At 40.6% G+C, this 144,179-nt stretch overlaps 3 protein-coding genes across 6 annotated transcripts; 2 read left to right on the top strand and 1 right to left on the bottom strand.

Moving 5' to 3' along the window:
* Positions 1–3,027: 3,027 nt before the first annotated feature.
* HOPX (HOP homeobox) lies at positions 3,028–33,570 on the top strand. Of its 4 annotated transcripts, none has more exons than XM_081304537.1 (3): positions 3,028–3,172; positions 25,486–25,642; positions 32,806–33,570. In XM_081304537.1, exons 2-3 carry the CDS (start codon positions 25,499–25,501, stop codon positions 32,881–32,883), a joined length of 222 nt encoding a protein of 73 aa, XP_081160663.1. In that variant the 5' UTR covers positions 3,028–3,172; positions 25,486–25,498; the 3' UTR covers positions 32,884–33,570. The 4 variants fall into 4 exon arrangements, with proteins under 4 accessions (XP_081160663.1, XP_081160662.1, XP_081160661.1 ...); XM_081304536.1 differs by lacking the exon at positions 3,028–3,172 and adding an exon at positions 25,055–25,269; XM_081304535.1 differs by lacking the exon at positions 3,028–3,172 and adding an exon at positions 25,055–25,296.
* A 43,886-nt stretch (positions 33,571–77,456) lies between these two features.
* Positions 77,457–140,440, bottom strand: SPMAP2L (sperm microtubule associated protein 2 like; the record flags this gene model as incomplete). Its single annotated transcript, XM_081304343.1, has 8 exons — positions 77,457–78,361; positions 79,456–79,631; positions 81,926–82,057; positions 92,305–92,419; positions 97,402–97,539; positions 108,308–108,436; positions 111,506–111,559; positions 139,806–140,440. 8 exons carry the CDS (start codon positions 140,438–140,440, stop codon positions 78,247–78,249), a joined length of 1,494 nt encoding a protein of 497 aa, XP_081160469.1. The 3' UTR covers positions 77,457–78,246.
* LOC308654568 (ETS translocation variant 1-like) lies at positions 102,899–104,800 on the top strand. The gene is given in 2 exon segments (XM_081304171.1): positions 102,899–103,982; positions 103,986–104,800. Coding segments are annotated over 2 exon segments (1,431 nt in total). The 5' UTR covers positions 102,899–103,109; the 3' UTR covers positions 104,544–104,800.
* Positions 140,441–144,179: the final 3,739 nt, after the last annotated feature.

Genomic DNA, 144,179 nt, shown 5'->3' with positions numbered 1-144,179 from the left:
GGCTGAGAGAAGTTGCCCTGGATCACATAGGTGGTGAACACAAGTGGGGTGGGGGGCTTGAAAAGCACATCTGCATGATTCAAAAGCCTTCACTCTTTCCTGTCCACCAGTCTCCCACTCACTCACCAGACATATGTTGAGCATCTGCCATTTCCCAGACAGGCTCCTCCCCTGTGCAGCTGAACAACTTGCTTATCTTTTCTCCCATTTCTTTTGATCTTTGACCATGTAGAAAAGACTGCCCAAAGTCTGTTCTAGAATTCCCAAGAAAAAGTCTAGAACAGCAAATAGAAGGGTAAGAACGAACTATTTGCCAGTGTTCATTTGAAGTTTGTTGACTGCAGAGAGAGGAACTGTGAGAAAGGTGTTTCTAAATGGCATATTCCAGGCAGTGGCTGAGATAGATGCAAACGTGGATTAGGAAATTCCACTGAAGTATAATAGGCAAGAGGGGGAGTAGGGCAAATGAGTGTTAAAGCATGAAAGACTGTGTTGCTACCTTTTTATAAGTATTTTCAGTATTGGAACCAACGTTTCTAAGAAAGCAACATCATCACCAATCCCTTGTGGTACCAAAGCAAAAGCCTGACGGACTGCGTGCTGGTCTCTGGAAATCAGTAGTGACAAAGTTCCAAACCTATAAGGAAAACCCAAAGCAACAACAAAAATATCACTGAAGCCAGTTACTTCCCTTGTTTGTGAGTCATTGAAATACTTTTAATTTTTCTGAAAGGCAAGGCAAGTTTTCCTTGTAAAAAACAAACAAAAATCAAACTGATATAGTGAAACCAAATTACCATGCTCTGAACTAAACTAAAGCAGTTTTTGTTATCATTTAAATGACTTCTTGGATTGGCAGAACTGTCCGTAGCACTTTTCCACATCTCCCCTATTAACTGCATCCTGAGCTATTTGTCTGAGGAAGGTAAATCCTTCCCTTGTGCCCAGTGAAGAAACTATCACCAGCCTGATTCCTTTCCTTTTTGCAAATGATGGACTTAGTCAATGTGGTGGCCATTTGACCCTGTTCTCAGCAAGCACATGTAAGTGGAAGTCTGCACATGGCTTCTGAAAAGATTTTCTACTCTAACAAGCAAAAAATGATACTTGTCTTTGGATGTTTTTGCTTAAGGATGTGATGCATGTATCTATTGCATCCACCTTGTCACCATGAGGGGAGATAATGCTGCTGCATTGAGGTCCACAATATAAAAGAGAACAATCTTGGTGATGTACAAACTACTTCTTGGTTTCATCTCAGTGATATGCTGGAAAAGGAAAATAGCTTGAAGCCAACACATCATGTAGGAGCAAAAGAAATGTATCTGACTGAACGAAGATGAGACTCTATTGTTGTCAAATTCCCTATTGGTTTCCACAGCCTCCAAAGGAATTTAGAAGCTGAGCAAATAGAACATATTTATTGAGCATCTTCTATATGCCAAGCACTGTGCTGGATGCTGGGTTACAAGAGTGGACAGAGCAGACAGAGTCATTGTGACCCTGGAAATCATGTTCTGGAAGACGGGTGATAAACAAGCAGAAAAATAAGGATAAGAGGAAACATTCTTAGTCAACTTTCTAAATATTGGCTTAAAACAGTCCTCAGTATAAACCCAGACTCTGAAATCAGAGAGATCTGCATTCAAATTTCACCTCCACCATTTACTCTGACCTTGGGAAAGTTCTTTAATCTTTCTGGGTATCAGTTTCTTATGGGCAAGATGTTGATCACCAAGACACTAATTCACAGACTTGTGAGAAATCAGCGAGCAAAGACTCTCTGTGAAGTGCTCCACAAAGAACCTGTCACAATTGTCGTTCTAGATTCTAGAGTGTCATTATCATCGTCATAATTACTAATGCAAGGCATTGTGGGTGTCAAGAGATGAACAAGACATAGACCCTGCTCTCAAGAAATCTGGGGGCAAGAATCCAGATCTGTCCATAGAACGGTTGGCAGTTACACAACCGAAGAATCTCCTGGTGACTATGTAGGGTGCTCTTCTCCATACACATATTATAACCATAACCTACCCTCTTTTGTAAGAGGGAAAGAAATATTCTGAATGGTTGCCACTCTTCTTTCATAATACGGCTACTTTCCCAAGAGAATCAAGTGGGGGATGCATGTTGGGGTTGCCATTTAAGGGTTTGTGCTTCATATCGGCACATACACACAGATATCCCCACAAATGATCTCACCAAAGCCTGCCCCTTTCCCTCCTCTTCTCCATATCATGCCTACTTCATGTGTTCAGTGTGCTGCAATTGACTGTTAACTGCTGTATCTAGCTAATAAAAAAGATAAACATTGACCAGCTGGGTCCTCACACCCCCACACACCCTCATTTTTAGAAACAGTTCCAGGGATAGTCACAGGAGACCCTGAGCTCATTCCTTCACCTTTGGTGTGCTTCTTCCCACAGCCTTGCTCACACACTGCCTTTTGATTGGCAATCCTGTGGAGAATCTTTCAACTCTTAGATAGGAATTTCATTAGCAAAGGAAGGGCAGGGGAAAGGAGGAGGACAGCACAGATGCGGACCGAGAGTGGGTGAAAACAGGGTTTGAAGGGGACCTAAAGTTATTTCATACTGGCTGCCCTCTCCTTTAATTGTTCCTTTATTTGTACATGCGGTGTCCAGAGGGAAAACCGCTTTTCATTAATTGGGCAATTGTCCAGGCACCGAGCTGGGCATCCCGCCTGCAGAGCTGTGAAGTCAGCCACATCAGTCCTAAGCTTTGAAATGAAGTGACATCTAACAGGAAGCACATTCCAAATAGGGAAGTTAAGGGAAAGGGTCCAGGGTCCTATTTCTCTTCCCCTTCTTCCTGCAGCCGCGTCTTCCATCCAATCTTGAAGAGTCTTATTTGGCTAAGTAAGAGGACAGGGATGAGGAGGATGGGAGGAGGGGAGAGTTCCATGGGACTCTCAGAAGTCACCGCCTGGGTATCAAACCTGAATAACCAGGAGGGACGTACCCTCCCCAGGCAGACTGTTTCCCTCCTGCCCACGCTGCAGGTTTTTCAGGTCCTTGCTTGAGCGTGCATTCACGGGGCGTAAACAAAAGTGCTATCAGCAGCCTGCGTCAGCCAGCCAAGCTATTTAAGCAGGCAGGCATCAGCAAACGCAGCTTCCAAACCCAGGGCTCCCCTTGGCCACTTGCACGTAAGTAACTTTCATTCTCTGCCTTTAATGCAGAGAATGAACTTGCATAGAAACTAGACCAAAATTCTATCGTTACCATGATGATAGCTTTTCTGTTGGAAAAGGGAGAATAAAAATGTAATGCTTACCCCCAGCAGGGAGCCAGACTCCCTGCCAACAAACATGCCTGGGGTTGAGCTGACTTTGGATGAAGCAAGGGGGGAGTCCTGTTGGTCTTTTGGCCAGCAGGTGAGGTGTTTTCTTTTTGCTCTCTCCCTATTAAGACACTTTGAAACCAGCATTTGTGTAACTGCCAGATGCGTAGTTTTGTTATTTAGAAACTGATAATTGCTACTGTATATTTCAGCCTTTTTTAAGATCAGTTTAATTTTTTTTTTTTTTTTTTTTTTTGCGTGTGGGATGTACAAGAGGGGCCATCTCTGGATTGAGTAGAGATGGCTTAATGATGAATTTGCAGTGTTACTTAGTATATTTCTTGTTCTCATTATACTTATAAATAACAATGAAAGTATTGATCTTGTTTAAGATTAATAGAAATCCTAAACTCTGGAATTTTCAGGAAATGGAGGTTTGTGATAAAAAAAAAATCACTCTGGTATTAAGCTGGAAGGAAAGCCCTTGAATAAAAGGACTCAACATGCCACACAGCTTAGATGAGAAGATGTGGAAGAGAAGAATGCCAAACGTTCCCAGGCAGTAGACAGCGCCTGGAGTGTTTATCACACCCTGAGGTTAACCCTGTGTAGGCATAACCAGGGCCGGGCAGAGAACAAAATACCAGGGAGGCGGGGAGGGAGAGAAGGAGGGAGTAGATTGCAGAGGATTTATAACTAGACATCATATTTATAAAATGCATGTGGGATATTAAAGGAAGACAGTGTGGCCTTCATTCCATAGCTCAGTCATTTGGGTCTAGGATCTAGGGATTAAGAGACTGGCAGAAGCCAAGGATCTTTCCCAGGTATTCAGCCCCCAGCCGCTTCCCCTGTCCTCAACACACATCTAGAAGCTCACTGTCTAGACCCCTGGAAGTTCACAGACCCTAAATTAAGATACCTTGGTTTAAAATCATGCTTTATTTTTTAACTAGGAAGAAGTAGAAAGTTAAAACACTTAACTCGATGGGCACTTCTTGATCACCAAACTAAAGCTATTATAATTTTACAAAGCCCTTTTTTTTTCAATCCAACAAATAATGATTAAGCGGTTTCTCTGAGCAAAGATCAACTGGGGGCTGGGAGGAGGAAAAAAGAAATAAAAGGACCCTGGTCTTGAAATGTAAAGTCCAAGGATGTAATAATAAGAAGCAACAGTATTTACTTAAGATTCAATTTGTAGAAGACACAAACTCATCTGTAGTAGAGGAAGACAGATCAGGGATTGCCAAAGGCATAGGAAATTTGGAGGGCTGCTGGATATGTTCACCATTGTGACTACGGTGACCATTTCTTATTGTGAAAACTTATCACTTTGTATACTATGAACACTAACATTATTAGATGTCAATTACAGCTCAACAATACTATGGCACTACTGTACAATATCGTTCTTTTTTACAATTAAATCAACCAATGTAACATGAAAATAAACTATGAGTAATTTTGGAGAAAACTAAAGACACAAAGTGGAGGAATGAGAGAGTCAGGATATAGACCTTTTAGGACTAGAAAGGTCTGTAGAGATCATCTAACTCAAAGGTTATTGGACCTGGAGAACCTTTTTAAAAACATCAAGACTCAGCCCCACCCCAGTGCAATTAAATCAGCAGCTCTTTGGTCGGCAACTCTGACCTTGGTTATTTTCTTGGTTTTTATTTACAGTACATGGGTCGGAAACCAGGGCGTCACACATGCTAGGCAAGCCCTTTACCACTCAGCCATGTCACCAGCTCTTTTATTGTATTTTGAGAGGATAGTAAGGCCCAGACAAGGGGTGGGGATGGTCCCCCAGCCCCATGACCACTGTGTCCCAGGGTAAGAGAGGCTGGGAAGCCTGGGGAGCACAGTAATGGGAGCTTACAGGATGAGGAAGAGGCTGCTCTGGGTCCTCAAAGTCACACTTCCAGCTCCGGCTAGGGTATCCAACACCTGCCAAGAGAATTCTTGGAACCCAGAAGTGCTCCAGGCAGCAAGCGGCAGGAATTACTCTGAGCCTCAGAGGTGCATCATTTAAGGATTGTGCTATGAGTCAAAAAGGAGGGTGAGAAGGGATATTTCAAAACTATAGCCTCCTTTTGTTCCCTACATAATATCTGGTCTAAGCAAGAGGATAATACTTATTGAAAGATATCTCTGCGGAAGCACAGGGTGCTCTGCTTTGGTGCCCAGCCACGTTCCATTGCCGGTTCAGGAAATGGCACGAGTTCTCAGCATTGGGGTGAGTCTGTCTAGCCCAGGGTCTTTTCATTAGGATGTCCAGAGCAGCCCTGGGCAAAAGCCTGAGTGGGTGACATCTGTCTTTATGACTTGTACCCTTCCTGTCTGTCCCTCACCACCTGTGTGGGTACTGGGGCTTGGGACCACAGTACCTCACTGCACTGCCCTGGCCAGCTGCCATGTTCTAGTGGGTTCCCATCTCCCCTTTCACCCCAGTGTGCCATTTCTGGGGTCTCATTCTCCCAGGGCTTTGCCTACCCATCGTTGGGAAACTAATTAAAGTCATAATGTTAATGGACAATAATTGCTTAATGAGTGATGTCTGTCCCTGGGATATTAAGTAAGTTCCACCCAAATAACATATCTGGGAGTTCTTTGGACTGTTATGTAAACATAATTGCCATCTGAATTCTAAAATGGGGCAATGGGAGAATCGGTTTTAGGTAAAATATATAACCCTACTGGTCAGAATTTTCAAACAACATGCTGGTAGACAATATACCTAGATTGTGGGTTTTCAGTAGAATTCTTCAAATTATATCCTGTATGCAACCATCTCCAGACCATGGACTTGGTTGGATAGATTTCTTTTTCTGAATTATACCACTCTTTGTTAAATGGGTTTATACTCATTAGAGGAAGCTACATTTCACTTGTGTTTCTGAAAAAATGAAGAGCCCTCCTAAGATCTCTAGAGACAAAATGTCAAGAAATTCTGCTCTCTCTCTTTTTTTATATACTGGGAATTAAACCCAGGGGTGCTTAATCACTGAGCCACATCCCCAGCCCTTTTTATCTTTTTTTATTTTGAGACAGGGTCTTGCTAAGTTGCTTAGGGCCTCGATAAGTTGCTGAGGCTGGCTTTGAACTTGCAATTCTCCCATTTCTGCCTCCCAAGCCACTGGGATTACAGGCGGGCGACCGGGCCCAGCACGCTCATAGGGTTTTAAAAACATGAGCTGTTCCCTCTCTGGAGCAGAAGGCAGGCACCAGCAGAGGAACTTGCCCAACTTTAGTGACCAGGAGCCTTCTTCCTTGAGGACCCATTCTTCCATTCTTATTGGCCAGTCAACCTGTGCATCCTACCCACCCCAGTCCCTGTGGCTCTCCGCCCACGACAGCCCTTTTGTCCCATTGTAAAACAGATTACTTCAGCTTGGGACAGCAAGTGGCAGCTGCCTTTGACGTGCTCTGCCCTGGAAAAGAGGAGTGTGGTGGAACCAGAGGATCAGCAGTGAGAGCTGTCCTGGGGAGGAGAGGGCGGAGGTGAGCTCCATCCCCAGCCCTGGGGACTGGACACTGTGCTCTGGTGAAAGGACTGGTTTCCATTGGCTTTGGGGTGATAACCAACTCTGGTTTAATGCTACTGTTGTTAAGTCAAATGCTACTTCCTGTCGTTCAGAGTTTCACCAAAAATAAAAATAATAATAATTTTTAAACAAGTGATAGGTTTATACTGCTGAAAAAATAGGTTTTGTATCCAAGGAGAATGTCCTCCTTGGATAACTTTTCTTTGAACATTTCCCCTTCTCTTTTATTTTTAGATTCTTTCAGTGTGGAATGGCTTAGTTCAAAGGGTCACTTGGACTTTTTTTTTTTAACAGGCTGTGCTATGATCTAACCTGAATTAAGTGTTGAATGTCGCTGATGGTTTCCTCAGGCATCTAAACTATCAAGTAAATGGGGGTGGTGGACAGCAGAAAGGTGACCTGTGGCCTGGAGGGATGGATAAAGCACCAACCTGCCAGGTTAAAAACTGACCCCTGAGGGCCCCAAGGCAATGCCTGTCCTCCTGGGTTCCATTCATCCCTCCTGATTACCTGAAGCATGCTGCTGGGGATGCGGGTGAGTCCCACACTGCAAGTGGCAGGAGGTTGTGTCCTACGGAAGGGGGTGCATCTGCTGCCCACCGGCCCTGCTCACTAGGCTGCCCTGGCTTTCAGTGGCCCTGGTGTGGATTTGGCATTCCAGTGGTGTGGATGCTGAACACATGTGGGATTTGAGGTGTGTGAGTGTGCAACCAAGCAGGTGCGGGATAGGCTGTGCCTTTCAGTTGCTGGGAAATGCCTATATCAGTCTTTCAGTCCCAATCCTCCACATAACTGGCGGAAGATGGTCCAGCTCAGGGAGCAAAGCACTGGCCTGGTGCTCAGGAGCAGCCTGAACCCTATTTTCTCATCTGTAATAGAATTTTAAAACAGGAAGAAGCCCAAAAGATTAATCACCCAAGTGGGATTATTAATAGTACCCCCTGTCACTCTCAAAACACCTGGCCTGACCCATAATCTATCTGATCACCCACGAGTACAGTCCATGAAGGTATGAGAGAGCACGCTTGCTTGCATGGAATCGTAGGATTTAGTTGGCCTCGCTCTGGGACCCAGGCCGCCCCACACCTCAATCTGGCTTCTATGACAAGTCATTGACTCCCGCTATGCTCAGGTCCCCTGTGGGAAGCCTTGTACCCATACTGCCCAGACTGAGAACTGGTTATTTATGTTGGCTCATCATCAGGAAGTTCAGAGTATATATGGGGGCTCAAGGAATTATTCATCTGGGGCTGGGGATGTGGCTCAAGTGGTAGCGCGCTCGCCTGGCATGCGTGTGGCCGGGGTTTGATCCTCAGCACCACATATAAACAAAGATGTTGTGTCCTCCAATAACTAAAAAAATAAATAAATAAATATTTTTTTTTTTTTAAAAAGGAATTATTCATCACATGGTCAAGTTACTCTGTTTGCTTTAGGCTCTTATGAGCTCATCGACATGTTTGGGTAGCAATAGAAGCTCTATTAAAAATAGGGAAGACAGTTTTTATCTATGCCACCATAATTTGTTATAATATGCTTTTGGTGGTGATGATAAAATGTGATCCAACATGAAAACCATGCCAGGTCATTTTCAAATAACTGTTCTGCCCTTGTATATTAAAAGGAAAGAAAGAAAAAAACCTGAGACAGATGGTGTTCCATTCTGATCTTAGTATATACTGAGCAGGAAGCTAATGACAGTCATTCTAGCCATTGGATCTAGAGGGATCAAGATGGAAATTTCCTGGAATTCTTCAGTCCTGACAGATCTGCTTACATAGTGAGTCTCTGCTGATGTTTTTCCCTTTCCTTCCTGTGTGGCATCTCCCTAAGGAAGTTTACATAAACAATCTTCCTTAGTACTTGTATCCCCCCAGCCCTTTCTAAATTTCTAGTCTACTAGTGCCTAGGAGAAATTGGTTTTATAAAAACCTTCCATAATGAACCCTGGAAGTAACTTTATCAAGTCTTCTCACTCTTCACCCTTTGGAGCTGGCTACAACTGGGATTTATAAAGAAGCAGGGAAAACAGTAGGAGGTCACTCCCCCTTGGATTAGGTCATCCACCTAGTTCTGGGCTCCACAATTGAAAAGGGAGGAGAGTCCTTGGAACTAGTTCAAAAGAGCTCCTCCATGACTAAACGCAATAAAAGCACATCTAGAAAGAGCAGCGAGAGGCCCTGGTGTGATTCAGCTTGGACAAGAGAAAGCTAAAGGGCCTTTTAATGGTGATGTTGAAAAGCATGGAGGTCAATGGCCAGCTCTTCATCTTGTCCTTTGAGGGTAAAAACCAAGCCCAGGGATGGGTATGTGCTGCAGCATGAGGAACATTGAGCAAGCCACAAAGTAGCCCCTCGTTGTGAAAAAAATATTTTGGGAAAAATTACACAGGTCTCTCTGGAAGATGGGGCAATCCATTCACCTTTTAATTATTAAGTGTTTTTTGTTTGTTTACTCTTTGCTTTGGCCTCTAGGCTTACATTAACACATTTCTTAATTCAGATTATATCTAAGGTTTTGTACCTCATTCTTGTTTCCTCCTCCCTTGCTCTCTCCTTCATCTCTCTGTTGAGCTTCATGCTGTTTTTTTTTTTTTTTTGAGAGAGAGAGCCATGTATGTCACTGATAATTCTAATATATTGTTTTACACTACTTATTATTAGTCTGTCATTTATGGAATAGGTAAGTAAATAGAACTTGTCTTCTGGTGTTGGCCATCTCTCCTGCCCCTGACTCCCACAAATGATGCTGTGATGCATATCCTCAAACATATGCTCCCTGCCCTTTAGATCTGGCTGTTGGGAGGGAAAGGTGCAGGATAAGTGGCCTGTGTGTCCTTTAGCAATGAAGGAGAGATATGACATCACAAGTCCTTTTTTAAACATTTAGGAACTGCTCTGGATTCCTTAACATTTTAATAAGAGACAGAGTGGCAAAAGTAATTTTATGGAACTTAGAGATATTTAGTTGTCCCCCTCCTCCATTTTATTTGTTTGTTGGTTGGTCCTAGGGATTGAACCCAGGGCCTTGCACATAGTAGGCCAGTGCTCTGCCACTAAGCTGTACCCCAGCCCCATTTTCCTTTTTTGATCTCATTTTATTAAACTTGGATTCATCTATCCTAGAAGCATTTCATTTTTCCCACATAGGTCATAGATGATCTTGAGCAAAGCAAATGAAATGTTCTAAGAAATCATATGGCTTCTTCTGAGATTAGGCAAAGTTTCTAAAATGTTTTGCCATTTTAACAATCGCAAATTTGATGTCATTCAGGTTGCCCAATATTACATCCTGCCCATTATTATATCCCAGGTCAGTGGGAAAGCTGGAGTAGTACATTGTATTTATATAGTTTTATAATTGATACTTCCATTCATAAACTTAATCCATCTCAATGAATCCTATGCTGTGTGAGACAGGTGGGGTAGGATGATAACAATGGGAGATGGAGAAATGAAGTTCCAAAGCAATTGTGAGCTGTCCAAAGTCACTTGGAAAAGAAAGCAAAAAAGCTGGAAGGCAGTTTCGGGTTTCCTGAAGCTCCATCTAGTCTCTTTCTGAAACATGTCTAATGCTTAGAAGGGTGATCTATTATAAATTCAGAGTTATGCCCTAAGCAGGTCTTCTAGTGTATCTGTTCCTTTCAATCATTTTGTGATGTTAACGAGTAAATTAAAGCTATGCACCTCTGTTTGTTCACCCATATAACTATGTATTGCAGCAAAAATTAGTATGGGTGTTTGGACTTTGGCACAATTTGGAATTCTATCAGGTACCGCTGTGTGTCACTTTATCCGTTACTTAATTGTAGTCAATAAAATAAGAATGGTCGTTGGATCATAAAAAATCATTGATTAAAGAATTTTTATACAAATTTACCAGTCCAGTCTTTCAAAGAATCTCTTCTGGACTTCTCAAAATTCACAAAGCATCCAAGGAAGCTATGCCTGCTTGCTTTAGGCAGAGTACAAAGCCTAAGAAAGGGCACACCCTGGCAGTATAAGACCCTATTGTTCACGATATCACACAGGTCCCTAAATTTCTTACCATGGAATTTGGGCTAGGGCAAAAATACTGTAGAACCCAGCATAGATTCTCAAACAAATAAATTATGTTTTCACATTCCCAGAATTACAAATGAATATCCCTTTACAAAGCCAGGCAGTGGGAATGAGAATATTTTGGGAAAGAAGCTCTAAGTTTTTAACATTCTAAGGTGACTGGATGGTGACAGGACAATCAGACAAGTTTATCTACTTGATTCTCAATTATCTGTGAGTGACTTATCTTTATTAGATGTTTTTGGAACACCAGACTGATTTCTAACATCGGCATTTATGTTTCTCAGTATGCAACAAATACGTCTCCCTACCTTGCAGTCTGTTGGTCTAATTAAGCTAACACTCTTCTGAACAAAACATGACAAGGAAGTCAAAGGGTAACCAAAAGTTAATAATATCCTCCAAAACAATAAAAGTATATTTATTAGCTACCATTTTTAATTATTTGGGCCATTTTTCCTCTCCCCAAACTATTTAAAAAGTTGATCTTTTGGTTATTTGCTTCCACACTTAGTCATGCAAGTTTCTCTTTGGCTTTAATGGTTCTCTTTAGTAAATATTGAGAATTTTACCCCAGGGCAGAAATCTATTTGTCTGATTTCTTGGTGCATTGGGTCATCAGACATTTTCAGAAAGGCTATTTGATCATTCAGTTTGCTTCCCAAACCTCATCCCTTCTGTATGATCTGGTTTGAAAAGCCCTGTGCACGTGGCAGGGCCCCATAGAAATCTCCAGGACACACCGTTTTTGTTCCTGTTTATATTTGATCATAGGACTGAACTCTGTTTGAGGTGTAATGGATATCCATGCCTATTAAGCATCAGCAGGACACACCAACAATCCCACAGCAGGCAGAGGCCCAAGCATTATTCATCCTGCCAGGCAATTTCTACCTCAAATTGCAAAAAAAAATGAAAGGTCAGGAAATTTGAAGCTATCGTCTATCCTCTTACCTTTAACAACAGAGCTGCAGTGTCGTCTTTCCTTAAGACTAAAAAAACAGCCTCTTCTTCATCTATGTTATTCTGTTCTCTAAGGGCCTCACAGGTCTAAATTTTGCTGATCCATAACAGCAGCAAAAATGTCCAAGTTCAACAGGAATCTTTACCATCTCAAACTGAAGTGAGGAATTTAGAATCTTATATATAATAAGGGGACTCAATGTCCAGGCTGGCCCCGAATGCTCCTGGTGTCTGCCTGTTATAGTGGTGTATGTATTCAGAACATTCCATTTATTCTTAAATGTTCTGGGTTAGATGACAAATTATACTGCCACCTTAATTTAACAGGCTGAATATTAAAAAGCACAGGGGTTCCAAATATTTCAGTCTTCTCAGTTGTCCTTTGAAGAAGGAACTGGGCACAAAGTGTTCAGCATACAAGGACAGAGCTCAGAATAGGCCTGTCTACTCCCTTTCTCAGGTCAATGACATCGGTAAACTGTTGATGAGGAAGAACATGATAATTTAGAACCCAGGCCACACCAATCCTCAGAATTTGTAGGAGAGGAATGATATCACTGTCACATTGCCCAACACTATTGCTTCTCTGTATTAAGTAAATTGCCGGACACTGTTGCACACATTTGTGCTACCAGAAATGTGGGAGGCTGAGGCAGGAGGATCACAGGTTCAAAGCCATCCTCAGCAACTTAGCAAGGCCCTAAGCAACTTAGTGAGATCCTGTCTCTAAATAAAGAATAAAAAGAACTCAAACCCTAATACAAAGAAAAAAGTGATTATAACACTTGTAGAAATGTGTACATCATTTTACACTTTTCTGATTTGTGTTTCATGAGCATCCACCACTGGATCACTACTGGAGTAAACAGGCAAGAAAGGAAATTCCTAGCCACATTTTACAGACAGGAGAACTAAGTTTAAATAAGCCAAATGACCCAGCCAAGGTCATGTGATGACTAAGTAGAGGAGTTAAAATTGAAACTCAGCTGAGTCCTCACCCAGTGCCCCCATTCCTCCCACAGTTTAACGGTCTCAGTCATTAGTGAGAATTTAAAATGTATCCCCTGCTATTCCTGTGAAACTATCCATTGCAGACACACAAACATCCCCTCTGTGACTAGTGCCACATACCCAAAAGCCCCTAGATGCCAGCTGCCCTGAGTTCTGGTCAGCAACTAAACTGTCCTCGTGTGACAGTGCTCCTTGGTGTCTGGCTCAGGGAACGTGACCCACAAAATCTTTTCTATTCTCTTCCTTGAGGCACTTTGAATGGAAGAATGAGCAGCAGGGCAAAATGCAAAGTAACTGGTGTTTTCTTTATTGCTCACAGTGAGCATCATTAATCAGATCTTAGACAATGGAAGTCTACATCAACACTCCACAGTCCCCATCACTGTCCTGTCTCCCTCTCATCCTTCACTCTCTGACACAAGCACAGCTCTAATTATTATGCTTTTATATTATCAAGATAAAGAAAAACATGCTTCTTGAAGTGAAAATAAGCTCTAATCAGCATGAATTCAGTAAGTACTTAGTAATCTATGTTTGATGGGCTCTTGTGGAAACTTGACACACAACAGAATTGTGCTGCAAGAGTCTAGTATCTTCAAAAATCCCCTGAAAGTCCTGTCCATACCTGCATCCAAACCTCCTTTCCCTAAGTCAGGTTTCAACTAAAACAGCTTTTTCATAAGCATCTTCCAAATAAATAACTTCTTATTCAATGTCACGAGGATATTTTAACAGGATTATTTTCTTTTATAGTTACAAATATGTAGTAACCCCCATCCCCAGCTCTGTGTGTTAGCCTGGAATTCTATCTACATTTTATAATGTTCTTTACAAAGAAAACTTTTTTCTGAATTTATGGACTTCAAGAAAAGCAGCCAGTTTTCAAAATGAAGATCCTCCTCCAAAGAAATTATGGAAACAGCATTGCCCTCCTTCATGGGCCCATTTATTTCTAAAAAGGTAGGCTAGAGTATCCACTTATTTCACAACATGCTCAAGGAAGAATCTAAAACTTTGTTACTCTCTATCACCATTTTCCCATCTTGTCACATACAAGATTAAAACAGGAGTTGGGTTCTCAATGAGAAGAACTCAGTGTGTAAGCAAGGAATTCACAGTTCATCAATGATTCATGGTTGGAAGTCATTCACAGATGCCCTCCCCTCCAATAACTTCTTCTTTTTTTTTAATAGTATCTTCTTATTTTATGAAGGGATCTAGAAAGTCTATATCACTGGGGATTTTGTTTTGGGAGGATCCTTAATTCAATAAAATTCTTCTCATCTAAGTATTAAGTGGTAGCAATGGTCACTAAGCTCCTACTGGTGCCGTGGAAATTATTAACCTCTCTATTCCATTCCAGTGGCTGCTGTAACTTTTTCTCATTTATACATTATTTACTAATGTCCTCTTTCAACTCTGTCTATACCAATGAAAGAAGAGTGTGAGGGGAAGGAAAGCCAGGCAAGCGGGTAGTGCTGGTGATATTAATGGAAATTACTGGCTAAGCCATTGAGCTGGGTCACCAAAATAGAGAAATATGCCACAGAAAGGAAGTGTGGCTCCCATGAGAGCCAGGGCACTGCCCTGCCTCTGACCCTGGTGGCACCACCCAGCTCTGCTGTCCCTCTAACCACAAGCACCCAACAAGGATCTTTATCTACATAGCTGCTCGGTACAAAGAGGGAATGCAGTGTAGTGTTTAAGAAAGTAGATGCAGAAGTCAGACTATCTGAGTTTGAATCTCCATTTTTTCACTTATGAGATTTGTGATTTGGGGGAAGTTGTATCCATCTCCTTGGGTAAGGTGTATTAATTTCCATCTGTGCCAGTTTGAGATGCAGAGGGGCATGCCTGTCACAGAGAGTCGCCGTTCCTCTGATGATTAAATGAATTAGTTCAGCGAAGGCACTTGGGACAGTGCCTAGCACGTGGCAATGAATTACTTTTGCTATTAAATAATACCATTGCTATTAAAACAGGGGTGGTATTTCTGTATGTAATCAAACAACAGGAATCGACTCTATGTTGTTGGGGTTACTGAGGATGGAAAGATAGCAAAAGCTATAGAGTTCTTTCTATGTTTATCCTTTGGCTAGTCTTGGTTGTTAAAAACACAGAGCAGTCTTTTCATAAGTTATATACCATCCAAGTCACATCAGATGCCATTGTTTAAGCTCTGTTCAGCAGATACCAAAAGACCACCTATTAAATGCCAAATACTCTTTTTTTTTTTTTTTGTACCAGAGATTGAACCCAGGGGCACTTAACCACTGAGTCATATCACCAGCCCTTTTTTGTATTTTACTTAGAGATAGGGTCTAAGTTACTAAGGGGCCTCCCTAAATTGCTGAGGCTGATTTTGAACTCACAATCCTTCTGTTTCAGCCTCCTGAATGGCTGGAATTACAGGTACATACCACCATGCCCAGCCAGATACTCTTATGAATGTTGAGGAGACACAAATGTATAAAAGTGAACACAGCCTCCACAGAAGAGTATAAAATTTGGTGAATAAGTTATTTCTAAACAATTTCAGTGTGGTCATTATTCTCAAAGGCCAAGAGAACTTCAAAAAACTTCTCAACTCACTAATTCATAGAATATTTGTTCCTGCTTATTATTATTATCTTTTTTACTACTCCTGTCTTATTAATACGTCCTTGTTCATAGATTAAAGAAATGGAGAAATTATGAAGTGGTGGTGAAGAATAGGCAAAGAAATCGCTATTTCAGTGAAAATGCCAACAATAATGAAATATAACCAGTGCACCACGCAGAGAAGAGATGCTGAGTCCCCCACACCCACCTGTCAGTCTGGAGATCTTCCTCCAGGCATGCATTTTATAAGGAAGCAACATATGCAGCATTTGGTTTTTTAAAAAACAGGTTCTAATTTCAATCAATGTACTTTACCATTCTGGAAAGATAAAAAAAAATATTATAAGTGAAATTTAGAAACAGTTCTTACCAGTTTCCCAACCTGGAGATTCGTCACTTACAGTAGCTCACAGCCATTTAAAGAATAGTAATCTGGGGTTGGGGATTTAGCTCAGCGGCAGAGCACTTGCTTAGCACATGCAAGGCCCTGAGTTCTGTCCTTGGTCCTGAGGGGTGCGGGGGACAATAATCTATTCCATAAGCAAGCGCTTTACACTTTAGAGAAATGCCCCTGTAATACTATGTGAACTCTACAACAAAGTTGTAAGCTGGGCAAAGGTGTGTGTTATTATAGCCCTTCTTTACTTGAGAGAAATAGGAGCTTGCAAATGATATTTCAAGTGATTAGTACTTGGTGCTTCTAAGTATTCAACCAAAAGGTCAGTATGGTAAAAATACTATATTAACTCATATTTCATTTTGCTCTTAATTCTACTGTTTCTTACAGCCAGGGGGTCTCCAAGGCAAGAGGAAAGCTAACTTAAAGAGGAGGAGGACAGGAAAATAGCAAGGTGAATAATTAGCAACTCTGCAGGGCACATACTAAAAAAGCATCAGAGGGCTGGGGTTGTGGCTCAGGGGTAGAGCACCTGCCTAGCATGTGCAAGGCCCTGGGTTCAATCCTCAGCACCACATAAAAATAAATAAATAAAATAGAGGTATTGTATCCAACTACAACTAAAAAATATTTATTTAAAAAAGCATTATAAATGCAGAAGTGAAAAATTTTTAAAAGGCAGTACTTCATATTTTTAAGATATGAATTAACAACTAAAATATACAATCCACAGCAGGGCTAAAACTACCCTTGCCTGACAAACCTTGCAGGAATAAGGTACTTGGGAGGGTCTGGTCACTGGTGACCCATTGGAGTGGTTTGAATTTTAGTAAGTATTTCAGTCTTCCTGCCTCACAGTCAAGCCCAGAATATCCCAGGAGGACAGATGCTCCACTTGGGAATTCCCATGGTTCTGCCTGTGCCTGTACCCGTTTCACAGGCTTAAAGTTAAGAATACGGACACTCCAGGACAAACTTGAACAATCTCCCCAAGTTATCTGTACCTCCATTTCCTCATCCATAAAATGAAGTAAGAACAAACCTTGAAACAAACCTCAGTTGTCTGATGTCAAGAGATGCATGGAAGTTGGCAAGACTGCTTGCTGAGAAGCTGAGAGAGAGAGACTGGAGAGGCCACAGCCAGCCAGCAACTGCCCAGCCCACACTGGCACCACCTGCATCCAATTCTTTACTAAAATGACAGAGGAAGCCGGATGAAGTGGTGGTCACATGTAATCCCAGCAACTCCGGAGGTTAAGGCAGGAGGATGGCAAGTTCAAGACCAGCCTTAGCAATTTAGTGAGACCCTCCCTCAAAATAAAAAATAAAAAGAATTGGGGATGTAGCTCAGTGGTTAAATGTCCCTGAGTTTAACCCCCAGTACTACTACTACTACTAATAATAATAATAAAATGATAGAGGATGGCCATGTTAAAGCTCAAAGATCCAAATTCAGCGATAGCTTAGGATTTCTGACATCAGTAGAGCATATGGAGAATGTCTGTGGGGGCGTAAATCAATTTTGATGATAACAAAGCCTTGATTTACCATTATTGCCATAGCCAGAAAAAAAGGTAGAATCCTTAGTCTCCCCCTGACATGTAGAAAGTTAGTTAACCTCTCTTGACTGCAAAACAGGACTAATTTCATTTTCATTTCTAAGAGAAGAATGTGAGAGAAACTGAAATGACTAATATCAACCTGCTGGTGGCCTGGAGCTCCATGCACTGCATACAAACCTTTGAGCATGCTGAGTGCACATGGACATGCTTTTTTAAACTCATAGCCTAATAGTGTTTCTTTTTTGCACTGTCCATCTTGCATCATTTCTTCTTTACTCAGTCATTTTAAACCTATCTCTGTGATTTTCACTTGAAGACTTTGATATTTACTTTGGGGGGAACTAATAGGTTAACACATTTTTAAATTACATAATCAAGTCCTGACTCCCTGAGCTCTATGGAAGCAAAACCAGTAACATTTTTGGTACCAGGGATTGAACCCAGAGGCACTTAACCACTGAACCACATCCCCAGCGCTTTTTTTTCCCCCTTAATTTTGACACAGGGTCTCTCTAGGTAGCCTAGAGCCTCATTAAATTGCTGAGGCTGGCCTTGAACTTGTGATCCTCCTGCCTCAACCTCTGAGGTTGCTGGAATTTACAGGCATGGACTACCATGCCCAGCAAAATGAGTAACACTTCCATCCTGATCCAGATGAAAAGTCTTAGTAATTAGTTTTCCATAATTTTTTTTTTTGGTATTGTTCATGGTCACCAATGGAAATAACTGAGCTAGCCTGGAGACCAAGTCCTGACTCTCAAAAAAACAAAAAAACAAACCTCAAATCCCCTTCTGGCCTGGAACAGGAAATACTTTTGCAGAGTAAATAGTAAACATATGGAACCTTTTAACCCCAAGCGGTCATGCAAGCTTCTGAAAACATAAATAGCTTCAACAAGGTTTAGATAGTGTTCGTGTATAAAAAGAATACACATCAACTTTGGCAAAAACTAAGATTGACAATACAATTATTGATGAGGATATGGAGAAAAGGAAATGCTATATACTGCAGGTAAAAGGGTAGCTTTGTTCAACAACTTTGGAAAATAAGTTTATAATATGTTGTAAAGTTAAATAGTCACACCCCACTTAATGTAAGCCTGCAGTTCCAGACCTGGCAAGATTCCAGAGAACTCCTAATGGTGGGGAAAAGAGAAGAATGTTCAAGGAGTCAGGACAGAGGCACATACCTGTAATTCCAGAAGACTCTGGAGACTGAGGCAGGAGTTTTGTAAGTTGCCTGGGCAACTTACACTCTGCCTCAAAATAAAATTTAAAAGGACTGGAGATATAGCTCCATGGTAGAGTGCTTGATTAGCATGTGGGAGGCTCTGGGTTTAAGCTCCAACACTTCAAAAAAAATTATTCAGGGACACAGTGTTGATAACAGCAAAACAAGAAACAACCTAAGTATGAGGAGATGTCAATCAGTCAAAATGTATTTATAAAATGGAATCAACAGTGAACATGAATGAACTTCTCTACATGCAGAAATATGGATGGATCTTGAAAAAAATGCTGGGTGAAAGAAGTAATTTCCCAAAGAATTATATATATTATGATACTATTTTAATTATAATTCTAAATGCATATTAATTATACAAATTAATCCTCAACAAAATACTTGCAAATCAAATTCAATAGCACATTAAAAATATCACATACCATGATCAAGTTAGTTTCAATCAAGGATGCAAGGATGGTTTAATATACACAAATTAATAAACAGAATATATCACATAAATAAAATCAAGTATAAAATCACACGATCATCTCAATAGATGAAAAGAAAAAGTTTGATAAAATTAAACACCCTTCATGATAAAAGCTCTGAAAAAATAAGATATGGAAGGATCATACCTCAATATCATAAAGGCTATATATGACAAACCTATAGCCAACATCATATTAGATGAGGAAAAACTAAAAAAGGGTTTCTTCTAAGCAAAGGCACAAGACAAGTGTGTCCATTCTCACCACTCTTTTTTCTTTTTCTCACCACTCTTATTTAATATAATTCTAGAAATTTTAGAGCAATTGGGCAAGAGAAATAAATAAAAGGTATAATGCGATTTTTATACAATTTAATAACATATAAAACTTAAAAAAAAATTTAGAGATCCATACACATGTGCTAGAACTAATCTTAAAAACAAAACAATAAGTAACACAAAATTAAGAATCATGGTTTCCCTCTGGGGACAGGCCAACCAAAAGGGAGTTGAGGGAGAAATACAGGTAGCTTCCAGAAGTTCAGTGATGCTTTAATTCTTAAACCATGTCGGGTTCATAAAACTAGTGTTTTCTTAATTTATGTTTCATAATTTTTATGTGCATAATATATATATATACTATCTTTTTTTCTTTTGTGATACAGGGGATTGAACCTAGGGGTGCTCTACCACCAAAAAACACCCCCAAACCTATTTTATTTTTTGAGATATATTTTAAGTTGCTTAGGTTGGCCTCAAACTTGTATCCTCCTGCTTCAGCCTCCTGAGAAGCTAGGATTAGAGGTGTATACCACTGTGCCCAGCAACATATGCCCTTTTGAATACTAATAATGTTTGAGTGGAAAATGAAAATATCTATATCTCTAACTAGATTTGAGAAACAATTCCCATATTCTTTCTGGAAATGTTACTATGTACCAATAATAAAACTCAGCGCAAGGTAGGTCTCTGGTCTAATCAAGAATGTTTTGTTTTGTTTTGTTTCATTTTGTTTTTTAAAGAAAAAAACCCATTTTTTAAATTTTAAAGTGATGAGAGCTTATTGTACAAAGTTTGGAAAAGCAGAAAAGCATAAAGAAGAAAACTCTTTGGGCCATTCATAGTTGTACAATATAACCATTGTTAACATTTGTTGTATTTTCCTCTTTTTTTCATATGTAAAAAGATGGAATCAATATAGCATTTTTTAAAAAAATTTTTTAGTACTAGGGATTGAGCTCAGGTCCTCACACGTGTTAGCGAACACTCTCCCACTAAGATACATCCCTATTATTATTATTATTATTATTATTATTATTATTATTTTGAGACAGGGTCCCACTAAGTTACCCAGGCTGGCCTCAAACTTGCTATTCTCCTGCCTCAGCCTCACAAGTTGCTGTAATTACAGGCAAACGTCACTACTCCTGTCTTCAATAGAACATTTCAAAATATATTTTCCTGCTTAGATTTGGAATCTTGCTTCCCTGAAGGCAGCAATGATGCTTATGTGTACATAAAGCATCTTGAGTCGAATGTTCAGTTTTAAGTTATATTAACTATATTATCTACATAAAGTATAACTTAAATTTTAGCATTTCCTCACTGGAAATTTTAAGGAATTAAAAGAGGACAATCAAACCAAAGGTTGCCAAATATTTTCTATGTAATATTTAGCTTCTAAGTCAATTAGAATAAATAAATGTGATGGGATAGGGTTTTTCTTTTGATGATATGCTTTTAAAACCTCTGATCTCAATATAATATTTTTAAAGACTTGTTTTATTTTTGAAATTGTTTTCTTTTTTTAATTTTTTTTTCTACATTTTTATTGGTACATTACAGCTGTACCTAATGATGGGATTTGTTGTTACATATTATTTCTGAATTTTTGAAAGCTCAGCATCTCTCTGGCTAACATAAGTTTAAAGGCCTTTTCCCATTTCTTACCATATATACAAAAGATTAAATTGTTCATTCTTATATGTACTTTAAAAATTTATTCCTGGACTGGGGATGTGGCTCAAGTGGTAGCACGCTCGCCTGGTATGCATGGGGTGCTGGGTTCGATCCTCAGCACCACATAAAAATAAAATAATGATGTTGTGTCCACCAAAAACTAAAAAAATAAATATTAAAAAAGTTCTCTCTCAAAAAAAATTATTCCTTTTAAAATACCTCAACTTACCATCTACTCAAATATTAATGATATATGCAATATCAGAGCAGGTATCAGGCATAAGAATTTCTAACCATTCATAGTTGACTTTAATGATTAAATTGCAAAATCTTGTAAGAACTGGAATACTTTTCATCTCTCCCATGCTGGGTTCCTAAAGTGTGATTCTGATTCAGAAGGTCTTTGGTGGGCTTGGACATTTCTGCAGGTGATTCTGAAGCCTGACCAGGCTGGACATCTCCTGCTCTTAGTACCTTAAGGACACTAACCACCAGTTTTATATTCAAAACAACAAAACTCTGTCCCAACCCTTTGCATTGGCCTGGAGAGGCAGATCAATATTCCACCCCTTTTTGTCAAATTTTTTTGGCAGGGCAGTGGGGATGGAACACAAGGTGTAGCATGCTGGGCAAGGTTCTATCACTGAGCTGCAGCCCCAGTCCTTCTTTTTATCAATTTCTGAGAGACACCGACAGCCTGGGTGAGCCCCCTCCTAGTTGCTCCAGATCAGCTCAATCAGTGATGAGTGGGAAGTGCTTTTCCCACCAGTTTGACTAGGGAAGTGGCCACACATCAATTTTCTCACTTAGGAAAATAAGTTTCAAGAGCCCATTGTTCACAGGCAGTTCACAGAGAACATAAAAGAAACATAGGTGAAAGGAAAGAAAAAATTCTTTACAAAAAGGGGTGGAATATTGATCTGCCTCTCCAGGCCAGTGCAAAGGCTGGGCCAGAGTTTTGTTGTTTTGAATATAAAGAAGGTCCCAAAGAAACATCCACCTGCTTGTTTCCCTTTTGGCCAGTTTGGGAGAGGACCTGCTGTTGATAATCTTTGTTTCTTGGTTTCATATTGGTGGCATTACAAAGAGGTCAGATTAGCTGGGAGAGAAAGGAAAAGATGCCAAAAAAAACGGTAACTAAAGATTACCAGTTGGTAGCACTTTCCGTGAGCTAGTTTATAAAGGTAGAAGTAAAGTTGTCAGATTGACACAACTGTCTACTCTGTCATTAGAATTAATTTAGGGAAAAACAGCAATTTTCACTTAACCTTTTTTTTTTTTTGGTACTAGGGATTCAACCCAGAGGTGCTTTACCACTGAGCCTCATCCCTAGCCCCGCCCTTTTTTTGTTTAATTTAGAGACAGGGTCTTGCTGAGTTTCTTAGGGGCTTGATAAATTGCTAAGGCTGGCTTTGAACTCATGATCCTCCTGCCTCAGTGCTCCCAAGTCATTGAGATTACAGGCATACACTACTTTGCCCAGAGTTCACTTAACCTCTTGAAAATATTTATGCAATGACTTGACCAAACCATGAAAGAAAAATACAATCACAGGACACATTACTCTTTGATTGTTTCATAAGATGTGAATAACCACAAAAACAAAACCTGTGCTAAGATTAAAGTTTAAGTAGCTTTAAAGTATTTTTAGTTCTTTTTATCTGAAATTGTTTAGACTACCTTCAGAGAAACTTCTCAATCATTTCCTTATTAGAAACTGTTGAGATGCTTTCTAAGGCCAAGGTTAACAAGGCAGGTTGATTTATACAGTAAGAGGGAAAGAGAGAAGAAACGAATCAACAGCAAACATTTGTCAACCACCAAGGGCTGAAATAACAGAGATTGAGCTTTGTAGAGAACTAACAAATATATCTGACGGCAGAGATCTTTTGCCTATGTTTCTAGAAACCAAGCAAGTTTATTTGGGTGTACCTTGGAGAAGTAGGTGCTGTCAAATGGCCCTCCCACAGATCTTCTTAACCGCCAACCAAAACCAATGGCCTTCTGCCAACTAATCCAAGGAGTACTTTAAAGTCAACCAGGACCTCCCCATGAAACCTCAAACAAAGTCCTCTAACAGTAAGCCACAGAAATCTAATAAAATAGAACGCACCTGACCCACGTAAGAACATAAGCAGCCCTTGAGTTATATAACAGTGGTAACAAAAAGAAAGGAAGAAATATATACAGAACAGCCTTTCAATCTTGAATCCAGTTTAGAAATCTAACATTTCTGAAGGACTGAGGATTCTACAAAGCTTCAGCAGAGATTCTCAAGGCATAGCCAGCACGACAGTATCAAGTGGAATTAGACAGAAACTTTCTAGAGCAAGAAATAAAATTAGAAGCAATAGTCTCCCTGTCCTGGTCTCTTCTAGGCAGCTATGGCCTGGAGTGGTGTCACCACTAGGATAGTTCGTGCCCATTCAAAACGACAAGCCCCCACCTGCATTTAGACTGATGGTCTCTTGATTTTTCCTCCCTACTGAACTGAAGACAGACTGGCCTACTGAGAAGGGGTGAGCCAAACATGGGCTGAATCCAAAGCTAAGGCTTTCCATTCTAGGATGCTGGTCACTAACTGGGCAGCATTGGGAAAGTTAGCCATTTCCCTGGACTGTGACAGAAGAGACTGCAGGAGGTAATTTGGAAGGCTCTTTCCAACTCTGGAGTTGTGTGTCAAAGACAGCTGAGACATGGGTGCAAACAGGGGAGGAGCTGTTTCAGAGGTGGCTTGACCCCCTCCTGCCTCAGTGTTGAGACAGGAATTGTTGCTACTGATTTTTAGGTGATGGTGGTGGGGAAGCACAGTTCCCTCAAAACACATGATTTCACAGTAAGCTGGTAAGGGATTTGAACATGACTGGCTCACAGTATTGCAGCTTCTTGTCTTGCCTGAAGTTCCTTAAGGTGACCTAGTAGAGAGGCAAAGACATTTATTTAGGGAGAAGAAGATTCAGGTCACAGAGGAAAAGGTTGTAACCGAATTGGGTACATGATACAGGCAGATTAGTGGAGTGTGGCTCATCCCCAGGCACAAACCACATCAAAACCTACTCAGGATTGTGCTGGATGATTTTGCAATTGTTTGTTAAAACAACAAACCAATGTGATTTCATAATTCCTACACTTGTTTTTCTTTTACTGTCAGTAACAGTCAAGTCCTGACAGGTCTGTACCAAATCCACAGTCAAGAATATCTTGTAGGCTCACTTTCTACACCTGGATACAACTTAAACTGGGAGAGGGGGCATATCTGCCAATTTTCTTTGCCCCAATTCCAAGGCTGCCTAGGTATGGAAAGACGGAGTACCAGGCAGTCATGTTGTCCCAAATCTGGGCAATGTTTGGCTCTAAAAGAAAGGCCTAATGTCGTTTATGATGGACGTGACTTTATAGGAAGTCTATACTACCATCACAAGGGAAGTCTAAGGTTTTAAATGACAGTTGAATTTGATCCTCCTGAGTGTGGGCTTCATCTTGGAAGTGATCACGGTGGTGGGGAGGCACTTAATGAGGTGGACTCTTTACCATTTACTGTGAAATACTGGCCCCGCAGCTGCAATCTTGGGGACTCACGGATTGCATTACAGTAGGCAGGATAGTTGGAGGAGGTTACAGGGTGCAGAATGGCCCACGCAAGCCCTGCAGGTGACTCAGTCTCCCATCCTAAATCCCCTATGCGCTGTAAACCTGTCTTCAACTCTGTAAAACGGAAAGATCTTAAAAGCGCATCACCACTTCTCCAACTTTCAGAGGTAGCCTGCCCTGTGGGAAGTTTTTCCAGAGGAAGTGTGGGTGCTCGGCCCTCCCTGGCGCAGGCTGCCAAGAGCGCGCTGGGGAGGCGTGGCCGTAGCGGACTCGATTTAACCCACCCTCCTCACCCTGGGAGCTCCCCCTCGGGAGATAGCTTTTTTTTTTTTTTTTTTTTTGTGTGTGGTGCTGGGGATTGAACCCAGGGCCTGGTGCATGCGAGGCAAGCACTTTACCAACTGAGCTATAGCTTTTAAGTCGAGTTTTCAAAAGCACCTCTCGGAGAGGGCGGGAGGCGGGGGCGCGGTATCATCTTCCTCTGCACCAGCCTAGACCAGGTCGGAGAAGTCGCGGGGACCAGTCCTGCGAGGCAGGAGGACGCGCCGCTCCGCTGTGCGACCCCTTGTGCAACCCGGGAAGGTCGGCCCCGGGGAGGGCGCTCGCGAGCTCCCGCCGCTGCCTGCGGCCACCGGAGACTCACGCAGCTGGGCAGCGGGAGGAGGGGACAGCCGAGCACAGTGGTCCAGCCGCGTCCCGAAGAAGTTGGGTCCCTCCGGTGCTCCCTGCCCGCGGCCTCGCTCACGGCAGCCGCTTCTCGCTTCCCTGCAGCCGCGCCAGGACCATGTCAGCGGAGACGGCGAGCGGCCCCACGGAGGACCAGGTGGAGATCCTGGAGTACAACTTCAACAAGGTCAACAAGCACCCGGACCCCACCACGCTGTGCCTCATCGCGGCCGAGGCCGGCCTTTCGGAGGAGGAGACCCAGGTGAGTGCCGCACGTGCCCGCGCGCCGGACCCGCTAGGGCGGAGGAGTCCCGGTCGCCCCCCGCCTTGCGCCCTCGCCTGATCGCGGGCGGTTTAGAGCCCGGACCCTGCATCGCTGCCACCCCCGCAAGCCCAGCTCCCTGGTTCCCAAGGGCGCCCCGTCTGCCCTCTACCCTCAGCCTGCGGTGGTTGCCCCAGGATGTGCGAAGGCACCATGGTCACCTTTATGTCCCCTTACTCTTCCACTCTCTCTCTCTCACAGCCCGGGATAAATTCTGTCCTCCCTCTGGGCTGGGAGCCGCGTCGGTCGCCTGCTCTTGTTTCGATTTCCCTGGCAGCTTGGTATCCCCTCCGGGCTGTGGCGGGAGACCTTCTGGAGCATCTATTCTCAAAGGGGATGTCACAGTTGGAAGGGACCTTAGAATTTAACTACAAATTCAGTCCTCAGATTTGGCAAATGAGGAAACTAAGGCCCAGAGGAAGGGAGTTGTTAGAATGGCAAGGGTCCTTAAGCGTGTTTTCTTCACCACAGCATGCCCCTCTTAGCTGCAAAACTGAAATTGTACCTAGCCAGGCCAATTTGGCTCAGATTTTTTTTTTTTTTAATTCCCTGGTTCTAAGGTTTAGAGTCTTTTTCTGGAGTTTTTCAACAATGAAGACATTTGACATCACAGCTGGAGGGGAATTGGCAGCACATACCCCTTAAGTGCTCTGATTTTTAATTTTTTTTAAGAACTCTCTTATTAATCCACCACATTGCTTAGAGAATGCAGCACTTGCCTATGTGCAATGTTGGAGTCTTTAGCTGACTTTTTTTTTTTTTTTTTTTTTTATAAACCCTGACCAAACTCTGGCTTCTCTTTTTCCTTCCATCATGAAAAGACAATTTGTTACCAGTGATAAACTACTTGGAACTGAGCTAGCATTTCTTGTGGGAACCCAAAGCACTTCACACCTCTAATCTCAAAGCTAAAGCAAAGACATTGTTACTATTCCCATTTTCTAGAGCACCAGGGACTCTGTCCTCTCCTCATCATGCTCATTTGAAGCTTAAAGCCTTGTAATCCATACTCCCTAGGATCCTAGAACCAAGACCCTGGACCCAAACCCAAAATAATTTCTGCTAATTAAGCCAGAGGCATTTTGGAAAACCTGCCCATGGATAATCTTCTCCTTCACAGATCAAGTAGAAAGGCAAACATATCTGTTTCTAGGAAATGGAACAGCTGTCTGATTAACCAGAACCAGAACTAAACAGGAGGTGATTTATTGTAACCCAAGTCTAACAGCTCATGTTTCTTGGAACCCCCTGAGGAGGCAGCCTGCTGAAGTTTGAGCATTTTAAACCCCATGCTATATTTAGGAAAGAGGAATGATTATAGAGACAGCTCATCATTTTAAGGCTGTAGGATACTGTAGGGACAGTACCAACAAGGGATGGTAACCCCTTCTCAGTGTCTGATTGTCCCATGGCAAGTTAGCATTAATCCCTTTACTTGTAAAGCAGAGTAATTATGTTAATATTTGTTGTTCACTATTTTGTGTCTGTGTATATTGTGTGTGTATGAGAGAGAGAAAAAGAGAAAGTTAGATGGATGCTAGGCATCAAACCCAAGCCCTCAAGCATGTTAAACTTACACTCTATTCTACCACTGAACTACACCCCCAGCCCTGTGTGGATCTTTGGAATGGATAATACTTGCCATGTGTTGTTCAAGGAATCCTCTAAGTATTGTTATTTATTTGCCAACATAGCATGAGGGTAGGTACTGTTAGCCCAATTGTCTAGATAAGAGACTGAGGCTTAGAAAAGTTAAGTAACTTGCCCAAGATCAGGCAGCCAAGCTAGGACTTGAACCTGGGAAGTTTGGTTTCACAATCAGGACGGAAACAACGGGGTGGGTAGGAGGGAGGGACTGAAAACTCATATTTCGTTCAGAAAAAAAAAATCCATGCATTAAACAATGATCACTCCAGGCCATAGTCAACCGTTCCTCAAGAGCCACCTGATATTAGAGAATTAAAACTAAATCGGGGTAGGCACAGAAAGAAAGGCACCTGCTTCTTTCTGTGGTTGAGGTCTGCAGCACAGACACCTACACATCAGATCCACCTGCCCCTCTCAGGCAGACCTCCCTCCATTCCCTCTCTTCTGCCATCCTCAAAAAAACAAATGGTAGACCAGCCCTGACAGCAGTGGGTGTGGGTGAGTCAGCCTCATAGCAGGGGCCCCTTGGCTTCCTCTTCCTGCCATGGGGCCAACACCTTCTTCCTCCCTGCGGCTACCACAGCTCAGCCTGCCTCTGTCTTCCTGCCTAGACCTGCAGGGAGGCATCTGGAACACAGAGCTCAGAGAGAGACAGCTTAGCAAGTTTCAGGAAAGAAGACCCCTAGGTTCCTCGGACAGCCTGTCCTTGGTCACTTCTTACTAGACTGGGTCTCATCTTCCCAATCTTTCTGCCCCCTACTCCTGCCATCTTCATGTGTACTGGGAGATGGGAATGGTTCTCTAATCTCCTCAAACAACTTATACATTTTTTAAAAAGTGTCTTCTACAAAAAAGAAAAGCATCTTTTGGAGATATAGTGTCCAATGATGAACTTTCAGGCATTCATGAAATTATTTTTATTTGTAGCAGTTCTTTTGGGGACCTTGGAATAGTTCCATGGAGGCCAAGGCCCGCTGGGCCCACATATAAGCAGGATCTGTATCAACACATCCCTGTCTCTGTTCTTCACCAGTGTGGCTCTTTACACGCAGCAAGGTCCAAAGCCAAAATAATATTCATCACATAGACCCGAATCTTCACCCTACCCTAACACCAGCCACCTCCAGATAGAATCACACTTAATTTTCCTACAACAAATAATACTTTAAAATAAGCATGAGATACTCTTGTGAGGCAGTTCCTGCAACGACTCACTATTGATGATTTGACAGGAGCAAGAGGAGCCAAAAGGTGGACACATTCTCTGACTAGGGGGGGTTTGTGAACCTCTTTTTTTCCCCTCCAACCTTCCTTACATCAGTTGAGTAATGTACTGACATCCTAACAAGTTTGAGGAAGGCACATCTTTCATGATGACATGAAAACCTAGTCATTGCACTTATGAACCAACCACAAAAGAATCTGCAGCTCTCTTTATAGCTGTCCCACTGTAGGACAAAACTCTCTGCTATGGGGGGTGGGCAGGCAGATATTCAGAGTGTCATGAAGGATGCTCTAATTTTTTTAAGTTGTATTGACTAGGATCCTAGAATGATTTTTCCCTCTCTAAACAGTAACCTAAACATCACCTACATTTAAGTTAGTTGAACCCGTTTAGAATGCCTCTTTTTATCATTTTGAAGTCAGTGTTAGAAGGGGCTGGGAAAGCTCTTTCATCAGCCCTCTGGGAGCCTAGGATGATCTAGTGTTCTCTATTTTACACACACACACACACACACACACACACACACACACACACACAATTCAAGTGCAGTGTAGTTGGCATTGGTTCTTGGAGAAGTTTCCAGTATTTTTTTTTTTTATCTCCTCTTGATGTTTTGGGCTTGTTCCCAGAACCCAGTAGTTTTTAGTTGTTGGATGTTTTATCTGTGGAATAAAGACCTCTAAAGGTCTCCCCGTGAAAAGAATGAAATGTTAGTTGCTAGAGAAAAGGATACGAACAATGTTATTTTGCACTAACCCCTCCCATTCCAGTGTCTCATTATCATCTGTTCAATCAGAGTAAATAAATCTCCATCAGTGGGTGAGGGTAATGAGGGCACGCATTTATAAGCAAGCTAGGGATGAATATCTTTCCCAGGGGATGACGGAAACAAAGGGAGGGAAGGACAAAGCCAGGTGGAAAATCAGCATAGATGTAACTGAGACATATGATTCCACTGTGTTGGGGGGGTGGCGCAAGTGAGGGATTTAATGGTTTTTGTTGGATAGCAACTTGTTTGTTAAATCATTATGTATGTATTTGATTTTAATATATATATATATATATATATATATAATATATATATATATATATATATATATATGTATATGGAAAACAATTGAGCTTTTCTGGCACCTACTCCCATCCCCCAGTGCTAGAACTCAATTGGTTAAGCATTTGGATGCCAACTTGCAAATTTGCAAACGTGATCCAGGCTGAAGCAATTTTCGGTTATGCCATCAATATTCTACCTCACTCCATAGTGTAAAGATGTGGGTGGTTCTTTTGAATGGGGCCAGCTCAACCATTTGGTCTTAAATGAGTTCTGATAGAAAGTGAGATTTTCCTCCTCTAGGTTTTAATTAGTCAGTCTTTAAAATGCTGTCATTTATTCGGCTCTGGTCACTGGAAATCCTATTTAATCAGCACTTGAGGCCTCAAAACCCCCACAGGGCTACCTCATTAAGGAAGCTGGTGTCATGCTGTGCTCAGGCCAGAACCCAGAGTTAGCTGAACACACATATGGATTCTAGAAGAAAATGTGCCCAACTTTCACAGAACTTGGGTTGAAGCCACCAAAGTTATATGAGCTTTCTCTTCTCAAAGATTAGTGATCCCTAGGAGCAAAATATGGCATCCAGGGAGCAATCCCCAAAGAAAGGGCTTCCCTTCCCATCTTGCTGGCCTCTGCTCTGGCTTTAGATTCCTTTTCTCGGCTGCCACCCCCCAGTATAAAAGGAGGATAGACAACTGACCTTGACAGCTGTGTGTGGCCGTGAGGTACACCTCTGCTGTACCAATCGGGGCGTTGTGGTGTGGCCCTGTGATGTTCATCCAGCCTAGCACTGACATGGAGCCCCAAGCCGTCCTCTAGCCTCACACCCTTTCGAGTGCCACAGCCTGTTCTCCAGCACTTGTCCTTACAGGCACTTGTGCTCCTGTGCTTTTTCCCATTTTTTTCTGATCTTGAGCTGACACTAAAAGTCCCTTTCAGATCTCTAGATCTCTGCAGGGATGAGATCTTCCTCAGTATGGCCCTAGAGCCTGGCCCACTGTTCTGAGGTTGAAACTGCATCTGAGCAGCCATCAGGTCATGCTAAGCATGGAGCCACTCTAGATGCTTCCCTCTGCACCGCCTCCATCAGCACATCCCAGGTCTGGTGTCTCAGAGCTGGGATGTCTCTGATGTTTCCTTTCTGACCCCTCATTCCCTTGCCCCTAGAAGGAGTGAGTTTCAGAAAGCTCAGAAGGGACAGTAGAGACATCCCCCACCACCAAGCTTACTTCATTTATAGAAGAGCTGAGTGATGCTCTATTTTTAGGGACTTTTTTTCAAGTTTTCATAACTAAATAGTTACAATATAGCTTCCCGGTGGAAGGGCCCAGTGCTGCAGAGCCCTGGCCACCTTCCCAAGCAGCTTGCCTGTTTACACTGAGTGACAGGCACTACCATCATTCTCAATATGTACCATGACATGTGAACCCCTGGGAAGCACAGAGGCAGACAGAGCTTGGGGATCCCGACTTCCTTGTCAAGCTAACCTGTTCTCTCTGGTGGGGATCAAGCTTGCTGCTCTGTTTCCTCACTACTCCCTCTTCAAAGTTTTGTTTTGTTTGGGGGGGTTCCTTGGCAGTATTAAGGATGGAACCCAGGGATTCATGCATGCTAGGCAAGGGCTCCACCACTGAGCTATACTCCCAACCCTTTTTACTTTTTGTTTGAGATAGGATCTCACTAAGTTACCCAGGCTGGCCTCAAACTTGCAATCCTCCTACCTCAGCCCTCTGAGTAGCTGGGATTACAGACACGAACCACCACACCCTGCCAAATTTGTTTTCTTAAATCCCAACTTCTTAAATCCTGATCAACCTGGTCCAGACCCCAGCCCTAATCCCAGCATGCTTCTCCTGAACTCTCACCCACTCCATAGCATAACAAAGACAGCCAGAGACTAAGAGAGTAACATACTGCATTATCACAACACATCAAAATGTTTTAGTCTTCCTATGGTACCAGGTCTAGAAGCATGCCATCAGGGGGCTTCCCCAAATTATGGCCACTTCTTTTTTGGGGGCAGTACTGGGGTTGAACTCAGGGGCACTCAACCACTGAGCCACATCCCCAGCCCTATTTTGTATTTTCTTTAGAGACACTGAGTTGCTTAGTGCCTCACTTTTGCTGAGGCTGGCTTTAAACTCACGATCCTCCTGCCTTGGCCTCCTGAGCCACTGGGTTACAGGCTTGTGCCACCTCACCCGGCACATGATCACTTCTAAGAGCTGTTACTATGTGAGTCATACAGAACTGGAAGATTCTAATAAACTGTAGGTCTCTCCATCTTCTCTCACTGCTCAGTGGCCCTGGAGCAGGAGAGAGGGGGCTGGCTCATTCCACAGATCCCTGAGTGCTCCCAGGTTGTCTAGTGCTCAGTTACCATTCATTGTATTCATCAAATTTTTACTAATTAGCTGTCAATGAGCAAAGCCCACAGTAGATCAGCCATAGAGATCTATCTGAGCATCAAGCAATGTCTTTAATTCCTTTTATTCATTCAACAAACATTGATTAATCTCTAACTCTTGATGCAATGGTGATGATATGAAAACAGTTTGTTTCTAGAAGGATGTATAGATTTTTAAAAAAGTGAATAGTCCAGGCACTGTGGCATACATTCATAATCCCAGTGACTCAAGAGGCCAAGGCAGGAGGATGGCAAGTTCAAGGTCAGCCTCAGCAACTTGTGAGAACCCTGTCTCAAAATAAAAATAAAAAGGGCTGGGGATGTAATTCAGTGGTAGAATACTCCACTGGTTCACTCCCAAATACTAAAAACAAAACAAAAAGAAAAGTGAATACATAAGCAAATATTTTTTTTAAAAAATACATTAAAAGTTCTATGAAGGCAACAAAGTACTAAAATATATAAGGAGAACCTACTTTTGATAAGAGTGGTCAGGAAGACTTCATCAAGAAGGTTCTATTCAAGCTGAAAACGGTAGATCACAGAAAGACCATCAGATAAAGAATATAGCCCATTCTAAGCATAGGAAATGACTGTGCAAATGTCCTGAGACAGAAAAGTTGGGTGAAATGTGAGAAACGTTTCACCATGCACCCATCCCTTGCTTCCCTCCTTCCCAACTGGGCCACAGAGGCTATGTTTTAGAAAGTAAATAGGCATTTCAGTTTCTCGGTATGTGACAGATAATTTTGCCCACTTCTCTCTTCCAGAAATGGTTTAAACAGCGCCTGGCCCAGTGGCGGCAGTCGGAAGGCCTGCCCTCAGAGTGCAGATCTGTCACAGACTAAGGAGACCCCGTACCAGCAGCTCCCCTCCGTGAGGTCCGTCTGCTGATTCTCCTCAACTTCACCACGCCGTTTCAACTTTTCAGTGTAATGATGTATGTTCCATTGTTAGCTGTCCTGGATTTAACACAGTGTTGTGGTTTTTTAGCTGTACATAACTAGAAAATAACAACCGGAAGCTAACCTCAATTTCCGTATAAAGCAGTGGCTTGGCTGGGAAACTCGGTGTGGCTTGCGTGTCCCTCTGGGTTGGAATGACAGATGGTGTGAAAGCCATCTAAGTTTGCTTTGGACCCTCACCTCCCAATGACAATTTGCTTTTACCATCCATTTCAAAACAAGCAAGGCCTCTGTTGAAAAGATAACATGATGGAGCAGGGAAGGCATTTCCTTCTGAATCTCCTTACCTAAGTTTTTCTCCTTAAGTTTCATTTGACACATTGATGGTTGGGTGAGAATACAGAGGTGTATCTGAGTCGTTCAAATTTTATAAAACAGTTCCTTGGCGTATAGCTGCATTAATTGGGAAAGAACCCCGATGGATTAGAAGAAACGTCAACCAAAATGCAACTCCAGAGATTCAAAAAGTCTTGAATTTATACCTTATTTAATGCATTTGTTAAATTTATTTTGCTAAATAAAATGAACTGCTTTTTGTCTCCGAAATGGTATTCTAAATAAAACCTTAACTTTTTGTTGAAAATGCACTGAGTCCTTTACAGATTTTTTTAACCTAATAAGAAACATATCAAAGAGAAAAACAGAATAGTTCTTCCTAGGAGTTGAGAGTTGTCATTTTCCAAATCCTTGCTTTTCCAAGTGTGGTCTAAGACCAGTCATTAGCATTAGCGGTGAGCCTGTGAGACTCCCAGAATCTCAGACCCCAATCCAGACCTGTGGAATCAGATTCTACATTCCTACTGAGGTCCCCAAATGGTTTTAATGCATAGGAAACTTTGAGCAGCACTGTTTCAAAGGACACCACTGGTCAATTTACGTCAATTTACATCCATTTGCTAAGGTAGCTCATAAATGTCTTAATGGTCTCTCAGTCAAGATGGTGTCAGATTGCATGGAATAGTAACTTGGTAACAGATGAACCAAATAGACAAAGGTGGGTAATCCTGGGCTGTTCAAGTAGTTCCCTAATGCTGTCAAGGATTTAGGGTCCCTCTGTATTCTCAACTTTGCTATCTTTAGCACTTGGCTCTGGAGACAGGAGAGGAATGCTGGGACTGAATCTGCATTTCAATGGTAGTGGGGGAAAGGAGGTGGAGGGAGGCAGCTAGAGCAAGTGCTCAAGCCAAAGGCAAATGCCAGCTCAGTCTTTCCTTTTAAAAAGGTTTACACATGGGGCTGAGGTTGTGGCTCAGTGGTAGAGCTCTTGTCTAGCACATGTGAGGCGCTGGGTTCAATCCTAAACACAGCATAAAAATAAATAAATACAATAAAGGTATTGTGTCCAACTACAACTAAAAAAATATTTTTTAAAAAATATTTTAAATAAAGGTATTGTATCCATCTACAACTTGAAAAAAATATTTTAAAAAAAGGTTTACGCGCAATGCCAGGCAAGGTGGCGTAGGCCTATAATCCCAGCAGCTCAGGAGGTGAGGCAGGAGGATCACGAGTTCAAAGCCAGCCTCAGCAAAAGCGAGGCACTAAGCAATTCAGAATCTGTCTCTAAATAAAATACAAAAAAAAAGGGGGGGTTTTACACACACACACACACACACACACACACACACACACACATACACACACTGCCTGGAAGTCCCCACTAGCAGCTTTCATCTACATCTCACTGGCCAGAATGGGTCACAAGGCCAGCACTAAGGGAATCTGGGAATCTGGGAAGGTGCCCATTTGTGATTGGGCATGGGGTACAGTTGCTCAGAAGGAAAGCCTGGAGGGTGTAGCTGGGTGATAGGGTGCTTGCCTACTGGGTTTAACCCCAGCACTGCAAAAACCAACCAACCAAAAAAAAAAAAAAAAAAAAAAAGGCAAGAAGGAAAGAGCCAGGCATGTTGGAACACATTTGTAATCCCAGCAATTTGGGAGGCTGAAGCAGGAGGATCGCAAACTTGAGGCAAGGCTGGGCAACTTAACAACACTCTGTCTCAAAATTAAAAAATTAAAAAGGCTGGGATGTGCTCAGTGATTCAAGTGCACCAGCAACTAGCATTCGATCCCTAGTAGACACACACACACACACACACACACACACACACACACACACAAAGGATGGATATTGGAAAAGCTACTAATAATGTCTATCAATGCAGCCAGGAATGATGCTGGTGAACACTTCTGAACTCTTACCTACAATTCTGGCTCAGTTTTCGAGTTCTTTAAAATAAAGAGCTCAAGAGTAAAAACACTAACAATTGTTCTGAATACAACTGTTTACAAGATCCTATTAAACATCCTTGGTGAGTTTCCTCTCCCCCTACCTTAAAACATTTCTTCTGTAAACAAATAGTGAGCCAGGGCCTGAACAGAATAGCCTCATCTTGGCATCCTCCCCTCAACCTAATTAGTGATGGTCTAAGCATCTGCCAGCCACAGGGTTGTATGCTGACTTTTTTTCTGGGGGAAAAAAAAAAGGGGTGAAGGCAGGGTTTGTAATATACAGCCTTTATTGTGTTGAGGCATATTCCTTGTAGGGATGAGGCAGAAGTATGTCTTTATATTAACACTTGATCATAGAGAGCATTTTTAAACTTTTCTAAGCATTCTCACAGATACTGGATTACACATTGAGAGGAACGTGGGCCAGTGACACAGAGCACAGATCTGCTCATAAAGTAATGAGAAAGAGAAGCTGAACCAGGTCTAAGAACTAGGTGGGAAGTCTTTCCAGCCCATCTGAGCCATAATTCAAGAACAATCCAGGACAAGAAGAGTTAACCTGTGGGCAGAAGTCTCACTTCCCTTGAGGGAGTCTAGAGTCCTTGAGTGCCCTAGTTGGGAAGGAAGGATGTGAATTTAAGATGTGAATTTGTTCCCGAGACTAATCTTCTTGAGTTTGCTTTTTTACACCATAAAACAAAGATTGTAACACTTTACTAAAAAAGGAGCCTCTTGTAAATAAGTAATAATTACCATTGCTACAAAGTACTAAAGTACATAGGGCGGGCTTATTTTGATCCATAAGCCTTTATGAGAAAACAGAGCTCCAAGTGTTATCCTAGAGTCTCTGCTGGACACCCAGGGTCAGGCCCCTAAGTGATAATATCCACCCTAGACTGAAAGAAATCGCACAAGCTCTCTCTTCTCACCTTGTGTCCTAGCTTCACTACTGCAGATACGGCACAGATCATCCTCAAAGTCCCTCACTATGGCCATTCAGGCTATAGAAGCTGGAAAAATGAAATACTCCCCTTTGTACTCACACTTGAAGTGGTTGTGGTGATGTGACACTGCCTACCCAGTGAGACTTAAATTGAAGACTGGGGGGTGGGGCTTGAAAGGAGCATTTTTGCATTTCTTATTTTAGTTTTTGCAGTGCTGGGAATTGAACCCAGGGGTCAGGGCATGCTTGGCTGCATTTTTGCATTTCTTTCTTTTTTCTTTTTTTCTTTTTGGCTCTTTTTAGATTTACATGACAATAGAGTGTATTTTGACATATCACACATACATAGAGCATAACTTTCCATTCTTGTGGTTGTACATGATGTGGAGTTACACTGGTGGTGTATTCATATATGAGCGTAGGAAAGTAGTATCTGATTCGTTCTACTGTCTTTCCCATTCCCCATCCCCCTTCCTTCTCTTCATTCCCCTTTGCCTAATCTAATGAACTTCTATGCTTCCTCCCCCTCCCTTATTGTGTGTTAGTATCCATATATTAGAAAGAACTTTTGGATTGGCTTATTTCACTTAGCATGATAGTCTCCAGTTCGCATTTTTGTATTTTTTTGAGATTTTTAATTAAATTTATTTTCTCTGATACATAAAAACTTACATATAGTACATATTAAGAGGGGTACCATGGGATGGTTTGATACATACAGACATTGTATAATTTTTAACTCATGGTAAAGGTATCTGTATTCTCATTTATCATTTCTTCATAGTAAAACTTTCAAAATAATTTATTTTTGAAGTGAAGAGTACATTTTTGTTCTCTATAGAGTCATACTACTGTTCAATAACACAACAGAACGTCTTGCTCCTATCTCACTGTAATTCACTACCCCTTATCAATCTTTCCTCATTCCTCTTAACCCTACTCTCCACAGCCTCTGGTAACCGCCACTATACCCTTGTCTTGTTCCTGGTGTTAGAAAAAAGGGTTTTCAGTGTTTCCTTCAATCAGCATGATGTTGGCTATTATGGGTTTGTAATATATAGCCTTTATTGTGTTGACGCATATTCCTTATAGATATAATATTTCTGAGGGTTTTTTAAAATTTATGTGTTCTAATCAGTTATACATGATAGCAGAATGCTCTTCGATTCATTATACACATATAGAGCACAATTTTTGACTTCTCTGGTTGTACCCAAAATAGGGTCACATCATTCATGCAATCATACGTGTACCTAGGGTAATGATGCCCATCTCATGTCACCATCTTTCCTACCCCTACCCCTTCCCCCTTCCCCTTTGCCCCATCCAAAGTTTTCACTCATCCCATGCCCCACCTGATTGGATTGGCATCCACTCATCAGAGAAAACATTCAGCCTTTGGTTTTTTGGGATTGGCTTACTTCGCTTAGCATGATAACACCAACTCCATCCATTTACCTGCAAATGCCATGATTTAATTCTCTTTTATTGCTGAGTAACACTCGGTTGTGTAATTTTTGCATTTCTTGATAAAAGGTACACAGCAGGCTGCTATCCTTTTCTCCTGTTTTGACTTGAACTAGTTTCATTTGTTAACTGTAGAAATAATCCAAAAAGGAAACATACAACATAACAAACAAAATTCATAAAATTACTCAGGATCACACCACCCAGAGGTAACCACTTGTTAATCTTAGTATTATGGACTACCATATTGAAGGGGAGGACTACTTTCTGCGTATAAGTACACAGAGATCAGGGAAAAAAATACTTGATATTTAGAAGTTGGTTGCAGTTTGAATTATTTCCCTGAGAGAACGAAAAGATTCTCCTTAAGGAAAAAAACTTGGCTTTTTGTTTAGAAAAAGATCTTGATATATTTGGGGGACTGTCTAAAATATAGATCTAGAAGGAGAAGAGGGGAAAAAATTCAGTGACTATGCTCAATTTTTTTAAAAAGTGTAAATTTAGTGCTTTGTCCCATGAAAACTCTGATAGGAGAATATTTGGGAACTTTTGGCATTTGAACAAGGAAGAGACTGAGGAAAATATAATGTCAGTTGACCCAGAAGAGGACCTATGGAGAGTGGTGGGCTTGGCTTAGGAACTTTATGCTGTTCCTTTCTCTCCTCTTCTGCTATCTGTACATTTCAGAAACTCCTCCCACTTCATATAATCCTGGTAGAACAGTTAATTCTGGTGTCCTAAATGCCCAATCCACCCCATGATAGGTGGACACATGACCAGCATGGCCAATCACAATTCCAGGCCCTGAAGCAATGCAGAGGCTCCTAATGTAAGATAAGCCAATCAAAGTGATCAAAAGACCTTTACCAGAATTTTCCCAATTGATCTGAAGATGATTTCCCAATTGATCTTACATGGAAAGTCCTGAGGATGGACTGGTTGTAGGAAGCCATCTTTCAGCCACTCTGTAATGAGAGAGGATGGAGCTAGCAGAGACAGGAGTTAGATTGATAGAGAGAGAGAGATGGGGAGAGAGAAAGAGAGTCCTGCAACTCTGATCAACATTCTCCCTGTGGTCTACCTAAGCCTTCCTATCTCTATGAACTTGTGAATTCCCTTCATAGTGTATGTCTGTGATTCATCATAAAAGGAGTCCTGACTAATGGCATGATGAAGAAAGGAAGATAGAAATATGGAAAGACGAGTATCAGCCACTGGGGTAATTCAGAACCCAGAAGAAGCAGTTCAACAAATCTTGAAAATAATTGGGCAGAGGAGCAGACTTTTCTTAGTCAATAGGAAATTGAGAAAAAAAAATAGTTTTGCATATTAAAGGAAAAGATAAATAGAATATTCGCAGACATCCAAGTTATGTTCTGTTTTGAAGTAGATGCAAATGTGTGGTAGATAAGCTTTTGTTCCCTTCTTGGGCACATTTTGCTACTCACTCTCTCAACCCTTGCCTTCCACATATAAATCTTGTCCCACATATTTTACTGTCATTTAAAAACCTCATACCAACTGTTTGAGATGTGTCCCGGCCTACACTCAGTGCCAAAGTGACTAACAATAATGGTAATAATAAAAATAATTTGAAGGTGCGTTCTTTTCCCATGATGAAACTGCTGAAAGTTATCACTCAATATGTCAGGCAAGTACGTAGGACACCTGTCACTGCTTATGTTGGCAAAGCAGGAGTATGAAATAATGAGATTTTTGTGTGTGTTCTTTTTATGGTAGGTAGGCTGGTGCTGTGCTGTTGTGCTCTTTATACACAAGTATAGGAATGGAAGCCAAGGTTCCTAGAGTCCTTTTCCTACAACTTCACCTTCACCTGCACTATTCCAGTTGTACTATTACAAACCCTCATGAGGAATGTGTTCCTGTAAACAAATATCAATGTGGCTTCTAAGAGTTTTCTCCTAAACCTTAGAAAAACATAAGAAATGTTGGTTTGAATCTCAACTTAGGTAACTCATCCAATTACTTAAATACAGTGATGAGCTGACTCAGAGTTTGTATGAATCATCCTGAGAATTCCAGATTAGCAATGCAGAAGGATTTTCTTTCTTCTTCTTCCCACTCCTGTTTTTAAAAGCTTTCTAAATGGGAATTTGGCATCGTCTGGGAGTGAAGAATGCAAATTTCTGGAGATAATAACCCTAAGAATAAGAATCCTCAGGGGCATAAGAACTACCAACCCAAAGCACAGAATATGGTCAGGATACAGAACGTGGGTAGATTTATAAGAATGCACATGTATATTTGCATGGCCATGGGGGACAGCTGAGGCAGAGTTTTGTTTGTCCCCTTAGCCCTCTCCCCTTCTCGAGTTTCATCTGGGAGATGGTGACCTGCCTAAAGACAGACTAAGTTTTTTCACTTTTCTTTGTCATTAGGTTTTTAGCCAGCCTCCAAGATGCCCCCAAGGATCTCTGCCTCCTGGTATTCACAGCTTTGCATAGTTCCTTCCCTACCCCACACCAGGCTTAGTCTGTGTCTTGATCCATTTTGTGTTGCTGTACAGAATGCCTGAGATGGAGTAATTTATAAAGAAAAGAAGTTTATTTAGGCTCACGTTTCTGGATACTGGAAAGTCCCAGATTGGGCAGCCACATCTAGAGAAGGCTGCTTTATAACCTGGCGGAAGTCAGAAGGGGCAAGCCAGCGTGTGCAGAAGTGAAACCTGAGGAGTTGACCTGCTTTATAACTGCCTGCTCACACAGCAACCCACGCAGTCCCACCAGAATTACCCCAGTCCCACAAGAAAGTTATTAATCCCTCTTAACAACCTAATCACCTCTTAAAGACCCCCACCTCCAACAACACCGCAATGGCAGTCCCATTTCAACATGAGTTTCAGAGGACAAATAATATTCAAACCATGACAGTCTGTGTGACTAATAAAAACAGCAGAAATTATTGGGTGTCATTTCTGAGATAAGCTCCCAAAAGACACGAAAGACCTCTTCTCTGCCCAGCCCCACCCTCCCTCCCTCTGATGTTATTTGCTCTGGTGGAAGCCATGTTGAGCAACCCTATGGAGAGGCCCACACAGCAAGGAACCGAGGCCTCGTGACAACAGCCAGTGAGGAACTGTTTGCCAACAACCATGTGAGCGAGATTGGAAGTACATCCTCTGGCCTGTGTCAGATAACTTCAGCCCCTTAGCCACCCCCACTTCCCTATGCTGCTCTCAAAATCGTTTGATATAATAAATGTTTGTTGTTTTAATCTGCTAAGCTTTGGAGCAATGTGTTATGCAGCAAGAGATATCCAAAACTAGATGTGACCAAGAAAGAGATAGGTGGCATTTGTGCACATGCCCCTGAAAAGATTAAGTGTGCTCTCTCCTCTTTCCTTGCCACATCCTGAGCTAGCATGCAACCATTCTAGGTAGTGATGAGCCATCTGAGATCATGTGCATGACGATGATGCCTAAGGACTATAGGATAATGACAGAGAAAGAGCCTCTCTCTCTGTTATTAGTCAGGAAATACTAGGTTTATTGGCACTGACCAACAACCTCCATTCTCAGTGTTTTAAAAGTAATGGTGTTATTTCTCACTTCCAAGAATTTGCTGAAGCTCTGGGCAATTTCTAGGCTAACTGTCCTGTATATCAATAGTGCTCCCAGAAATTTCAGTCAAAAAGAAAAAGAGAGAGTCTTGCACTGGCAACCAACTACTTCTGTGACACACGTTGGCACTCACATTTCATTGGCCAAAGCAAGTTGCATAACCATATCTAACCCCAAGGGGGCAGAGAAGTACAATCCTCCCTTATTTCTGGAGCATGAAGTCCTGAAAATACTTTTTTTTATCAGAATTACAATCTACCCAGGAATTCAGCTTCATATTGACCTCAATACACTAGTCCTGGACTCTTATCTAGGAAATAGCTGGATACAGAAATAAATTTTATCTTAGTGGAGTTGCAGTGTTTAGGGGCTTCTTGTTATAGACCCTAGTCTATATTGTAAGCAATAAAGGCATTTATCTAGTTAAGAATGGCCCTAGGCCCGCCTACCTGCTCAGTGGTCTTAAATTGTTGACAAGGAAAAACAGAGGCACATAAACAGTCTCCATTTGTCCTTTCATGTCCATTCTTCATTCTTTTTCATCCTACCCTGTGGCCAAGGAGGATGCCATTATAGATAGTGTCAGCCAGGATCCCTGGTCCTCTCACTTCTGGTTGGGTTTAACCAATAAGAGGCACTAGCAGAAGATCATAGGATAAACAGAGAGAAATGTCAGCTATTTTTCCCCCTGGCTTTGAGCCTATAGAGTTGTAGTTTGACAGTGGCTATGTTCTTCTGCCCAAGGCCACAGTGCAGGCAGGAGGCCATCTCCACAGCCACAGGCCTCTCCACCTTCCAGTAATGTCTCCTTCCATGACCCATCCTAAGCCTAGAAGTGATAACTATCATTAGCCCCAATGCTCCACTGTCCCTTGTTGGTTTCCCTTAATAAGTACCTTTATTAAAGTATCTCCAGTTACCTCTGCCATATATTTCCTGTTGGTACCCAGACCAATGCAATACTTCTCACTCAAATGATAGTGATTGGCCAAAACAATGAAGAACTTGAGAACTGGGCAGAAATGAATGTCTTTTGGATCAACTGTGTAATAATCGGAGCAAACATGTTTTCACACCTAAATCCCAGAGTGCATGAGAAAGGTCTTTTGCTTGTTTGTCACCATAATGTCAGTGAAAAGCCAAGTGATGTCTGAAATATTTGTGACTTTAGGCCAAATCATTCCAGTAAAAAGCTATCTAACCTACTTTCAAAATTAAAGTTTTTTTCCCCCAAAATATTTCTATTATTCATTTCAAATATCTATCATTGACTTTCCAACCTAATTCATTAGCTGGGGTTTCACTGAACCAGAAGCCAGGAAGCTCTGAATTAGAATATGGAGTTGCCAGGTTTCTGTTTGAACAAGCTTCAGGGAGGTCTCCAAAAATCTCGTAGGCCACAAAGAGTACACACAGCTCATGGAACTTGATTTCTGTCCTCAAAGATTTCTGGGATGGAAATCCCTCTATGATTAAACAACAGAGCTAGGGAAAAAATGGGAAAATCAGGTTCTTCATCCATTTATTAAAATATTTACCTATTCTTAACCAAAAAAAAAAAAAGAAAGAAAAACAAAATAATGTATGTTTGTTAGAAAGCAATATTCTATTGAAAGTGTATTATCGGGTTTCTATTTTCCGGTATGACAGAGGTGTGAGTCCAGGTTTGGTTGGTTAGCTAGGCCAGAGCTCCAGGCATCTTTTCTGGGAATTTCCTCGTCCTCCTCATGGTTACAAGATAACTGCTCCAGTTCCAGGCATCATATCCCAAATGACATCATCCAACCACAGGAAGAAAAAGCCCAGCTTTCTTTTCAGGCATTTATTTTATCAGGAGGAAAGGCCTCTTCCCAGAAGCTCCTAGCTGTCTTCCCCTTCCTTCCCATTTGTTTGGAGTGGGCATATGGCCCAACTCCATGTTGATAACTGGTAAAGACAGCCAGCACAGCTGGTTGTGGTGGCACACGCCTGTAATCCCAGCACTCGGGAGGCTAAAGCAGGAGGATCGCAAATTCAAAGCCAGCCTCAGCAATTTAGTGAGGCCCTAAGCTACTTACCGAGACCCTGCCTCAAAATAATAATAATGTGGCTCAGTGGTTGAGTGCCCATGGGTTCAATCCCTGGTTCACCCCACTCCCAAAAAAAAGCAGACTGGCATATAGCCGAAGCTTATTAAATACCTATTGAATGAACAAAGGGTAAATTGGATCACCATGGTTGGCTTAGACCAACTGCAGCCCATTCCTTGTGCCCATTTTTCTAGGAAACATTGTTGCTGAAGACAATTGGCATTTTCTTATCAAGAGAGAAGAAAGGAATGAGTACTTCTGGGCAATCAGTCAACAGTATATGCCACATTACACTATTTATTCTTAACGCAGAGAATAAGAGTGGCTCAGTAAAAGAGATAATTATCTCCCAATGGCTATATTGTTAAAAAAAAAAAAAAGTTTGGACACTGGGCACAGTGGCACACACCTGTCATCCCAGCAGCTCGGAAGTCTGACAAAGGAGGATCTCAAGTTCAAAGCCAGCCTCAGTAATGGCAAGGCGTTAAGTAACTCAGTGAGAACCTGTCTCTAAATAAAATACAAAATAGGGCTGAGGATATCGCTCAGTGGCCAAGTGGCCCTGAGTTCAATCTCGGTACCAAAAAACAAAATGCAATTTAAAAAAATTTAAAATAAATAGAAAGTTTGGGTGTTTAAAAAAACTGCTCACAGGAGAAAGAGTCACACTAGTAAACAAGTTACCATGTTCTAAAGAGAAATGAACTCCGCCCCCACCCCCACCAGCTTAGAACTCAGTTCCTTCGGATATTCTGCCTGACCAAGCCCAAATTTGGTTTGTATCTTTCCCTCCTCGTATTACAACACTTGGCTGCTGGCTTACGCCTCCCTGTCTCTTCCTCCCCCCTGCAGGAGAGGCTTGCATGTGTTTACCAAACCCTCTTCCTTTTCTTTCTGTGCCTACAGCTACGTTTCCCACCCCACTTTGCAGGTGAGTGAACTGTGTGAGTGAGGGTGGTCACTGGAACGTGGGTAAAGTGATGTGGGCCACTTCCAGGCCTGACCATAGAAACTACCCAATCGCCTAAATCCCTTCTAATAGGGAGATGGGGGTTGCCTCCGGTGACTGTCCTCCTTGTCATCAAGGAAGGAGAGGAGGAGAGCTGCATCCCACTTCTTAACCTGAATGATGACAAAGAAGAATTGCAGAGAAGTGAAGGGCAGAAACTTTCCCTCGATTTTTGTGAGTTTAAAAGGAATGGGGATGTAGCTCAGCGGTAAAAGTGTTACCCAGCATGCTCAAGGCCCTGGGTTAGATCCATAGCAGCTGGACACTCAACAAAATGTTTAAAACTTCTGGGAAAAAAAAAAAAGTAATGTCAGTCAACAAGGTGCTAAAATGTCTTTGCCATTACCTCAGCACACATTATGTGCAAGCACCACTGTATCTCTACACAGGGTTTCTAAATAGATGTTTGCTGAGCTATCAAATAAAAATAACCTGAGGGGGCCGGGGTTGTGGCTCAGTGGTAGAGAGCTTGCCTAGCATGTGTGAGGCACTGGGTTCAATCTACAGCACCACATAAAAAAATTAACCAATAAAATAAAGGTATTGTGTCCATCCAAAAAAAAAATTACCTGGGGTCTATCTTTAAAAGTTCATGTTCCTAGCTTCTTCTCAGCAAAAGAAACAATCAGTGAGATGAATAGAGAGCCTACAGAATGGGAGCAAATCTTTACTACAAGCACATCAGATAGAGCACTAATCTCTAGGATATATAAAGCACTCAAAAAACTTAACACCAAAAAAACAAATAACCCAATCAATGAATGAGCCAAGGAACTGAATAGACACTTTTCAGAAGAAGTTATACAATCAGTCAACAAACCCATGAGAAAATGTTCATCATCTCCAGCAATTAGAGAAATGCAAATCAAAACTACTCTAAGATTTCATCTCACTCCAGTCAGAATGGCAGCTATTAAGAATACAAACAAAAATAAGTGTTGGGGAGGATGTGGGGGAAAAGGCACACTCATACATTGCTGGTGGGACTGCAAATTGGTGCAGCCAACATGGAAAGCAGTATGGAGATTCCTTAGAAAACTTGGAATGGAACCACCATTTGACCCAGCTATCCCACTCCTCAGTTTATACCCAAAGGATTTAAAGACAGCATACTACAGGAACACAGCCACATCAACATTTATAGCAGCACAATTCACAATAGCTAAATTGTGGAACAACCCAGATGCCCTTCAGTAGATGAATGGATAGGGAAACTTTGGTATATACACATAATGGAACAATACTCAGCATTAAAAGAGAATAAAATCATGACATTTGCAGGTAAATGGATGGAGTTGGAGAATATATGCTAAGTGAAATAAGCCAATCCCCCAAAACCAAAAGGCCAAAAGTTTTCTTTGATATGAGGATGCTGACTCATAATGGCAATTTGGAGGTGGGCGGGGGTGGGGGGCACCGGAGGAATGGAGAAACTTTAGATAGGGCAAAGAGGAGGGAGGGGAAGGGAGGGGGCAAGGGGGCAGAAATGATGGTGGAATTAATTAGGTACATTACCCTAGGTACATGTATGAAGATACGAATGGTGTGAAAATACTTTGTGTACAATCAGTGACTTGAAAAATTGGGCTCTATATGTGTAATAGGAAATGAATTGCATTCTGCCATCATGTATAACAAATTAGAATTAAAAGAAAAAGTGCATGTTCCTGCACCAGACACAGTGGCGCACATCCACAATCCCAGTGACTAAGGAGACGGAAGCAGGAAGATCTCAAGTTCAAGGCCAGCCTCAGTAACTTAGGCCCTAAGCAACTTAGTGAGAGCCTGTCTCAAAATACAAAATTTAAAAGGCTGAGGATATAGCTCAGTGCTAGAGCACTTCTGGATTCAATCCCACTATTAGAAAAATACAAAACCTTCAATATTTGGGTTTTTTTCCCATTAACAGGAGAATGGATAAACATGACATATTTATACCATGAAATACCTACCACACAGCAATAAGAAAAAAAAAGTCATAACAATATAGAAAGACCTCAAAAACATGCCATCCACAAGTTTAAAAAAAATGCTTTAGGAGTCCATTCATATGAAGTTTAAGAAAAAGGCAAGACAATTCTGTCGTGATGTAAGAGTGGAAACTACTTCTAGACAAGAGGAGAGGTCCAGGAACCTGGACTATAAGAGGATTTTCTGGGAAGATGGAAATGTTCTAAACCTTCCACAGGTGCATATGTGTAATAAATCAGTAAGCAGTACACACAATACAATAAGATTTGTTTATTTTACTTTAATTCTAGGCAGGTGGCTAGACTCACGGCTATCCAAAGACAGACCCACATGCCTGTACTTCCCCACCCCTCCTTCTCTGGGTTTCTTCCACTCCACAGGCCCCAACAACTTTTGTCTTCTTATTTGCCACACATTTCCTGTAGCCATGGGTCTCTGCTCAGTCTCCTTTCTAGAGTTTTCTTCCACTGTTGTGGCTGTGAGTGCACTAATACTGATGCTCTGTATCTACCCCCTAACCACACAAGGCAAGTGACCAAGGGAGTCCAGAATGGGTCACTACCTAGATCCCCACAGGTTTGGCCCTTCTAGACACCATAGTTGCTATTGTCACTTCTTTCTTTATGGCTCTTTTAAATCTTCCAAGTTCTATTTCTTTCTTCATTGCCATCTTTTTCACCAGTTAACTCCAGCTTCGGGGAATGAATTTAAAAAAAAGTTAATAAATTTTGGTTACTGAATTCAGTTAGGACCACTGTGGTTTTGGACACCACTACATATAGGTTTGCCAAACAGTGGCTGTTGTGGCCAAGCAACTTAGTGAGCCACTGGCAAAGAAGGGTGTGGAACACCTGAGGCTAAGACTCCCGGAGGCCAAGATTACAGACAGTTAAATAGACGGGATATTACAGTCAGATGAGGATGATAATTAGTGCAGGCGTGGGTCAAAGTTCTCACATGTTTAGCTCCTTGTGACTTAATTCTCTGCTCAAAACTTCACAAACTATAAACTCTAGATTTTTCAGAGCAAGGTGCCAACACTTTTGGCCAGAATCCGACTTTTGTTCCAGAGTGGAACAAATGCATCTCTGCCCACATTTGAATCACAGCAACCTAATCCCACATGAGAAAGAAAATGGAAAGTATAAAATAGAGCTGAACTATTGAGTCACCCATAAAAGTGAGAGTGTGGGTGAACTTGTTGAAATTAAGGAGGCCTCCTGACTCGGGAGCTGTCTGTCCCTGAGGTCAGGCAGCTGTCTTTGCTGGACTGCTGTGTGTGGAAAGAAGAGGGAGCCAGAGACATTGCTCCCCGAGTGGACCAAACGTGCTGAAAGGTCACATTCAAGGCCAGTGATTCCCAATGATGGCTGCACACTGGAATTACATGGGGAGATTTAAAAACCCCTGCAGCCTGAGGGCTGGGGTTGTGGCGCCGTGGTGGAGTGCTTGCCTTGCAAAGTATGGGGCACTGGGTTTGATCCTCAGCACCACATAAAAATTAAAAAATAGAATAAAGGTATTGTGTCCATCTACAATATTGTAATTATATATATGATATATATAATAAATAACAACAGCACTGCAGCCTGGAACCCCCACCCCCCACCCCAGAGATTCTGATTTCACTGGTCTAGGGTGTGGCCTGGACCCGGGATTCTTCAAAGCTCCCCTGTGATCTTAAGGTGCAAACTTGAGGACCACTGTTCTAGATTCTAGAAGTTAGATTCTGCAGGGTACCCTGAAGGCAACCAAACCCTCAAGAAATATTGGTTGTAATGACAATAGTAATTTTAAAATAGAAATATATTTCACACAACATAAATTCACAATTTAAAAGTGTGATTTAGTGGTTTCTCATCTGTTTCTTATATTGTATAATCATCACTACTATCTACTTCCAGAACATTTTCATCACCCTGTTATGGACTGAATATTTTGTCTTCCCAATATTTATATGTTGAAACCCTAACCCTTAGTGTGACAGCATGGAGGTGGTATCTTTGGGAGGTGAATAGGTCATAAAGGGGGGAGCCTCATGCATGCAATTACTGCCCTTATAAAAAGAGACACAAGAATTCTCTGCTCTACATCATGTGAAGGAATAATGAAGTCCGCCATTTGCAAACCAAGAGGTAGGTCCTCACCAGACACAGGCACTGCCAGCATCTTGGTCTTGGGCTTTCCAGAACAGAGAAACAAGTTTAAGTTTATTTGTTTAAACCACCAGTCTGTGGTAATTTGATACATAGCCTAGATTAAAACAACCCCCAAAACAAATCTGTCTCCATTCTCTCTTCCCCTCAGCCTCTGACAACCACCAATTTTACTTTCTGTCTTTGTGAATTTGCCTATTCTGGGCATTTCATATAAATGGAATAATATGTTATGTGGTCTCCAGTGAGGCTCAGTATACTTTCAAGGTTCATCCTTGTTTTAGCTGGTATCAGTACTTCATGTCTTTGTATGGCTGAAAAGTATTCCAGTGAATGATTTGTCACATTGTATCTGTTCATCATTGACGGACATTTGTGTTGTTTCCACTTTGGGGCTGTTCTGAATAAAATGCCTCTGTGAATGCTTGCATATAATTTTTTTAACATATACTTCAACTCTTGGGTACATATCTAAAATTAACATTGATGAGTCATGTAGTAATTCTATATTTAATTTTCTGAGGAATCACAAAGCTGTTTTGTATGGTGACTACCCCATTTATTTTAAAGAAAAAGAGTTATGTTTTTTATTAAAAATGGAACTACATAATATAATTCCAAAAAGTCAGATGATGCTACATAAGATATTTTTGTTTCTTTTTGTTAGAAAAAAAAGGACTTTTATGAAAATGTCTCAATTTTTTCTTCCATTCCTCTATGTCCAAGGCTGAAGGCAGATTATATTTTAGGGTCCATTACATCTTCTTAACTAAAAGATGTTACTTTTCTTTCAGCCTTGGCCACCTAGAAAACAGTCTTATGTGCTTTATGACTTCATGCACACAAAAAAGTTGAAAACGACTATAACACAGCAGCTTCTCATCTTAGGGGGGGTGAATAGGGTTCCATCATTGGACTTAAACTGTGTTGTTTGCTTTTGCAATTGTCTCCACTAACTGTAAGCATGCATTCACAGGGTTAGCTGTGGCACAATCTGGTCCTTCCGTGGAAGAATGAAAAAAAAAAAAAACACTTTAAAAATAGCAAATGTCCCAAGACTCTTGAAAAAGTCAACAACAACTTCCTCTTCCAGGAGAAAAAAATCCCTTCTTTCATCCCAAAATGTGGATTTACACATGTAACAATGTGTATTTGTACATCAATTGTTATTGTTTGTTCAGATGTGAAATCAATCTTGACATTGTGTCCATATGCTTGTTTGTCACATCACAGGGTTAACTGCAAAACTGGACTTTAGCTTACGTCCAGTAAATCTGTCAAAAGATGAACTAGGATTTAGAGACATCTTTCACTTTTTAACATCTCTTTCTTTTCAAGTTACACAAATATGCGGAATTCACTGCTGCAGTCTCAACTGTGCTTTTCATATAGTGACTGAAACTGAAAGACTTAAAAAAAAAAAACCCTGAAGTCATCCAAACTTGCCATTAATTTAGTCTTCTTGGAACAAAAGGCAAAGAACTCATAAATACCATTACTTAAGCACCTGTTTCAAATTAAACATTAGCCTTCAGCTTGCAAAATAATTTCTTAATAATTAGGCAAACTATAGCAGAAGACCCATGTGAGTTGCTTTTTTTCTTTCTGGAGAAGTCAGCAAATTGGAACAAAAGAAAAGCAATCTTTTCCATTCCAAACCATGGAGGTATGTGTAGAAAGATATCCACTTTTCATGGGGGAGAGTGGCTGGATAAAAGAAGCAGGATGACTCTCTGGAAGACAACATAGAAATACCTGCCATGGCCTACATTTACATTTTGTTTTGACATGAATATAAAAGCATCTAAAATTCAACAAAATGTTCTTCCTGTATGATAAGGATCCTTCCATGGTCCAGCAGATGCATTCAATCTCCCAGGGCCTGCCTCCCCAAAGACCAGATGGCCAGATGGTCAAGGCCCACCTCACTCCACCACCTTGGCTTCTTCTCACATCTGCCAACCCTGTGGCAGGCCCCATTTCATAAGAATTCCAGTTTTCACACATCTTTTCAAACACTTGTTATTTTCTTTTTTTTTAATTAAAATCATTCCAACAGGTCTAAAGTGGTAATCATTGTGATTTGGGCTTGCATTTCTCTAATGACTAATGATACTGAATATCTTTTTGTGTGCTTATTGGCCATTCCTGTATCTTCTTTGAGAAATACCTATTTAAATCTTTTGCTCATTTTTAAATGGGATTGTCTTTTTATTGAGTTGCAAGTGTTCTTTATATATTCAGGATACTAATCTTTATCATATGTGTGATTTTCAAATATTTTCTCCCATTCTGCGGATTGTCATTTTCTTGGTACTATCCTTTGAAGAACAAAAGTCTTTAGTATTGAAGAAGTCCAGTTGGTCTTTTTTTTTTTCCTTCTTTGCTTATGTATTTGGTGCCATAGCAAGGTCATAGTAATTGTGATAACAAATAGCATGGTTACTTAATCTCTCTTTAGCTGTGGTAGGTAGCATCTAAGATGGCGCCAATGTTCTTTACCTCCAGCTACTCATGCTCTTATGTCATCTCTCTTTGTTTGTGGACTAGACCCAATGACTCACTTCAAACATATACATTATGTCAAAGTGATGGAAAGTTGCTTCCAAGTTTAGGTTACAAAAAGACTATGACTTCTCCCTTGTTCTCTTTTGCTCAATCTCAGACTCATGGGAGGGAGCCTGCTGCTGTGCGTGAGCTGCCCTGTGGACAGGCCCACATGCCAAAGAGCTGAGGGAAGTCTCTGGCTCACAGCCAGCCAGGAGTGACACACCACTGAAGCTGCACCCAGATACCCAGCCCATGGAAACTGAGATCATAAATACTTACCGTTTTAAGCCACTCCATTTTAGGTTAGTTCATTATATGGTAATAGGTAACTCAGGTGACTTCCCACAAAGGCAAAATGAGGGGCAATAGCAAGGTAAACTAAAGCCCCCACCAGTAAAGCACTCTGCCTCTAAAAATTAAGTGACCAGAATGTAGCCATTGTACCGTGTGGTGAACCATCTCAGCACAGCCGGTTTTATTTACTGAATGGATTTCCAAGAGCAACAAAATATATCAATACAACTAATTTTAGATCAGTAGCACTTGTATCTCTGAAACACAATAAAAAAATATAAACCCATTTCCCCTACTTTTCCCCCTTTACCTTCACCTGATTGCACCACTTTCAAACTGGTGTGAATTGAAGAACACAAGCAATTATCTAAGCAAAATAAAATTAGGAAAACAATGTATTTATCCAAATAATATGTAACCTACATAAAGTTACCATGTGATCCATTCCCAAGGCCCCCCAGATTTCAAATATATTTTCTTTTTTTTTAAGTTTTATTATTTTTATTGGTTGTTCACAACATTACAAAGCTCTTGACATATCATATTTCATACATTAGATTGAAGTGGGTTATGAACCCCCAATTTTACCCCAAATGCAGATTGCAGAATCACGTCGGTTACACATCCACAATTTTACATAATGCCCTATTAGTAATTGTTGTATTCTGGTACCTTTCCTATCCCCTACTATCCCCCCTCCCCTCCCCTCCCATCTTCTCTCTCTACCCCATCTACTGTAATTCATTTCTCTTCTTGTTTATTTTCCCATTCCCCTCACAACCTCTTATATGTAATTTTGTATAGCAATGAGGGTCTCCCTTCATTTCCACGCAATTTCCCTTTTCTCTCCCTTTCCCTCCCATCTCATGTCTCTGTTTAATGTTAATCTTTTCTTCCTGCTCTTCCTCCCTGCTCTGTTCATAGTTGCTCTCATTATATCAAAGAAGACATTTGGTATTTGTTTTTTAGGGATTGGCTAGCTTCACTAAGCATAATCTGCTCTAGTGCCATCCATTTCCCTGCAAATTCTATGATTTTGTCATTTTTTATTGCTGCATAGTACTCCATTGTGTATAGATGCCACATTTTTTTTATCCATTCATCTATTGAAGGGCATCTGGGTTGGTTCCACAGTCTAGCTATTGTGAATTGTGCTGCTATGAACATCGATGTGGCAGTATCCCTGTAGCATGCTCTTTTAAGGTCTTCAGGGAATAGTCCGAGAAGGGCAATAGCAGGGTCAAATGGTGGTTCCATTCCCATCTTTCCCAGGAATCTCCAAACTGCTTTCCAAATTGGCCGCACCAATTTGCAGTCCCACCAGCAATGTACAAGAGTACCCTTTTCTCCACATCCTCTCCAGCACTTGTTGTTGTTGGACTTCATAGTGGCTGCCAATCTTACTGGAGTGAGATGGTATCTTAGGGTGGTTTTGATTTGCATTTCTCTGACTGCTAGAGATGGTGAGCATTTTTTCATGTACTTGTTGATTGATTGTATATCCTCCTCTGAGAAGTGTCTGTTCAGGTCCTTGGCCCATTTGTTGGTTGGGTTATTTGTTATCTTATTGTCTAATTTTTTGAGTTCTTTGTATATTCTGGATATTAGGGCTCTATCTGAAGTGTGAGGAGTAAAAATTTGTTCCCAGGATGTAGGCTCCCTTTTTACCTCTCTTATTGTTTCTCTTGCTGAGAAAAAACTTTTTAGTTTAAGTAAGTCCCATTTGTTGATTCTTGTTATTAACTCTTGTGCTATGGGTGTCCTATTAAGGAATTTGGAGCCTGACCCCACAATATGTAGATCGGAGCCAACTTTTTCTTCTATCAGACGCAGAGTCTCTGATTTGATATCAAGCTCCTTGATCCATTTTGAGTTAACTTTTGTGCATGACAAGAGAAAGGGATTCAGTTTCATTTTGTTGCATATGGATTTCCAGTTTTCCCAACACCATTTGTTGAAGATGCTATCCTTCCTCCATTGCATGCTTTTAGCCCCTTTATCAAATATAAGATAGTTGTAACTTTGTGGATTAGTCTCTGTGTCCTCTATTCTATACCATTGGTCCACCCGCCTGTTTTGGTACCAGTACCATGCTGTTTTTGTCACTATTGCTCTGTAATATAGTTTGAAATCTGGTATTGCTATACTGCCTGATTCACACTTCCTGCTTAGAATTGCTTTTGCTATTCTGGGTCTTTTATTTTTCCATATGAATTTCATGATTGCTTTATCTATTTCTACAAGAAATGCCGTTGGGATTTTGATTGTCATTGCCTTAAACCTATAGAGAACTTTTGGTAATATCGCCATTTTGATAATGTTAGTTCTGCCTATCCATGAACAGGGTATATTTTTCCATCTTCTAAGATCTTCTTCTACTTCTCTCTTTAGGGTTCTGTAGTTTTCATTGTATAAATCTTTCACCTCTTTTGTTAGGTTGATTCCCAAGTATTTTTTTTTTTTTTTGAGGATATTGTGAATGGAGTGTTTTTCCTCATTTCCGTTTCAGAAGTTTTGTCGCTGATACACAGAAATGCCTTTGATTTATGCGTGTTGATTTTATATCCTGCCACTTTGCTGAATTCATTTATTAGTTCTAGTAGTTTCTTTGTAGCCCCTTTTGGGTCTTCTACGTATAGAATCATGTCATCTGCAAATAGTGATAATTTAAGTTCTTCTTTTCCTATTTTTATGCCTTTAATTTCTTTCGTCTGTCTAATTGCTCTGGCCAGTGTTTCGAGAACTATATTGAATAGAAGTGGTGATAGAGGGCATCCCTGTCTTGTTCCAGATTTTAGAGGGAATGCCTTTAACTTTTGTCCATTCAGAATGATGCTAGCCTGAGGCTTAGCATAGATAGCTTTTACAATGTCAAGGTAAGTTCCTGTTATCCCTAGTTTTTCTAATGTTTTGAACATAAAGGGATGCTGTACTTTGTCGAATGCTTTCTCTGCATCTATCGAGATGATCATATGGTTCTTATCTTTAAGTCTATTGATGAGGTGAATAACATTTATTGATTTCCGTATATTGAACCATCCTTGCATCCCAGGGATGAATCCTACTTGATCATGGTGCACAATTTTTTTGATGTATTTTTGTATTCGATTCGCCAGAATTTTATTGAGGATTTTTGCATCTAGGTTCATTAGAGATATTGGTCTGTAGTTTTCTTTCTTTGAGGTGTCTTTGACTGGTTTCAGAATCAGGGTGATGTTGGCCTCATAGAATGAATTTGGAAGAGCTCCCTCTTTTTCTATTTCCTGAAATAACTTGAAAAGCATTGGTATTAATTCTTCTTTAAAGGTTTTGTAAAACTCCGCTGTATACCCATCCGGTCCTGGGCTTTTCTTGGTTGGTAGTCTTTTGATGGCTTCTTCAATTTCATCCATTGATATTGGTCTGTTCAAATTGTGTGTATCCTCCTGACTCAGTCTGGGCAAATCATATGACTTAAGAAATTTATCGATGTCTTCACTATCTTCTATTTTATTGGAATATAGGTTTTCAAAATAATTTCTAATTGTCTTCTGTATTTCTGTAGCATCTGTTGTGATATTGCCTTTTTCATCACGTATGTTAGTAATTTGAGTTCTCTCTCTTCTTCTCTTCGTTAGCATGGCTAAAGGTCTGTTGATCTTATTTATTTTTTCGAAGAACCAACTTTTAGTTTTGTTAATTTTTTCAATAGTTTCTTTTGTTTCAATTTCATTGATTTCCGCTCTGATTTTAATTATTTCTTGCCTTATGCTACATTTGCTGTTGTTTTGCTCTTCCTTTTCTAGGGCTTTGAGATGAAGTGTGAGCTCATTTATTTGTTGGTTTTTTCTTTTTTTTGAGGAATGACCACCAGGCGATGAATTTTCCTCTTAAAACTGCTTTCATTGTGTCCCATAGATTCCGATATGTTGTGTCTGTATTTTCATTTATCTCTAAGAATTTTTTGATTTCCTCCTTTATGTCTTCTGTAACCCATTGATCATTCAGTAACATATTGTTCATTTTCCATGTGATGTAGGATTTTTCCTTCCTTCTTTTATCATTGATTTCCAGTTTCATTCCATTATGATCAGATAAAATGCATGGTATTATCTCCACCCCTTTATATTTACTGAGGGTTGCCCTATGGCATAATATATGGTCTATTTTTGAGAAGGATCCATGTGCTGCTGTGAAAAAAGTATATCCATTTGATGATGGTTGATATATTCTATATAAGTCAGTTAAGTCTAGGTTATTGATTGTGGTATTGAGTTCTATAGTTTCTTTATTCAACTTTTGTTTGGAGGATCTGTCCAATGGTGAGAGAGGTGTGTTGAAGTCACCCATAATTATTGTGTTGTGGTCTATTTGATTCTTGAACTTGAGGAGAATTTGTTTTATGAATGTCGCAGCACCATTATTTGGTGCATAAATATTGATAATTGTTATGTCTTGTTGGTGAATGGTTCCTTTTAACAGTATACAATGTTCTTCTTTATCCCTTTTGATTAACTTAGTCTTGAAGTCGATTTTATTCAATATGGGGATGGCCACCCCTGCTTGCTTATGAGGACCGTGTGCGTGGTATATTTTTTCCCATCCTTTCACCTTCAGCCTGTGTATGTCTTTTCCAATCAGATGTGTCTCCTGGAGGCAGCATATTGTTGGATTTGTTTTTTTAATCCATGATACCAGCCTATGTCGCTTTATTGGAGAGTTTAAGCCATTAACATTCAGAGTTACTATTGATATATGGTTTGTACTTCCATCCATGTTTGATTATTTATCCTTTTTTTAAAAAAAATTTAGTTTGTTTCTCCATGATTATCTTTCCCCTCACCCTCTGTCTTTACCGAGGCACTTCCCACTGATGGTTTTGGTTATTGTTTTTCATTTCTTCCTCGTGTAGTGTTTTGCTCAAAATGCTTTGCAATGCTGGTTTTCTGGCTGCAAATTCTTTTAACTTTTGTTTATCATGAAAGATTTTTATTTCGTTGTCATACCTGAAGCTTAATTTTGCTGGATACAGAATTCTTGGTTGGCATCCATTGTCTTTCAGTGTTTGAAATACATTGTTCCATGACCTTCTTGCTTTCAGTGTCTGTGATGAAAAATCCGTTGTTGACCTTATTGGTTTACCCCTGAATGTAATCTGTCTCCTTTCTCTTGTAGCTTTTAATATTTTCTCTTTGTTCTGTATATTGGATATCTTCATAACAATGTGTCTTGGCGTTGGTCTACTGTGATTTTGTGTGCTCGGTGTCCTGTATGCATCTTCAATTTGTATATCTGTTTCCTTTTTTATTTCTGGAAAGTTTTCTGTAATTATTTCATTCGGCAGGTTACTCATTCCCTTGGTTTGAATCTCTGTACCTTCTTCTATCCCGCTGACTCGTAAGTTTGGTTTTTTTATGTTATCCCATAACTCTTGGATGTTTTTCTAGACTGTTTTCAAGATGATATATTTTGTCTTCATTATCTGACGTTCTGGCTTCTACTTGCTCCACTCTGTTAGTGATACTCTCAATTGAGTTTTTAATTTGGTTTATCGTTTCCTTCATTTCTAGAATTATTGTTTGATTATTTTTTATAATCTCTATCTCCTGATAAAAATGCTTAACTTCTTCTTTTATCTGTTTATGTAATTCATTCTCAATGTGTTCTTTCGCTGCTTGAATTTGCTGTCTTGTATCCTCTTTAAGGTTCCATTCCATCTGTCTAAGGTGTTCCTTGAGTTCTTTATATGACCATTTTTCTGATGACTCTAGGTCCTCCTGAATATTTAGGCTGTCCTGCATTGTTTGTACTCCTTTTCTTCCTTGCTTTTTGAAGCTGCTCATGTTACTTCTTGTTCTGTTTGACTGCTGAGTTACTGTTTACTCCTATAAATTTATTTGATGCTTGGGAGGAAAGGTATTAGAAGGGAAGGGAAGAAGTCACTAAATAGAATGAGAGTAAGCAGGTAGAATTCAAGGAAGGGGTATAAGAAAAATGAAAAGACAAAAGAAGAAAAAAATAGGAAATAAAAAAAGAAAAAAAATTTTTAAAAAATAATAATAATAAAAATTAAAATTAAAATTAGAAGAAAAAAATTTTAAAAAATTGTAAAAAAAATTTAAAAAACAACAAGAAAGAAAAATGAAAATGAAAGAAAAACCCAAATCAAAAAAAAAAGAGAAAAGAAAAAAAGAAAAAAAAAACTAATAAATGCAGTCTTAGAGTTTGATTAACTTCTCTTCCAGTAGGTGGCGCTGTGCCCACCAGGCCAAGTTTCTCCTGTCAATATGCGGGAACCAATCACTGTGCAGCAGCTCCTCCCAGACTGGGCGAGTCTCCAATCCTGAGTGCCTAGGGCCTCCTCTTGAGTCTAGTCACTTCCCACTTTTCCTCTAGCCAGGCCCCTCTCACGGGTGCCGCTCACCACAATACTGGCTACACGCCAGGTCTGCTGCTCCCGGGAGCCCTGTTTTCATGAACGACTGGGCACACTCTTCCAGTTTGCCATTCCCTCAGACCCTAAGTTTGTAGAGCTTGGGGCTGAGAATCCTCAGCGAATTTTACTTGCCCTCCGGTAGCCACTCCCCCAGTAGCTGGTGCAAGAGACCTCAGCAGTCAGCCCTGGTGGGAGTGGTAGTTCCGCTCTGCGGGTCCCACGCCACCTCTGATTCCCTCGGGCTGGCTATCGCGCTCACGGGAGAGCTGGGAGGGGCCCTTAAGGTTTTCCCGATGTGTAGAGAGGGAAGGCTAGGGAATTACACACCTGTAGCTGCAGGTTTCAATGAAGTTATCTCCTCCGCCGCAGTCTGATGACGTCAGTTCTCTGCCATGGTGGTGTCTCTTACAAATGGCGACAGTTCATTTCCCTTTGCCGGGCGACCAATGCAACGGGTGGGTCCTTACTGTCTCTCCCAAGCCCCGTTTCAAACCTGTGGCCACTACCTATGAAGGCTCGGTAGGCATTTTCCTCCGTAGGATGAGAAGGGCTGACCAGTTGTTTCAGCCGGATGGATTAGTGCTGAGTCACAGCTGTTTGTCTGCGGGAAGCAGGAGAACGGGAGCTTGAATTCAGCCGATCCGGGCTCAGTGTGTGTTCTGAGAGGCCCAGACTGTTCCCCCCAGATCCACGTCAGCTCAGCATTGCCTAGTGATCCTGAGCAAACAGATTTAGGTTGTTTACGACTCCCTATGCCCGCACAGCTGAAGAGGTCAGAGACTTGATCTCTCCGCGCCCGCCGCCATGTTGGAATCGAGAACTTTTTCTTTCTCACATCTCCATCTTCAGGGATTCAGGGGCAAGGAAATTTTCTATTAGAGGAGAAGAGGCAGAATGTGATGAAAAGTAGGAAATATACATATGTAGATTTAGCTAGGCTGTATTAATTGGAAACAAGTCACAGCCCCTCTGCCTACATCCTCAGTATGTGGAATTTGGAAATTTAAAACAATTTGGATGGTGGGACACTCCTGTATTTGTAGTGATTGGGGAGGCTGATGGAGGAGGATCACAAGTTCAAGGTCGCTTCAGCAACTTAGTGAAGGCCTGTCTCAAAATAAAAAATGAAAAAGGGTTGGGGATATAGCTGTGATAGAACACTTGCTGAGCTTGTGCGAGACTGGATTACATCCCTAGTACTATCAAAACCAAAACCAAATGAACACACAACCTCACAAAAAAAAAAAAAAAAGGAACTTTTAATTTCAAAGGGTATCTATTTCAGTATCGCCCAATTTCTTAAATAACAAATGCAAGCCAATTAGATCCTTAAACTAAATTTGTAATATGTAATTTTGTCTTTTGAGATAGGTTATTGCATTTATAACAACAATTGGGAACTGTGGGGGTTAATGAGTGAAAACCCCATTAATAGTTGGAGACTCTGCAATTAGCTAAATAAGTCATAGACTATGTCTAAAGCCAAAAAAATTTCAAAACAACAGCAGCAACCTAAGGGGCCTTGTGGATGGGCTCCACCGAGTCTAAACCAGGATAATGATCAGGGAAGTAGCCTTGCATTGTCCTAGGGGAAGCCACAGCAAGGGCAGACAGAAAGGTTACTTGCTCCAAGGAGCCAAGCAGCTGGCCAGAGGGAAGAAAGAACCTTTGGTATTCCTGCTCCGGCCAGCACCATCATTCCTTTCATCTTCTCTCATAAGGAATCCACTAGGGTGTCCAGTTCTGACAGGAAATACTTATTCCATAAAAGCTCATGAGCATCTGCTCTGGTAATAAGCACAGAAGGGGCCTTCCCTCCACTTGATTCCTTTGCACTCTGGACTCCTTCATGCCTGGAGGAGTGGAGAGCAATGAGAAAAGTCACAGCAAAGCATTAGGAACTTCAAGGTCATTTAGTAAAATTAGCCAAATCTTTTTCAGAACCCCAGACTTATTTGGGGATATTAAAGTTTGGTAAGATAGACTCCAATTTTACAAATGAAGACTGAGTGCAGTTTCTTCTCAGTACAGTAAACATGGACACAGTGGCTACCAGGTGGCAGACCAGGGCTGGGCACCAGGTGCAGGGAGGAACAAAGCTCTCCATAGATAGGTTCCCCTCAGCATCTGAACTCAGCATTTTAGCTGAGCTCCCAAAGGCCATGTTTTCTGCCAAGTATAGAAACAGTTGCTCACCAAGACAGGAGGCACCTTCAGAATTGGACTCAGATTAAGGATCAAGCAGAAACTCAGATAGGTTTGAATAAGGGGCTTGGCCTTCTTTACTAAAAATAATAAAGCCAGGCAGGCACGGTGGTGCATGCCTGTAAGCCCAGCAGCTCAGGAGGCTGAGGCAGGAGGACCAAGAGTTCAAAACCACCCTCAGTAAATTAACAAGGCCTTAAGTAAGTGAGATCCTGTCACTAAATAAAATATTAAAAAAAAAGGCTGGGGATGTGGCTCAGTGGTTAAGTGGATGCACTTACCAGTACCAAAAAAAAAAAAAAAAAAAGAGTAAAGCCAAACTCTACACTGGGATGTCCAGCAGAACCTCCATAGCTGTTTTGCACATTTTGAGATAAGGGTTCATCCCTGAGGGGGTAGAGGAACGAAACTATCTCTCTAACTGCTCTGTTTTCTCCTCTCAGCAGGCAACAGAAGGTAGACCCCCAAATAGCTTGCCTAAACCCATCTGTGAAGTTAAGATAAAATCATCCCCCTTTTAGACAGGAAATGCCAGAAGGTTTAGAAGAGTTAATGGCCCTAGGGCTACTGGGGGCTGAAGATCACCTTCAGCCTTGGGCAGCAGAGGCAGGAGAGGAGGGTGGGGAGACTGGGTAGCTGGAACAAAGAGGGACTGTCTTCCAAATCCACATCAAAGTAGTGCCTCCTGGTGGTGAGCCACCAACCCGGGCCCTGGGACTCCAGCCTGCAGGGTGAGCGGAAACCCTGGGGAGCTACATACCAGGATAAACACACAGCCCTGGGCTCCCTGCCCAGTTGAGTGGAGAGTGAATAGGCTCCCCTGGGACGACTCACTAAAAATAATGTGAAGGGTTTACACAATTTCCTTTCCACAGAAGCATGGTCCATCCTAGGCGAATGATAAACTTTGGAATGGGTTTAGAAGACTCTCTCATATCTCATTTCTAAGGAAATACACCCTCAGATGCCACTCTACTGAGAAACAAGTCCTGCAAGTTAGCATATATAGCAAAGAAAAGACCTATGTACAAATGCAGTTGTCCCTTGGGGATCCATGAGGGTCGGCTCCAGAACCCCAGCAGATCCCAGTTGACCAGTGGAGACTATGGCTTTATCTTTTCCCCATCCCACCTTCTTCCACCCAAACTAACCTGTCCTCTTTCTCATTCCTTCAGGGATTATACACTACTCAGTATTATGAAGGCAATCTAAGGAGATCAGAAAACAGCACTTTCACATTTTAAGATGGACCTTCAGTGTCAGCTCAAGGAGTATCCCGCGTGTGAATCCCTGTTGAGCACCATGGTACTGGGGGGAAGAAGATACAAAGTATCAAAGTTTCTATCCCTTTCTCCTCCCTCCTCATAGTAATGTGATTATTTATATCTACCGTTCTCTTGAATGAATTGAACTTAAATCTTTCCAGTTGGTGAAAAACTATCTAAAAATTTCATCCAATTTGTGAACTGTGTTCAGAGGAATCCAATGTCCCCAAAGGTGAACAAAAATGTAATAGCTGGCAACCTCTGGGAAGGAATTAGGTCTTAGCAGCAGGGATAGGGCCATTGTGACCAACAGGAGGGGTCGGAGCTTTCCTCAAAGCTGGCCATAACTTCAAGGAGAACCACCAGACATGGTCAGAGAAATACACCCTCAGATGCCACTCTGCTAAGAAACGAGTCCTGCAGGTTAGCATATACAGCAAAGAGAAGACCTATGTACAAATGCAGTTGTCCCTTGGGGATCCTGAGGGTTGGTTCCAGGACTCCGGCAGATACTGAAACCTACGGATGCTCAAGTCCTTTATATAAAATGGTGTGACATATACACTATGTAGCTCCTCCATATGCTGTAAATCATCTCTAGGGTACTCATAACACCTGCACACTGCAAATGCTTTGTAAATAGTTGTTATGCTGTATTGTTTATTGAATAATGACAAGAAAAAAAGTCAGTATGTGTCCAATACAGATGCAACTGTTATAGACCTAAGTCCTTTTCCATCTGTGGTTGATTGAATCTGTAGATGCAGAAGCTATGGATACAAAAGATCAACTGTAGAATAGATGGCCAAATAGTATTTTGAAATATGTTTTTTCCTTTTTCTTTCTAGAATGCTCCTTCTATCCTAGCAGGCTCTGGCTCCATTGCCTTGGCGGGGAAATGTAGCAAGGAAGAAAACAGATGTGGTTTGGAAGTAGTTTTGCTTCTCTCTCCAAAAGCTTAAACCCATAGGGAATCCTAGGTTTGGGGCACTGTGGAGGAGATTAAAGGTAGAAAATTTGTGTCAGACTGGAAAAAGTTTTCCTTAAGTGGGAATAAAGAGGGGGAAATGAGAGATTGTGAGTTCCAAGAGAGGAAAGGATGCTACCTGGCTTGGCAACCCAGTCAGTACCAAGGAAAGAAACCCCTAGAGAAAAAAGGTCTGTGTCTACACAGGTAGGCTCAAAGGCAGCTTTGCCAAAGACTCCCACATCCTAGTTGGGACAGAAAAACAGCAGAGCATACAGAGAGGGATAACGAGCCTCAGCAGCAATCAGTGTGCAGCGGGGCCCAAGGATTTTCTTGTCCTCAGCCCCGCACCCCACTGCTCAGAGTCTTGGCACTTGGAAGGTTCCTGAAATCCCAGAAGAGTGTGAAGCTATTTTTCCCTCAGCTGGATTGGAAAAGGCTCAAGGTCAGAAAGCAAACTGTTATAGAGAATAAAGTACTGTGTATTATAGGCCTGAGTTTGTGCCCATATTTCATGAAAAAGAACGTAGTGAATGACATGAGATAAAAGGATGAGAGGAGTCCCTGGGCTGAATTGTGATTGGCTGGTCCCTGGTTGGGGTGTGATTGTGGAGAGCCAGTTTGGATTTGCCTGGATTGGCCAAACTTCCACATCAGGGAGAGACCTCAGGACCTGGTTTTCTGCCTAAGCAGAAGCCACGTGTTCTGATAGCATGAAGCAGATTGAGATGCAAGTGCTTCTTATCACTAATCTTGCCGTAATGGTTAAGGCTGAATCAGATAGTCGCCATCTGATGTCATCATTTGTTAAGCACCTTCGTATGTGTTTGCTGGTGTGGTGACTTCTCTGGTAAGAATTGCTAAGATACAGGGCTTACTTGATAAACAGTCTGAGGGAGATTTGGAACTTTTCCTAGGAGGGGTGAAATTGATTCCTCTGAATACACGGATTTAATGTTCATGATAATCACCAAATGAGAAAGTTTATTTTGGCAATGAGTGAAAGCCCTTTTTAGCATCCTCATTTCATTCTGAATCTCTTACACCTTTGAAAATAAGCAATGAGCCTTCATGGAAAATAAACAAGAACTGAAATCATGTTTTAGCCTGACTTGTGCTGGATGATTCAAGATTTCCCCAAGAGTACATCACACAGCAGTCTTCTCTTCCGCCAACTTGCTTAAAAAAAAAATTAACAGATTTTTTTTTAACAGTTTTAAGTTTACAGAAAAATTGAACAAAATATATAGAGTTCCTTTACACTTTCCCATGCCCGCCTCCCAGGTCCCTCTATTAACATCTTGCACTGGCGTAAAACAATTATTAAACATTTGAGGAGGCAAAATTGATACGTTATTAACTAAAGTCCATAGTTTATATTAGAGTTCACTCTTGGTGTTTGGACAAACATATGGCATGTATCCACCATGACAGTATCATACAGAGTAGTTTCACTGCCCTAAAAATCCTCTGAGATCCACTTATTATCCAACTCTGGAAACCACTTCAAGGTGCTTTTATTAATCACACAAACCACTAAGAAGATGAGAATCCACCGAATGTAGGCATCATTTACATCAGTTTAAGTTAAGCTTCCATCTTTATCAGTAGGCAAACCTAAGTATTTCCAGAGCTAGGATAATGGCATACTCATTTGCACTCAAATTGTTTTATTTATTTATTTATTTATTTGGTACTGGGGATTGAACCCAGGGGTGCTTAACCACTGAGCCCTTTTCATATTTTATTTAGAGACAGGGTCTTGCTAAGTTGCTTAGGGCCTCACTAAGTTGCTGAGTCTGGTTTTAAACTTGTGATCTGCCTGCCTCAGCCTGCCAAACTGCTGGGATTACAGGCATACGCCACCGCACCTGGCTACTCTAATTGTTTTCAGTCAACATTACTTCATAGATCTATTTCCATGTCCACACACTTATCATTGCTAACCCTGCCACAATGTGTAACCTTAGAATGGCACTTTTCAGGATGAATTGCTCTACAGATATGAGATGTTTATTCAAGTTCTAGTTCTTAAACATAAATAATTGACATAGAAATACAATTTGATTCTATACTTGCGAACCAAATGTTCACCTAGTCCTACAGAGGGCCATGTATTTTTTCAAGGAACAAGTTTCTGGAGATCTCTCATAATTCAACACTCATTTTCCCACAGGAATAAATAAAAAGCATTCTGGAGTGTAAGCAATCTCTAACCATAGGAGCACATTTTTTGCTTTAGTGTTACTTTTAATGCTTTAACACTATTTTTAATTTTTTCTAGGCTACCTGATAGCATTACATAATATTAATAATTACAGGATAATATTTTTTTGCTTTAATGTTACTTTTAATGCTGTAACACTATCTTTAATTTTTCCATAGGCTGTCTGCTAAATTAATGGTATTATATAATATTAATTTTCCTTATTCATTCTACTTTATAATATCTTTTACTCTGGACTTTTTGGCTTTAATTGCATTTTTTGACTCTAGTTTTAGCAACATTATGTCGGGGTCCTGCGCTAGTGGGGTCCTGGGGGTCCTAAAGGATGAGTGGCATTGGCGCAAAGGATGAGACAGGAGTCGTTCCATTAGAGCAATCTACAGAGAGAGAGCTCTAAAGCAGCTTTCTCTGGGTCATCTTTTATTGTAATTTTTCTCATCATTATGGATTCAGAATACATCAATGATTATATAATTTCCAAATTTTACCAAGATGTGACATTTCCTTAACAATCATTAGGGGTATAGAAAAATGTGACATCAGTTTACATTTTTTCAGGATGTGACATTTCCTTATCAATTATTATGGGTACAAAATCGTTAATAAAATGCATCACTAATTTGTATTTTTCACATTTTCCCAAGATGTCCTGTTTTTCCCAAGATGTACTATTTTCTTATTAACAAATGCCAAACTACATAACCAGACTCTAAGTCTCCTAACCTTTAAGTTTAAAGTATACCTGTACTTTATTTCCAATCTAAAATTCCCATCTAAAGAAGTCCCCTTAAATCTTATACTTAAAACCTCCTAAAGTCTATAAACTATTCTTAAAGCATCTTAAGAACCCATACAGCTAAAAGCTTAAGAATTCTAAACTTAAGAATCTAAATAAAATAATATTTCTAAAATTATTCTAAAAATATATCTTATAAAGCTACTTTTAATTAATTCCTAAATTTACTCACATAAAACTGGTTGGGTTGCTTTCTCAAAGAGTTTCTTTGTTTCTTAGTCAAGGTACACTATTTCTTATATCTTTGTAATCTCTCTTACTGGAAGGCAAGTTCTGAACATCAGTCCACTTACCGCCAACATTAACTATGCTCATCATAAGTCCCTATGTGAAGTAAAAGAGCATTTATACAAAAGAGGAGCATGTATCTTTATTTGCTAACTTTCCTAAGGGTATAACATAACTTTCCCTTAATCAAATAAAACTACATATGGTGGGCTTTGTGCAATAAACATAATGAATGATTAGGCTTTCTAAGAGGCCAGAAATAGGGGCTTGGGTTCTTAGTTGATATAATCAATGTGGTGCCTAAAATTCTCATGACCTTTCAGAGGATGATTATTGTCCATTATCAGTTTTGTCCTCAATGTGCTGAGATAGAAGAATAGCCTTCTATCTTGTCCTCAATGTGCTGAGGGTTAGTAGAACAGCCTTCAAGGCATGAACTACCTGTTACATTCTAGCCATCTGAAATTTAATTTGGTTTGGCATTAGGCATACTCATGCTTCCTGTCAGGAATATGAGCATGAAAATGAAAAGTCCCAATTACATAAAAAAGGGGCTCATGGTTTCGGTTTCCCACCAGTGAGGCTTTGCCAGCACTTACCCTCACTGTGACCTTGCCAAGACAGTGGGGGGGGGGGAGCGCCTTCACCAACATCATAACTTGAATGATACAGGATCTGTAAAATCTTTCCATTTGCAAATAGTAAACATTAGAATAGCAATGTCACAAACATTTAAATTAATCACAAAATTTCAGATGTCTTCAAATGTTCCTGGTTCTCCTGACAACGAAAATGAAGAGGATTACAGTTTGCCAGCTAAATAGGCTCTCTTAGGCGCTAGGCAGTAATAGGTTTGCAAGTTACTTCCTTATACAGGAAGACCATATTTTTGTATCGCATCACTTCAAAGTCACAAAAATCAAATGGCTTAGAACATATTTCCATAGCAGATCGCAGTCTCCAGCTGGCCCCTCTGAATTGCACGTACCTTAAAAACACTAAAAGTTTATTTTGTTCTCATAAGCAGAAATTTAAAATGAAAACTAAAGGTTTTCTTTTTTTTTTTTTTTCCAATAAGGAAAACTCCCAAGGAATTGGTCAACAGCAGCTAATTTAAAGAGGTTTCCTCCTATCTATGCAAGAATTAGTGTGATTCTTGGGTCCTGACTTTCCTTGTCTTAGGAAGTTGCTTTGAATAACTTGTTGGCAGGGCTAGGGCCCTGGTCTGCCATTTCCCATGCAGGACTTCCTTAAAACGTCACTGTTGAAGGGCAGTCCAGCGAGAAGCTTTGGAACAGCCACTTTCCGCCAACTTCTTACATTCACTCAGGTAAATGTAGGTGCTGAAGAATCCCAGCCAGCTGGCTTTAACTGTGATTCTGCAGTGCCTATTAGTGCTGCCTATGATTTCCTCAGGTCAGGCAATTCTGCAATAGCCATTCCATGGATAACAAAGCTGCAACACTAGTGTTTTGTTTTACTGCCTCGATTTTTTTTTTTATTGAATTGTAGGATTTCCTTATATATTTTGAAAATTATTCCCTTATCATGTATATGGTTTGCAAAATCAGTCATTCCCCAGTGTCTCTGGGTTCTGCATCCACAGATTCAAACAAATACAGACAGAAAAATATTTGGGGAAAAACTTGAGTCTATAGCAAACATGTATAGATTTTCTTATCATCATTATTCTCTAAGTAATATAGTATAACAACTATTTTCACATTATTTACATTGTTTTGGGTATTATAAGTATTCTAAACATTATTTAAAGTATATGGAAATATATGCACAGGTTATATGTAAATACTACACCATTTTACATAAGGGATCTGAGCATCTGTGTATATACATACAATGTAACATTATTCAAAAAAGAAGGAAATCCTGCCATATATAACAACATAAACATTGGGAACCTTATGGTAAGGGAAATAAACCAGGCACAAGTGATAAATAGTGCATGATTCCACTTATATGAAGTACCTTCACATAATCAAATTCATAGAACCAAAGAATGGAATTGTGGTTGCTAGGAGAAAATTGGGTGTACTAAAGCTTCAGTCAATCAAGATTGAGGCACTCTGGAGATCTGCTGAACCACACTTTACACAGTGCAGTTAGCCACCATGTTTAATGCATTCACAAATTTGTTAAGAGTGTAGGTCTTTTGTTCAGTGTTCTTTCTGTAATTAAAATTAAATTTTTAAAAAGGACTCTGTAGATTAGCATAGAGAGATGAGCAAAGAAAAATAGCTACCTTCCACTGAGCATCTGAGTTGACTGATGAAGACAGATCTTGACAAAGAAAGCACTCCCACATCCCAGAGCATTCAGCAGAGTCTGAAGATGGATTTCATGTGCTTCTTTTATGAAAAGTCCTCACATCCATCTACAAAGCCCTGGTTCCTGACTATTTCTCTGACTTTGGGGTCCCTCTCTCTTTGGTCCAGAGGAAAGGAGGAAGAGAACACAGGCTTTTTATTCATAATAAAGGAACAAATTTTAAAAGCCAGAAAAACATCCAACTTCTTATAATGACCTAACTGGCAAACCTGCACTGGTTCTCAGATCTTTTGTTACCCAAAGTGGCAGGGTCCACACACAACGTATGAGGGGCTGAAATGTGTCTCTATAAAGTCCATATGCCCAAATCCTAACCTCCATACTTCAGAATGAGACTGTATTTAGAGAGGGAGCCTTTTGAAAGGAAATTAAGGTAAAATAAGGTCAGTAGGATGGACCCTAATCCAACCTGACCTATGTTCATATAAGAAGAGATTAGGACACAGATTCCTGTCCAGAGGGAGGACCAGGTAAGAACACAACTTCCAAGGACAGACTTCAGAAGAAAACAACCTTGACCTCAGATTTGAAGCCCCCAGATCCTAAAGGTAATAAATGCCTGTTTTTTAAGCCCCCCAGTCGTGGTACTTTGACAGCCCCAGGAAACTAAACCACAGCCCCAGCCTCACCTGAGAGGTCCTTAGAGATGCTCATTCTCAAGCCCCAACCTGGACCTCCTGGATCAGAACCTCTGAGACAAGTCCCCAGAGTCCTCTCAGTGATTTTTGTGTGGCTGATATTTGAACAGCAATGATCTAGAACAGGAGCTCTCGTTCGTGTGCACATCAGACTTGGCTTTGGGAACCAAGCAGCACCTGAGCCTCATCTTTAAATTTTGATTCAATTGGTCAAGGGTTGCATGGTTACGGTTGCCAGAATGAATACAGCTGTGGTATTTTTGTTTTCTAAAGTCCCCTATTATTCCTAAGATGCAGGCAGGTTGAGATCCCCTGGTCTAGAGCCTGCTGGCATGGTGTAGAAGCCTCAGCAATGACAACTGACTGCAGACACTTTGGGGGAAACCAAAGCAATGTACTATTTCCCTGGCCTAAGGATCTTGAGAAGGTGTGTGATTTCAAGGAATAGACTTCTTCTCTAGAGATAATGAAGCATCCTTTCCTCTGCCTGCAGATCAACAGCTCCCTCCTGTGGCTGGGGAAGCACCTTAATAAATCAGAGCAGCCTGACTCCCCAGGGAGAAAAAGACAGAAGTTCTGGATCTGGTGCTTCTGCCCCTGTCTTGCATGGAATGGAGCATGTGCAGGGCCCCCTCACAATGACGTATGGTGTGTGTCTCCCAAGGGCTTCGTAAGACATAAAATTCTAAGCATCTACGTAGGGTTTTTATAAACAACTGCATGCTGGGGTGTACATGTTGTAAAGATTTAGTGCCTTTTCTGCCTGTGTTTGCATTTTCAAGAGAGATAAGTCTTAGGTGATGGCAAAATAATTCTGGAGGTGGAATTTTATGCATTAGCAAAGTGGCAAAGGAGATGGGTTTGGACAGGAAAAATACTACTGGTGGTAATAATCATTGAGTATTTACTGTGTACCATGTAGTTCCCTGAGCATTTCATCCCTTGTTTCATTTTATTTTCACAATGTTGGAGGTAAGTTCAGAGGACTCGAATCTAAACCATCAACACCCCCATAGTTCTCTGTCTACATGAACATGACTTTTTCCACAGCCTTCAGTAATATGGCTCTAGGAAACTCTAGCCCAGGAAGATGAAGTTGCAAATAACTTTATGATTATTATGCTGAAAGTATTTTCCCAGATTCATCAATTCTCCAAGGCTTCTTTGGAAAACTTTCCCGTGCAAGGTTTATCAGTTCCCTGCCCAATCTGAATCAAGCTTTCCCACTGAAAGACCTGCCTGAAGCCAGACCCCAACACCTAATAAATAACCCACACTGCCTCCCTCTACTAGATGCTGCTTAGCTTAGTCACCTATAATCAGCTTTGCTCTGACCCTAGCTATCTGATGGTGCTTTGTGGAGCCAGGATTGACATGTGCTATTCTTGCCTCCATTTTACAGGTAAGGAAATTGAGGCCAAGAGAGCTTGAAGACACAGCTACAGAACACCTACAAAACCCCCCTGTGATATTTCAAAGTCATATGATTCAGTCACTTGTTTCTCTACAAATGGTCACCAGTGTGGGAATAATCCCAGAGAAGCCGGAACCTAGGCTCCCTAACTCAGGTCACCTTTTGTTGTTGTTGTTGTTGTTGTTCTGGGGATTGAACCCAGGCCTAGCACTTGATAGGCAGGCACTGAGTTTGGTACATCTCTAGCCTTTTCTATTTTATTTTGAAATAGGGTTTCATTGAGTTGCTGAGGTTGGCCTGGAACTTGCAATCCTCCAGACTCAGCCTCCCACATGGCTGGGATTACAGGCTGTGCCACCTGTCCCACCTAGGCCATGTGTTGAGTTCGCAGAAACCAGGAAGGTGGTACTTTCAAGCTATCCAAGCCACAAGGCACTCCTCATGGCTTAGATCATTACACAGAAAGCATTGTGTCACGTGGGGTCTGTGACTGCTTGCCTCTGATGTCCACCTGCCTGAGTCCCAGCCCCCCCCCCCCCGGCCTTTCTACAGTGCTGCCCACCCACAGCCACGGTGTCTGTGGCATCCAGGGTGACTCACCCCACCTCACACAGAAGGCCAACTGCTTCTTTCTACTCTCCATTGCCTAAACCCTGACCTGATGCCTGCCTTGCCTTGCAGTCCTGCCCAGGAGGCCCAGCAGCCTGAAAGTTCTAGAAGGTTCTGCTTTGGCAATGGAGAGTGGGCAGGCAGATGCATGTTGCTGGGGCTTAGCAATGTTCTCTCACCTGGGAAGCCCTCCTATATGGAAAAGGAAGATCATCACAAACTATGAAAGAACATGTGTCTTCAGGCTCCCTCTCCCTGCTGCCTGTGCTATGTGCCTGCTGGCAAGGGTGGCCACAGGCCAGGACCTCCTCACACAGGCCCCTAGGAAGCAAAGCCTCAGGGGGAAGAGGGGAGTCAGAGAAGGAGGGAGGCCTGGCGGACAACACACTGTTCTCAATCTCCGTGGGCTCTTGTTAGTTCGTCTGCTGCTGTGAGCTGGTTCATGCAAGCTGATGGGGACTTCCTAAATGAAGAAGTGTCTACCTTTTAGCAGACCACAGTCGAGGGCATGCTCAGAAGCCTTTGAAAAATCAGCCAGCTGTTGAAGATCTGCTCCCCTTGTTTTCCTCTGCCCAAGGCTGGCCTTCAGTTGTTCTTCCACGGGTTTAGGACCTGTTTCAGGTACCTATTGTAGTCCCCCGTTACTTGTGGTTTCATTCCCCACAGTTTCAGTTATCTGCGGTCAACAGCGGCCTGACAATATTGAATGGAAAATTCCAGAAAGTTTCAAATTGTGTGTTGTTCTGGGTACCACAGCGAGGTCTCACACTGCCTGTTTCTCCTGCCTGGAGCATGCATCATCCTGTAACAGGGGTTCCCTTGATGCTTTGACTTACCCTTGTGGCTTTTCCCTAAACTTCTCCTCCCTGATCTTCCTGATCTCCCCTCCCTAATCTCATTCCCTCTGAATCACCTCTATGAAAGCCTCCTGTTCCTATGAATGGGCAGAATCACAGCCTTTGGGACAGGAGTACCCTGTGCTTATCCTACTAGCTAAGCAATAATCCTTCTTTTTCCTTTTTCTCAGAACTGAGTCTTGGATAATGGATTGGCATTGGGGACAAGGACGGAGCTTTCTTTTGGTAGCAATCCCTTTGTTCAGGGTATCTGGGCCCTATATGCTACCTGTTATCAGACTGGCTGCACTGTCACAGCATCTCTGTTTCAAGTCACCTTTATTTTTCTCTTCATAATGGTTCTAAGGCACAAGAGAGGTGATGCTGGCAATTTGGACATGCCCAAGAGAAGCTCTAAAGTTCTTCCTTAAAGCAAAAGAGTAAAAGTTTTCAACTTAATAACAAAATTGCATGCAAGTTTCCCTGAGGCACAAGGTCATGTTAATAAGCCTCTCTTTATTTTCTTCTTGTTAATGTCTTTTGTTACAGGGTCCTTGACCAGCTGCCTGTTGAGCTAAAGCAACAGCCTCAAGGTCTTTCACCTTCCTCCTCCCTCTCCCAAAGCAGGGAGGGGCTTTCTCAGAAGTTTCCTTATCTAAGGGAAGTTCCTCCAGAAGAAACATAAACCCTTTGTCTGTCAAAACCCTTCTCCTTGTAACCTCCTCCAACAGGAAAGATTAACTGGAAGGAGAGACTAGAGCGAGTGCTGCCTTAAAGCCCCGGCCAACCAACCGAACCAGCTCAGTATTCTTCAGGCCTATTCATCTCCCCTAAGAATTAGTCACACACACACCCCTTGCTTCCCTCCTGCAAAGATCATATAAGCTTCTATGCCTCACTGGCTTATTGACACTGTGTCTTGTGACGTCCCCCTACATGTAACACACTTGTGCACCTCTTCTATTAATCTGTTGTCAGCTTCTTTCTGAAGTCTCTCCTACCAAACTTCAAAGGGCAGAAGTTCCCTACCCCCGACACAAGTGAGAACCTATGAGAGTAAAAGAAAAAAGTATTTTTCTTTCCTTTATAAAACTAACCCCAAACTGTAAAGCAACAAGCCTTTTTTTTTCTGGGTGATTCTGCGGGTTAGCTGGGCGGTGCTACAGGTCCTCACTGGCTCTCAGGCACATGCATCTGCAGAGGGTTAGCTGGGGCATGTGGAGGGCAGGTCCTCACTCCAGCAGGTCTTTTGAGGAGTCTGGGTTTCTTCTCAGAGGGAAAGAATAGAAGTTGCCAGGCTTATTGTGGCCTGGGCTTAGAAGCCACACAATCTTGATTCTGCCATATTCTCTTACTCTAATTTGGTGGAAGGACAAAAATTTTCTAACAGTTGTAGTTGTTGGTTAGTTTGGACTCCTGTAACAATGCACAGATTAAAGAGAACACAAACACAAGTTTCTTATGAGTTATCTCAAAAAAGTGTCCTTGGGCTGAGGCTGTAGTTCACTGGTAGAGTGCTTGGCTAGCATGTGTGAGGCCCTGGGTTTGAGTCTCAGCACCACATATAACTAAGTAAAATAAAGGCCCATTAACAACTAAAAATTTTTTTTTAAAAAAAAGTGTCCTTAGGTGGGCTGGGGATATAGCTCAGTTGGTGGAGTGCTTGCCTCGAATGCACAAAGCCATGGGTTCAATCCCCAGCGTCCCCCCACCACAAACACACACAAGTTTCCTTAAATTCAGACTTGAGCTGGCACAGTGGCACATGCCTATAATCCGCCAGTGGCTCAGGAGGTTGAGTCAGGAGGATCGCAAATTCAAAGCTAGACTCAGCAACACTAAGATGCTAAACAACTCAGTGAGACCCTGTCTCTAAATAAAACATTTAAAGGGGTTGGTGATGTGGCACGGTGGTTAAGCACCCCTGAGTTCAATCCCTGGTTAAAAAAAAAAAAAAATCATACTTGATTACCATCATCCCACTGAAACAAAGAAAGATGGGTATGAGGGACTCCAATTATGAGGAGATGCCCAGGAAAAGCATAGTAAGGATTTTTCAATTTGTAAGCCATGGCTTTTGTTTTCTTTCTATGATCTGCCCTATATCTTATGGCCAGCTGCCACAGAGTTAGTTAAAGCACTGACCCTCCCTGCACACTCTCTCCTCCCAGGTCACAGGCAAGGCCCCAATTAAAACAGAGTTGTAAAAATGTAAAACAAACTGTGAGGAATCACACACACAGAACTTCAAATGGCCAACCTCGAAATCATTGAATTTGCTTAGGTTCACAGGCCTAAGTTTGTTACAGGGGTTCACTTGATGCTTTGACTATATCCCTGATGGTTTGAAACTTAAATGTTTTTTTTTTCCTTTTTCCCAACCTTCTCCTTCCTGATCTTCTCCTCCCTGATCATCTTTTCCCTAACCTTTTCCCTGATCTTCTCTGATCTTCTTTTCTCTACCCTTTTCCCCTGATCTTTTCTAATCTTCTTTTCCCTAAACTTCTCCTCCCTGATCTTCTTTTCCCTGATTTTCTCCTTCTTGATCTGTCCTCCCTAATCTCATTTTCTCTGAATCACCTCTATAAAAGCCCCATTCCTGCAGATGGACAGAATCACAGCCTTTAGGACAGGAGTTCCCTGTGTTTATCCTTTGCTAACAAAGCAATAAACCTCCTTTTTCCTTTTTCTCAAAACCATGTCCTTGTTATTGGGTTGGCAATGGGGACAAGGACCAAGCTTTTGGTAACAGGTTAACAAGGTGGCCTCAGGACTGAGTTAAAATGCCAGTTCTAGAACTGACCATTTATCAACACTGATGAACCTCCTTGGTGCCCAATCTCTGAGATCAAACAATCTCACAAAAAGATGATATATATGCCTATAATTCCAGCAACTCAGAGGCTGAGGGAGGAGGCCTGCAAATTTGAGGCCAGCATCAGCAATTTAGCAAGATCTTACCTCAAAACTAGATAAAAATTGGGGCAGTCCTGGGAGTATACTCAATGGTAGAGCACCCCTAGCTAGGTTCAATCTCCAGTATCCCCCACCTAAAAACAAACAAAACTACATGCTCAGAAGTAGCTCTGCAAGGCAAACTTTACTTTTGCAGAAGGTTGTGTACTGAACTCAGTCTGGCAAACAAGCACACGTGGTTGGCCAGTCTGCCTGGTTTTTATCCCTAATGCAGAACTGCCTCTTGTTCTGACAGGAGAAACTTGGGATTACAATCCATGTGACTCGTTAATTTAAAATAGGATTGGCTTATTTCACTTAGCATGGTGTCCTCCAACTCCATCCATTTACTGGCAAATGCCATAATTTCATTCTTCTTTAAAGCTTAGTAATATTCCATTGAATATATGTATTTTATTTTCTTTATCCATTCATCTATTTAAGGACACCTAGGTTGGGGTTCCACAGTAGCTATTGTGAAGTGAGCCACTATAAACATTTTTTTTGTGGCTGTAGTCACTGTAGTATGCTGATTTTAAGTCCTTTGGGTATAAACCAAGGAGTGGGATAGCTGGGTCAAATGGTGGTTCCAATTCACACTGAGGGGGGCGGGGCACTAGGGAAGAATAGAATTACCTTAGATTAGGTAGAGGGGAGTGAAAGGAGGGGAGGGGAGGGGATATGGAAGATAGGAAGGATAATAGAATGAAACAGACATTATTACCTTTTGTACATGTATGACTGCATGGCCAATGTGATTCTACAACATGTACAATCAGAAAAGAGAAATTATACCCCATCTATGTATGATATTATCAAAGTGCATAAATGCATTCTACTGTCATGTATAACTAATTAAAACAAATTTTAAAATTATAAAAAAAATAGAGAAGGGAAAAGGGAAAGATTATAGTTGCATTGAATACATGTTAGGGAGCTTAAAAAATGGCTACATTTTAACCATATGACTTGGTAACTTTAAATGTCTCCATAATACATCCTGGAATCTAGGTTATAGTAAACATGTTTATGTATTACATTACAGGTTTAACTCTGACAGAAAAAAAAAATCAGTGACATTGCACTAAGCATTCATCATCCAGCTTGTTGGCTTGTCCCTGATAAGAATTTTTCTTGTCCTTCCACTTGTCTCATGAATTGTCGACACTTTTGAGTAGCAGCAGAGAACTGAACTCTTCTCAGTTATGGTGAAAGGGAGACATACTACAAATAGAGAATCCCTTTACAGATGTGAATTTCCATTTCAAAAAGATAACTTTCATGGTTTTCAGAGTTTCTCCTCTATCTGTATTCTCAAAATAACCAGCTCAGAATAAGCCTTATTAAATATGGGGAAACATTTCAGTCTTCCACTGTGCAAGTCCAGGCCATCGAGGAGGGGGAAGTAGACCCCAACACAATCTCAAACTGGGGATTGAATTCAGGGATATTCTACCACTGATCTACATCCCCAGCCTTTTTAGTTTTTCTTTAGAGACAGGTTTCCCTAAATTGTTGGGTCTGGACTTAAAAGTTGCAATCCTCTTATCTCAGGTTCTCCAGTGGCTGGGATTACAGGTGTGGGCCACTGGGCTGCTAGCCTCCCCCTCCTCTTGATAAGAAGATTGTGGTTTTGTCTGTACTATAGCTAGCACCACTGTTGCTGAAAACTCAGTCCTTGTCCCCAATGCAAACCCAATAACGAGGACATGGTTTTGACAAAAAGGGAACAATTTTTATTTAATTCATGCTTTATTATATACATCTCCTCATATAATCCTTATGATAATGTGGTAGGAACTCACTTTATACATAAACTGAGGCACAGAGAATAGGAATTCTGTTGAAGATCACACACCTGGTAAATAACCTGTGGGAGATACAAACCCAGATCGTTCTGATCCCCCCAAAAGTTCAAAACTGCAAAGAGCATAAAGATAGAACTCATCTAGTAGTAAAATAGGTTTTCAAGTAAAGTTTCTATGTTAGCTTTTTGTCTCTGTGACCAAAATATCAGACAAGAACAACTTTGAGGAGGAGAAGTTTATTTGGGGCTCATGGTTTCAGAAGTTTACTCCATGGTGGGACTGACTCCCACCATGGCCTAAGGCAGGCAGATCATGGCGGAAGGCCATAGTGGAGGAAAGTCACTCACTTCATATAAGTCAGGAAGTACAGAGTAAGTGGCAGGAACCAGGAAGAAAATACATAATTCCCAGTGACCCACCTCCTCCAGCCATACCCCACACCTGCCTAAATTTACCTCCCAGTTAATCCATTCAAATCATTAATCCATCATATGGATTAATCCATTAATTAGGTTACAAGTCTCATAATCTAATATTTCGCCTCCTGCAGGAGGTTTTGGGGGACACCTCACATTCAATTAATAATAATTCCTTTTGACACAATTCTAGGTTCGTCCCATAAAAGCTAGTTTAATTTATAAAATATGATGTGTGAAGAGAATAAAGTAAATAAAATTAAAACTATGAACAGATACAATTAGAGACTTTTTCAGGTCTGCCACTAAAAGCCGTATCTTGCTTTCTCTGCTATTTGTGGTAATCTACTCTGATCAAGAGTGAAGGAATAGGGCTGGGGTTGTGGCTCAGGGGTGGCATGCTTGCCTAGCATGCATGGGGCACTGGGCTGGATTCTCAGCACCACATACAAATAAATAAATAAATAAATAAATAAATAAATAAAGGTCCATCAACAACTAAAAAATATTTTTAAAAAAAGAGTGAAGGAAGAGATTGGTGGTGGCGATGGGGTCATTTAAGGTAACCCATTTCCTAAGTATCAAGCTACAGATTATGAGAAGCATTTCAATTTTTAAAATATTTTTATTGTTTCTTTTTAGGTATATGTAACAGCAGAATCCATTTTGACATAATTATAAAAACATGGGTTATATCTTATTCTAATTCAGACCCCAATACCTCTTCTTCCCCTTCTTTTTCACCTCCCTCTGCTCCCTTCCCTCTATTGATCTTCCTGCCATTTACCCATAGTTACCTTTTTTAAAATTCATTTCTTGTGGATGTACATGAATGTTGAGATTTCACTGTGGTATATTCATAAATAGGAAAGTTGTGAGAGATTCCTTCCCCTGTTTTTCCTTTTCCCATCCCCACTCCCTTCTCTTCATTTCCCTTTGTCTAGTCCACTGAACTTCTACACCACCACCCCTTATTGTGGGTTAGCTTTCACATATCTGAGAAAATATTTGACCTTGAGTCTTTCGACTTAGTGTGATAGTCTCTAGCTCTATCCATTTACCAACAAATGTCATGAAGTCCTTCTTATTGATGGGCTATTATTCCATTGTGTTTATTTACCACATTTTCTCTATCCATTCATTTGTTGAAGGGCACCTAGGTTGGCTCCCTGGCTTAGTTATTGTGAATTCGGTGGCTATGAACATTGATATGGCTACGTTGCTGTAGTAAAGCATTTCAAGTTATCTGAAAGGGCCTCATGTATTAGTGTTTTTTCTAGGTAATGAGGGAAGGTTGGCAAAGTAACAAAGAATGATGTCAGTTGGGGCTGGGATTGTGGCTCAGTGGCAGAGTGCTTGCCTAGCATGTGTGAGGCACTGGGTTTGATTCTCAGCACTGCCTATAAATAAATGAATAAAATAAACATCCATCAACATCTTAAAAAAAAGAACAATATCAATTCCCAGGACTTACCAGAGAAGGGACTGAGGCAGGATTGGCTACCAGGAACATGGAACTTGCCAGGAAGAAAACAAAGTCCTCTAAGGAAATGTCTGGGATCGGCCACGGCAGTGAACAGTCATAATGCTCATGACGAAGTAGTAAGGATAGCAAGGCAGGCTCTCAGTCTCTTTTTATTACGTACTGAAGTCCCAAAAACCTTCTAAAGAAGAGATTATAGGCATTAGCAGCAATTGCTATTTCATGCTTACAGTGCTGTTCCCTGGAGGTCTCGTATTTGGGGGGCAGTTGGACAAGTCGTAAGTGGACAGTACCAGAGTAGAGAACCAAGTCCTCTAATACATGTGACAGATACGTAACTAGTGTCTACAGCGGTGACTCTCTATGTTTAGTGAACAACAGGTTCTGCCAACTCCTGGATCCTTGAAGAACATTGTGCTTTCAAAGCAGCCGGCTTGACTTTAAAGGCATTAGGATCGTAGAAGAGAATATGCATAGGAGCCCTGAAATGGGAGGAAAAGAAATCAGTCTGAAGAACTAGAGTTTCCCAAGCACCCACTATGTGTTAATCACTAGGACATCATCTCATTGAGATTTTCATGACCTCCACTTGCAGACAAGAAAAGGAAGGCTCAAAGAGGTTGTAAGAATGATCAATGGCCAAATCCAGATTTGCACATCTGTCAGATTCCAAAGCCTTTGCTCTTTTTTTTTTTTAATATTTTTTTTAAATTTTATGCTATTTTTTTTTTAATATTTATTTTTTAGTTCTCGGCGGACACAACATCTTTGTTGGTATGTGGTGCTGAGGATCGAACCCGGGCCGCACGCATGCCAGGCGAGCGCGCTACCGCTTGAGCCACATCCCCAGCCCCAAGCCTTTGCTCTTTTCACAGAAAGTGAATTCTGGAAAATTTTCAATAATTAGCAATGTTAAAATAAGCCAGACAGTCCTCTATAATCATCTAGCAGTCTAGAAAAATATGTAATTCTTTTGTGGGTATGCTGGGGATCAAACCACAAGTGTTCTTTCTACCTTGAGCATCTTTAAGCAAATGTATTTTTTCTTACACAAATTACAATAGTGCTCTGTTTCGCAACTCATTTCAACGAACAATATACATTGGATAAATATTTCATCTCCATACATTCAGAGCTATCTTCTAAATCTAAGTTTCGGTGCCTAGTCCACTACCCTACTGGTATCTTTATATTTTTTAGAATAAGACCATATATTTGTCACAATAAATGTAACTAGTGAGCTGGATGTGGTAGCACTGTAATCCCAGCGGCTCAGGAGGCTAAGGCAGGAAGAGCTCAGGTTCAAAGCCAGCAGCCTCAGAAAGTTAGTGAGGCCCTAAGGAACTCAGCAAGACCCTGTCAGTAAATAAAAAAATGGCTGGGGATGTAGCTCAGTTGTTAAGCGACCCTGGGTTCAATCCCTGGTACTAAAACGAACAAACTAGTAACTAGTGAGATGTTATTGCAATTTTTTAAAATTTTGACAACTCTTTTCATTAACCTTATTAGATCAACCTTCTCCCTGTCCCCAGACACCCAACCTGTCCTAGTCCACATTAGCCTTAAATTGGCATACCTTGAACTTGGATTAGCTAGTTCCTGAATTCTAGCAGATATCTGAGAATGGGTAGCAGCATGAGACACTGGCCATTGGGCATCATGGGCAGGTAGGTAATCTTGATGGACAGGCTTGAACTTAGCTAGATCTAGCGTTCGGGAGCTAGGTATGGCGAACATGGCTGCTGGGGATACCTGTAGGGAAAACAAAGAGACACAAAAATACATCCCAGCTTTCACCACATCTCCCTATCTCAACCGCTGGCTCCTGTTCCTCTCCTGGATTGCTGCAACAGACTCCTGACAGGCATCCTACTTCCATCCTGGCCTGTGCAATCCAGCCTCCCCATGAGAGTTACCAGGGAATGAACAAGTAGATAGCGTATTCCCTGAGACAGATCGAGTTCTGAGTGATTTGCCCATGTCACTCTCACTTCATCACTATGACAACCCCATGAGGTAAGCACTTTTTATTTTAATTAATTTATTTATTTGTACAGGGGATTGAACTCAGGGGCACTTGACCACTGAGCCACATCCCCCGCCCTGTTTTGTATTTTATTGTGAGACAGGGTCTCACTGAGTTGCTTAGTGCCTCGCTTTTGCTGAGGCTGGCTTCGAACTTAAGATCCTCCTGTCTCAGCCTCCCAAGCCCCTGGGAATATGGGCATGCGCCACCGTACTCGGTGAGGTAAGCCCTTTCTAAAGCCCAATCAGAACATGGCACTCCAGGCTTGAAACCCTTCCTGTAGCTGCCCATTCTGCTAACATAGCTTCTTCCTGTGCCTAAGAGGCCCTGTAGGATTGGGCTACCTGCCACTTCTCTGACCTTCCCCACTGGGTCACTATGACCCTGGTCACAGGAGGCCCCTCTGGTCCAGCTTCTTCTGCTCATGACCTTTATAGCTGCTAATTCTGCTTGAAAACCTCTTTCTGTGATCTTGGCTCGACTGCCTCTTCCTCTTCCAAGTGTCTGGACTCAAACATCAAGTCCTCACAGGGGGCTTGCTGACCAGCCAAAATAAACCAGCCTCTCCAATGAAGCGCCTCTGTGGTTCCCATCTACTCTCCTGGCTAGCAGTTATCCAGACCTGAACCAGCTTGTGAAGTACTGTTTATTGCCTGCTTCTCCCCAACAGAATAGAAGCCACTGGAGGGGATGTGCTTGTTAGGCAATAACTAGAACAGGCTCTGGCTTGTAATTGGTGCTGATAATATGTCAACTGACAGTCCCCCTTTGATCTTCTGCCAGATTGCCTTTCTATTATGTGGATTTATTGGTAAAATAAGAATGACATGTAGCTACTGTTCTCTCTGTTAAGTGCTCATCCAAAAGATTTAGGATGAACAATTAATACTTCTCAGCAACCCTGAAAGTATTCTGAGTTGCATGAGGCCAGTGAGTTCTGGATTCTAACAGTATGATTTTTCACAGCAGTATCTCCCCTTTTTAAAAAACTTGTAGTAAAACAAAAAACTCAAACAATTCTAGCAATAAAGGAAAGATATCTATCATGCCCATTTCCATACAAAAAAAAATAGCATTAAGTCATTTTCCTGCAAATTCAAGACACTCTCCCAAGAGTTTTTGGTTCCCAGAATGGTTTTCCTTTTTAAATCCTAAGGTTCCCAGAGAGAGGATGGACCTGGTCCTACCTCTTTCAGCAACATGATATTTAATGAAAACCCAACTGAGACAGGGCACCAGGTTGGCACTGCAATTAAAGAAGGGAAATGTCAAGGAGGAAGAGGAGGGAAGCCAGTGGGTGCACCAGGCTCCAGGCTGAGCACTTGCCTTTGCTGCTACTATGTCACAGCTGACCTCTAAGTAGGAGGTCAAACACCTGCCATTCCCTTGCTCACCTGCTCCACCCACGCTCATCCCAGATTGAGGGCTTGGGTATGTACTCTTCCCTACATTGGAACATTCTTCTCCCAGATCTTCACTCATCTGACCCCTACTCCCTCTTTAGGGTTGGCCCGAACTTTTATTCCTTAGAGTGGCATCACCAACTACCACATGCCAAGTAAATTATTCCCCACCACCACCACCACAGTCACTCACTTCCTATTTCATTTTCTCCATAGCATTTATCACTACCTGGCATTGTCTTATCTTTTTACTTATTTATTGCCCCCCCCCCCGGGAGCTGCATTTGTTCCCTGGGAAGAGTACTTGGCACACAGTACACCTTCGAATACTGAATGACCAAAGCTCAGGAAGGCTGCCTTGACATCATAAAGCTAGCATGGGTGAGGTGGGAATTTGAACCCAGCTCCTGCTGACTCCAAAACCATGCTCTTTGCCCTCAACTCCTCTGCCTCCCTTGGTCATCATGTAGCTAGGTTTTCCTTCCTGCCACAGAACACTCTTCCAAGATTCTTTCTTTCAATGATTTTGGGCTATTTCCTGTAGGGGGAGAGGGGAACACCTTAGGAGCAACCAGAAAGAGAGCAGAAGGATGGCAAGACAGGCAGTGGTGGCTTACAGGTCGGATGGGCATTTCGCTTCTTTGTCTCTCATAGCACAGACCATCTAACTTGATCTTTGGGTGGGCAAGGTCTATAGTTCTTGGAGTTGCAATAGCACCCAGGGTAGAAGCTGAAATCTTAGTTTTAACCTAGAGGAGAAAAATAAAACAGTACCTATAAGTATTAAATAATAAACACCATCTAGTTCCAAGATTAAAGAGTATTATCTGATCTCTGGTCCAGGCTTCCCAGTAACCAGCAGAAATGATGAGAATCTTACAATAACCCCTGGTCACATCTGGAAGGTTCAATGTCTCAAACTATATAGATTCCAAACCAACTTTTTAGGAACTTACCTGTTAGACTACAGAGATAGAGGACATAGCAAACAATGTTACATATTGACTCAGAAATAAATGATAGCATTGATTTGTAGACTGATAAACTCAGGGAAGATTCAACCCTATCACAGAATAATGCTTTACCAGATAGATTCTGCTTTGTTCTTGATTATTTTTGCCCTTTGGAAACTGGGACTCATATTATCACTGTGCCAAAGGGAATTTAAGTGGCTGTCTTCTAATTGGGATAAATAAGGAAAAAAAATAACCAATAGGAAAATAATGAAGCCAATAAGAATAATGGAGAACTATATACCTGCATTGGACCCCCAAGTCATTCCTCATTTTCTTTTTTTTTTTTTAAAGAGAGAGTGAGAGAGGAGAGAGAGAGAGAGAGAGAGAGAGAGAGAGAGAGAGAGAGAGAGAATTTTTTTAATATTTATTTTTTAGTTTTCGGCGGACACAACATCTTTGTTGGTATGTGGTGCTGAGGATCGAACCCAGGCCGCACACATGCCAGGCGAGCGCACTACCACTTGAGCCACATCCCCAGCCCCATTCCTCATTTTCTTGATTATGAAAATTAGATCAAATTACATGGCCCTCTATTTAAATTACTTGTATTTAAGTAACTTCTTATGTAAGATTTGAAAGGGAATATAACCAACAACTGGAAATAAAATAAGTCTTCAACCATGGGTAGAAAAATATGGTATACATAAAGTATTTTCTGAATTCTTTCTTGTGTTAGTTAAATGATGATGATGATGACACTAACACCGACAGTTTCACATGTAATTAGTTTATTTCTCTCCTGGAGTATCAATTTTATTTCTATTTCACTAATGGTGTAACCAAGGTGCTTGAGATTCAGTAGTTGAAGTTTACATAGTTAGTAAGCGGCAGGTCTGGAATTCTAACCAAAGGTCTTGCATGTTGGTACAACACCATGAAGGACTGATTAAACATTTGAGCATTTCCTATGAATAAAGCTTTTGTCTCCTACCAGGCTCTGGCAAATTGAAGAAGTATATGGCAACCATTGCCTTCAATTAAGCCTTCCAATCAAAAAGGAAATAAAACAATCAATCATTAATTCAATTCATTAAACAAATAATTCTTAATCAAGTATATTATGTAATGCATAATAAATAATAATAAAATACAGTTTTTTTCCTTAATGTAATTTTCACCTTATAAAGAACCATAGACCTTTAGACAAATAATTAAGATTATTTGGTGCTCAAAAGAGAAGGAAAAACAAAACAAAAAAATATATCAGATGAAAGGTGGGAAAAAATCAGGAAGGATGCTCTTTTTTTTGGCAGAGGTAGGTACCAGGGATTGAACTCAGGGGCACTCCACTGAGCCACATCCCCAGCCCTAATTTGTATGTTATTTAGAGACAGGGTCTCACTGAGTTGCTTAGCGCCTCACTTTTGCTGAGGTTGGCTTTGAACTTGCCATCCTCCTGCCTCAGCCTCTGGGATTACAGGCATGTGCCATACCCAGCAAGGATGCTCTTTTCAGGGATAAAGAGTCATTGGATTGGACCTTGAAGGAAGGATCAGATTTTGACAAATGGAGGAGGAAACATGAGGGAAATGAAGGAAGGGGGTCTGAGAACATTGGTGGTTGAGAGTGGGGCAGGTTATGCAGGAAGATCAGGCTTGTAGATACACTTGAAACCAGGTAAGGAGGGTGGGAGGGTATCTTCACAACCAGGGAAGAACCAAGGAGCCTTCACTAGACAGGAAACATGATCAAAGCTGGAGACTACCCTGCAGCAATGAATGAGAAAGACACGCAGGGCCACAGGAAGCAGGGAGGCAAGGAACCTATTGGTCCAAAGAAGAGAACCAAACACCTTTTCCCATTCTGAAATGGTGTTAGGGCGGGTACTGGGGGTTTAGTCCAGGGGAGCTGTACCATTGAGCTCAGCCCCCACCCCTTTTTTTCTTAAGACAGGGTTTTGCTAAGTTGCTTAGGCTGGTCTCCTGCTTTCAATCCTCCTGCCTCAGTCTCCCAAGTCACTGGGATGATAGCTTGTATGCCCAACAAAAGTGCTTAAGCATAAAACATAACACAAAAACTCCCAGGGAACACCATGTAGGTTAAGAAATAGAACATTGCCCCAGCTACGTGGGCATGCACACTTGTGATCCTGGTGACTCAGGAGGCTGAGGTAGGAGGATTGCAAGTTTGAACCCAGCCTCAGCCACAACCAGCTCTTAAAATAGTTTTTGAAGTTACAATAATTTAAACAAAACGATACCTACATAATAATAGATCAATGTAACCAGAAATATAAGCGAATACAGTGGCTTTCAACTGTTCTTTTAACCTAGTAATATCCTATGCTTGTATAATTTTGTCAAAATGAAATTCCACTGTCATGTATAACTAAGAAGAACCAATAAAATAAAACTCTTAAAAAGTAAATGAGAGCTTCCAAATATGAAAACAGTTTTTAAAAATTATTCCATCTAAAACGAACAAGAGGGGCGTGGGTTTTGCTTGGTTGAAAATCCCTTCCCTAGCAGGAGGCCCTGGGTTCAATTCCCAGCACTGACAATAAATGAATAACAATAATAAACACATTATATGTTGATAAACAGACACTTATGACACAACTCTGTTTTTCAAAATAAAAAATAGTGAGCAGAGTAATGTTTTGCATTTTTGCAAATACCTTTAATATCTGCCTGAAGAAGATACTGTTTTATTTTGTTTGTTTTTCAGTACTGGGGATTGAACCCAGGTCTTCGTGCTGATTGGGCAAGCACTCTACCACTAGCTACATCCCCTGCCCTTTTAAAACAGGGTCTTGCTAAGTTGCCCAGGTTGGCCTTGAACTTGCTGGGAACACAAGTGCATGCCACCATACCCAGCCATACACCCCTTTTAATAGCCAGATTTTTTATTATTTGGTAAAATTTCTGGTTTGAAAAAACACTAAAAGCAACGATGTATAGAGGTCCCCACATTAACAAAGTAAAAGGCAGACAAAATCGTAATTGTCCCCTCAATAGATCTGGAAAAACATTTGGGGAAATTCAATTCTAATGTTTTTAACATTAGAATTTAAAGAAGGAAAAAAAAACTCTTTGGGAAAACTCAGAGTAGAAGAGAATTTGTCCAACTTAATAAAGAAAATCATCAAAACCTGAAGCTAACATCATGTTTTATGGTAAATATTGAACGCTTCTTCACTAAGATGAGGAACAAGGCAAGAATTCCCACACTCACCAGTCTGTGTCCCATGAACTAAACTCCTAGCCAATACAAAGGGCAAGAAAAATTATTAAAAATCCCTTGGATTAGAAAAAAAATTATTCACAGATGATATGATTTTATACATATATAGAGAGAAAATCCAAAGGAATCTATGAAAAAACTAATAGATTATGAGAATTTAACAAGGTCATAAAGTCAACATACTATCAATAAACAATTAGAAAATCAAATCAAAGATACCACTTACAGATATCATCAAAAACATAAAATACTAAGACAGATAGGGTGGTGTGTACCTATAGTCCGAGCTACTTGGGCTGCTGAGGTAGGAGGAAGACTTGGGTACACAAACTGGAGCCCAACCAGGGCAACACGGTGATACCCCAATCTCAAATAAAACAAAACAAACAAACAAAAAAACATAGAATAGGAGGGAAAAAATAACAAAAGGTGTGTAAGAACTCTACACTGAGAACTATAAAACATCATTGAAAGAATTAAAGATGTTCTAAATAAATAGGGGAGATATAAAATGTTTATGGATTAGAATACTTACTAAGATGTAAATTTTTATTAAATTATTTTACATATTCAATGCAATCTTACTTAAAATTCCCACAAAACGATTCTTTGTATCTATTGTTATTTTATTATTTTATTATTTATTTATTTTTGGTACTAGAGATTTAACCCAGGGGTACTTTACCACCGAGCTACATCCCAGCCCTTTTTTTTTTTTTTTAATTTTATTTTGAGAAAGGGTCTCACTAAGCTGCCTCAGCCTCACTAAGCTGCTAAGAATGGTCTCAAAATTGGGATCCTCCTGCCTCAGGCTCCTGAGTTGTTGAAATTATAGGTGTGAGACACTGTGCAGAGCTACAAAGCACTTTTATGGAAACTAACAAAGTGATTGCAAAGTTTATGTGAAAATGAATAAGACCTAGAAAGCCAAAAATACATTGATAAAAGAGAACAAAGTGGAGGACTTACAGTACCTTATTTCAAAACTATTTTAAAACTACAATAATCAAGAGAGTAAGGCATTGGTATAAGGAAAACAATAAGCAATTAGGACAGAATCGGGAGCCGAGAAATATATTCAAAGTAATTCAATTAGAAAATTGAATTGTAGTTGAAAATTTTAATTGTAGTTGAAAAACTGAATATCCATATGGGAGGCGCCTTAACCTGAACTTCACACATGCCAGAAAAAAGTAATTCCAAGTGGATCATATACATAAAAACACAAAAGTAAAAAAATAAGGCTTCTATAGGAAAACATAGAGCCCCTTCATGAGCTTACAGTAAACAAATACTTCTTAGCCAGGACACCGTTAACTGTAAAAGTAAAGACTGACAAATTTAACTTTATCAAATTTGGAAACATTTTTTCTAATCAAATGATACCTTTAATAAAATGAATAGGCTTAGCTGTAGACAGAGAGAAAATATTTACAAAATCATAACCCTGAAGAAAAGACACATATTCAAAAATAAATAAAATTTGAAAACATCAATAAAGAGGAAACACTACAACCTAATTTTTTAAGTTTAATAAGACAGACAACTCCGTTCAAACACAAATTATTGCGAGGTGGAAAAATCCTGAAGAATGTAAAAACCCCAAACCAAACCAAACAAAATGCAACTACACTCAAGGACAGAAGAAGCTACAAATGCCAAGAAGCAATGGCAAATGCTGAACATGCATATTTGACCTGGAAATGCAATTTAAACTCACTATGAGACACAACTATCTCGCTTTAAAATGTCTAAAACTTCTAAGAAGGGACAGTGACAAATGCTGGCAAATCTGAAGCATCTGGACCCCTCATACATAGATGAAAATGAAGGGCTGTGGCTCAGCTGTGGAGTGCTTGCCTAGCATGCATTAGGCCCTGAGTTTGATTCCCAGAGGTGGGGGGGGGGGGGGGAGAAAAAGAACAAAAATGATACATTCACCTGCAAAGTAAGAGTTTCTTATAAAGCTAAATCTACACTTACCCTATGACTCAACAATTCTACTGCTATGTATTTATCCTAAAGAAATAAAACCATGTTCACAACTGTATTCTTTTTTCCTTTTCTTTTTGGATCAGGGATTGAACTCAGGGGCACTCGACCACTGAGCCACACCCCCAGTCCTATTTTGTATTTCATTTAGAGTCAGGGTTTCACTGAGTGGCTTAGCACCTCGCCATTGCTGAAGCTGGCTTTGAACTCTCGATCCTCCTGACTCAGCCTCCTAGGCTGCTGGGATTACAGGCATGCGCCACCGTGCCCAGCACAACTGTATTTTTAATAGCCCATTTGGAAATATCCCAAATGTTCATCAAAGGAATGAAAAAAAATTATGATGTAGTTTTACAATGGAATAATCCTTAATAAAAAGGAACACAATGTATTGATACACTCAATAGTATACATGAACCTCAAAAACACTGTGTTAACTAAGCAAAAAAAGCCAGATACTAAAGAGTATATATTGTATGATTTCATTTAAATCAAGTTCAAGAGCAGCCCAAACTAATCTGTGCTGATAGGAATCTGAATGGTAGTTGCCTTTAGGGCAAGGGTTAGATTAGGAATTGACTGGAAATAGTCAGAAGGAAATATTCTGGAACTATGGATATGTTTTGTATCTTGATTGGAGTAGTTATTGAATAGACATATGCATTTGTTAAAAGCTTATTAAACTACACAATTAAGATGTGTGTTTTATATAAATTAAAATTCAAGAATTTTAAATTATAAGTGAGGAGAAAGTATTTGCACTATATATAACAGATGAAGATAATTAATATCCCTAATATGTAAAGAACTTTATAAATCAATGAAAAAATACAGGCCAGTAGAAAACTAATTAAAATCATGAAGTGATGAGTTTTTCAGAAAAAAAAAATGCATGGTAAATAGTTCATTAACTATTTGACTTTGTTATTATCAGAGAAATTTAAAGATATACTGTTTTACTACACAATTAACATTTTGCAAAAGAAGTAATATTTCATGTTGGTTGGTACAGTGGAAAAGCAGCCAAAGAATGCAAGCAAATATGCAAATCAAAGTCACTTTTGGGACCATGTTTTGGAATCTTACACACGTCACCTCAACATGTTCATGCACTTTCTCAACCCAGCGATTTTAGTTCTAGAATTTTTATTCTAGGGAAACAGAGACTGAGGAAGATGGATGGAGGAGGAGGGATGAGTACAATGACCTTATGAATTAGGACAGCAAGTAAGACAGAGCCAAGAGGGATAGCCGGAGTTCAAGTGCATTGTACTCAAAGGTATCTAGGTATCTGCCAGATCAAAAATAAGAGTCTGAAGAGTCCATAGTCTCTCAAAAGTTAAAGACTTTTAAAATCCAAAACAGGTTGATGTATCTGGGTAGGAGCTGCAGACATTGGTTAAATAGAGAATCACTGATACCGGCTAAGTGAGCCATGAGAGTGATCCATTTTTAAGTTCGATTTGATTTGGCTGGGTTGGTTTTTGTTGGTTTTGCAATACTAGGATTGAACACAAGGTGAGTCTCGACCATTGAGCTACAGCCCATTTTTAAGTTGTGCGGGCTCCAAAAACTGTACTATAAAAAGGGAATTCAATAGGACCAGCCATTGACGTAGAAAGACTTCCTCTAGTTCATCCTTCCAAGGTCTCTGGTAGCAAGTAACCTCAGGCACCTGTGAGAGTACCTTGACTTCCTTTAAACTTGAGGAAGAGTAATGATTAACTATTAAAAAAAAAAAAAACCTTAAGAGGATGAAATCATGAACTTAATATTTTGTTAAGAATAAATATGTGCAAGAGATGATGAAACTTGAACCTAGATCATAGATAGGGTAGATATAGTATATCGTACCAATGTTAAATTTCCTGATTTTGACAATACTATTATTCTGTGGTTAGATAATACAATGTCCTTGTTTTTAGGAAGTTAACATTGAAATACTTAGGGAAACTTGGATATAACATTTATAAAGACAAGCTGTAGCTTATCTCAAAAATAATTCAGGGGAAAATTATTCACACACACTTGCATACAATACACATGGAGGAGGGAGAATGATAAAGGAAAGGGAACAAAATGTGAATTTTTACAAATTTTCAATAAGTTTAAAATTATTACAGTGAAACTATATGTACATTAGAATAAAAAGTATATTCATATTAAAGAGAGTGAAAAATTTACAACTGCCATTAGAAATGTATAACTGATTAATCAAATTAGAATTATGACATTAAATTAAAATCTTAGCTTTCTGGACAGAAAATTTTACATTCTTACAATATTAAAAAAAAAACTTTAGTTCTCCCATGTTCATAAACTTAACATGTTAAATTTTAAAGTAATGCTTTAGTATTTCAGAAGATTTTGTTTGCTAATGTAGATGGGTGAAGTAAAGTACCTGAACATAAATCAAATGTAATATATTGATAAATGTAGTTTAAATTGTTTGAAGGTATTTTATTAAATAGGTTTGTTAATATAACCAAACATGGTTTGGGACTCTTAAAATTAATTATTAAAGCTGCTTGAATTATAAATATAATAAAACCTGTAAGCAAAACTTGAAAGTCTAAGAAATTTTGATTTTTTTAATATTTATTTTTTAGTTGTAGTTAGGCATAATATCTTTATTTTATTTACTTATTTTTATGTAGTGCTGGGGATCGAACCCAGGGCCTCACACGTAGGTGCTAAACAAGTTCTCTACCACTGAGCCACAACCCCAGCCCCGAAATTTTGATTTTTAAATTTGAAATTTTAAACATGAGACTATTAACTCGTAATCTGCTCAAGGATACCAAAATACTCACATCATTGGGTGTGGCAGGGTTTTTTAAGTGCCTATAAATTCTTTCATACTTCTCTCATTGGGAGGTAGGGTTTGCATCCCCGCCCCCTTGAATCCAACCAGACCACACATACCTGCATCAATCAACAGAGTATAATTGTGGTGACTTGTGACTTCCAAAGGCAAGTCACCAGAAACTATGTAGCTGCCTCCTATTCTCTTGGAATGCTCATCCTCAGGGCACTCCATTTTAGGATACTCCCCCAGAGCATGGCTGCCAAGCTGAGAGAGGTCTTTGCCCACTTGGAGAGGGCCTGGGAAGGTGTACACATTACCAACTGAGTCTAGCCTCAAGTCATTTCCAGCTAGACATCACACATAGCTGTTGTTATAGATTTTTTTTTTTTTGAAGGTTGAATGTTTGTGCCTCTCCTAAATTCATATGTTGAAGCCCTAGTGTGCTGAAATTTAGCAGGGGGGTCTTTGGAAAGTAATTATGGTAAGATGAGGTCATGAGCAGGGAACTCCCCATAATGGGATTAGTGTAAAAAGAGAGTGACAGAGAGACCAGAGTGCTCTCTATCCCTCTATCTCCATACCCCTTCTCCCCCAGCCACACACCCCAATTTTCAAAGGCGTCATGTGAGCACACAGCAAGAAGACAGCCATCTGCAAGCTAGAACAGAATCTGCTGGCATTTTGGGCTTCCCAACCCCCAGAGCTATGAGAAATAAATATTTTCTGTTTAAGTACCCAAGCTGGGGTATTAGGTTATAGCACCTTAAACTGACGAAAACACGAAGGAGCCTCCAGATGATGCCAGCCCCTTACTAGTTCAGACACCTAAGTAATTTTCTAAGCTTTCCAGCTGAGACCTCACACATCTTGGAGCTGGGACAAACATTACTTATTCTCCTGTCAGAATTTCTGACTCATAAAATCCTTGAGCATAATAAAATTATTGATGTTTTACGCCACTAAGTTTAGGGTGTTTTGGTATGAAGCAACCACCAAGTCAGGTTGTTACCAAAGGAAAGATTATCTAGAAATTGTTTTCTGAGCTGATTAGATTTAAAGGCATTAATGAGCCCATTATTTATTATAAATAATAACTATAATATTAATAATAATAATAATAACAGCCCACTACTACCAGCAGTCTTAAAAAAAATCCACTGGCAGCTCATGGCATGCAGTAGCAAAATAGAAAGACAGGCTTTGGGTGATCAATAGTTGCTATCAAAGGACACTGTAGTGATATAAAGAAGTACAATGGGGTTGGCTGATTATTTGTAAGTGCACTTGAGAACTGGAGAAAAGAAACCATCCCCACGCAAGTCTTTGAATTCCTAACTGAAAGTTCCGATAAGGGAACAGAAAGCCTCTGTCTTCCATAAAAAAATAAAAATCCTTTTATTCTATTGTCAGAGGGCGGAAAATTCTGAAAAGCAAAATCTAATTCTGTGCATGGGTGAGTTAAAATGAAAATATTGCACAGACCTTTATGTTAAAGTTGGGGCAATGACTGGGAGAGACTAGGACCTTGAAAATTGAAATGGGGACATATGGGTGGTTCCCAAGGAAGCTGGAGACTTTAAGCCCCTAAATGTGCTAAAGCTTCCTTACTAGAATCAGCCCTTCCACCCCTGAAGAGGTTAGACTCCCCTGGCTCAGACATCTCCCAGGGAGTCACAGACCTGTCTCTACTACCTCTCTTTGCTTCTACACCAATTACCAGGACCAAATCCCAGATGCCATCCAGGCCTTCCTTAGACTTTTTCCGCCACATTGCTTAATGCTTAATCTGTATAAGAAACCATTTATTCTATATCACTCATGGTTCTGCTTCTCTAATCTACTCCTGACCAATTCGTTAAGCATAGGAGAGTTAGTCAGAAAAGTTCATTTAATGAGAGGAGAAGTACAAAGGAAGAAAAAAAAATACGCACCTAGACATAAGAGTACCATGTTGTAAAGTCAATTAAGAACTGGTTCTTTCACATGGGTCACTTACTTCTTTTGGAGGAACATAGTTAGGATCTATGCCTTTGGCAATTGACAGTCGTAAAATCCGGGGAGAAGGATCAGGTATTTGAAAAGAACTTCTTATTACATTATCATTGGTGGACCTATATGCAAATGGAAATATAAAATGTCATATCTATTGAATACGGGGACAATAATTGAATTTGTCATTGCTATAATCAACTTCCAGTCAATGTTTCCATCTTAGGAACACCTTTTCCCGTAATCATAGTGCTCTTTCAGATTGGTGTTTCTCAAAATTTCTTTACTATAATCCACAATAAGAAGTATATTTTATCTTGTGATACAGTATGTACATGTGGATTTGTGTATATAAAACAAAATCTGAATCTCTGGTATGATATTAAATAGAAATGGTGAAAACTCACAATCTTGTATTGTTCTGATCTTAGGGATAAAGTATTTCACCATCAATTGTATTTGTTGAGGCATTTTTACTTATGTCCTTTATCAAATTAAGTATATTTCATTCTATTCCTAGTTTATTGAGCATTTTTATTATGAAAGTGTGTTAAATGTTGTCAAATACTTCTTCTTGGTATACTGAGATGATCATGTAGATTTTTTTTCTTCTACCAATTCAGTGTATTACATTTATTTTATTGATTTTATCATTTTGAACCCAATGTATTATTCTTACATTTCTGGGATAAAACAATCTTAAGGAGCACAATTTTTTTATACCTTTGTTTTATTTATTTACTTACTTATTTATTTTTATGGGGTGTTGAGGATCAAACCCAGGGCCTTGTATGTGCTAGGTGAGTGCTCTACCACTGAGCACAACCCCAGCCCAAGAAGTACAATATTTTTATATATTATTGGATTTGATTTGTTAGTATTTTAATGTGAATTGTTGCATGAACATTTGGATTTGATTTGCGGTTTTGGTTTTGTGGTTTTGGTGTGGATCTCTGCATATATATTCACAAGAGATATTATGTTTAAAATATATAGTAGGGGCTGGGGCTGGGACTCAGCAGTAGAATGCTTGCCTAACATGTTAGACACTAGGTTCAATCCTCAGCACCACATAAAAATTAATAAAATAAAGGTATAATGTTCATCTACAATTAAAAAATATATATACTTAAAAAATATATAAGTCTTTTCTGGTTTTGTATGAGGATGATACAAATATAATAGAATGAGTTGGGAAGTGTCTTACTTTTGGGAATGAACTGAAGAGTATGATGTTAATTCTTCTCAAACATGTAATAGAATTCACCAATGATTCATTTGCATGTAATGGAATTACTAGTCCTGGGTGGTTCTTTGCAGGGAGGATTTTTGAAAACTATTAATTTGATTTCCTTTACTGTTGATGGGTCTGTTGAGATTTCCTATTTTTTCTTGAGTCGTTTCAGTAGTTTGTTTTTCTAGGAATACGTCCATTTCATCTAGACTATCTAATTTGTTAGCCTTGTAATTGTTCCTAGTAATCCCTTATAATCTTTTAATTTATATAACATCAGAAGTCATAACTCCTTGTAATGACCCCTTAGAAAGGTTCTTATTTTCCCCCTGATTTTACTAACTTCAGCCTTCTTTTTGTCTTGATTAAACTAGCCAAAGACTTGTCAATTTTGTCAATTCCCAAAGAATCAACTTTTGGGGGGGGGATGTCATTTTTCTCTTTTTCTAATCACTATTTCATTGTTTTCCACTCGATCTTTATTATTTCCTTACTTCTTTATGTTTAGAGTAAGTTTGCTTTTCTTTCTAATTTCTTAAGGTGAAGTTATGATTTGAGATCTTTTTATACCTCTTATGAATATACATACATACGGAGATCCATACCAAAACATCAGCAAACTAAATTCAAATGTACATGCAGGATTGACATCAAAATACTAACAAACCAAATCCATTAAAATATAAAAAATTATGCTTCCTGACCAAGTCTGTTTATGCTCCACCCCCTCTTTGTGCTCTTCTAAAATACACTGTATGTCCATCAACACAGGACTATACTTTTTGTTTTATGCAGCTGCCCTTCAATCATGCAAGAGAATAAAGAATTATAAACAAAAAGTACATTATATTGTCTTTTATATTTAATTAATTTTATTTATTGACACTTCTTATGTAAATTCAAGTTATTATCTAGTGTCTGAAAAGATACTTGAGGGACTCTAATATTTCTTATATAGCAAGTCTGCTGGTAATTAAGTCTCAATTAAGTTTTTATCTTGAAATAGCTTCATCTCTCTCTCTCTCTCTCTCTCTCTCTCTCTCTCTCTCTCTCTCTTTTTGTGTGTGTGTGTGTGTATGTGTGTATGTGTGTCGGGATACTGGGGATTGAACTAAGGGCACTCAACCACTAAGCCAAGTCCTTTTGTATTTTATTTAGAGACAGGGTCTTAACTGAGTTACTTAGAACCACGCTAAGTTGCTGAGGCTGACTTTGAACTTGGGATCCCCCTGCCTCAGCCTCCCGACCTTCATTTTCTTTTAAATATATTTTTTAGTTGTAGATAGATCTCAAATCATAACTTTACCTTCTTCCTATTCTTCCTCTTTTAGACACAATACCTTTGCTTTATTTATTTTTATGTGGTGCTGAGGATCGAACCTGGTGCCTCACACATGTAGGCAAATGCTCTACCACTGAGCTAAAACCGCAGCCCTGTCCTTCACTTTTGAAGGATAGTTTTGCTAGATAGACTATCTTGGCTTGTGGTCTTTTTCTTTCACCGCTCTATGTCTCCCACTGCCTTCTAATCACCATGACTTCTGATGAGAATTCATTCATGAACCTTATTGTAGATCCTTTATATGTGATGAGTGGCTTCTCTCTGGCTGCTTTCAAGACTCTTTTTTTCCTTGGCTGTTGAGTTTGTTGATGATGTGGCAAGCTGGGACTCTCTGAGTTTTTCCTCTTTGGAGCTTTTGTTGAATTTCTTGGATGGCCATGTTTTTCATCAAACTTCGTACGTTTGGGACCATTGCTTTCTTCATATATTCATTCTGACTCTTTATTTCTCTCCTCTCTTTGTAAGATTCTCCTTGTGGCTCTGTTGATTCACTTGATTGATGGTGTCCCACACGTCTCTGTGGGGAGCCAGGAATGAATTGTGGGCTTGTCTGAGCCATCTCTAAGCAGAGGTGTGCCCCTCAGAGAATTCTCAGTGTCATCCCACCAATGCTGCGTTGCCTTGGCAACGTCCTGCTCAAAGAGAATTCTGTGATACCCCAGAATTTATTGGCTCAGACAGCCCTAGGTTCACTCAACTCCGGGAGGTGCAGAGAGATACCACAGAGCCCAAACAGCCTGGGGGCACCAGCAGCCGGAGGAGGAAGAATTAGTGTGCAAGTGATCAGTCTCCAATCAGGCCAATTTCCTACAGCCTCTTGCTTCTTGTTTATCTTGAAAAACTTTTTCTCACAATAAATCTGCCTTTGATGTGTTTCACTACAAATAAACACTCGGGCCCTTTTCCCTTTGTTAGGATCAGACCCATCAGGTCTTTTCCGCCCACCAAGCCCCTCCTTTAACTATATTTCTTGTGTCTTTTGTTTTTCATTCCTTTTTTTTTTCTTTAACAGTAAGTTTTTCTTTATTTTTCAGTTGTAAATAGACACAATACCTTAATTTTATTTATTTATATGTGGTGCTGAGGATCGAACCCAGGGACTCACACATGCTAGGCGAGTGCGCTCCCACTGAGCCACAACCCCAGCCACATCTTTATTTCTTAATACTATTTTTTCAGCCTTTTATTTACAGCCAGCCCACACCTCTGCCCAGTTTACTTATTCCCTTCCCGTGCAGGTAGGGATGAGCAGTCTCTGAGCCTCTGTTCATTTTACTTCATTCTTTTCTGTTGCTCAGAACTGATCATCTCAAATGACCTATCTTCATGTTTGCTGATTCTTTCTTCTGCCTGCTCAAATCTGCTGGTGAGCCTTCTAGTCCATCAGCCCCTTTAGTGCCTCAGAGCCCAAGCTTGTGTAGCAGTACATTTTTTTGGATATCCCTGTATCTCCACTAATCTTTGGATTAGCTACAGTTTCTGCTTTGTTTGCTTTCATACAACAAATTTGAAGGTCAAATAAGAGACTGATTAGAGAACAGTCCCCCCTCCCACTCCAATTTCCATTCCTGGAAAGCTATTCAGAAAGACTTTTCTAAAATTAGCTGACATCTGCTGTAAATTCCTTCTTGTACTGAGATAGATATAAATTAATTTTCCTTCTTCCTCTTCTTCCCATTCTTCCTCTTTCATATGCCATCCTTTTTACACACTTGAACAGAGCTATCCCTGTTTCCTTGGTCTCTTCTCTAAGCTAAACATGTCATTTCTCTTAACTGTTTTTCATATAACAGTTTCCAGAAGCCTCGACATCACATTTACCTCCTTCTGAACAGTCTCAAATGTATTGTCATCTTCTTAAGGCATAACATTGACACAGGTTACAGAGACCCAGTGTGTCCTAACCACTGCAGCACACGAGCGCATTGTTGCCTCCCCACGTCTGCACACCGAACATATTCCACTAATGCAATCTGATGTTGAAGTACCTTTTCCAACAACCATATCACAATCATCTGGGGAAGGCAGCTCCTAAGATGTCTTTTAAGGAGAAGGTGAAATTCGTCATTCAAAGCAAAAGCAAAAGCATGTGCCAAGTCAGCAAGATATAAAAGAACATCAAGTTCTGCAAATTGCAGAAACCTGTGATGTTCATTTGCTGATTTCCCTTTTGGTTTTGTTCTGATTTTGTGGCACTGGATGACCAAACCCAGGGCCTCATAAATGCTAGGCAAACACTCTACTCCTGAAAAATTTCCTTTTAATTGACTAACAATGATAAAGTCTAATATGAATTTTAGCTTCACCACAATTTGAGTCAAATGTAATTATTGATGATAATCTTCAGATTAGCTACAGTTTCTGCAAATATTTGGCTTTTTTTATCTGATGCTTTGGAAAACAAATGGACTTTTAGCTCATGGAACTGCACACACTCAAAAAACTGCACATATTGAAATTAGAACAACAGTTTTGTGACATTTAACTAGATTGAGTCAGGATTTAGGGAGATTCTCAAGATACCCTACCGACTTAGTAGAGACTGTCTTTTGAATCTGTTGGGCTGTGCCAGCTTCTGGGTCCTTTTGGAGGGCTGGGTAAACAAGGCAGATGGAGGTATCTTCCAAATTACAGACTCTCTTCCACAACTGTAGTAATATTGGGGCCTGCAAGTTATGTAAGAGAAATGAGTGAAATAGGCATGAATTCAGATCATCACGTTATTTTTCAGCTTTGATCCCCAGACCTAGAAGAGCAGGTATGACAGTATTTAGGATAAATAATAATATTGTTCTTATTATCCCTGCCTCTTCGTCTTTTCTTAATCAAAATGTATCATCAGTGGAAACGGAAGTGATCCTCTTTCCGGCCATGGTTTAACTCAGACTGCAGCGTCTCTTCTGATTCTATTCTTTCTCAGAGCACCTCTGTTTTTTTTTAAGAAAGGGATCCTTGTCCCTCTGCCCACGTCTGCGTCTACTTGCTGCTGTTATGGGCCTCAGTCTCTGTGTTAGCCCTCATCTCCTTCCTTGTGACGCTTCAGGCTTAAGGCCGGTCCATACCTGCATCTGTTTTCAGGGGCCTGACAACTGCCAGACCTGAGTCCATGATTGCTGAACTACCCAGCCCCACCCCCACCCCCACACAGCTGAGTTCAAACAGGCAAGGAGCTTCCAGCACTTTCCTGGGTTATCTTGGGGCAGAAAATAGCAGTTCAGTTTGGGAATCAGAGAAACAGAAGGAAGAGGTGGTTTTGAACAATGGGTCGCCTCAGACAGATTAGATTCAGGTAAGGGGACCACAGGAATTAGAAAGAAGAGGTCACTAGTCAGCCAATGAGCAGCACAGAGGCCCAGATAGTGGGTCAGAGATGAAAAAAATAAAATGGGAGACAAACTCAATCACTCCACATTCCCTCAGTGAGGAATGGGGAACACCAAATGCCATAAAAATATGGACTGACCATGTGACTTATGCCTTATGCTGCCAACAACTGGAAGTACATGGGTGCCTTAGGAAATGGAGAAAATAATACATTTTATATAGCTCTGAAGATTAAATAAGTAAAATCATTTTATAATTTATAAAGCACTATTCAAATATGACTTTACTCGTCAAATTGTGTATTAATTTCTCCCTGTATATTAATTTTCTCCTTGTATTATATATTTTCTCCAATTATTATATTATTGCACATTAATGAAATGCAGTGCTACTAACATTCATGTGTTTTTCCTCCTCCTATAATTTTCCACAAGACCAAGTCTTATAATGCCATCAATTAGCAGGCACTGAAATATTATTTTAACATAGAGCATGCTGTATTTTTCTCATTGTAAAAGAAATAAACACGTATATAATTATATTATACAAATATCTACACATATAATTACATACATATTATATATGAGAATACTGGGGATTGAACTCAGGGGCACTCTAGCACTGAGTTACATCCCAACTCCTCTTCTTATTTTTTTATTATTTTTTAGTTCTTGATAGACATTTATTTATTCATTTGTTTGTTTGTTTATTTATATGTGGTGCTGAGAATTGAACCCTGTGCTTCACACATGCTAGGAAAGTGCTTTACCACTGATCTATAACCCCAGCCCAATATCCCAATTCTTTTTATTTTTTATTTTGAGACAGAGCTTCACTGTTTCCCAGGCTGAGCTAGAACTTGGACTCCTCCTGCCTCCACCTCTGAAATTGTTGGGATTACAAGCACGTGCCACCATGCTTGGTTTATAATAGAAATTGTTAATGTGGTATATATACACAATGGAGTATTACTCAGTCATTAAAAAAAGAATGAAATTATGGAATTTGCCAGTAAATGGATGAAACTGGAATGTTAAGTAAAATAAACCAATCTCAAAGAACAAAAGGCTGATTGTTCTCTCTGATATGCAGATGCTAACACATAATAAGTGGGGGGTGCCGAAGTCTGGCTGGGCACAATTCAGGAGCCACTTGTCAAAAGAAACAAACTTTATTTTTTAAATCACACACGCCAAACAAAACAGCTCCTCAGGAAAACCTTCAGAGCCCAACTGCCATCACGGGCTTCCCACAAGCCTCTCAACCTCCCACAAGCCTCCTGCTCTTGAGGACGATTGGCTGGGTCGCATGGGCGGAGCCAAAAAAGTCCCCCAATGAGCAGCTCCGTGGTCTGAAAGGGCAGGGAAACAGCCCAATGAGCATCACCGCAGAGGAGCCAATCAGCTAGAAGTTGCTGGGGCCGCTGTGAGCCAATCATCAGCTGGCAGCTGGAAGTTTGCTGGCAGCTGGAAGTTTGCTGGGGCCCCTTGGCTGTGGCTCTCAACATGGGAAGAAAGAATAAAGGTTCATTGGATTAGACAAAGGGGAATGAAGGTAAGGGACAGAGATGGGAAAGGAAAGACAGTAGAATGAATCAGACATCACTTTCCTACGTTCATATATGAATACACACCAGTACAACATGACCTCCACATCAGGTACAACCCACAAGAATGGGAATTTATACTCCATGTATATATAATATGTCAAGATACATTCTACTGGGACTGGGGTTGAAGCTCAGTGGTAGAGCTCTTACCTCGCATGCGTGAGGCCCTGGGTTCGATCCTCAGCACCACGTAAAAATAATTAAATAAAAATAAAGATATTGTTGTTTATCTACAACTAAAAAAAATTAAAAAATACATTCCACTGTCATGTATATCTAAAAAAAAACAAATTAAATTTTTTTAAATAAAAATTTTTAAAATAATTTTTTTTATTTCTTGAGAGAAAGAGTGCATACTAGCACACATTCAAAATAACAATGGGTAATATTTTGGAATAATTTTTATCCTTTTTCCCCTTATTCATATACTCAAAAAAAAGTTCTTATTGATCAACAGTCACAGTGTGAGATGCTAAGGAAAGAAAGAGTGAAGAACATGAAAACCTCTTTCTCTTGGAGCTTGAGACTGGAGTGATGAGAGACATTATTAAGGAGTCAGTCATGCAGCAGGTATGGAGGCATCCCAGGCAGGCTTGTGAGGAATGAAACTTAGTGTATTAGTCAGCTCTGCATCACTGGGACCAAAATACCCGACAAGAACTATTTAGAGAAGGAAAATTGCATTTTGGCTCATTGTTTCAGAGGTTCAGTCCATGGTTAGCCAATTCCATAACTCTGGGCCCAAGATGAGGCAGAACACAGTGGTGGAGGAGCATGGCAGGGGAAAGCAGCCCAGGAAATGACAACCTGAGGTCAAAATATATACCCCAAAGGCACACTCCCAGTGACCTACCTTCTCCTGCCACTCCCCATCTGTCTACAGCTACCACTCAGTGAATCCATATGAATGGATCAAACCACTGTTAGGTTAAGGCTCCCACAGGTGCAAAGAAACAGACCAAAAAGAATAGCAATGTCTCAACAAAATCAATGGAGACAGTGAGGTAACATCTGTTAATGTAGAATTTTATGACCAACAGAAATACAGTTCAGAATGAAAGTGAAATAAGGAATTTTTCAGACACTCAAAAGCTGAAAGAATTCATCAGTAGCAGATCTGCACTTTCAGAAACATTAAGGAAAGTTTTCCAAAGAGCATAAATGATACCCAATAAAATCTAGATTCACCCCAAAGAATATAGAGTATGGGAAATGGTAAGAATGTGGGTAAACATAAAATGCCTTTTCTTATTTTTCAAAATATCTTTAAAAGAGAATTTAATGTTTAAAGGAAAAATAAAAATACATTGTGGGATTTATAAGATAATGCAGAGTAAAATACATGATGACAACAGCCCCGGGGCCAGGCAGGAGGAACGGGAGACATACCACACCACACAAAGAGGTACAACGTGAAGGTGCGTACTACAGAGCCCATGCAAAGTTCAAGATATGTACTATGGATCCTGAAGTCATCACTATAAAACAAAAATTAAAAGCTGTAAGCTGGGCACCTTGTCACACACCTGTAGTCCCAGCTACCAAGAAGACCGAGGCAGGAGGATAACTGGAGCCCAGGAGTTCAAGAGAAGCCTAGGCAACAGAGCAAGAACCTATCTCACAAATATTTGTGGTTCAAATATGACATCAAAAGAGGTAATAAAAAGTATTTTGAAGCCAGGCATAGTGGCACATGCCTGTAATCCCAGCAACTCAGGAGGCTGAGGCAGGAGGATTGCAAGTTCAAAGCCAGCCTCAGCAACTTAGCATGGCCTTAAGCAACTCAGTGAGATCCTGTCTCTAAGTAAAATATAAAAAAGGGCTTGTGGTGTGACTCAGTGGTTAAATGCCCCTGAGTTCAATCCCCAGTACCAAAGAAAGTATTTTGAACTTAATGAAAATGAAGACACAACATAGCAACATTTGTGAAATCCAGCTAAAACAGGACTTAGAGGAAAATACACAGACTAAATAACTATTAGAAAGAAGGAAAGGTCTCAAGTTAATGATTTCAGTTTCCACTTTAAGAAACTGGAAAAAGAAAAGCAAATGAAATCCAAAGTAATCAAAAGAAGGAAAATAATTTAGAGCAGAGAAGAAATAAATGGAATAGAAAACAGTAAAATAATAGAAAAATCAATGAAAAAAATAGATCAACCTCTAACCTAAATGATCAGCCAAAAAAAATCAAGTATAAAAAAAGCATTATATAAAGTATATATTGATTATCTCAAAAAATTAAGTAGACTATATATAAAATGCACACATATACATAGCAAAAAAAAAAAAAAGACCAGAAGGAAATATTAAAAAAAAATTATCTGAATTATAGGCCTATAGGAGATTTTTGTCACCTTTATTTTTTAAAATTTTTTTGTAGATGGACAGAATGCCTTTTTTTATTTGTATATGGTGCTAAGGATAGAACCCAGTGCCTCACACATGCTAGGCAAGCACTCTGCCACTGAGCCACAGCCTCAGCCCTATTTCCTTTTAAAACATATCTTTTTTATATAATAGGAAATTAAGTATAATAAGAATATAAAACAACATGAAGCAAAATATGATACACACCTAACATGTCCTGAGTTAAATTCAATCGTAACATGTCACCAAAAATAATGGTAAAAAAAAAAAATAAATTTTTAAAAATAAATAAAACAAAAAGAATGGTAAGACATCATCAAACAGGCAAGGATTATTCATTATTCAAGAAGGAAGATGCAGTCTGAGTATATACCTGAACCTCAACAACAATGTTTAAGGAAATCAGCCCAACAGTGGACCAAACACACCAGTATTGAGAACTGGCGATTCGGTACACATGGTTTCAGTATCCCCAGGCGCCTTAACAATAAGCAGCGAGTTAGGAAGGAAGTCGATTTTCTCCATGGCTTTTCCAGGGTGCGGACCCTGCGCCTGCGGACAGAGAACTCGTTTGGGCAGAGGGGCACAAGAGACCCGCGGGAAGGGGCAGCAAGTCTCCTGATTGACAGCCCGAAATCTGATCTTGGGAAAGAGACGTGGAGCCAACGGGAGGCAGCGATCCATCAGTTTGGATTGGAGGCCCCTGGAGGAGAAGTAGAGGAAAAACCACCGAATTGAGCTCTGTCAGAGTCGCTTTCGGCTTGCAAGGGGAAGTGCTGGGCAATAATTAATGTTTTTATTAAATTTGGAGGGAATTTTTTGCAGCCGTTCGCCCAGCGTGGCCTTCAGGTTGATAGAAGTCCAGATCCTGAGGAAATCTCCAGCTAAATGCTCAAAATATAAAATACTGGGCTAATATTTGCGAAGAGCAGCAGAATGGATGGATTTTATGACCAGCAAGTGCCTTACATGGTCACCAATAGTCAGCGTGGGAGAAATTGTAACGAGAAACCAACAAATGTCAGGAAAAGAAAATTCATTAACAGAGATCTGGCTCATGATTCAGAAGAACTCTTTCAAGATCTAAGTCAATTACAGGAAACATGGCTTGCAGAAGCTCAGGTACCTGACAATGATGAGCAGTTTGTGCCAGACTATCAGGCTGAAACTTTGGCTTTTCATGGCCTACCACTGAAAATCAAGAAAGAACCCCATAGTCCATGTTCAGAACTCAGCTCTGCCTGCAGTCAAGAACAGCCCTTTAAATTCAGCTATGGAGAAAAGTGCCTGTACAATGTCAGTGCCTATGATCAGAAGCCACAAGTGGGAATGAGGCCCTCCAACCCCCCCACACCATCCAGTACTCCAGTGTCCCCACTACATCATGCATCTCCAAACTCAACTCACACTCCGAAACCTGACCGGGCCTTCCCAGCTCACCTCCCTCCATCGCAATCCATACCAGATAGCAGCTACCCTATGGACCACAGATTTCGCCGCCAGCTTTCTGAACCCTGTAATTCCTTTCCTCCTTTGCCGACAATGCCAAGGGAAGGACGTCCTATGTACCAACGCCAGATGTCTGAGCCAAACATCCCCTTCCCACCACAAGGCTTTAAGCAGGAGTACCATGACCCGGTATATGAACATAACACCATGGTTGGAGGTGCCGCCAGCCAAAGCTTCCCCGCTCCTCTGATGATTAAACAGGAACCCAGAGACTTTGCATATGATTCAGAAGTGCCTCGCTGCCACTCCATTTACATGAGGCAAGAAGGCTTCCTGGCTCATCCCAGCAGAACAGAAGGGTGAATGTTTGAAAAGGGTCCCAGGCAGTTTTATGATGACACCTGTGTTGTGCCAGAGAAATTTGATGGGGATATCAAACAAGAGCCAGGGATGTATCGGGAAGGACCCACGTACCAACGGCGAGGATCACTTCAGCTCTGGCAGTTTTTGGTAGCTCTTCTGGACGACCCTTCAAATTCTCATTTCATTGCCTGGACTGGTAGAGGCATGGAATTTAAGCTGATTGAGCCTGAAGAGGTGGCCCGGCGTTGGGGCATTCAGAAAAACAGGCCAGCTATGAACTATGATAAACTTAGCCGCTCACTTCGCTATTATTATGAGAAGGGAATCATGCAAAAGGTGGCTGGAGAGAAATATGTCTACAAGTTTGTGTGTGATCCAGAAGCCCTTTTCTCCATGGCCTTTCCAGATAATCAGCGCCCACTGCTGAAGACAGACATGGAGCGTCACATCAATGAGGAGGACACGGTGCCTCTGTCTCACTTCGATGAGAGCATGGCCTACATGCCTGAAGGGGGCTGCTGCAACCCTCATCCCTACAACAAAGGCTACCTGTACTAACATGAGTGACAGTCAAGGGGGCATCCTCGTGCTTTCTCTCTTTCTGCGAGATGTAGAGAATCACTGAATTCTCTTCAGTCTTTGTTTTATTTTTGTTGTTTGTATTTTATTTTTAAATAATAATACAAAAGGGGGCTTTTCCTGTTGCATTATTCTATGGTCTGCCATGGACTGCGCACTTTATTTGAGGGTGGGTGGGAGTAATCTAAACATTTATTCTGTGTAACAGGAAGGTAATGGGTGAATGGGCAGAGGGATTTGGGGATTACTTTTTACTTAGGCTTTGGGATGGGGTCCTACAGGTTTTAAGTATGAAGCTATATTGTGTCTGTCGATTTCATAATAACATAAGATAATGTTCATTTTCTCTGGATACCTATGGTACAGTTAATTTCACATTGTGTAAATATCCACTTGGAGACTATTTGCCTTTGAGCATTTCCCCCCGACATTTCTGAGGCTCTGCAGGTGTACAAAAAAACCTACTGTAAATGGCAGTTTAATTGTTAGGAATGACTGTTTTTGCACCTCTTGTAAAAAGGTATTTAGTGATTGCATTTGCCTTTTGTTTTATTTTGTTTTGTTTGCTTTATATATGACTCGTAGAGGATAACCACACAAGTGGGCAGTTCTCTCTGAAGCTGGACTCTGGCTCCAGTCTGAGCCATAGGCCAGTAGCATTACACGTTATCTGGTGCCACCTTGCTCTTTAGTTACATATCATACTGTCTTTTAAGTATTTTTGAAGCCTGTTTCAGTTAAATAGTGACATGTCATGGTCCTTTGGAATCTTCATTTATATGTTAAATCTGGGATCACAATGAAGCAAAAAATATCTGTCTCCTTTCTCTTCTTCCAGTACATAAATACATTATTTAATCAATAAGAATTAACTGTACTGAATCACATATTATGCTGTTTTAGTTACAGCAAGCACTCTTTAAGAAAAATATCCACTACACTAAATAGGTACTATAGTAATTTTTAGACATGGCACCCATTGATATGCATTTAAACATTTTACTGCTGTGTTATGTTGATAACATATATAAATATTAGATAATGCTAATGCTTCTGCTGCTGTCTTTTCTGTAATATTCTCTTTCATGCTGAATTTACTATGACCATTTATAAGCAGTGCAGTTAACTACAGATAGCATTTCAGGACAAAATAGATGACTCAAACCATTTATTGCTTAAAAAATAGTTTATGCCATGCTATGCTATGAGCAGCTTTTATGCACATTGACAAATGAAGAGTAAGCTTCAGCTTGCTAAGGGAAACTGTGGAAACTTTTGTAACTTTTGGTGAAATGGAAAATTACAAACTGTCAAAGAATATGAGGAAGTTTGCTGTATGACATAGTGCTGGCGCTGATATTATCCATCATCTCGTTTTGGACACTCCTGTAAATGTGACTGGATTGTTTGAAATAAGATTTAAAGATTTGAAGTTTCAAAGAGTTTGTTTTGTATTTTGTTTTGCATTTGGAGAAAATAATCAAAGGCAGGACTTGTTCCATTCACTCTGAAAGAACCATAAGTAAATGGTATCGCTGAATAGCTTGTTAAGAATCAAGCAAGTGACATGAATTTTGTTCAATCCATTAATATCCTAGAAGCAATTTTTTCAGAGTCTATAGCAAAATGTTAAAAAAAATCCTATACATGAAGCCAAAATAGACCTATGAAAGCATTTCATGATAAGCACCAGAAAGACTATTTAAAGATGGTCTCTTGCTACCCATTACTACACAGATCACAGCTATTTCTCTAAATAGTTATTGGGGAACCCACATGCCAAAATCAATACTATTCACATTATTCCTACAAAAAAAATTCTACTTCAACATATGTATGTAACCTGTGATCTCAACGATTGCTCTATATACTTGTCACCTATCATTTGGCCCTTTGTGGGCTAATAAGTATGCCTTAAAAATAAGAAACTATTTTTTTTCTTTTAAACCCCACTATGCTCATGTGGCCATTTGCAACACTTAGAACAAAAACAGATTTTAAAATATTCAGTGGAAATTTTATTGGAAAGAAAATGGTTATATGAGACATTTGGTGAAACTGAAGAGAAAACTTAGTGGGTCATTAAAAGTATGTTTTAAATGAAAGTCATATTGAGGATTTTTTTCTCTTCCTTTTTTTTTGTTCCTTTTTTTCTTTTTATATTCTAACTCTAGTCAGTCAGTGAGGAAGAATTAGGCCATGAATTATCTTAAGGGATCAAAGAAAGAAATGGCATTCATTATATAATATTTAAGGACAGACTACATATTGCTGTTTATGGTAGTGACTCACTGAACTAAATAAGTAATTGGCCTACAGAAAATATATTTCCAATACAGAAGGGTTCAAAATATTGCATTATAAACTCTTTTGGGAAATGTATCAACTTTTTTTGGTTTTTATTTTTTACGTTTGGATTTTATTCTACTTTTTGTTTGGTTGTATTTTTATGTTTTTTTTTAAATTTTCAGGTAGATTAATAAATCTGGCAGCTGATTTCTGCAAAAAAAAAAAAAGAAGGAAGATGCAATTAACAATGTACAACTGGAATTCTCTTGTTCAGACAAAGTAATTCCCCTTGAACCTGTTTTTTTTTTTTTCAAAGACCTTGTTGAAAAAAAAAATTTCTTTGCAATACTTAGAATTGAACCCAGGCTCGCGCACAGGTTAGGTGAGTATTCCACCACTAAACTACATCCTAAACTCTCTTTAATGTTATTTTGAGTCAAGGTCTCACTAAGTTGCTCAGGCTGACCTCAAACTTGCCATCCTCCTGCCTTAGCGTCCAGAGTCGCTGGGATTACAGGTATGTGCCACCACACCCATTTTGAGTTCATATTCTTGAATAAACTTTTAAAAGCAAACAGTTACACCAATGATTGCACATTATAAATGTCATTCTGAAACAAGTATCTCATTCAACCAACATTTGATTAAAAAGGAGTCCTGTCCTGTTTTAAACATGCTGAGTGGGAGGTTTCCCTGGCTCCATCCCCCAGAGGAGCTCAGTACATCTGAGATAAGAGAGAGGAGTTGAAGATTTGGAGGCCATCGCCACACAATTAGAAACAAAGTCCATATGAAAGGACAGCCTTGGTCTTGGGAATTGTTTAGAGCAGAAAGAGAAAGAAGTCAATTGGGGAATGGCAGAAAAGAAAGAGGAACCCACCAAGGACGTTGAGAGGGCAGGCGAGGAGGATGGGAGTGCATCATGGACAGACAGCATCTCCCAAACAAGGCAAGAACTTAGAGAAAGGAGTGGCCTGTCCTCTGAAGTAGTCCCAACAGGTGACTTTGGACATACCTTCAACTTCTAATAATAAGTCTTTAATACGAAAATTAGGGATCCTAACTTGAAAAACTAATGGCTTCTATAGATTCATCAAAGACACCTTGAAGATCTCGGGGCTCAATATGTAGCTCAGTGGTAGAGCCCTTGCCCAGCATGTGCAAGGGCTAGGATTTGATCCCCACCACTAAAAGAAACTATTTTATAACACTGTTATTTTATTTTTTAAAAATTCTCAAAAACCAAAGCATTATGAAATGTGATCCGAGTCTGGATCTTGCTCTGGAAAAGTTTGACTGTCATATGAGATTGGAAACAGACACAGCTTCACTAATCCTCAATACATTTTGATGGTAGATTGAACAATGCAGGACTCTTGGGAGAAAGGCCTGGGTTTTATGTTCATTTTCTTGAAGGAGTCATGGCAAAGTAACTTCATGACATAAACACCAACCTGTTAGGTACATAATGCTTGGAGACTGGCTTGGGATGAGCAAGGTCCTTGAGTCTTTTGGATGGCTGAGTCTTCAAAGCAGTCTCACGAATGGGGCAAATGGGATCTTGATTTCCCCAAAATAGTTTTCTGTTAAAATACACAAAGATAATATGGTAAAAAAAAAAAAATTCACTGAGAATGAACATTTTATACATAGCTCTTGACAAGTCCATGTGGGTTTTACTTCATTTCAAGAATTAGCCCCATCAAAGAACTTTAAAATTCCCAGTCATCAGAAAGAGAGAAATTATGGCTATCAAAATAAGAATAAAATAAGACAATTTTGTCCACTATCTTTTTTTAAATTAATTTTTTATTTATAGATGACAGCAGAATATATTACAATTCTTATTACAGATATAGAGCACAATTTTTCATATCTCTGGTTATACACAAAGTATATTCACACCAATTCGTGTCTTTATACATGTACTTTGAATAATGATGCCCATCACATTTCACCATCATTTCTAATCCCATGTCCCCTCCCTTCCCCTCCCCGCTTCTGCCCTATCTAGATTTCGTCTATTCCTCCCACGTTCTCCCTCCCTACTTGTCCACTATCTTAAAAGTGGTCACCCAAAATAACCTATTAGAGATAAGATAGTTCTGCTCCTGCCCTTGGGGAATCAACAGTCTAAGTTACAGTCAGGTGGGCATCAATTGGACATGCCCGCCATCTCCACTGTGCTCCCTGTTGGGCAAAATCTTACACCAGGTAGTCAGATAATAGTCACAGAATAATGTTAATGACTATGATTTGTGTAATATTTACTGTGTGCCTGGAACTATACTAAGTGCTTTACAGATATCAGTTCATTTAGTCTCAACAATCCTGTGCACTAGCATGAAGGGGGGCAGGGAGAGAGCCAGACAGACAGAAATGTATAGGATTAACCTGAAAAGGCTTCACAGAAGAAAGTTGAAGGGCACAGACTGCCAGAAATGAAGCATGTTCTGTGGCAGGAATGGGAATACTTGAGTCCTGAACTAGGAGTGTTCGGGTGCAAGTGGAGAGTCCTGCTGGGAAACAAGGAAGGAGCACTGAGAGGTTGGGTAAGATGGCAGAAGGCAGCCTAGACGGTCCCTTAGTAACCCGGCTTTGCCCATAACTGAATTGGCACTGGCTTGTGGCTCAGTACTTGCCTGGCATGTGTGAGATCCTGGCTTCAATTGCCAGCACCAAAAAGAACAAAAAAAAATTGGATTTGTCAACTGAGTCCATGTCTTTCAAAGTATCCAGGGTTTTTTTCCCCTACTCGCCTCAACTTTGTCTCTGATTTTGGATATGATCTTTTTTTTCCCTCTGATCTGCAAACATTATCCAGAGTCATTTTAGAAACATCAATGCCCCCACTCCCTACATTCCGCAGATTCCATTTCAGATCTGTGGGTTTCTCCTCATCTCCAGCGCTGCTTCTCTTGTTCATACATCCATCATGCCCACTTCTTTCTCCACACTAATGCCAGAGTGATCTTTGTAAACACAAACCTGATCGAGATACTGCCTTGTTCAAGACAGTGCAAAGGTTTCCAGTGACTAGACTGAAGTCCCAACCACCCCGCCTTGCTATGGCTTCCAATGCCCTCCTCAGTTGTGATCAACAGCGTCCGCCCCTCCAGCCCACCTGTTCTTCCAGCTCCTGTCTTCATCTCTTGGAGATTTTCTCTTGAGTAGTTGATTGCTACTCACTAGAGTTTCTCAACAAAGGTTTTGGGTTTTGGGGGAGGCGGGGAAGGGTTAATGGGGACTGAACTCAGGGGCACTTGACCACTGAGCTACATTCTCATCCTTTGTTGTATTTTATTTAGAGACAGGGTCTCACTGAGTTGCTTAGAGCCTCGATTTTGCTGAGGCTGGCTTTGAACTCGTGATCCTTCTGTCTCAGTCTCCTGAGCCGCTGGGATTACAGGCATGACACTGTGTCCGTTTATCAATAAAAGTTTGGGGCTGGAGATATAGCTCAGTTGGTAGAGTGCTTGACTTGCATGCACAAAGCCCTGGGTTCAATTCCCAGCACCACAAACAAAAAAGTCTGTGAATTTGGCATGGCAAGGTTGCACACACCCAGGGATGCAGCTCAGTAGGCAAGGGCCCCTGAGTTCAATCCTTAGTGCCAAAAAAAAAAAAAAAGTTTGAATGAATGCATGGTGAAAACTGGAGATTCACCTGATGGTGTCATGCAGCAAGTACTGGGGAGGAGAACCAGGGCCAGAAAAGGGGGAGCTGCAGTGGAAAGGATGGGAAAACTACAGAGACAGTGAATAGATCTGTGGTTGCCAGGGTTTCAGAGAGTGGGGAGGAAGGAAAAAGAATAACTGAAGAGAGCACAGAGGAGTTGAGGGAAGTGGAACCATTCTGTATGATACTGTAAAGGTGGATCCATGACATTATGCGTTTGTCAAAACCCATAAAAGCATTCAACACCAAAAGTGAACCCAATATAAACTATGGACTTTAGTTAACAATAATGTATCAATACTGGCTCATCAATTGTAACAACTGTAAATGTGAGATATGAAAACCTGGGAACTCCCTATACTTCCTGCTTGATTTTTCTGTAAATCTACCTTCTCTTAAAATGCCAGGCTTTATTCAGGAGCCAGAGAAGAAAAAGGGGATTCCTAAGGCCAAGCATGGAAGGGCGGAGGGTCCAGCCTGCCAGAGACCCACAGAACAGGTGTGTTCTAGGCAGAGGCTTGGAGACCCCAGGACTGGGTGGTACAGGCTACAACTATGGATCTTCAGGATGGACACAAAAGTGTCAAAGGAGCATGGAGTCACACTCTGGGCAGTGAATCTCAAAACATTCTGCTTTTTAGAGCCATCTGGGGAGCTTTTAACACTCCCACAGCTGTACCCTAGACCAATTCAGTCAGCATTTCTGGGGATGCCATCGAGGCAACCATCAGTATTAAAGCTCCTCAGGTGATCCCAATGTTCAAATTTGGGAATTGCTGGCCACAGATTAGCCCGAGATGTCACATGCTGAATCAACCACGGTGACGGTATTGGTATTGGCTCAGTGGATCCAGTTAGGTAGAGGTGAGTGGATCCACCTGGGACACAGGATTAATGGCAGAGTAGGATAAGACTTATCTACTTGATGTAGCAAACACAATCATATCAAACAAGACCATAGAATAATGTCTTACCTATCTGGAGTTCCCCATTGTTTTTTGGGCTCAGAAAGATCTTGGATTCTCCTTCTAGAAAGAATACTAACAAATACCAGCTGATTAATTTAAAAAGAATGCCTAAGAAATACAGTTACATTACATGACTCCTACTCAAGGAAATCTGTCTGTTGGGGAGGAGGGGAAATAATGCTACACTTGAGATGGTTTGAAGAGTGTAGAAGGATCCCAAACTACTATGGGCTCAAGATTCTCACTTGTAGAGTCATTAATATAGCACACATAATAAATTAAAGACAATAAATATACAACATAACAAAGAGCCTATAGGCTCCAGAAGATCCTAGGTAAAATCCATACTTGTTAGTAGAAAAAAAACTGCATCTAGCATATTAAGTTAATTTGTAGATGGACTGGAAGCACAGGATTGTGAAGAGATTGTACAGGTAAATTTCAGACAGGATGTCTGTCCACCTCTGGCAAATCTATGAAATGGACAAAATACACTTTCATGTCCCACTCTGTTCTCTTAACCTTCCTGATCATTCGTTTTCCAGCTGTGGCAGAGTAAGTTTGGGTTCTCTAAGTATCTATATGTTTCCATACATTTCCAACCCTTCTTTGCAGTTGTTTGGTGTCACGTAATTGGTCATGTCTAACTTCAATAGAAGTGTTGGGTATCACTTCCAGTGTACTCCCCCACTCTCTCTCTCCTTGTTGCCATGACCCTGGAAGTCATGTATTCTAGTTAGCAACAGAGCTACAAGGTAGAGGAGGACCAACTAATTCACACTATGGCATAAGGGAGAAATAAATTTCTTTTTTTTAAAAAAAATATTTTTAGTTGTATGTGAACATGATATCTTTATTTTTTTATGTGGTGCTGAGAATTGAACTCAGTGCCTCACATGTGCTAGGCAAACACTTTACCACTGAGCTGTAACCCCAGCCTGAAAAATAAATTTCTGTTGTGTTAATGTTAAGTCATGGAGAGTTTTGCATCTTGTTTGTTACTGCAGCATTGCCTAACTAATGCAGAGTATATACCTCCCATGTTACTGAAGTTCATATTATAATTATTTATGTACTTGGTTGGAGTTTGAAGGGCCCAATAACAAAATCCTTTTTGTCCACCACAGTTAGGAGCTAAAAGAAAAATAGGTACAGGATTTGGACAAATAGAATAAAAATACTATCACTATTATCGATAAAATTGGGTGGAAGAGAATAGTTTGGATCCCTGACATACTGAATTGAATGTAGGTCCCAGAGCTTCAGGCTATTCACTGCAGGGGCTAAGCTTGCTATGTGATAGAAAGCAGATCACAAACATTACCACTGTAGATAGGTCCCAGAGAGAGGTCTCAGAAGAGTCCAGTTCTCTTCCCCAAATCCATTAAATTGATGTCACTCCCACACCTGAGAAGTTTAATTCATAGGTGAGGAAATAGGCCAAGTGAATTAGCCCAAGGAAGAGCTTTGATGGACAGTTGATGGGAAAAACTCTCCAACACTTGCCTGAGCTCTGTCATAGGCTACAAACTTCCATGTTTAAATAAATCCTGGTCCTGGTCAGGTGGGATTTGGTTGATGGCATAGCTCCTACAAACCCTTATGTGAAGAAATACCTCCTTATTAAAAGTCATTTGATATACCACCGACCTCCTTTCAGAAAATGGGAAGAGTCAAAGGGGGAGTAATAGTCAGCAACTCCCAAGATTGCACATTCACGAAACTGAGCCATCCAGTCTGCAGAACAAGCTAAAATCCATTAATCCAATTATCTATTTCCAAATTGTCTTATTTTCAAATTATATCCTGTCCAAAATTTACCAGTATAATCTCTTCACAATCCAAGGCTACCAATCCGTCTATAAATTAACTTAATAGACTAGTTGCAGTTTTTTTTCCAACTAACAAGTATGTATTTTAGCTAGGGTCTTCTGGAGCCAATAGGCTCTTTGTTATGTTGCATATTTATTGTCTTTAATTTATTTTGTGCTATATTAATTTATTATTTATTATGTACTTTATTACATGGAGCTCTCATATACTGCCCCTTGGTCCATAGTAGACTTATTTCATCTATAGCCTTGACTTAGTTATGCTATGGGAATTGTATAAGCAAGAACTCTAGGCTGGGTTTGTGGCTCAGTGGTAGAGCGCTTGCCTAGCACATGTGAGGCACTGGGTTCGATCCTCACACCACATAAAATATAAATAAATAAAATGAAGTTATTATGTCCATCTACAACTAAAAGAAATATTTTTTTAAAAAAAGAATCTATGTGTAAACCAGTTCATAATATTAAGAGTGGAACATCCCCTAGAAGCCAGCAAGGTGGTAGCAATGACAAATCTCAGGGACATGGGATTAGTCCAACAATTCTCCCAAACCTTGGAGATTCTGGGTTTAATTTTAATAGGAAGTTCCATCTTTAAATTATTTTTTATTGAGACATAATAGCTGTACTTCTTTATGGGGTACATTATGGTACTTTGGTATATTCGTAAAATGTGTAAATCATCAAATCAGGCTACTAAACATTTCTCACTTTCCAAATGTTAATCATTTTATGTGTTGGAAATTTCATATCTTCTGATCATTTGGAAATACATCATAGATCGTTTTAACTAATAATTACTTAGACTGTGTCATCGAACTCCAGAAGGAATTCCCCTTCTCTGTGTTTTGGTGCCCCTTATTGTCATTTTCTGCTCTTTAGGTGAATACTTCATTCTTTGAGCTTTATTCATTCAATAAATGTTCCAGTATTTGCCAAGAACCCAGTAGTGTTCTAAGGCTAGTTGTACACTGGTGAATAAAACAGACAAAAATCAGTTTCTTTCTCCTTTCTCGCCTGCATCACATACCACAATACCTTGTATTTAGTAAGTGCTGATTGGATTAAAGTGAACTGGTTTTTAATTGTTTGAAATATAACTTTGTTAAGGGTTCTATAAGGAAAAATCATGGAGCTCTCAACCCTATATAGTGATATAATTAAGATAGTTTAAATTGTTCTATTGATCCAAGACATTGCTAGATAAAATACAAACTAGAAAGTAGTAAAAATGGTGAGCCACTTCCACCCCAGCTGCTCAAGCCCTTTCTTACCAATATCACTCTCTGAACTTTCCTAACTTCCCCCTTTTCTATTCCAACTAACCTGTCTGCACATTAGTCTCTTAGGACTCAATTTCAGGTTTCCTAGCTTGAAGTTCCCAAATCCTTATGGGATATAATCCCCCTAAGGGCAATATTGGGAGTCTAGAATCTTTAGATCATCTCAAAAAGTCAAGTAGAATCCTATATTATCCACAAAGAGACTGCAGAGGCTACCCAAAATACCAAATTTGTTTCTGAATTATATGCTCTCCATGTTATTTCATACTGACAGTAACCTCTAACATTTATGTGTCCTTGTTTTTTTTTAATTGTTCTGTGAACAATGACCGTTTAAAAATATATTTATTTCAAAACATGTGATCATAGTTGTGGACAATTAACCCAAAGATTCTTTGACTGTGAAAAGTTTAGCATCCCTTATGTAACTGATAGAATGCAACCTCCTAGCCACGCCTAGTCATGTTCATCTAGAAACAATGAAGACACTGTTCATTGCCAGAAAGAACACTCATGTCCTCATTCAACAGAGGAGCGGTTTTGCCACGTAGGTACCAGATAATCCCCAATGGGAGAGCCTGGGGCAACTTTCCAGGGAGGCTCAGGGGAGCCAAAAGCCAGAGTTGCAGACAAAACATCTTATTATATATTCAGCTTTTAAAGCAATTTAGCTTCTGACTTCAGACATCTTCCCTGGGCCAAGATTTCCCCTGTTACCTTCTTTTCACCAGCAAAATAAGAGGTTTTGAGTTTGTTTTTTTGATGCAGCCTTTTATGCAAGTCTATTGACAGTTTCCTAGTTGTTCCTGTAGACAGTTAAATTGGGTTGTTATTTCAATTGAAAATGATCTAACATGGGTTTCCCTTCTCTCTTGGGAACTGCATTACCTCATAGTGTCTTTTTAATGAGGATTATTACATTGCTGTCCCCTTTCTGCATTGATAATTAGTCTCCTATGGCTTGTCAATAGCTAAGGAAGTTGATTTTTTTTAACCTTTACTTTGGGTGCCTAGAAAAAAATACATGTTTGTAGAACAACCATTATGGAAATGATTTCAGGTCTCTACTAGTGGGGCAGTCTAATAGCTCTCTCTCTCTCTCTCTCTCTCTCTCTCTCTCTGTCAGAATGCTCTTATCCTATCTTGCTTATATTCAGAAATTATTTTATTTCATAACTAATTAGGCCTAGACATTTTTATATGGAAGAAGAACTGCTTAGAGGTAGATAACGGACATAAAATAATTTCCGCAGATAATCCACCCCAAATTAATGAATCAAGCAAAAGCAAGAAGCAGTTAGAAATAGTAACGACAAAAAATCATCACCAGTGTCTTCACAATCTTTTTTTTTTAAGTATAAAAACTTAGTATGTATAAATGATCTTTACTACCTATATAGCCACAGAAAATCTTGTTAACTCAGGAGACATTACTTGAAGGAATTGAACTCAGGGGTACTTAAACACTGAGCCACATCCTCAGCCCTTTTGTATATTTTATTTAGAGGCAGGGTCTTGCTAAGTTGCTTAGGGCCTTGCTAAGTTGCTGAGGTTGGCTTTGAACATGAGATCCTCCTGCCTCAGCCTTCCAAGCCACTGGGATTATACGCACACACCACCACACCTGGCAGTTTTTTTTTTTTTTTATGGTACTGGGGAGTGAACCCAGGAGTGCTCTACCACTGAGCTATATCCCCAGCCCCCTTTTTTAAATTTTTACTTGAGACAGAGTCTTACAAAACTTCAGGCTAGCCTGCCCGGAACTTCTGATCCTCCTGCCTCAGCCTCCAGAGTAACTGAGATTACAGGTGTGTGACACTGTACCCAGTCACACTTCACTTCTTATTTCATATTCCTTCTTTCCTTTTCCCATAGGAACTGAGGTTGGAAAGGGGCTGTGACAAAGGGACAGCATAGGAATCTCGTTTCCTAAACCTCCAGACAGACTTCCACTTGGCATGCCCCTAGGAGTTGGCCCTGCTTGGCCAGCCCCCCTGTCGAGGTGTATGAGAATAGTACTAGAGCTACACTCTTACCATTTCTTTATAAAGTCATGGACGGCAGGGTCTGGTAAAAGAAATAAAAGCAAAAATTAGGTTCAACAGGAATCAAAGGTATGATAAACATAGCATCACAAATCAAAAGAGGAAGAAGGAGTCTGGGGCTGTAGCTCAGTGGCAGAGCACTTGCCCAGCACATGGGAAGTACTAGGTTTGATCCTTAGCACCACATAAAAATAAACAAAAGGAAGGTTTAAAAGCAAAGAATGCTTTTTAAAAAATCCAAATTAGTCGGGCTGGGGCTGTGGCTCAGTGGTAGAGCGCTTGCCTAGCATGTGTGAGGCACGGGGTTCGATCCTCAGCACCACATAACAATAAATAAATAAAAACAAAGGTATTATGTCCATGTACAACTAAAAAAAAATTTTTTTAAATCCAAATTTGAGAAAAAATAATCACTGGATTTCATAATCATGGATTTTTACCATCTAGAGTTAAAATCAACAAAAGATAGAAAAACAGGTTAAAATATTTAAAACTTGAAATTTCTGTGTGTCAAAAATTAAAACAGAGAGAGGAAACAAAAATTTTGGAGAAATATCAGGCAGCAAATAAGGTAAAAGCTGAGTAGTACTAGTATTCTAAGAGTATAAAAGCATCAACTAATGAGAAAAACAGTAAGAGGTACCAAAACTGAATAGGCTAAAGATAGAACCTGAATCCATATATGAAGATCTGTCAAGTGGGGGCTGGGGCTGGGGCTCAGCGGTAGAGGGCATGCCTAGCATGTGTGAGGTTCTATCCTCAGCACCACATAAAAATAAATAAAATAACTAAAAAATATTTATATGTGTGTGTGTATATATATATATATATATATATATATATATGAATGGCTAATAAACATAAGATAAAACTTTCTTATCAAAACAATCAAAATCAAAATGAAAAATATTTTACATTAGCAAAATTTCATTGCAAAGGATAATGATTCTGGAAGGGTAAGATGAGATGAGCACTCTTGTAACTGCTGGTAAAAGTTTACATTAGTACACTTTATGAAAAATAATGTAGTAGTATGAATCAGCAGTATTTTTTAATCTAATTCTATTTCTAGAAATGTACCCTAAGGAAATAATTCCATGGGGGCAAAGATTCATGCTCAAAAATGTTCCGTGTGGTGTCTTTGACAATGGCAAATGGACAAGCCTGAGATGACCAAAGCAAATGAAATGCTCAAGCAAGTGGAAGTTTATTTTTAGAAGGTTTTTTTTTTAATGTGAACTATCATAAGGCCGAGATACCCAAAGGCTTGTCATAATAGGTCTCATAATGACAGATTGTCCCCACACAGATTTTGGGAGTTATTCATCACATCTGAGAATTCTAACTGAAAAAAACATTGTGTACCTGTTGGAGTGTTTTTCATAAAATAAAGCAGGTGCTTTCTGTTTCTTTTCTTTCTTTTCTCTCTCTCTCTCTCTCTCTCTCTCTCCAGGGCCTCACTGAGTTGCTGAGGCTGGCTGTGGATTCACAATCCTCCTGCCTTAGCCTCCCAAGTAGCTGGGATTATAGTACCATGACAAGTGGGAGTTCTATTTTTTTTTTTTTTTATTGTACTGGGGAGTGAATCCAGAAGTGCTCTACCACTGAGCTATATCCACAGACCCCTTTTTTAATTTTAATTTTTTAAAAATATGTTTTAGTTATAGATGGACATAATATCTTTATTTATTTTTATGTGGGGCTGAGATTCGAACCCAGTCCTCACGCATGCAAGGCAAGTGAGGTACCACCGAGCTACAACCCCAGTTCCTTATTTTTTATTTTGAGACAGGGTCTCACAAAGCTGCAGGATAGCCTGGAACTTCTGATCCTGCTGCCTCAGCCTCCCGAGCAGCTGGGGTTACAGGCATGTGCCACCATGCATAGCTAAGCAGGTGCCCTCTGGCATCAGAATGGATCAAACCCCAGTTTGTTAGTTTCTCAACTGTACAGTGTGGGTAGATTGATTTCTCTGAGATGTTTCCTCCTCTCAGATTGGAGGATAATAGGTCTGTAAAAATTACAGACACACATATATAAATTACATATACATACGTATAAATGCACACACACATAGACATACACACATATAACACTTTGCATACAGTAGGTGAATGGTAATTGTAATTATTAGTTTCTTTTTTTTTATTGGTTGTTCACAACATTACAAAGCTCTTGACATATTATATTTCATACATTAGATTGAAGTGTAATTATTAGTTTCAACCTTAGTGCATCAATGGCTTTCATTGAGTGCTGAAGAAAAGCTACTGTCCACACAACTGTGGATTGGGCCTCTATGTGCAAGCTTGGAGTGAGTGTGGAGAGGAGATGAATGAATAAAACATGCCTGTCTTCTCAAGGAGTTTGCAATCTACAGGAGACAGGTGAAAAACTTGGGGAAAAAAGTAAATGGAACTTTTAAATTTTTTTTAATTTGTTCTAATTAGTTATACATGACGGTAGAATGCATTTTGACACACTGTACACAAATGAAGCATACCTTCTCAGTCCTATGGTGGTACATGGTACAGAGTCACACCTGTAGTATTATCATACATGTATATATGGTAATAAATGTCTCTACCACGCGGCCTGCGAAGTGGTTTCATTAATGAGGTTCTAGGCATTAAGTTAGTTAGAAGAGATCAAAATAAAACACACAGACAGTACCTTATTTTACATTGCTAGGTCCGAGACGGCTCGCCTCCCTGGTTCCCGCCTCTAGCCGCCCAGCAGGGCAGCGAGGATTACTCTGGGCTAGCAGGAGAGAGAGAGAGCGAACACGCCGGGGAGTAGCCCTTTATTGGGGAACAAGAGATTCAGGGGAGAATTCCATCCAATGAAGGTTGAGGGGGGCTGCACTCCAAGGTCAGGGTCAGTGATTGGGTCTCCGGGGTCAGTGGTCACGCACACCCCCACACGGATGGGCTCTCTCATCAGGAAAGGGTCGGGATAGCTCCGACACAGCCAGAGCGCCTCAGGCCCTTAACGGGAGTCACCCAATCACGTGTCAGAATGGCTCCCCACAAATGTCTATCTCACTCGACCATCCTTCCCATCCCCATAACCCCACCTCACCCCACTTCCCTCTGCCCAATCCAAAGTTCCTTCATTCTTCCCTACTCCCTCTCCCACTATGGATCAGCATCGGCTTGTCAGAGAAAACATTTAGCCTCTGGCTTTTGGGGACTAGCTTATTTCATGATAAGCATGATATTCTCTAACTTCATCCATTCACCTGCAAGTGTCATAATTTCATTCTCTTTCAGGCTAAGTAATATTCCATTGCATATATGTACCACAGTTTCTTTATCCATTCATCTGTTAAAGGGCATCTAGGTTGGTTCCATAGTTTAGCTATTGTAAAATGAGCTCCTATAAATATTGATGTGGTGCATCACTGTGGTATGCTGATTTTAAGTCCTTTGGGTATAAACTGAGGAATGGGATACTGGGTATGGTGGTTCCATTCCAAATGTTCTGAGGAATCTCCATACTATTTTCCAGAGTAGTTGCACCAAATTGCAGTCCCACCAGCAATGTATGAGTACCTTTTTCCCCGACATCCTTACCTACACTTATTGCTTGTATTCTTGATAATTGCCATTCTGACTCGAGTGAGATGAAATTTTAGTTTTGATTTGCATTTCTCTAATTGCTAGAGATATTGAACATTTTTTCATATGTTTGTTGATCAATTTTATTTCTTCTTCTGTAAAGTGTCTGTTCAGTTCCTTAGCCCGGTAAATGGAACTTTTAAACTCAAGTATTTTCTATCCCTCTACTTTTTAAGTCTACACTGACTGAAAGCTATGAAAAAGAAGGGAATAGTTTATGTTCTTATGCTGACATCCATGAGAGTTACATTTGTTCCATGGATTTTTCATGGATATATTAACTTTGGTTTTCAGCATTATATACACAGTATAATAATGACCATCTCTAAATACTGACAGTAACAGCTGGACATGGTGGCATATGCCTGTAATCCCAGCAACTCAGGAGGCTGAGGCAGGAGGATTGTAAATTAGAGGCCAGCCTCAGCAATTTAGCAAGACCCTGTCTCAACATAAATTAAAAGGGTAGGGATCTAGCTCAGAGGTAAAGCATCCCTGGGTTCAATCCCTATTATTTAAAAAAAAAAACAACCTGAAAATATGAATGAATAACACTTCTTCCTATTGACCTCTTTTGCCAGAATGTCTCCTGCATAGCTTTCACTCTTTCAAAAAGATTTTTCTGGTGTTGTCTCATTAACTGGTAGGATTGAATAGCTCTCAGATGGCCAATGTTAGCTAATGTCCTAAGCAAAGCCATGTTATAATCATCTCCAAACTTATCTGTGAATTAAAATCACCTGAGGATTAAAATAAACTAAAAAATATATATTAAAAAAGGTCCCAGGCCACACCCAAGACCAGTTAAATTGCAATGACTGGAGGTGGGACACAGGCACCTGCATTTTTTGAAGCAGACAGGTCTGGGGACCAACCATTACTTAATGGCTAGATCACTGTGAGATCCAACTGCCTAGAACCAAATCCTAGCTCTAACCTCTCATCCTGAGCAAATTTGCTTCTACTCTCTGTAATTCACATACAAAGTAGTTCTGGCTTCACAAGGTTGTTATGTGAAAATAATAAGTTAGATAATAAATGTAAAGCACTCTTCATACTGCCCCAATCATGGTAAATACACAATAAAGGGTAGCTATTATTAATTCTAAAAATTAGGAGATTCTTTCTAAACTTCTTCACATTAAACACACACACACACACACACACACACACACCACACATTTAGGGCTGGGGTTGTGGCTCAGCGATAGAGCAGTCACCTAGCCCATACAAGGCCCTGGGTTCCATCCTCAGCAACACATAAAAATAAATAAAATAAAGGTATTGTGTCCAACTACAACTAAAAAATAAATTAAAAAAAAAAACTTAAGAAAAACATATTTAAATTGATTGTAAAGTAGTTGTTTAGGAAGCATTTCCCCTAAGGGTTCCAAAAATAAAGATAAATATTATTGAAGAGTAAAACCAATTATGAACGTGTACTTCTCTGAGTGAGCTATGCCACTAACATACACCAAGCATGTTTGTGATGACAGACTTTACTGAATAAAAATGAATCCACAGGTTACATCACTTTCAGTGGCAGCAGTTCACTGAATATTCGTAGGTCACCTGTCGTCATAAGCCAGGCAAACACAAGTTTCTCTTAACTACTAATATCTGTAACACTCTAGTTGCACATCAATTACACACACAATTACATACACAGGTTACAGAAAGGCTAAGAGGTTTAAGGTAGCCCCAGGGGTTCAAAGTCAAAGAACAGATACAATGTGAGGAGTCACTGTAGGTGGTCAGATAAGATCAGGAACCAAAAAACAGGAATTTTTTCTAGGCCCAGCTCTGGAAGGCAGTTTCAGAGTGTCAACCTGAGATGTCAGCTTGGCGTGGGCCTTGCGCCTTGTGTGGTCATTACAGGCAGGAGAAACCATGCTCTGCTGAAGCAAGAGGACAGAGATTCGGAAGGTTGTCATTGAGGTGATTTTCCTGGGAGAGTGAGTGACCAGGTGACAGGGTCAGAGTGCCTGCCACCATGCCCGGTCTCAGGGTACTTCTCCTTTTAAGGGCCTTGGATGAGACGGTTACCTTTTTTGGAGGTCCAGTGTGTTTGATAAGCAGATAGGTCTGGTTATTTCAGATATGAGATTGATACATCCATGCATCCATGTGCTTCTGATTAGTTCACAGTAAGTTCACAGGGGGCCCTTTTCGTTAGCATGCTTAATTTATCAGTTTGTGCTTTACGGCTGTGCTATTCAGATGGTGATCATTTGCTGGTACAAACCAGGGGTAGAGTCATTTGAACTCCGCACTTGTTGTCAAAATGGAGTAACTCATGGGAAACTTCTGCTTTATAAAACGGAGTAGCTCAGGGCTAGGCAGAGCCTGAAGCCTACTGTCTACACATCCCGGCCTGCTCTCTACAACACTTATGTGTCTTCACTGGGTTCTTTGTCTATACCCGCCCTTATTCGATATTGCTTACATAAACACACACAATTATACTACAGTAGGGTATATCTACTTTAAGATGAAAAATTCCAGGACAGAGGCAGAAAAGCAAAAGGGAATGGAAAATAAAATAAAATGAGAAATCTGTAATAAAATCCAGCACTGGGGCTGGGATTGTGGCTCAGCGGAGAGCGCTCACCTAGCATGGGTGGGACCTGGGTTCAGTTCTCAGCACCACATAAAAATAAAGGCATTGTGTTGTGTCCATCTACAAAAAAGATATTCTCTCTCTCTCTCTCTAAAAAAAAAAAAAAAAATCCAGCACTGTTGATCTGAACACATTCAACCATTGAAACTTCTCTTACTTCAGTAGCCCCCACCTCTGGTTCTGTTTTTCAGGGGGTCTGGTCAATGAAAGCCCAAAAACTATTAAATGGAAAATCTGGAAATAACAAATTATAAGTTTGAAATAATTTTTATTAGTATATTGTTATAATTGATCAATATGACAATTAAGACTATTTTATTGTTATTCAACTGTTTTTCATAATCTTTTACTGCGCCTAGTATATTAAAAAAAAACTTTATAATAGATATTAACACATAGGAAAAAAAAAAACAGTGTACATAGGGTTCAATACAATTAATGGTTTCAGGCATCTGGGGACCATCTTGGAAAGTATCCCCCTAGATAAAAGGGAACCACTGTATAGAAACGTGGAGGTTTGGAGCGAGAAGAGGGAGCAGGGGCTTCATCACGGTTTATTTCTTGTCTCTCGTGGGTTATCCGACCTTTTGCAAATGTGAGCCCAGAAGACTCGCAGACTGTACGATTTGCCTACCGCGGGGGGTTGGTCTATATGGACACCTCCACAGTCCTCCACCTTTTTCTGAAGTGCGCACACGACAGGCCTTGGACCTCAGTTGTGTTGGCCACCAACTTGAGGACATCGTCTAGGAGACACACAGGTGCTGCTTGTGAGCTGAACATCTGAGCCCTGTTGCAGGTGGAGATGTGGCTGTGCAGGTGCGGGGGGGGGGGGGGGAGGGGTGTGCAGATGCATCACAATCTCCACCAGCATCTGGCGGTGGTGGAGGTCCCCAACCCCTGGCGCCTGGGGCGGCTCTGCGAGAGCAGGTTCAGATAGGTCAGGGGGCCGCGGAAGGCCAGGAGGGCTGTGTGGGTGGCTGCACCCTGCCCAAGGCCAGAGCCGTGCACTGCATCAGATATTGAAATCTTATAGAAATTTCTTCTGTGAGGTCTTAACAGAAGTTACACAAGGCATAAAATAAATTATAAGACTCGATCAAGGAAAGGAAAACAGAGGTTTCTTTGTTTCCTATTTCAAAGTTTGCTCTTGGTATGTGTTCCATGAAACCCAAGTTAAAACAAGAACATTCCCACTAACTTATTGTAAATGACTGAAAATAAGGCAAGATTTCCCTCCAAACAATTATTCTTCAGAAAAATGGAGGTTACCTTAAATGCAAGTTCTAATAAGAACCCATCTATGAGGCACTTTCTCAATTTTTTATTTTTCCAGTAAAAACTGGTCAAGGAAAATATATTAGCCTGAAGCAACCTCAATAAATGCAAGAATGGGATCATTACAGAGTTCTCCCTGTCAAAACCAGCAGGGGGAAAATAAAACACAATTAAAAAGTAAAATAAAATCAAAGTGGAGGGGAAGAGGTGAAAATTTTAAAATAGATTTTGCAATTATTCTTGGAGATCTCGTCTTACAATGGTGTTGGGTGCTGCTCTAAATAAGCTTTAAACATAATTTTAAAAAGCAAAATGTGAACACAAAACACGACGATCAAGATCAGATGATTGTACACGGTAAACCTTTACTCCAGGGCACCTCCAGGGCAATTTCTTTAAGCTCCGGCTGTGGCATTGCATGAATGGGTTCTGATGACTTATGGCACCATTTCCAGCGAGAACATCAAGCACAGCTGTGTTCAAAAGTGCCCCGATTGTAATGTTGTGAACAACCAATTAAAAAAAATAAAAATAAAAATAAAGATCATTTTTCTTAAAAAAAAAAAAAAGTGCCCAGAATTACTCCTAAGAAAATAGCAGTATCTAGGCAATATCCACTGCTACAACTATCAGGGAAAGGTAGATGGTGGGATCAACTGACCTCACCTGAACCCACTCATCGTCTTAAATTCATCAGGAGAGGGAGAGCCAGACTTCACATACCTGGCTCCAAGGGTGAGGCTGGAAGAAGCTCACAGCACCAACCACCAATAATTCTTGCCAAAAATAATTTACTCTGAATCTCAGCAAGACTCTTAATCTATAACCATGGCAAGAAATTGGGGAATTTAAGACATCACAAAGAATAAAACAAATTCAGAATATAGGATAATTTATCCAATTTTTCTGACAAATAGCACTTCAAAAAGAAAGTGTAAAGGAGAGTGATAAAGAATAACAGACTGAAGACACTGTAACTCTCAAGTACACTGTGTGGCCCTTGTTTGAGTGCTCCTCAAACAAATCAGCTGTAATACATTTTGAGATTATTAGGGAAGCTTAAGTATTTAGTAAGTATTACCTGGTTTCAGAGAAAATTTGTAAATTTTTTTCAGTGTAATAATGTCATAGTAATTATTTTTCTTAAATATTTAGCAGTCAGAGATGCACACTGAGGCATTTGTGGGTGAAATGATATAGTGTCTATTATTATCTTTTTTGGGGGGGTACTGGGGATTGAACTCAGAGGCACTCAACCACTGAGCCCTATTTTGTATTTTATTTAGAGACAGGGTCTCACTGAGTTACTTAGCACCTAACTTTTGCTGAGGCTGACTTTGAACTTGTGATCCTCCTGCCTCAGACTCCCAAGCTGCTGGGATTACAGGTGTGTGCCACTGTGCCCAGTGGTTATTATTTTCTTTAAATAAATTTTTACTATAGGATTGTCCCCAAAGTCTGGAAGAATCGAGTGCCCCTGAGCTCAATCCCCAGTAACCAAAAAAAAAAAAAAAAGATAATAACTGCTGTTTTTTCTCCCACTAAAGATGAAACAAGATTCAAGAAATGTTAATACTTAATGAAACTAGGTGATGAGTACACAGATGTTTGTTATGACAGTCTCAACTTTGCATGTTTGACATTTTCCATAATAAAAAAGACTTTCAAGTTTTCTATTTAAAATCACTTAGAAATAAAAATGATATGCCCTGAAAAATGTGTTAAATAAAATAGTGGCATTAATGATATCAAATATGAGGTAAAAAAAAACTTTTTCATGAAATGACATTAGAAATAAAAAAATACTTCTATATTTAACCATTTAACATATCACCTTAATTTTATATGTATAACTAGATTAATGCAACTATAAATATACATTTGCTTATTTGGCCTTTATTCCTAAGCGTTTATATATTTGTGTTAGACAGCTTTTCTTAGCTGTGACTGAAATACCCTACAAGAACAATTTAGAGGAGGAAAAGTTAATTTTGGCTTATGATTTCAGAACATCATGGTGAAAGGGCCAGTCCTGAGGAGCTCTGCTTACCTCCTGAGTGCCAGAAAAGGGGTGGGGGGAAGGACCTGTGAGGCAGGACAACCCTTCCAAGCATACCTCCAGGGACCACCTCCTCCAGCCATGCCCACCTGCCTATAGTGACCACTCAGTCCATTCAAACTAGGATGGACTAATTAGGTGACAGTTCTCATAATCTAATCATTTCATCTCTGAATATTCCTGCATGAACAAAGGAATCTATGGGAAACACCTCATGTCCAAACTATAACAGTTATATATAAATTGGCAAAAAAAAAATCTTATACTCAAAAATATACAGTAATCACACTTCAGCAACATCTTGTAATGTCAAAGTAAGTAGTCGTATCATCATACAGACTGTTAGAACTAAAGGTATCCAGAGCGATCAGCTAGAAAGGAAACACTCATTTATGACAAAACCAAAAGTAAATTCCAAGTTTCTGCCTCCTAGCTCAGTGCTCTTTCCAACAGCATCCAGCTTCTGAAATCCCCAGTACCTAGCCGGAGTCATGACTCAGGCACAGCAGTGTGCAAGCATTCAGATTTCTCTGGGGGCAGCAAGGAGGAATTCACACATCTAACTGGTCCTCCCTGGCTGATCTTCCTATAGCACAACTCCATTGTCACCTCCTGGCCCTGAAATATTCCCCAGATCCTTCTTCTGTAGACAATAACTGCCAGGTGTGATGGTACATGCCTATAATCCCAGAAACTCAGGAGGCTGAGACAGGAAGATGACAAGTTCAAAGCCAGCCTCAGCAAAAGTGAGGCCCTGCCTTTAAATAAAATACAAAATAGGACTGGGGTTGGGGCTCAGTGGTGGAGTGCCCCTGAGCTCAATCCCCAGAAACCAAAAAAAAGGACAATAACTGCTGTTCTTCTTTCTCCCACTAAAGTCCAGTCTGGCCTCTGCCCATCAAGTCACTGCAGTATTTCATAGGCTGTGCATCAACTGATACAGCTTTGGTTGCTGGCCCCCCCACTCTCTACCTTTAGATAAAGTACTGAGTCTCAGGTTCCTCGTCGGTAAATCAGGGACAAAAATACTTTCCAAGGTGGGATAAGACTGAGAGATAATTGTTACGGTTCAGCTGAATGTTCACATCACTCATCTGGACCCTGTTAAATTTTGTTTTATTTATGTCTGCATTATTTCTCTTAGATTGTCAATTCGCTCTGCTTGATTTTGCGCTCCTTGAACCATGTGGTGTACATAGATGCATAGATGTCTTATTTCTCTCATTGTTTAGGAATACTAATTCCTATACCAACACTTACTGTAATGTTTATTGAGCACTTAGAGTGGGCCAAGCACTGTGCTGAGCTATTTATCTTCATTGCCTTTACTTCTCTATCACCTAGAACAGGCTTCCCTGTGCAGTGAGGGGGAGAACAGTGTGCTAGTGAAGAAGGCAAGGGTATGGGGTCTGTCTGCCTGGGTTCCATCTCTGCTCTGTTTCTGTGTGTATGAGCTTTGGCAAGTCATTTAACTCCTCTGTGCCTCAGGTTCTTCATCTGTAAAATGAGGACACATATAGTACTTACCTCAGTGGGTTGTCTTTTTTTTTTTTTTTTTTTTTTTTTTAATACTAGGGCTTGAACTCAGGTACTCTACCACTGAGCTACATCCCCAGCCCTTCTTTATTTTGAGACAAGTTCTCACCAAATTGACAAGGCTCACCTGTCTTTACAAAACCAAAAGTAAATTCCAAGTTTCCTCCTCCTAGCTCAGTGCTCTTTCCAACAGCATCCAGCTTCTGAAATCCCCAGTACCTGGCCGGAGGCTCTGTCCCGCCCTCACACAGTTTTAACTTTTAGGAAGAAGGAGAGACAGGAAGAAAGTAAACAGATTCAGGCAGTGATGAGTGATAGGAAGGAAATTAATTAGTGTGAGGTAGAAAGCAGGGATGCCTTACTGTATGGAGAAAGGCTTCTTGGAACAAATAACACTTGAATTATGGAAAGAAATGGAGGTGGCAGATATTTGATGATCTGAGAGAAGAAGAAACACTGCAAAAGGAAGAACATTCAGAGGGCGGAAGCAACCCCAACAGGGAACCAAGTGAGAGGCACAGGCCGCAAAGGGGTGGCAGGAGGGTAAGGGCGGCAGAATTTGTGGTTAGATCACCGGGAGACCTGGAAGAGTTCCCTGTTTATTTTAGGGGACAAGAGAAAGAAGTCGCTGAAGGATGTGGAGCAAGATGATTAAGAGCATCGCCCTACAGGAGACCACCACGACATTATGGCTGTCTTATTCCTTTTCGGTGTTTGAATTTTATTCTGCACCACGCAAACCCCGTTGGGCACACTGACTTCTGCGGTCCCAGCAGGCTGAACACCCCGGGCTCCGCGTCACCTGTGGAGAAGGCTGCCATCTGCTGGGCGAAAGCAGGATTCATAAACCGTCGTTCCCGGAAGGGGACCGGGCGCTCGGCACCCCGGCCCTGCTACGTGCAGAGCAAGCCATTTAACCCTCCTCCCTGCCCCTAAGAAGGCTGTGTTTGAGTACCTAATGGGACACAGCTGGCCCACAGAGAAAAGGCAGGAGGGCGTCTAAAAGACAACAACAGATCTGGGCCAGGAGGCAGAAGAGCCTGGGAAGAGGCAGGCTGCGGCTTGAGAGAAATCACGCAGGTATTTGAGGGGATTAGCTGTTATGATGATGAGACACTTGGGAAGTGAAATGTCCCAAGATTTTAGCAGGTTCTGTTCTGTGTTGGAATTAGTTCCCTTGAAGATACGTCAATAAGACCTACATTGCTTTTGCTTTTTCTTTTCTTTTTTTCTTTTTTCTTTTTTTTTGGTACTCAGGATTGAATCCAGGTGTGCTTAACCAGTGAGCTACATCCCCATCCCTTTTTATTTATTTTTTGAGACGGATCTCATTAAGTTGGATCTCATTAAGTTGCTTAGGACCTCACTAAATTGCTGAGGCTGGGCTTTGAACTTATGACCCTCCTGCTTAAGTCTTCTGAGATACTGGGGATTACGGCAGGCGCAGGGCCTACCATTACATTGTTTTTTAAAGGCGCTCTGGCTCGCGCTCTCTCTCTCTCTCTCTCTCTCTCTCTCTCTCTCTCTCTCTTTAAGTCCTTTTTTTTTTTTTTTTAGTTGTAGTTGAACACAATACCTTGATTTTATTTATTTACTTTTATGTGGTGCTGAGGATTGAACCCAGTGCATCTCACATGCCAGACAAGTGCACTACCTACTGAGCCACAACCCCAGCCCTTAAAAGCTCTTTAAAGTAAGATTCCTGCTTGTTCTAGGTGCACTGTTGTGCAGTCCTGTTATATAATGGGCATCACCATACAAACAACATTGGTACTCTCTTTGAAATACTAGGGCAGGATCTGTTACTACAGTCCACTCTTTCTTGCTCCTCTCCTAGGCACACCTCCCTACCTGGTACTGCTGCCTTAGAACCTTAGCTCAGGGTCATTTGGGAGAGAAACAAGAGAGAGCATGAGAGAAGGGTGAAACTGCAGAGGGAGAAAGAGGATGAGTCCTTTCATATAGTTAAGCCAAAAGGCTGAGGCTTCTGTTCCAACTAGTGCTCAGAAACACCGTATTGCCACACTACCTATTGCAAAAAAAGGATAAATTATGCCTCCTCTCACATCCCTAACTTTCCACAGATGTCACTTTTTGTCCCTTTAACTTCAAATCTATTTTTCATGTTCATTTTCATTTGGTTCATCCATGGGAAGATGGTGCAGGCCACTGGACAGCTCTGAGAACCCTGAATTTATAATTTACACCATACACTGCATACACTCCAAATGGACCAAAGATTTAAATAATATTTTTTTAATATTACAAAATAAAACACATGAATTGGGGCTGGGGTTGTGGCTCAGTGGTAGAGTACTTCCCTAGCATGTGTGAAGCACTGGGTTCTATTCTCAGCACCACATAAAAATAAATAAATTAAAGGTATTGTGCCCATCTACAATTTAAAAAATATTTGAAAAGAAAACACATGGATCAAGTCCTTTATAATCTAGAAGTAGGAAAAAAGCCTAATTATGATTCAGTACAGAAAACATAAAATATATGATTGAAAAAATTTACAACAAAATATTTTTATAGTGAAACAAAATAAACATAACCAAAGACAAAAAGAATATCAACAAAGTGAAAAACTTTGTCACACATTTCCCAAAGAGCTAATCTCCCTAAAAATAATATTTTTTTTAAAAAAAAACTATTAAGCCAAAAGAAAAATAGGCAAAGGACATGAAAATATATATCAAAAAAAGATACCCAGGGGAAGAGGTTGTGGCTCAGTGGTAGAGAGCTTGCCTTGCACATGTGAGACACTGGGTTCGATCATCAGCACCACATTAAATAAATAAATAAGTAAAACAAAAGTACTGTGTCCATGTTCAACTAAAAAAAAAATGTCCAATTTTACTCCTATAAGATAAATGCAAATTACAACTTAATTGACAAAATAGATTCTCATCTACTAAACTTTCAAAAAGTCAAAAGTTTAACCACATTCTATAATGGTGAGACTATGGGGACAAAGACACTTCCATTTGCTGTTCAGCATACAACGAGAATCAATTCCCACGGAGGGCAATTTCCCTAAACTAAAATTGCAACTGCGTTTACCCTGCAGCGCCCACTTCTGGGAATTCTACAGATACACCTGCGTGTGCACTAAGTGACATGCACAGGTTTCTCTATTGACATTGTTTATAATAATAAGGTCCTAGAAGCAACCAAGAGGAGGTTAATAATGGAACATGATGCAGCTGTGGTTTTGAACAAAGGAGGAAACCATGTATGTCCTCGACTGTAAAGACATGTTGTCCAGAGGAAGAGTGAAGAACAGCAACGCTCCCTCGGTGAGAAAAGGGCAAAGCACCCGCACTCGTACAGTTATTTTCTTGCATTTATATAAAGAAACACACAGACCTTGCCTATTGGCTGCCGGAGCCGTCCTGTCTCCTGGCATCTAGAATCCACCGACAGAGCGGACGTAGGCAGAGCGACAGTGACCAGGCAGAGGCTGGGGCTGCTGCCTACCCACGCAGATTGATCCAAACTAAACAGCTGTTGTGACACTTTCAAATAACTCCTCACAGAGTACCTCTGCTGCCCCAGTCCAACTAGTGCTACACCCAAGGCAGGTGGCAGTGCCCTGCAGTCAACAGCCAGCCAGCCTTCTTGTGATCCCACTCTCTATTCTACATCTCTACTGTTAGAGACTCAGGCCAAGAAACGTCTCTGCTCCCCACCTTCTAAACCCAACCCAAAGGGCGACTAGAAGTCCATTGTGTCAAGGAAGAAGCAGGTCTGCATGAAATCTACCAATTCCACACCTGATTTTATTGATACAGAAAAAGTGGAGAATTCCAAATTGATTGGTTTGAAGGACACGTGAAGGGTTTTGCAGGTGATGAATGCCAATATTAAATCTGCTGGAGTTTCACATACAAGATAAAAAGAAAACATCTAAAATTGAGACACGATCTCCTTGAATGAGGCATAAGAAATATGGACACTTCAAACTCTACTTTGAAAACCAGAATAGATTTTATCTAGAGGTAAAGGATGGAATGTGGAATGGAGATTTCAGTTTTCATTTGGTTCATGAAATCTATAAGGCCATAAAACAGGTAATATAAGAAGCTTCCATGATGCAATTTATATGTACATTAGAAGGAACTTCCAGGTGTTACTGTAAATCCTCAATGTATTTTATCAGCAGTATTAATTCAGTGCTGATATATTCTAGATAAAGTTTCACATTGTTAAGATATTTCTGTTCCCTTGGGAAATGAACTCTTTCCTCTGTAGTTTTGGATTTGACAGTATGTTTGAACTTTCATATGCTAACTGACATGTGCCAGGGCAATGATAGATTGGAATCCATCCCAAATCAGGTATCTTGAGTCAATCTTGCTTATCCTCTCAAAGTCAAATGGTAGGCATCTCCCATGTCCTGTTTTCATTCAACAAGAGTGCCAGATTCCTTTAGCAAAACTGATTCCAAAGAGTAGAATTACATTGGCCTCAACTAATTTCAAAATGCTTTTTATTTCTGCATTTGTTGAATACTTTTAACAATTTAAAATGATCAGTTTTGAAGGTAATCTGGAAATTAGAATGGCAACTATGTGAAGAAGACAAATTTATAAATCAAGCATTTGGGAAGTGAAGACTGAAAGCTAGCTTGCATATTAAATTCACAAAAACCTTTATACTTTTTCTGTAAATACTTCTTTTTAAAACTATGGATCAGAGTAGCCACAGTTGGGACACTTTCTGTTATCAGTCAATATTTTTAGGTAGTTAGAACCTGATCCTAAGCCTAAAAGTGGTCTTGATCCTATAAATCTTTTACAACTGCCTTGATACACAGAAACATTTTTTAAAAAAAAAATAGATACTCCCTGAAATCTTTTGTTCACATGGTCACATACTGATGCTTACATGGTCTGGTATCTAATAGGGCCACAGTAATCTTGATAACCCAACTCATTTTTTCTCATCTTTAGAAACCTACTCAGGAACAACCAGATCAAATAGATCTAAAGCTACTGTGTGTGTGAATGAACACACCCCTTTGCTTCATACCTGAATGCCGTGCATCTATTTGGATTTTATATTGTGTTTGTGTATTTATGCTTTGATTCATAATAATTCATATTATGGAATTGATTTGCATTGAACACAAACTATAAATAAAAAATAAATAAATGGCTGAAAAAATAAACACTGTAAAAGGCAAGAAAGGACTTCAGAGGGCACAGGGCAGGGGTGAGAAATTTCATTGCATGTCTTTTTATGTTGTTTTAGCATTTGAACACTGTGAATGTCTTACAAATTTTAAAAAGTTTTAAATTAAAAAAAAACTCAGTTTGATTTCTTTTCTTACCTAAGATTTTTTCTTTCAACTCATTTCCCCAATTGCTTATGAATCCAGATTAAACACTCTAGGTTAGGTATACTTGAGATTAAACAGTCTCCATCTCAGTCTTGTAGGTAAAAATCTTTAGGAGGCAAACTGCATGCAGTGGTGCACACCTGTAAGCCCAGCAACTTGGGAAGCTGAGGCACGAAGATTGCAAATTTGGGACGAGTCTTAGCAATTTAGCAAGGCCCTATCTCAAAATAAAAACTAAAAAGGTCTGGGGATGTACCTCAGTGGTAGAGCACTTCTAGGTTCAATCCCCATTATCAGGGAGAATAATTATTTTAGCAGCATAAAAATGCTATTTAAAGTCATGATGTGAATATGACCACCTAAGGATGTAATAAAAGAATATAAATAAAACAATGTAGATAAAAAGAAAAAAGGGTAGAAACGGAGCCCATTAGAATTCAGGAATACAGGAGGGCTCAGTAAGCAAGCAGGAGAAAGAGCAATCAATCAGGGATGTGATAAGCTGAAGACTGTGGTGTCGTAGAGGCTGTGAGAAGAAGATATATATTTCAAGAAGTGGGCAATTTTGTGACAAGCTGATTGTGCTGCCAAGAGTCAAATAGGAAAACACCTGCTAGCATCAGCTGACACCTTCTGAGCTCTCTCCATGTACCAAAAGCTGTTCTAAATGCCTTACATGAATTAACTCTTTGAATCTTCTTAACAACCCTCAGGATAGAGAAAGAACCACTGGACTTGGTGACACAGAGTTCAAATGAAAAAGACTTTTCATTCAACAGTAATTGAGAGCTTAATATAAACTCCTAAACAAGGAGATACATAATACAATCAGATAAGAAAATCAGCAGGCCACAGTGTTCTTTTTTGGCATAAGGAAGTGACAAATACTTGAGGGTGTTAGGTGCAGGACAGGCTGAACTAAGTTGTCTGCAGGGCAGGCTGAACACATGTTAGCTGCAGGATAACCCACGCACTCAAACCCTCCTCTGACTGTCCTTTATCACCTGTTTGCGTCAAGTCTGAACACTCGCCCCCCACCTGTCTGGTGCAACGGAAACCCACATCTAGCCCCTGCCCCATCTGCCTGAAGGCAGAAGATGACACCACTGTATGATCCAATCACTGTACGCCAACAAGGCAGCTTGCAGACCCAGAGACCCCATTAGATTTGAGCTATAAAAACTCCCTCCTGCCGGGCCCCTCTCTCTTGCTCTTGCTCTTGATCTCTCTTTCTTCTCTTGCTTCTCTCTCTCTCTCTCTCTCTCTCTCTCTCTCTCTCTCTCTCTCTCTCTCCCCCCCCCACTCTATTTTTCTCCTCTTTTGCACTGCTGCAATAAAGATCTCTTGGTCACTCCGAATGTTGTGGTCACTTTCCTTTCAGAGGGGAAAAGTGTCCTGGTAGAAGACAAAGAAAGTGAAAGGATCCTGAGGTAAGAGAAAAGAAATGTGGCTGGAAAGCACAAACTATATACAGAGTAGTCAGACGTGAAGTCGGGCATGTCTGATCAAGTGCAAGGTCAAGTGAATGGCAGGGGCCAGATCACGTGGGGCCTTGCTAAAGACTTCTGATTACATACTTTATGATATGGGAACCCCCTCTGGAGGGTTGAGAGCAACACAGCTGCATGTAATCCACCTTTCTAAGGAACTCCTGAGACCAATGTAAGTACAGTGAATTGGAGGGTGAGCAGGAGTGGAAGCAAGAGCCCAGCTACAGTGGATTTGGCAAGCGATGATGACATTTTAGATGTTAAGAAACAGAGCCCCAGCGGCTCAGGAGGCTGAGGCAGGAGGATCAAAAGTTCAAAGCCAGCCTCAGCAATTTGGCAAGGCCCTAAGCAACCTAGAGAGACCCTGTCTCTAAATAAAAAAATAAAAATAAAAAGGACTTGGGACTTGGCTTGATGGTTAAGCACCCTGGATTCAATCCCCAGGACAAAAAAAAAAAAAAAAAAAGAAATAGAATCAGAATATAACTCAAAGTTAGGATTTGCTAACGGTTTGGAGGCAGGGTATAAGAAAAAAAATGGGTCAAAGTTTTAGAAACATTAAATTTTGTGTGCCTAATAGATATTCAAAAGCAGGAATACTGAATAGATAATTGGTTAGAAAACCCTGGATTTCAGAGGAGAAACTGAGGCTAGAGATAATCTGTGAAGTTACCAGAATATAATTAAGGTTATGGAACTAATGACATCACCCAGAGAATAAGGAAAGTTCTAGAAGAATCTGAGTGGAGTTAGTCATCAGTCATCAGCCCAAAGACTGGGAATCAGTAAAAGAAATTGAGTCAGGAACAATCCATGAGGTAGGAGAATGGTGGTGCTGGTATCCCAGGAGAGAATCAGAGTTCTAAGGCAAGGCAGGTGCCAAACGAGACTGGTGAGGATGAAGAAGAAGTCTTTGGCTCTGGCCAGGTAGAGGTCATTGTGACCTCATTAAAAGTAACTTTAGGAAGCAGAGGGGATGAAAGCTTAATTTAAGCTGGGCACAGAGGCACACAACTGTAGTCCCACTGACTTGGGAGGCTAAGGCAGGTTCAAAGCCAGTCTCAGCAACTTAGGGAGACCTTGCCTCAAAAGAAAAAATAAAAAGGGCAGGGATATAGCTCACTGGTAAAGTGCCCTTGAATTCAACCCCCAGGACTGGGGAAAAATAATAGAATTTAGAAGGTTTAATTTAAGTGGCCCTCAAGGAAATGGAAAAAGAGGATGTGGAGATAATAACTACAGGCAATTATTTTGAGTAATTTTTTTTCCTGTAAAGAAATAGAGTGGTACCTGGAGTGGGTACGTGGAGTTAATGGAAGGGGTGTGTGTCTTTGTGTGTGTGTGTGTGTGTGTGTGTTTACCTTTTATTTGGTTTTCTGCCACGTTGGGGATCAAACCCAGCACTAGGTATCTGCTAGGCAAGTGCTTAACCACTAAGCTATATCGCCAGTTCCTGTTTCTTTTCTTTCTTTTAATAGTTATTGTGCTGATGGAAAAAAAGAGAATATAGTGATGCAGGATAGAAAGGGGGCTAATTTTAGAAGCAAAGAACTTAAAGAAGTTAAATAGGACAAGATCCAACATATGGAATGAGGGAATGGCCTTTAATAGATGAGAGGACAATTCATCCATGATTAACAGGAGAAAAGGTAGATTATGTGTATAGGTGCTGGTAGTTTAGTAGATTGCAAGGTGAAAAGATATGGTGATTTCTCCTGTTCTCAATGGGTAAAACAACAACTGAAAGCCCATTTGAAGTTCAAGGTCATGAATTTAAAGATCAGTCCACATACTGTTTGCCTTTCTCTTGTCTTGGTCTGTTTTATAAGTATAGGCAAGAGTTAAATTTAACCAGGCACAAATGACAGATGAGAGACAGATGAGGGAGTTAAGGACACCTACAAGTGGGTGACTGAGTTGGCAAACCACGGAAGATGAGTAAGGAGAGACAGAAGAATGCAAGGTAGTGATAAAGATTAGTAGAATCAGCTGGGCACCGCACATGCCTGTAATCCCAGAGGCTCCGGAGGCTGAGGCAGGAGGATCGAAAGTTCAAAGCCAGCCTCAGCAACAGCAAGACACTAAGCAACACAGTGAAGCACCATCTCTAAATAAAAGAAAAAATAGGGCTGGGGATATGCCTCAGTGGTCGAGTGCCCCTGAGTTCAATCCTCAGTACTAAAAAAATGGATTATTAGAATCAATGGGTCATACCTCCAACCATCAATGGGTCAGACCTCCAACCATTGAGCAGGAAAGATAGGACATTGCTGAGCGCCATTGCCAAGTAGGAATGATGCATCGATATTTCCTTGCTAGCGTACCCCATGTTAAATGGACTTGCCTTGGAAATTTGCTGTGACCTTGCATGTGTGTTTGAGAAAGGTGACCCTGCTCAATGACCAGGGTGGATCCAGGATTAGGGTGTATCCTGCAGTTTGAGGAAGTATCCCACTCCTTGGGTTAAGGGCGTTCCCAGTTTAAGAGCTTGGGTTTTAGGGGAGTTCGATGTTGAGGATTATTGCTGCTGGAAATAGGGCGTTCCTGCTACCTGAGCTCCCTTTGAGATTCAGAGAGTATTTTTGGGAAGAAAGCCTCGTGGAGTAGGTGAATTGGGCGAATTGGGCGGAGGAGAACTGGGATTGCCCCAGAGCGTGTGTGGAGGCCGGTGTGAGTTCGGGAATAAAGAATTGCTGTTTGAATCTACAAAGCTGTGTGGTGGCTCGTGATTCTGTGCCCAGCCAGACTGCGGCAGGACATGGTTAGAGATCAGAGTGCTCATGATAGAGATTCAGGAAATGGAACAGCAATTGACAAGGTATAGAGTGGGGGGTGTCTGAGATGGGGAGAGAAACCAGATCATTCCACGTGAGGATGTCAAGGGATGTTGAGATTTTGGGAGGAGCCAAGTGGATCATCCATGGGGTTACTGAATCTCCACGTGCAATGGCAGGGGTGGCAGTAAACCAGAGCAGTTTCAGTGAAGTAGAGGAGAAAGAGGCCCAAGGTGACAGCTGAGGAGAGAATGAGAGGTGAGGAAATGGAGTCATTGAGCACAGACAACTCTTTTGACAAGTTCTGCAGTGAAGAACAGAAAAATGGTGGTGACGGTGGGGGAGAAAAGGTCTGAGGAAGACATGGGATCAAGAGTTATTTCAAGATAAGAGATTCTACAGTACTTGTGTATGTTCATAGGACAGATTCATTAGAAAGGGACAAAGTAGTTCTGCAGGGAGAGGGGATAACAGTAGGAACAAAGTTCTTCAGGAGACAATAGTGGAATCTAAAGCTCAAATAAAGGATTTTGTTTTTCATAAAACAAGGCACAAAGCTGATGTGGTGGCACATGCCTGTAATCTCAGCAGCTCAGGAGGCCAAGACAGGAGGATCACTAGTTTGAGGTCAGCCTCAGCAATTTAGGGAGACACTGTCTCAAAATAAATAAATAAATAAATACAAGAAAAAGGACTGAGATGTTGCTCAGTGGTAAAGCACACTTGGGTTCAATCCCTAGCACCAAAACAAACAACAAACAAAAGGTACACATATTCCCAGAAAAAAAAGAAAGAAAAGAAAAAGCAGAATCCACGAATCAGATGTGGGTAAGGCAATAGATTAATGGTAAGAAAATAAGTTCATGATTGATTGCTTCTATTTTCTTGATAAAATTTGAGGCAAAGTCTGTAGCTGGATGAGGGTCAAAGGTGTGAAGGTCAGAGGAGATAAAGAAGGTATTTAGTCATCATCTCAGAGACTGGGAAAACTAACCTACTAGGCAAATTGAGTTTGCTAGGAAGTACCACATTACCAGTTGTAATTTGTGGTAATGCAATTAAAATAAAACCATCAGCCTAATTGTACAATTTGTATAGCAAGAGTAACTGCTAGGTGTAGGAAGAAAGTAGATGGATGGCTGGGTTTAACCAGGGTTGAGATTTGGGGCAGAGAAATGGCAGATAGCAGGAGAGCCAATGGAGTGGCGGAAGAGTTGCAAGAGCAACTGCAATGATGGACCATGGAATTGAGGCTGGGTAAGGAGGAATCAGTGAGAACAAGGGATAAAAACTGGTTAGTCAGCTGGGCATGGGGGTTCACACCTGCAATCCCAATGGCTTGAGAGGCTGAACCAGAAGGATCACAAGTTCAAGGAAGCCTTAGCAATTTAGGAAGATTCTAAGCAACTTCATGAGACTCTGTCTAAAAATATTTATTTGCACCTCTTGCATGCAAATAAAAAGGGCTGGGGATATAGCTCAGTGGTAAATTGTCCCTGGGTTAAATCCCCAGTGTCTCCCTGATCAATCCCAGCAAACAAACAAACAAACAACAACAACAAAAAAAAAATGGTCAGTCAAGGGACTGGAGGTCCCATATGGATAAGAAAATTATTTGGGGTTGGATCATTAGTGAAAGGTCATGAGTGAACTGATGTAGTCAGAGCAAGGATGGGGGGCGGATCAGTACTGGGGATTGAACCCAGAGGCCCTCTATCATAGAATCACATCCCCAGCCCTTTTTATTTTATTTTAAACAGAATCTCACTGTTGCTGAGGCTGGCCTCCAATATGCCATCATCCTGCCTCAGCCTTCTGAGATGCTGGGATTATAAGCATGCACAACCAAAGCCAGCTCCTGAGCAAGGATGTTTATCCCAAGTCCCATCAGCCCCAATACCATTTGAACTTGGGGAAGAGTGAAAAGATAGTGGGCACTTAGGTGCACTCTGGGAATATTTGCTCCAAGAATGCCTCCTCACTGGCAGCATGTGCCAAACACTGACAAAAATATCCTGTCTTCCAAGGTCCCTACCATTAGTTGGACAGTAATAGAAATGATGTAATCTTAAGACTTAAGTTCAATAAAGGGGAATGATGGAAGGACAAACCAGAGGGATGCAGTGACTAGCTGCAGAGGAGAATTAAGAAGGGCTTCAATAAGGTAACAGCAGGTCTTCAAGGAGAGCTAAGGGGTCATCAGGTGATAGTGGAGGAAGAAGAGAGTTTGTCATTGCCAAGGTGTCAATATCCCATCAGAGTCCCTTGAAGTGCAGAGAGTGACTGCAGAGCAGTGGGTAGATGACACAAAACACTGCAAATTCTTGCATGCACAACTTGACCCTAGACTTCCAGTTCTAGATGTGCAAGGTCGCAGGGGTGTGGGGAGCAACACCTACCATTCTGGGATGACCCCTGATACCGTGTTGGGCATCTGGTGATCAGAGATGGGGAGAACATCACCGCAGTGTTGTGAAACAGCCTTAACTCCTTGGCCTCGTGGGGCTTGCGGGGCTGGCTGCGCTCGTGGGGGTGCAGGGGTTCACAGGGATGGAGGGGTTCACGGGCCTTGCGGAGCTTGCGCTGTTCACATGGCCTAACACATGGCCTAAGGAGCTTGTGAGGTGCACCTGACTCAAGGGTCTCAGAGGATGCGTAGTGTACCTGGGCCCTGGATGGTGTGCGCTCCTTATAGAGTTTGTGGGGTCCAGAAGTTTGGCCGGACTCAGAGGATTTGGTGGATTCCATGGGCTCAGAGGTTTCTTCGGATTCCTTATACCTATCGACCTCATCATCCTCCTCATCCTCATCCTCGTCGTCCTCGTCGTCTTCATCGTCCTCGTCGTCCTCTTCGTCGTCCTCGTCATCCCCGTCATCCTCGTCGTCCCCCTCATCCCCATCTTGCTGGTCTCGCTGCTTAGCCTCCTCCTTCAGAGCGTCCTGCAAATCGAGAATCCTGAGCACTAAGGGTTTCTGGAAGGCTTCGGAGTTAGAGGACGTTTCTGTCTGCGTCACCTCAGACAACTCGGATGAACCTGAAAACCCTTGGCCCGCCATTGTGTCAGAAACCCTCTCGGGGAGGGTGGCCCAAGCCAAGTTCAAGGTCTTCAGGAGACTGAACTGGGTGGGGGCAGCCCACGCCCCGCCCCGAGGCCGACTTGGCCCCGCCCCTCCCCCCTCCCTTCGCGTTGTCCGGTTGTCATGGGGACCTTGGGCCGGCAGCCAGAGCATCCAGAGCAATTGTCTGCAGGGACCAGGCAAGATCCCCTAACTGAAGCTCTCTGCACAGCCCTGGGGCAGAACCTGTCAGCTTCCATCTAGTTGCTTTACAACTCAGCAGAGGCAGATCGGTTAGATTTCAGAGGTTCCTCTGCTGGGAGCAGATGCAGAAAATTTAGATCCTCAATCACTAAGACAGTTTCTAGTAAATGCACATCAACCGAATAAGGACTGTGGGGAGAGGGCGGCAGCAGTGTGATGTTTGTTTAACATTTCAGAAAGATTTTTCCATTTTATCTTCACCTGGATTTCTACAAGCTGTCGCAAGGAAACACTGATAGGTTTTAAAATCCCACAACTTGTGTCCCATCTCAGGATATATGATTCATTGAAGTTTGCTACAAATCATTATTTTATCTTGTGAAGAACACAATTGTATCCTCTGTGTGTACATTAATTTGTTGTCTCTCTCTCTCTCACACACACACACACACACACACACACACACACACCAGGGATTGAACCCAGGGGCACTTAACCACTGAGCCACACCTCTAACCTTTTTTAAAATCTTTGAGAGGGTCTCCATATGCTGCTTAGGGCCTCACTAAATTGCTGAGGCTGGCTTTGAACTTGCTATCCTCCTGCCTCAGCCTTTGAAGCTGTGTGCCACCGTGCCCAGCAAGTGTGATGTCTTTTAAATCCAGCATACCACAATTTTTGTAATCTTGGTTTTGGCACTGCCCTCACCCTTCTTTTTTAAACGAATATGCCAAGATATTTTAAAAATGAAAGTGGCCTGGGCTTTTAATAATCTTTGAGAACTGCATTTAGCCTTTAAGACCATGATGGTGTGGGAAAGAAGTGGTGGCATTTCAATAATGTGTTTATTTTCAAGGGAGGGGACTAGAGGTGTTAAGGAACAAGTCATCTGTCAAAATATATAGTAAACTAAGGACCCCTTTTGCATATTACTAGATAATCCTTAGATATACTTTGTCTTATAGATGTGAAACAAGTATATTCACATTTTGGATTGTGAATGTTATCTAGAATGAAACTAGGAGATTCTTTCTAGTGTGGCATATGCATATGTAAATCAGAAAATCTACACCTTCAGACACATTTTGATATAGTGCAATGTTGTACTGAGATTCAATAGCTATCTTCAGGGAGTTTTATAACTCAACCTATAAACAATCAGGAAAGAATTACATAAACTCACCTTAAAAAGCAGGATGGCCCCTAAATCAGAAAAAGCTGCCCACCACTAAAAGAAATGTCTTTAAATAGCCAAAGAGCATATCAGAAATATTTTGAAAAAGGGATTTCAGCTAAAAAATGGATGTATGGGAGTCAAAGAGACTGCACCTATCAAAAACTGCAGAGGTTGGGGCCTGGGGTGTAGCTTAGTAGCAGAGGGCTTGTTTATGTGGAGGACCTAGGTTCCATCCCCAGCACCTCCTCCAACAACTCCCTCCCCAGCAAAAATGCAGAGGGGAAAGGACCTAAGCCAACAGAAAGTAACTGTTACATCCTGTTCTTCAGGTCCTCTTGAGATGGATGTGTGATCTGGCACCACTTTACTTCAAAAGATCCATGCTCCCAAGACAACTTTCTGGCATGACCCAGCTTCTCAGGGAGTCTGTTTACTGGGAGAGATTAGTAATGATCACACAGAAAGAAATCTGGTCCACTTCACAGATACATATTGACGCTCTGGTTTTATACACCAACCACATGAATCTGACTAATGTCTTTCCTGAGATTGATTTAGGAATCAATCTTTATTCTCCTTTTCTATCACCTTCTCCCCATATCCAATACATAAGCAACTCCAGTTAACTCTGAAAATACATGTCTTCCACGCATCCCTTTCTCTCCACGTCCAGTCACTGACCTAGTCCACCCCACCCAGTTCGCCTTCTGATTTCTACCTTTGCCCAGCTCCAATCATAACATTCCAAACATTGAGAGAGAGAGGACACACTTGTACTATAAGTGGTCCCACAATCTAGTCCTTTTTCTCTCTAGTCCACTCGGGTCATTACACCCTTGCTCTGTACAGTCTAGTCTCCCTGTTCTTCTCTAGTTTGTCAAACTTTTTTCCATTTCAGCCTTTTCCTACACCTGTTCTGCTGTCTGGAGTTCACTTCTCACCACTCTTCCCATACTGGCTGTTTTCTATGCTGTAACTCTCAGCTTAAATACTACCCACTCAAAGAGTCTTTCCAGCTCTTATTAATTTTTTGTATATATGTACAATTTTATTAGTGAACATAATAAAATATTTTCAATAGCACAGAATTCAGCTGCTAGGATTTTAAAGAGTAAAATTTAATTATTATTGATTTTTATTAGAGTATTATAATTATACGTAGTATTTGGGTTCACTCTGACAAAATTATACATAGCAGAAATTTTATTTCAATCCCCATCCCCCTTTCTTCTCCCTTCATTCCTCCCCCTTTTCTCCCTCCTCTACTGATCTTCGACTTCATTTTTTTTTAATTGCAGTTGGACACAAGACCTTTATTTTATTTATTTATTTTTATGTAGTGCTGAGGATGGAACCCAGTACCTCGCACATGGTAGGCAAGCGCTCTACCGCTAAACCACAACTCCAGCCCCTACTCCTTTATTTATTTTTTTAACAATTTTATTTTTATTTATTTTTTATTTTTTTAAGAGAGAGAGAGAGAGAGAGAGAGAGAGAGAGAATTTTTAATGTTTATCATTTAGTTTTTAGCGGACACAACATCTTTGTGTGTATGTGGTGCTGAGGATCGAACCCAGACCGCAGGCAGCCAGGCAAGCGCGCTACCGCTTGAGCTACCTCCCCAGCCCAACTCCTTTATTTTTGATTGAGGTTTTCTACATATACATAAGGATGAAATTCCCTCTGGTACATTTTATATGTGTATATAGCATAATTTAATACAATTAAATAAATTCATCCCATATTTCTGTTTCTGTCCTCCCTCTGTCCCTCTCATTCTCCTCTTTCTCCTCCACTGATTTTCCCTTTATCTTTGATATCCAATCCCCTCCCCCCACTGCCTTTCTCCCCTTATTTTGTTCTAGCCTACACACGAAAAACATTCCACCCTTAATTTTCGGAGTCTGATTTATTTCACTTAGCATGATTTTCTTCATTTCTATCCATTTACCTGCAAATGCTATTATTTTGTTATTCTTTATGGTTGAGTAAAACTCCATTGTGTATATATGCCAAATTTTCTTGAACCATTCATCTATTGACAAGCATCTGGGTTGATTCCATAATTTGGCTTTGTATGAATTGTGCTATTATAAACATTGTAGTGGCTGTTATTACTGTAGTATGCTGATTTTAGTTTTTCAGATAAATACAGAGGAGTAGGATAGCTGGGTCATATGGTGGTTCCATTTCTGGTTTTTTGAGGAAACTTCACACTGCTTTCCAAAGAGGTTGTACTAATTTGCAATTCCACCAACAGTGTATGAGTGTACCTTTTCCTCCCTACCTTTGCCAGCATTTATTATTATTTGTATTCTTGATAACTGCCATTCTGACTGGAGTGAGATGAAATCTTAG

Source organism: Spermophilus citellus (assembly GCF_964194105.1).
Source record: "Spermophilus citellus genome assembly, chromosome: 8".
NCBI classification, from domain to species: domain Eukaryota; kingdom Metazoa; phylum Chordata; class Mammalia; order Rodentia; family Sciuridae; genus Spermophilus; species Spermophilus citellus.
The sequence above is the reverse complement of the archived record's forward strand: the minus strand, read 5'-3'. Positions and strand labels throughout refer to the sequence as shown.

Coding starts and splice junctions, on each gene's coding strand:
- HOPX (XM_081304537.1), top strand. CDS start 25,499: ATGTCAGCGGAGACGGCGAGCGGCCCCACGGAGGACCAGGTGGAGATC. Junction 25,643..32,805: donor TTTCGGAGGAGGAGACCCAG/GTGAGTGCCGCA, acceptor TCTCTCTTCCAG/AAATGGTTTAAACAGCGCCT.